General features: G+C 38.6%; 1 protein-coding gene across 3 annotated transcripts; it reads right to left on the reverse strand.

Moving 5' to 3' along the window:
* Positions 1 to 13,078: 13,078 nt before the first annotated feature.
* On the reverse strand, positions 13,079 to 118,668 carry C5 (complement C5). Of its 3 annotated transcripts, XM_003925175.4 has the most exons (41): positions 118,560 to 118,668; positions 114,482 to 114,674; positions 113,661 to 113,823; positions 108,456 to 108,526; positions 105,717 to 105,808; positions 103,057 to 103,139; positions 101,670 to 101,760; positions 99,887 to 100,001; positions 97,886 to 98,012; positions 95,639 to 95,754; positions 93,594 to 93,779; positions 92,099 to 92,302; positions 89,976 to 90,185; positions 89,700 to 89,849; positions 88,581 to 88,710; positions 87,528 to 87,587; positions 85,891 to 86,088; positions 79,188 to 79,278; positions 77,784 to 77,857; positions 76,796 to 76,935; positions 68,832 to 69,059; positions 67,594 to 67,654; positions 63,336 to 63,425; positions 61,458 to 61,670; positions 60,949 to 61,024; positions 54,514 to 54,673; positions 53,990 to 54,085; positions 52,432 to 52,603; positions 49,291 to 49,496; positions 47,387 to 47,539; positions 35,654 to 35,716; positions 34,039 to 34,120; positions 32,950 to 33,007; positions 25,209 to 25,311; positions 24,460 to 24,534; positions 24,244 to 24,349; positions 23,051 to 23,134; positions 21,834 to 21,923; positions 18,850 to 18,933; positions 14,167 to 14,305; positions 13,079 to 13,603 (listed from the first exon to the last, which is right to left on the reverse strand). In XM_003925175.4, the coding sequence occupies exons 1-41, from the start codon at positions 118,622 to 118,624 to the stop codon at positions 13,474 to 13,476; spliced, it is 5,028 nt and encodes a 1,675-aa protein (XP_003925224.2). In that variant the 5' UTR covers positions 118,625 to 118,668; the 3' UTR covers positions 13,079 to 13,473. The 3 variants fall into 3 exon arrangements, with proteins under 3 accessions (XP_003925224.2, XP_074251368.1, XP_074251369.1); XM_074395267.1 differs by lacking the exons at positions 13,079 to 13,603; positions 14,167 to 14,305; positions 18,850 to 18,933; ... (12 more) ...; positions 54,514 to 54,673; positions 60,949 to 61,024 and having other exon boundaries at positions 61,583 to 61,670; positions 67,594 to 67,616; positions 68,840 to 69,059; XM_074395268.1 differs by lacking the exons at positions 13,079 to 13,603; positions 14,167 to 14,305; positions 18,850 to 18,933; ... (16 more) ...; positions 67,594 to 67,654; positions 68,832 to 69,059 and adding an exon at positions 69,143 to 74,568.
* Between the last annotated feature and the right edge of the window lie 4,090 nt (positions 118,669 to 122,758).

Below are 122,758 nucleotides of genomic sequence, written 5' to 3' on the forward strand. Positions count from 1 at the left end.
ACGCCTGCTTTAAACCCTTAACTCCTTGGGATTCTCATGTCCACAGGTTGAAGGACTCAATATCAAAAAGCCGCTTTTTTTTTGCAAGTTCTTGTGTAACAAAAAAATTATGGTTCTGATGTTCCATTAATTGCCACAGACTTTAATTTATAGCTACCAAGTGCCAGGTCTTGTGCTTAGGATACAGAGAGGAACAAGTTGCAGCCCCTGTCCACCAGGAGCTCACAGTGGGATGGAGGGCCCTGATAAGCAGTCAATGAGAAGGCTGTGGGTGGCCGGAGCTCCAGCACAGGTGTGTTTCCAGAGGACTTACAGGAGCTTGTCCTGAGTGTACTTCTTGAAGCTGGCACTGTCTGGCCCATGATAAGCTTCCTGCCCCAGGCCATGCACTTCCAGGAATTTTTTGTTGCTTAATTCTAGGTCTACTCTGATTGCTTCTTTACTCTTATTATCTCGGCACTTTGCAATTCAGCCTGTGTTCACTTACCCTGGTGCTGCAAATACAGGGAACATACATCATGCGGAGGATACTGACATACAGTGTATCTCAGGGCACTCAGAAGAGTTGAAGCTGTGGTTTGAACCCATAAAGTTTGACATCTGCTTCTCATCCATAGGCAGTTATTACATAGTGGCAATCACTGCCTTTGTGATGATCATAAGCATTTTCTAGGTTCCTACCTAGTCTTTAAAGTGATTCTTTTTAGAGGCTGCATAATATTTCATGGAATATGCATTCCATCATTTACATGTAATTATGAGTAGTAATTACAATTTCCCCCTTTTGAACCATTAGTTTATATGTCAGGTTTTTTATATCACACAAAGTACTTCAATAAATTACAATGTATTGCTTTATATCTAAATCTAGATTCATAGTAATTCTAGGCTAAGTCCTACTTGATATCTCCACAAGGAATGTCTGAAAGGCTTCTCAAACATTAACGAAGCCCTGACAGAAATCTCTCTTCTCTTCTGAATTAGTATGAGAGCTGTGGTAACAAAGTGCCACAAGCTGGGTGACTTCAAACAATAGAGAAGTATTCTCGCACGGGGCTTGAGGTTAGAAGTCTGAAAGCGAAGTGTTGGCAGGGTTGGTTCCTTCTGGCCAGCTCCGAGGGCGGACCCATGCCTCTCTCCTAGCTTCAGTGACAGCAGCGATTCTTTGCCTTCCTCGTTTGTACCTGCCTCTCTCTGTATGCGGCCATCCTCTCGCAGCGTCTATATCTTCACATGGGGTTTTCTCTGCGTATCTCTGGGTCTACATTTCACTCTTCTTATAAGGACATCAGTCACATTAGATTAAGAGTCACCCTATTCCAGTGTGACTTCATCTTACCTTAGCTAATTGCACATGCAACAACCTTATTTCCAAGTCAGGTCCTACTCTGAGGTACTGTAGATTTGAATTTCAACGTATCTTTCTGAGTGGCATAGTGTTCAACCCATAACATCTTCTTTGTTTTCCTGAATGTGCACCTTTTCCTGTCTTCCCCTGCTGTGTAAATGGCATCTGCAGCAGTGCAAGCCAGGAATCCATGAGTAATCCTTGACTCCTCTGCATTCATCACCCCACCCTGATTCCTTCAGCAAATCCTCTCAGCACCACTTCCAAAACTATCCCGAATTCATCCATTTCTCTTTATCTCCATTTCCTCCTTTCTAGTTTAAGCTACTGTTACCTCTCACATGACAATGTCACCAGTTCTTCACTGGTCTTCCCTGACTGTTCTAATCTACAACCTGGTCTCACAGCCTTTGGCTTAATACTCTCAACTGCATAGAATCCAAACATCTTACCAGTTCTTACAAAATCCCAGTGATCTGGCCTCTCTTACTTCTGTGATCTCACTGTCCATCACTTGCTTTCTTCGATCCAGCCACGTCAGCCTTCTCACTGTTCCCTGGACCCCTGGGTCTTTACATGCACCAGCCTGGAACTTCACGTGGTTGTTCCTTCTTGTCGAAAAAATTCCAGCTTAAATGTCACCTTATTTAGTGACATTTGACAGACCTTCCCTAACCATGCAATCTAGAGCAGTCACTGAGTCATTTTGCATCACATAGCTTTTAAAAAATTCTTGGCAGAAGCCAGGCACGGTAGCTCACGCCCATAATCTTGGCATTTTGGGAGGCCGAGGCAGGCAGATCACTTGAGGTTGAGAGTTTGAGACCAACCTAGGCAATACGGTGAAACCCCATCTCGACTAAAAATACAAAAATTAGCCAGGCATGGTGGTGCGCACCTGTAGTCCCAGCTACTCAGGTGGCTGAGGCAGGAGAATTGCTTGAACCTGGGAGGTGGAGGTTGCAGTGAGTCGAGATCACACCAGTGCACTCCAGCCTGGGCAACAGAGTGAGACTCTATCTCAAAAAAAAAAAAAAAAAAAAAAAAAAAATCCTCTGCAGAGGATTTAGTAAATATATTATTTCCCCTCTTTATGTAGGTATTTATTGTCTTTTTCCTCAATTATAACATAACCTCCAGGAGAGCAGAGACTTTATCTTGATTACACCATCTAGAACTGTGCCTGGCATGCAGGAGGCACTCAATAAATATTTATTAAATGAATAATTAATCTGCCACAGAAGATCTTTGTGTACAAACTATTTTTTTTTCCTTTTGGGAATTTATATAAATCATTCAACAGGAGAAGGATTACTGGATCAAGAAATATAAACATATTTTGGCTCTTGAAATGCATTGTCGAATTGCTTTGCAGAGAGGTAAGATCAGCTTTCATTTGTTGGGCAACCTTTCAAATCCCAAGTGCCAAGATAGTGATTTCTGGTATGTGAGGGAAGGGGGAAGGGAAGGAGGAAGGGAGGGGAAAAAGGAAAAATGGAGGTGGGGGAGGGCAGGCACAGGCCAGATCAGAGCTGCTGTTCCTGGTGGGTCAAGGGAACTAGAAGCAGCAGCAGCAGTAATCAACCAAGCAGGCCCATCCTCCACAGCGTCTCAAAGGCCCATGCAGGGCAGGAAAGATCTGTTGTATGAACTTGGGTCTGGCCACAGGAGCCAGAGTGAGCAGAAAAGCTGACAGGTGCACCTGCTCTTCAGGTTGAAATCCTAAGGTCTGAGTCGGGGGCTAATGTGAAAGTGGGAGTGAGGACACAAAGTGAGGCTTGGATCTGGTACTAAAGCCTCCTTTGCAGAGGCTGTTTCAGGGTTGCAGCTACTCTGATTAGGATACGGGGTCTGGAACAGTATGTTACGCAACACCTCTGTCCCTAAACCTCCAGGAACACAGAGGCCTCTTCATGTAGTTCTGCCACTGCCAGGCCCATTCAGTAGCATGCTGGCCCTGTATTCCTTTATTTCCTGCTTGGTTGCTAAAGCAATGGCATAATTTTTAAAAAATTAAATAACATGAATAACATTTGCTAGGAACATTACAAAAAACATGTAGTTAAAAAAAATCCCTAAGAACAAATAAATAGAATCTGAGAATAAACAAAGCAGAATAAGATACCAGTTGAGTAAACTTTATCCAAAATGCTTGGGACCAGAAGTGTTTCAGATTTCAGATTTTTTTTTCAGATTTTGGAATGTTTGCATATACATAATAAGATATCCTGGGGATGGGAGCCATGTCTAAATACAAAATGCATTTTTGTTTTATATATACCTTATATGCATCCACTGAAAGTAATTTTATACAGTATTTTAAACAATGTTATACATAAAAGTTTGTGTTAAGTGCTCATGTGTGGAATTTTCCATTTGTGGTGTCATGTTGGTACTCAAAAAGTTTCAAAGTTTGAAACACATCAGATTTTGGATTTTCAGATTTGGGATGCTCAACCTGTAACTATAAAATGATGGTAATTAGAAGGAAAAAAAAGAAAAATTATAATCGTACAAAAGTAAACAGGATGGCCCATCCCAGACCTATAGAATAAGAACCTGCACATTCACAAACTCTTTTTTTTAAATTCTGAGATGGAGTCTCGCTCTCTCGCCCAGGCTGGAGTACAGTGGTGCAATCTTGGCTCACTGCAACCTCCGCCTTCTGGGTTCATACAATTCTCCTGCCTCAGCCTCCCAAGTAGCTGGGAGTACAGGTGTCTGCCACCATGCCCAGCTAATTTTTTTGTATTTTTAGAGATGGGGTTTCATCTCTAAAAATTTAATTTTTGTATTTTTGCATAGTAGAGATGGGGTTTCACCATGTTGGCCAAGCTGGTCTTGAACTCCTGACCTCATGATTCACCTGCCTCGGCCTCCCAAAGTGCTGAGATTACAGACCTGAGCCACCACGCCCAGCCAGAGATTGTTTTTTAAGATAGTGGCCTTTCCCCAATTTTTAAAAAACCACACCAGGCAGTCTCTGCCTATGGTATCTTAGCACAAAGATGCTTTTGCTTTTCAATGCTATGTTTATATGTGTGCAAGATTCTACATTTTAAAAGTTCTCTCACTTGTTTGATCTTATTTCAACCTTGCAAAAAAATCTGTAAATTGGGTTGGGGGAAATTCTTTATTATTTTTAAAAGGTAGAACCGAGGCTCAGAGAGTCAAGACAGTTGGAAATCACACTCCAGCTGGCTGCCACAGGTTGTGGGCAACTGACTTGACATTCAGGTGTTTTTCCTAATCCTTACAACCCTATAGGGCTGATAATGTTACGTCCACTTTCTAGATGAGCAAATTGAGACTTGATGAGGTTCAGGAACTCTCCCAAGGTCACAAGTCAGGGCAGCTCCTCTGTTTCATGGTTCAGTTTCTAACTTCTTCACCATATCACTTCCCCACAGTAACTTCTCCTTTCTCTGTCTGTCTCTCACTCACACACACACAACATAGCAAACCAATGAGCCATTTTAATTTAGACACCCAGCATTTAATTAATGAACAGACTGCAATTTGGCCTTTTGTCTTCAGAGGTGAAAGGAGGAGGCAAAAAGAGGATAATGATGACCAGTCTTGCCCCAAGGCCCCAACAGACTCAGGAAACCTTTCTGCCTTCTCCTCCAACACTAAGCATATCTCCTTTCTCTTCCTCTTCCTTTGCCCTCAGAGAGTTAGAGTCTAGTCCTGGCTCTAATTTCCTAAAGGTTATTTTATTTAGAAAAGATATTATTAAGCCAAACAATCCTTTCCTCAACTCCAATTTCTCGTCTCATTCAGTTTCAACCCCCCTCCCACCGACCACACTCCCAACACACACACATACACACACACACACACACACACACACACGCACACACCACTCCAGCCTAACAGCAACCAACAACAAAACCCTCTGATTTCTCCCGTCTCCTCCCATGTTAGCCCTGGACCCCACCGCCAGGCTTGGGTCTCTGCTCGCCCCTGCAGGCAATGTTCCTATTAGGCCCAGAGGAGACAACAGGCTGTGTATAGGAAGGCAGAGGAGCCTGATGCTGTGGATTCTAGCCCCAGCTCTGTTGTAGAACCCTTTTGGTGAGTCCTGGCTCCTCCCTGGGCCTGCTTCCTCATCTGTGAAATGGGGAGGCACTGATGAGATGATCTCTAGGGGATCTTTAAAGTCAATATTTTATGATTCTAAGTAGGATGTTCACAGGGAAAAAATTATTGAATTTATCACCTGTAATGTGCCAGGGATGTATTATTACTCAACCACAAGTGAACTTTTATTGTGCCAGGCACTGTGCTAATCATTTTATGTGCATTATCTGTATTATCTCATTGGAGCCTTGCAGAAACCCTTTGACTTGGGTATTATTAGTACTTCCATTTTTCAGATGTGAAAACTTTACCATTTTATTAAAGAAGTCTTGACTATTAAAAGCCTCTCAGAGCAGAAGGGACATTGAACCTCCCTTCAATCACCCAGAAACATCCCTGGAAGGTGGCAGCTAGACTCTGCTCAGATGGCTCCAGCAATGGGGAGCTTGGGGCTGACTCTACTTTTGAACAGCTTTGGCTATAAGAAAATGATTCTTCACAGGGAGCCAAAACCGATGTCTCTGTAACTCCTGCTCATCTCAGCGGTGGGAAGAACTCGGGGCTCAGAGGCCTCACACAGGCTTGTGTCCCGGCCCTTCCATTTATCAGTACCGTAATCCCAGGCAAGCTGCTCCTCTGGACATCCATGTTCACAATGAAGGAATTGGACGAGATGAACTCTAGGTCCTTTCTGGTGTGGGCATTTTAGATTTGTATAATTCATTACTGTGCATGTAACATACACATATCTGACTATAGTAATGCAAACAGAGAAGGAGTGGGCATCGTGTTCCAAGGAATACATCAATTTATGCCAATGTGTCTGTCAGGGTGGTGACTCTGCCAGTTGAGAAGGATCCAGAAAGTTCTAGAAAAGTTTTCACCTTGTCCTAAAATCCCCCTTCTCTCCCTTTTTTCCCCTCTCTCAACTTCTCTCCTTCTTTCTTTCCTTTCTGTTTTTCTCCCTCACTGCCTTTCTTCCTGATTCAGAGGCATAAAAGAGTATTTTAATCTCCCAGTGAAGGTTAAAGATCATGTCTCTGCTGGCATGTTTCTTTCATCACATTAAACATACAGAATCAGTCTCTTTTCAGGAGTAGGGAAAACCTGTAGAAACATGATCCAGATTTGCTCTGTGTCTCTGAGAACCTCCCAAGTTGGCTGCTAAATTCCTGGCTATTGAGACAGAGATTCTCGAACATGAAGTCCATGCATGGATTTTTGGGAAGGGGGGCCTCTGTCTGGTATGTGGCTGTGAGCATAGTATGTGTATGTGCCTGTTTCTGGGAAAGGGATCTGTGAAAGAGAAGTATGGTCCTGGACAGCTGGAGTGAGTCCTTGGTGTCTCTGGGAACTGGTCTGGTACTTAGAGCCAGGCTATGGTGTTCTCTGTGTCTCATGTTATAGAACATCAACATCAGACAAAATGGACCAATACTAAAAAAGACTGATCTATAATCATGTTTGAGCAGGATATAAAAATGACAACATTGTCCAAACCACAAAAATGACCACACACCCTTCTTTCCTGGCTAAAGTGAGTAAGTGCTGCTTTTCCTCCCACCTGGAAAAGAAATAAGACACTGGGTCATAGGATTGCCCCTGCTTCCTGAAAGTATCCAATCCAGAGTAAAGTTCCACTTCTTTGAGCCTTCTTCCAAATACTCTATCACAAGCACACATCCTATAATAAGGCTTTTCTAGCACCCTCTCACCAAGAAGCCTTATGAAGCCCCCATGGTGTGTGTTCTCCCTTGTTGCAAAGACTCAGTAAACTGACCTTGTTCTGTTTTAGGTATTCGTAGTTAGTCTTGATTGGAGGGAATTGATAAGTCTATAGCTTTCATTAGATTCTGAAAAGGATCTGAATATGGCTGGAAAAAAATCCTACAACTCATGCTGATCAGTCCCACTTTAAATTCATGACTGGAAACTTCAAGTGGACCCTTAATATGAAGAGGCAAATATATTACAAGTCTTTAGTTGGTTCAGCCTCCCTCTTTTTTAAATAACGATCTCACCCTTCTTTCCTCCCGTCATGCCTCCAATTGCTCCTCCCTATCCCCCATCTCAAGTGATGATCTTGCATCCTAGTTCTCTGAGAAAGGGACTTCCACAGACTCTCACCACATCTACCCTTGCCAGCATCTGCTGCATGTACTCAGCTTCTCTGCCTACAACCACAAGTCCTGGATCAGGGATCAGTATGCTGCTGCCCAAGGGCTAAATCCAGCCTGCCTAGTCCACACCCATTCTTTTCTGCATTATCTATGGCTGCATTTGTGCTACAATAAGAGAATTGAGCAGTCACAACAGACTGCATGGCCCACAAAGCCTAAAATATTTACAGATATTTTAATGCTTGGCTCTTTACAGAAGTTTGCTGACCTCTGGCACAGGTGAGCTAGTAATGCTCTTATTTAAAGCCAAGTCCTCCACTTGTGCTCCAGATCCCATTCACTCTTACCTCTCCAGGACATTACTCTAGATAGTCTCCTTTCTCTCTCCTGCATTGTCAATTATTTACTCTTTACTGAGTCATTCCTTTTAGAACACAAATGTGTATTTCTTCCATCTTAAACTTTCCTTCACTCTACTTCCCCAAATCCATTTCTTTGCTCCTTGAATAAGTTGTCCATACTCCCTGTCTCCAAATCCTCTCTTTTCCATTTACTTTTAAACTCGCTATTATTCCCACTACTCTACCCATTGTCCTGTCAAAGTCGCCAGTGCTAAACCCAATAGCCAAGTCTTTATCTTACTTCTCTCTTAGAATTTGATACAGTTCAACACTCTTCCTCCCAGTACCTCTTTCTTTTGCTTGGCTTGTAGGGAACCTCATCTCTTGTTTTTTCTTCCAATTCAATGGAACCTCTATCTCTTTTCTCCAACAACTTCATGTTGGAATGCTCAAAAAGTCTATCCTTGGTCTTCTTTTTTCCCCTACTCTGTCTATATTCACATCCTTAGTGATCTTAGCTAGTCTAATGATTTTAGCATGCTGATGATGCTCAGATTTATATTTTTCAGCCCAGACCTCTCTCCTGAACTCCAGAACGGTATAATCCATTGCCTTCCAAACTCCTTCACTTGAATGTTTAATAGATTTCTTCTAAAACTCAACATATCCAAAACTAAACGTATTCCTAACTCCCCGCAATCTGCTCCATCTGCAACCTTCCTAATCTTAGGCAACTCCGTCTTTCCAGTTGTTCAGGCATCATCCTTGTCTCCTCTCTTTCTCTCACACTTATTTCCACTCTATCAGGAAATTCAGTTACAATTACTCTATTAGCCCCTTCAATTAAACCTACTGTATTAGTCACTTTTGTTTTGCTATAAAGGAATACCTGAGGCTGCATAATTTATAAAGAAAAGATGGCCAGGCACAGTGGCTCATGCCTGTAATTTCAACACTTTGGGAAGCCAAGGCAGGCGGATCATGAGATCAGGAGATCGGGACCATCCTGGCTAACCAGTGAAACCCCGTCTCTAGTAAAAATACAAAAAAAAGATTAGCCAGATGTGGTGGTGCATGCCTGTAGTCCCAGCTACTTGGGAGGCTGAGGCAGGAGAATTGCTTGAATCTGGGAGGCGGAGGTTGCAGTGAGCTGAGATTGCGCCACTGCACTCCAGCCTGGGTGACAGAGTGAGACTTAGTCTCAATAAAAAGAAAAAAAAGAAAAGAGATTTATTTGGCACATGTTTCTGCAGGCTATACAAGAAGCATGGTCCCAGCATCTGCTTCTGGTGAGGCCTCAGGAAGCTTACAACTATGGTGGAAGGGAAAAAAGAGCCTAGGTGGCACATGGTGAGAGAGGAAGCAACCAGCAAGAAGGAGGTGCCAGGCTCTTTCTAACAATCAGATCTCATAGTAACTAACAGAGTGAGAACCAACTCATTACCATGGGGAGGGCACCAAGCCAGGCACCAAGCCATTCATGAGGGATCCACCCCTGTGGTCCAAACACTTCCACCCTGCCTCATTTCCAACACTAGGGATCACATTTCAACATGAGATTTTGGGAGACAAATACCCAAACTGTATCATTTACTTCTGAAGTATATCCAGAATTCCACCACTTTTCAGTACCTCCACTGCTACCACTCTGGTCTGTGGTACCATCATCCCTCACTGGGTTTATTACAGTAGCTTCCTATCAGTTCTCTTTACTCTTGCCTTATTTTCAACACAGTAGTTAGAGTAGTCCTTGAAAAAGGCAAGACAGACCATGTCACTCTTCTGTTCACAGCCTTGCAATGGCTCCTGTTCCCTTCCAAATAAAGCCAAGGCCCCTTCCATTGACTTTATAATCTGCACCTGCCACCCTTGCTTTCTTGCTTTTCTTGTGACACACCAGCATGCTCCTGCCTTAGACTGGACACCAGATACCAAGAGTGCCGGGAACACCCTCCCCCTGGCTAGCTATGTGGCTCACTCCTTCACATCCTTCAAGTCTTGGCTCAAATTTCACCTTCTCATTGAAGTCCACCTGATCTGACCACCCTATTTAGAACAGCAACCCCTCCCATGACCATTACCAGTCTCCCTTAGTCTGCTTTACTTTTTCTTTTTCCCATTGCTTTTATCACTTTCTGAAATCCAAGATTAATTCCTTAATTATTCTCTTTATTTTTTACTGCATATCTCTCCCAATTGGAATCTAGGTTCCACAAGGGCAGGGATCTTGGTACCAAGCACCTAGAATCGGGCATAGCCTACAGTTACCAATCAATACATGTTTGTTGGATTGCTGAATACATTATAGGGTCTGGAAAGAAAGACTAAATATGACTTTGGTCCAGAATCTCTTACTGAGAAATATGGAGCGAGGGTGCTTGTCTCAACCTTGGCTCATAGACACCTCCACATATTTTCTTAAGACAGTATCTTAAACTTCAATCATTTGTAGCCAACTGCATGATTTTTGCCTAGAGAATAATCTTACTTTTATTTACTTAATACTCTTTCTTAAGTAGACTTACTTCTTGGGAAATAAATTTATTTTGAAAGAAAATGTTATATCACAGCTTTGATGTGCTAGCTACTTTTAAAAAATACATGTTAAAATAAACATATAGCTACTAAAGTGAACAATGTGCATCGCATCACCTGAGAACATCTTGCTTACCCCTGGGGAAACCTGCCTTAAGCATTCTCCTTTAACCAGAAAGGCCCTCTTGTACCTGCCACCTACCCAAATCCCACTGTCCTTTTCCAGGAAGCCTTGGTGGCTCCTCCAGCTTCCTTCTCTGAGCTCTCTCCATACTTACAGACAGAATATGGAAGCCCAGGCCAGGTGCAGTGGCTCACACTTGTAATCCCAGGACTTGGGGAAGCTGAGGAAGGTGGATTACCTGAGGCCAGGAGTTTGAGACCAGCCTGACCAACATGGCGAAACCCCATCTCTACTAGATACAAAAAATTAGCTCATGCCTCACCATGGCTCACCATGCCCAGCTAATTTTTTGTATCTAGTAGAGATGGGGTTTCCGCCAGAAGGCTGAGGCAGAAGAATCACTTGAATCCAGGAGGTAGAGGTTGTAGTAAGCTGAGATTATGCCATTGTATAAAAATAATAATAATAATACATAAGCCCAATATTTGGATGCTCATATGCCATTTGTTTTTTTCTGTTTCACATCGTAAGATTATAAAACATCTTCTTAGCTGAAGATAAGAGACATTAGAGTATCCAATTTCCTTATTTTATAGGCTATCAAAGAGATTAAGAGGCTTGTCCCAAATTGCAAATTAGGGCCAAAGCCACGACTAGAACTTGAGTCTCCTGATTCTTTACACTGTGGGGGAATCCACAACCACTTATTAAATCCCTATGATGTGCCTAATATTGTGGCAACTACAGGAGATATTGGTGAATAAAACAGACTCAGGCCTCACCTATAAGGAGCTTTCAGTGTGGTCACGCTATACAAATAATTCCATCTGATTAAAAACCATTGCAAGAGCACAGGTGCCTTGGAGGAGAAGCGCAGGGTTGTGTAGTGGGCCCAGCCTTGTCTGGAGGTCACAAAAACTTCACTGAGAAAGTATGCTCAAATGCATAGGATTTAGCTGAAGAGGAGCTGGCAGATATTTTAAATGGTGCCAGACTACTTCACAAAAGCTGCTTTGATATTTGACAGCTGCATTGTGGGTTAATTAGGCCACTGTGGCCTGCCCTGTTTGCCAAAGTGCTGAGGGAAAAGGCAGCCAGACTCTTGTGCCTCTGAAGTAGCACCAGTGGTTCCCTCCTCCCTGCATTCAGTAAGAAGGTGACAGGAGACACCCAGAGCCTGCTCTGGAGAAGGTCTCCTAACCCCTCGCTGACAGGGAGTGTGGACATCTTGAACCTGACACACTGGTTGTTTTTGCCAAGGGAGTGCCTACAATGTAAGCTTTGACATTAGAGAAAAATAAGCCCTTAGTTCCTGGAAGTGGAAAATCTTAGTCTTATTTATAAAGGCACATCACAAGGCCTTGGATAGTTTCACCTAACTAGTGAAAAAGCAGACTCTTCAAAAGGAGATGCTTTCCAGTCTCTGTTAATTACCATTACAACCAGATGTCATCTTCATGTTTCTTGTGATAGTTCAGTGGGACTGGTTAACCTGTGTCTAAGAAACTTGTACCATACCCTGCCTTAGTGTTAGAAAATTCAACCTGACAAGCAATATGCAGTGATGTGGAAGACAGATGTATTTAGACTGAGATAGAGCCTTGGGGTTTGATTTCCAATTCTTTTCTTTACTAGGCTGGGAAAAACTGCTTTTTTTCTGAACCTCAATTTTCTTTTTTCTTTTTTGAGATGGAGTCTCACTCTGTCACCCAGGCTGGAGTGCAGTGGCGTGATCTCAGCTCACTGCAAACTCTACCTCCCAGGTTCAAGTGATTCTCCTGCCTCAGCTTCCTAAGTAGCTGGGATTACAGATGTATGCCACCACTCCTGGCTAATTTTTGTATTTTTAGTAAAGACGGGATTTCACTATGTTGGCCAGGTTGGTCTCGAACTGCTGACCTCAAATCATCCACCCGTCTTGGCCTCCCAAAGTGCTGGGACTATAGGCTTGAGCCAGGCCTGAACCTCAATTTTCTTATCTGTAAGATAGGGATGATAATGATAATAATAGTAATAATTTTGGAACCTGTGAGAATCTTGAGGCATTAAATGGTAATATATGTAAGAACTTTTAAATATGCTCTAAAGTGCTGCAAAATGTCACTTAAAAATTAACTCCTTATTATGAATCCTCTTTTATAAAGCTCAAACTGAGGTTCAGAGAGAGACCTGGTTAGGGCTGGGAAAAGGTCTCCTGATCCCCGACTCAGTTTCTTTTCACCAGGTTGCTGTACTGGGGCCTGCCTTCTAGTAAAGCAATTATTGGCGAGAGCAAGTTCCTGGGGGAAATGAACACATGCCAGGAGGGAAGGAAAGTGAGTAGAGGATCTCCCTTCAGGGGTATGGAGAGGGCAATGGGGAGGGGGCAGAGACAAACTCGCCTACCTTCTTGGTGTGCTGAGGGCTCTGAGGCTAAGCCCGCTCAGGGTTAAGGTTCTTGACTGCCTACTTTCTCCGCCTTTCTCAATTTGCCTGTCTTTGTGCAGTTGAAGCTGATCTAGCATAAAATAACAGGTTTTTAGCACAGTTTGAAAGCAAAGTCAGGCTTTAATGATGAGTTTCCTGTTCCTTGGTATTTTCTTTCAAGCAAAGGCCATGTTTTTGTAATACTCCATTTCAATGGACTATTCTTTCAGCCCCAGCAAACATTCCTGAGTAGTAGGTTTGAGGAGGTGTTCCAGTTTATTGCTTCCGGTGTCCAATAACCTTGGAGGAGTATCTGTCTTCATGTCCTCCAAGGCCATGTTGTTTCAGAAAGTTACAGTGTTTAAAATCGTTCTCTAATAAAGGGAAGCGCCACTAATTCTAAGTAAAATAAGACCAGCTATGAATGTTTAAAAAAAAAAAAAGAAAAAAAGGAAAATGAACTTCAACAACAGGAGTCCATAAGTAAAAACTGTAGGCAGCTGAACTTCAGGAATTTTAGCATCCATCTAAAAAGATATCTTCAGCAAACTTATCTAAATTAGCTAAAAATGCTTGACACGATGAACATGTTGTGTCTCTAGGCCAGTATTCAATCCAGGTCAAGGAATCTAAGGGGTAGATGTACCTACCAAGAAACAAAGTGTTTGTGAGGTGGCCACAATACAGAAAAGCTGAATTTGATTTCTTTAAGAGCCCAACTGTGATCAGGTCCCCGAGGTCAGGTTGTCCGCCAAACTTTTCTGTACCAGCCTTTCCTGGGAAAGATTCACAAACCCTTGAGGCATCGTGAAGCTGCCTAGGCTCCCATGTTAAAGGCAGAAATGACATCTATTTCAATGTCTAGTTGCTAAAAGCAGATAATACAATGCATATTTACACATTTTCCTCTTTACAAACAACAATCTGAGAACCTATCAAAAGAATTGGTGTGGTGGTTGGGGGAGGTCCGGTGAACGCTTTCAGATTCATCATCAGGTCCAGACACTCAGATGGTTGATCAGGCAGCTAAGTCCTCAGCTGCCACGATGGTTTTAAATCATTCTGTGTTTGACACTCATATTATTTCATTTATGTTCAAAATGGTTTGTTGGTTAAGAGCAGGGCCATAGAAACACGTAGCCTATTTAAGAATAAATTATACTCAGTTTCGGAGGACAGATCAGTGACTCCAAAATATTGGTGACTTACCTTAAAGTGAAATTGTATTTTATCTGGAGGGCTTCTTTACCCATAATTAAGTACTGCCTTCCTTTTACCAGCTCAGCGTTAGAGCAGGTTACCTTTCTAATGAAGGTGATTTCAGAGTCTTTCTCAGCAACAGCTTCCCCTGAGAGACACACAAGTCAAGTAAGGTTATAGCATTCAGGTTTTAATGTCACAATTATAAACGCTCAAGTTTGCTGTTTCCTTGTAGCTACTTAGAGGTTTATGGCTAGTGGAGAGCAGTGATATCCATGTGGTTAAGGCTTCAGTCTCTGGAGCCAGACTGGGTTAAACTCTAAGCATGTGGTTTCCTGGCTATGTGATTCTGGGAAATAATCTATGCTATCTGTACAAGGCCTTAGACCCTCATCTGAAGACTGGGCATGATGATAAAACCGACCTTGTAGAACCATTGTGAGATTAAATGGGTTAATATATAAAAAGTGCCTGGAACATAGTAGAAACTATCTAAGTACTTATTATTATTCTTACAGAACCAGAATTAAAAGAGCCTCCCTATAGTTAGTTGAACAATATTAATCTTCATGTTATACAGTAAAATATAAAATTATTTGGTAGTTGGTGATGGTCAACTTTGTAGAAAAGTACAAAATGTGAAAGACTTGGAAAATCTCAAGGACAATAATTTTGGAATTCCCAAAGAACTCACAAGTAGCCAGTCCCCCTGCCTGGAATGCATTCCTTCCCATGTTGGACTATTGAATTTCATTTCTCTTAAAAGTCTCCTTCAATTCTTACAGTATCCAGTAAAATATTTTTAGATGCTCTTTGTTTTAAATATCTTTCTCTCTCCTCCTTACTTCTTTTATACTTTAATTTCTATCACAATGTTTTATCCCACATCTGTCTTTCTAGCTAGACTAGAAACTTCTTGAGGCATGGGCTATGTCTGATTTATCACTATATATCCAGGGCTGATATTTAACTATTAAGCTCTGGCAGAGTCATCTTAATTGTTAAATCCTGAAAAACTTCTGAGCCAATTGGCAAACAGTGTATAATAGAAATTGTGTAAATGGTAAATTTTCATTAGTAGTATAATTATTAGTATTATATACACTGAAAGTGTATACTCATTAGTTCAAGCTGATTTCTTAGGCTGCCTGATGGTATAGATTCCTATTGCATCGATATCTGAGCAACATCTCCAGCACTATCTGCCATTTCAGCCCCTGTCATAGTAAGCAGTGTGGCTGTGTGGGACCTTTTTATTTTTTAAGCTTCTCATCATGGAAAATGTAAAGTATATTCAGAAGACAGAATGGGCAACTATCCTGGGCTTCAACAATCACCAAACTTTTATTTTTCTGTATTCTCACCTATTGTAAGCACTCTGTGCTTTGGAGAAATACTAATTTTTCATTATCCTCAAACTACAGTTTGCCTATGATTCTAAGTGGTTTATTGTCAGTGTGCAGCATTTCTTGTATAAATAATGAGGAGTATTTTGATATTTATAGAAATTCAAATTTATAGGTGTTAAAAATGAACCCAGAATGAGGAGATGAAGATGAAAATGTTTCTTAACATTTCCTTTTAAATATTATAAAACAAATCTTTGGATTTACTGGAGAACAAAGAAGAAATAATACTAATAAAAAACTGTAGCTTGGGAATCATCCCATGCTATGAAAAATTCAGAACAGTCTAAAATGTCTTTTAATACTCTGCAAGAATCAGTATGAAATAAAACAAGTCATTTGTATTTCTGGAATGAAAAGCACTTTGTTATTTCAGTAAAAAGAGAATGGCTTCTTACTGCTTGTAATGTGAATATTGGATACAAATGGCAATCAAAAGTTGAATTGTGGAAAGATCAAAGTTGTAAACACTTATTTCATTAGAATGGCAACTAGAGTGCAAATAAAAAATTGTGACCATCAATGAAGAAAAAAAAATCACAAATCAGTTTCATATAATAAAACTTTCAAAATAACAAAAATTTAAAAAATTATCAAAGTGTTGATAAAGCAAATACAAAATTGAAAAATATTTCTAGAATTTTAAACTCTAGGGTATGATTAGTGAAAATCAAGCTGGGAGGCTGAGGAGAGAGAATCCCTTGAGCCTAGGAGTGTGAGACCAGCCTGAACAACATAGTGAGACCCCACCACAAAAGAAAAAAAAATCAAGCATTTTAGGACTTGAAATATTTAATAGAATTTCAAAAGAGAAAAAATTTAGTATAAATATATTATTGCAATTTGGCTTTATGGTCCTACTTATTGGAAAATTTATATCAACCGAAATGAGGCTGGGTGTGATGGCTCACATGTAATCCCAGCATTTTGGGAGGCTGAGGCGAGTGGATCACTTGAGCCCAGGAGTTTGAGGCCAGCCTGGCCAACATGGTGAGACCCTTTTCTCCACCAAGATACAAAAATTAGTCAGGCATGGTGGTGCATGTCTGTAATCCTGGCTACTCAGGAGGCAAAGGCAGGAGAATCATTTGAACCTGGGAGGCAGAAGTTGCAGTGAGCCAAGATCATGCCACTACACTCCAGCCTGGGTGACAGAGTAAGACTCCATCTCAAACAAAACAAAACAAAACAAAACAAAACAAAACAAAACAAAACAAAAAACAAAACAAAACAAAACACCAATGTAATCCTATTCACAATAGCCACACACACACACACACACACACACACACATGCCTAGGAATACAGCTAACCAGGGAGGTGAAAGAGCTCTACAATAAGAATTACAAAACACTGCTCAAAGAAATCACAGATAACACAAACAAATGGAAAAACATTCAATGCTCATGGATAGAAAGAATCAATATTGTTAAAATGGCAATACTGCCCAAAGCAATTTACAGGTTTAATGTTATTCCTATCAAACTATCAATGTCATTTTTCACAAAATTAGAGAAAACTATTTTAGTATTCATATTGAACCAAGAAAGAGCTCAAATAGCCAAGAATTCTGAGCAAAAAGAACAAAGCTGGAGGCCTCATACTATCTGACTTGAAACTGTATTATGAGGCTACAGTAACCAAAGCAGTATGGTACTGGTACAAAAAAAGACACATAGACCAAAGGAACGGGTTAGAGAATCCAGAAATAAAGCCACACACCTGCAACCATCTGTCTTCAGCAAAGTCAATAAAAACAAGCAATGGGGAAAGGACTCTCTAGTCAATTAATGGTGCTGGGATAACTGGCTAGCCACATGTCAAAGAAGGAAACTGGACTCCTTCCATTCATCATATATAAAAATCAACTCAAGATGGATTAAAGATTTAAATCTAAAACTTAAAACTATAAAACGACTAGAAAAAAAATCCAGGAAATACCATTCTGTAAATGGGCCCTGGCAAAGATTTCATGACAAAGACTCCAAATGTAATTGCAACAGAAATAAAAATTGACAAATGAGACCTAATTAAAGAGCTTCTTCTGTACAGCAAAAGAAACTATCAACAGAGTAAACAGACAATGTACAGAATGGGAGTACATTTTTGTAAACTATGCATCTGACAAATTTTTAATATTCAGACTCTATAAGGAACTTAAACAAATAAACAAGCAAAAATCAAACAACCCCATTAAAAATGGGCAAAGGACATGAACAGACACTTCTCAAAAGAAGCCATACACACAGCCAACAAGCACATGAAAAAATGCTCAACATCACTAATCACTAGAGAATTGTAAATCAAAACTACAAAATATCACCTCATACCCAGTCAGAATGGCTACAATTAAAGAGTCAAAAAATAACAGATACTGGCAGGGTGGTGGAGGAAAGGGAATGCTTATATACTACTAGTGGGAATGTAAATTAGTTCAGCCACTGTGGAAAGCAGTTTGGATATTTCTCAAAGAACTTAAAACAGAACTACCATTTGAGCCATCAATTTCATTAATGGGCATATACTCAAAGGAATAGAAATCATTCCACCATAAAGTCACATGCACATATATGTTCATTACAGCACTATTCACAATAGCAAAGTCATGAAATCAACCTAAATGTCCATCAGTGGTGGACTGGATAAAGAAAATGTGGTACATAGATACCACAGAATACTATGCAATCATGAAAAGAATGAAATCATGTTCATTCCAGCAACATGGATATGGAGCTGACGGCCATTATCCTAAGTGAATTAATACAGGAGCAGAAAACCGAATATCACATATTTTCACTTATAAGTGGGAACTAAACACTGAGTACACATGGACACAAAGAAGGGAATACTAGACAGCAGAGCCTACTTGAGGGTAGAGGGTGATAAGAGGGTGAAAATTGAAAAATTACCTATTGGGTACTATGCTTATTACCTGGGTAACAAAATAATCTATATACCAAACCCCCTAACATGTAATTTACCCATGTAACAAACATACACATGTATTTCCTGAACCTAAAATAAAAGTTGGGAAAAAAAAAGAAATTGGACAATTACACAATTTAAAAAACTGTTTTGCTGATGTCTGAGAAAAATTAATTCAATGAGAAATATTTATATGAACATCTTTAAAAAATGTTTCTCCCCAAGTAGAATATAAGCTTTAAAAAGGAAGGAGCCCCATCTGTCTTATTTGAGTTGTATCTTCCGCATCAAATATAATGCCTGCCACATAGTCGGTACTAAAGAACTATTGAATGAAAGAACAAATGAAATGAATTCTTACCAGTTTTGTAGATATCCAGAAGGGTTGCCGTGTACTTGACAAAAACATTTTCTACAGTGATGGATGTGATGCTAACTTTATAAGCTGGTAGAAAAACAAACAAAAATGAAACAATTCAGTCTTAATACTATTAATGCTATGTCCAGTAGAAGCTAGAATTTGTCAAACATGAGAAATGAAGCATGGCAAACTATTATAGTTCTTATTTCCTCCAAGAAGCTTTCCCCAGTCCCCTCAGTCTGATTCAATCTCTCAATCTATTAGAATCATTAGCCCTGGCCAATGTTATAGAACAGGCTGATTAGGATAAGAGACATATTTCATAAAATAACAGATGCACATAAAACAAACAAGATAAACCTTTGTTAGATGCTAAGTTCAGAGGCTGATCATTTAAGATGAATGAAGCCATGCCTGTGGGCATCCTTTGAAGAGCCCCTTATATTCTCTTCTCCATGACCACAGAGGGGGCCTTCTCTCTCATTCAGTTCTACCATGTGAGCTTCCTTGGTTTCTTGCTTTGCTTCCTCATATCACTCCACTGGCTTTGATCTTTGGTTTTTAGGATGATTCTGTTTTCTCACTTACCCTTGCTTGGCAACTACCTAACATGAGCTTCCCACAATCCTGTTTCCTCTTCATTCAGACATCAATATTTGATGCATAATGTGCTTGACCTCAGCTCTGGAAAGATCAGCTTAAAGGGACCCATTCTTTCTATGTGGCTTCAGGAGAGATTTATTTTATTTTGGCTTTTGATCTTTCTACTTTTTGTTTTGAAATGAGTGACCTAAAATATCTGTTTATTCTGGACATCCCTCAAGTCTTTAAATCTATCCCAGATACAGATTGACAGCTTGAGAGATAGATAGGTGAACTCATCCTGGCAGAACCAAGAGCTATGTAAATTAGTGGCTTAAAATGCAGGAATGATGTTCTGAATTTCAGATTCATAAGTCTTTATGGTAGACATGTGTAATGTACTTACTATATGGGCCTGGGTAGAGAGACAGAACTACTTAATTTTGTTTCTATTCTATTATTCCAGTAATAGCTTGTAGTTCAGAAAAAGCCAGCTAAGTGTTTTCTTGGAACAACACAATAAACCCAAATTGGATTTATTCTCTGTGTTAAAATAGATTTCTGATATTTTAGATTTAAAACAGTTCTAAAATGGAGGGAAGAAATAATTTAGTGGATTTTTTGTTTGTTAAAACAATATAGTATTCTCAAGTCTTCATGTTTAACAAACTGCAGTGGGTCTAGGCTGAGTCAGGCAGCTTTTCAGCTTTTTTTTTTTTTTCCCAAAATCAAGATAAATTCAAAGGAAAGAAATGTTATTAACCATACAAAATTCATTCTTTTGACTGCATTACTATCAAGCGAATTCAGTAGACTTCAATGGAAATTATACTGGAGATCAGGATGCATCTTAATTCCACTACTTGCTTTCTGCACGAACTTGAACAAAATTATTTAATCTCCCTAAACATCAAAGGTGGTTTTTTTTGGATAGGGTCTTACTGTGTCACTCAGGCTGGAGTGCAATGGCTCACTGCAACCTCTACCTCCCAGGCTCAAGCGATCCTCCTACCTCAGCCTCCCAAGTAGCTGGGACTACACACATGAGCCATCCATGCACAGCTAATTTTTGTATTTTTTGTAGAGATGAAGTTTTGTCATGTTGCCCAGGCTGATCTCAAATAGCTGAGCTCAAAGTGATCTGCTCACCTCAGCCTTCCAAAGTGCTGGAACTACAGACATGAGCCACTGTGCTCCGCCCTCATAAAGTTCTTATGGAACCCTTTCTGTAAGAATGAGAACCCTTTCCACTGCAATGAGAAACTGTCTATAAAAGCTGTTGGTAAACACAAAGCACCAACTTGGCTGTACTTATTTTTTAAATTTACAAATAACACCCTTCCAATTCCTTCCTTTTTTTTTTTGAGACAGAGTCTTGCTGTGTCACCCACGCTGGAGTGCAGTGGCACAATCTTGGCTCACTGCAACTTCCTCCTTCTGGGATCAAGTAGTTCTCCTGCTTCAGCCTCCTGAGTAGCTGGGATTACAGGCATACACCACTATGCTCAGCTAAATTTTGTGACTTTAGTAGAGACAGGGTTTCACCATGTTTGCCCCAGGAAGTTCTCAAATTCCTGACCTCAGGTGATTCACCCACCTCAGCCTCCCAAAGCGCTGGTATTACAGGCATGAGCCACCATGCCTGGCTCCACCCTTCCAGTTTCAAAACTAAAAAAAGATTGGAGATAGTGTACAATATGTTCTCTCTCTCAAAAAAAAGCCAGCAATAAATGTCAAAAACTATGCTCTCTCTCTCTCTCAAAAAAAAATAAAATAAAATAAAAAAAGCCAGGAACAAATGTCAAAAACTGAATAGAAAACAAAGGAGCTAATTTTATCAGGAACTGAGACAAGGCTACAACTGTAATTGGACGCTAATTTAGCTCTGAGCTCTGGACAACTAGAAGAATTGAGATTCGCTTTTTGAAATGGAGAGTGTCACAAACATGAATTGCAATCCTGAATATATTAAAAGTTATTTGTTATTTATATTTTTACCCAGAAGAGATTTTTTAAGAACCAAATCCCCTAAACCACCTTTGCCTCTGCCTCTGGTCTATCAATTGGAAGAGTACAGAACTGAAATCTTATACCTCTGTGGCTTCTCAAAAGTTCTCTTTGACTATGTTTTAGTGCCTATAATTGAAAAAGATCTATTAGAGGAAAGTATCTTGGCTGGGTATACATGTCACTTCTATTATTTATAATGAAAATCATATTTCTTTGCTGAGGAATAAAACACTTTGCATGTTAATGATAAAAATTGATGGCATTTTCCTTCAGGGGATCACATGGAATGCTGTATCCATATAATCACTATGTAAAGTTTTTGATCTTTCCAACTGAACATGTATTCATAAAATTTCATGTTTAAAGGAGCTATATTGAATTTTTGAACTTACCATATGCAATCTCTGGTTTACAAGCTGCTTGTTTTCTAGTCTCTGCAGAGATTGTCAGATTCAATTCTGGCTGCATTTGCCCACAATCAGCTAGATTTTGTGAATATTGGTCAAAATAAGGTTAATCTAAAGAAATAGACACTCTCTCTAGGAGTAAACACAGTTTCCCATGAGCCCAGAGACAACCCAATACAACCTTACAAATGTCAGATTTCTAAGACCTGCCCATTTTCTTTTCTTTAATAAAGTGAAACATTACATAAAGCAAAAACAAACAAAACAAAAAACAAAATCTTGAGCATAAGTCACAAGCTTGTCTAACCTATGGTCTGTGGACTGCACGCAGCCCAGGACAGCTTTGAATGTGGCACAACACAAATTCATAGACTTTCTTAAAACATAATAAGATTTTCTTGTGATTTTTGTTTTAGCTCTTTAGCTATTGTTAATTTAGTGTATTTTATGTATGGCCCAAGACAATTCTTGCAATGTGGCCCATAGAAGCCAGAAGATTGGACACCCCTGGCATAAGATTTATTGTTAGACCAGGTGGCCACTCCATATTCAGGTCTTTAGAAATGCATGTGCTTCCCTTCATGAAAGGGGAAATTTTTCCATTTTGAGTATAATAAGAAGTCCTTTGAAGGAAACAACATGATAATGTGACTAATTTATAGCTATAAAGTAGCACAATAAGTACCTAGAAAATGTGTGGATACTGAGGATTTTGAACAAAAAACACAACCAACTCAGACCCTCATGGAGCCAGCTGTTGGTTATTGGTGAATTCTGGATCATCTTTTCCTTGGCCAAGAAGGCTTTCTTCAATAAAGACTAGGTGGAACTGGACAATAAACAGAATTCCATTAACTGGGAAGTATAACACAAAAGAAACAGAAGCTAGTGGTTCAGTCCCGAGCCTCTGGTCCTATTATTTTAAAAAGACTAGGTGAAAGTAAAATTTCACATCATGTTGCCTCTGTAATATCCAACAACCATCTGGATGGTGTTTCTCTGCCTCCGTACAGCATGAACTATGAGGTTGTTGAGGAACTGTGAAAAAGTGGTTTCACAACGCTCAAGGAATCATTAGCTTTCAATTAGCTGAGGTTGCATTTGTACTTCTGAGAAAGAACAGTTTACCAAACAGTATCCCCTAGATTATGATTGACTGCCTTAAATAAGCATGTAGCCTAAACATGTTAAATGAAGTTTACCTTCTACGCACTTGCATGTGGCTCCTTCACAGACTTTCTGAAGTTTGATGTCGGAAGTGCTATAAAACATGGTACACTGTTTATCTGTGGCAACAAAAGAGCGGTTAAGAGAAGTGGTTTGATTGATGCACAGCATATTTACTAACTGGCGAGTCTCTTACATGGAACCTCAAAGATTGCTTATTTCAAACCCTTCTTTTTATAGGTAAGGCCCAGGGAGGTGAAATTATGAATTGACTGTCCTGGGAAGGGTTTCCATACCCTCAGAAAGATCTCCCCTTTTTAGCTTAGTTCTGTGCTTGAAACATTCATTTCTCAGAAATGAAATGTTTGATGCTTCCATAAGTAAGAGGAAAACAAATTACATTGCCTGAGGATCTTTTGAAAGACTGGAATTGTTTAGGGTGGACAAGAGAAGAAAAGCATATATCTATGTATCTCTATACATCTATCTCAAGGGGAAGAGTGACTATGTATGTTCTATGTGATTTCAGAATATAAAACTAGAAGGAATGGTGTCAGAGTTTTGGTTCACTTTAAGAATTTTCTAACAAATAGAACTGCCCAAGGTGGAGTCATCTGTCTTGTGAACCAATAAGCTCTTCAATCACATAACATTCTCAAAAGTGGCTGAGTAGAAAACTGTGGGATCACTCATTCAACAAATATTTATTGAGTTCACATTATGTACTTCACACTGCATTAGATACTAGGGATGCAAGAATGAAAACACTCTGGGGTTGATGAGAAAGACATACCAACAAATTATTATAACTCAATATGACAGCTGCTATAGTAGAGCTATCTGAAAAGTGTAATGAGAATATAGATGGGCTTGAAGTTGTTCTGGGGGTATTGAGTTGGTTTCTCTCAAGAGGAGAGATATGATTTATCTGTGAACACCACAGATAAACTCAAGGCAAAGAATATTGAAGTTGGAGGCACTATATTCCAGTTATTTTTAAATGAAGAAACTGAGGACTGAGAGGTGAAATGAATTGCTCGATGTCAAGAAGTGGTTTGTGGATAGTATTTTGTATGCAGTAATTTGGATGATCAAATTGGAACTTTTATGAAGAGTGGTCTCTGAGAGAGGCAATACATAAAATGTACAGGACTCTAATGAATTTCTAAATGTTCTGTAAAGAATACAAATTACTCTTCAAAAGAAATATTAACATGGCGTTGATTACCTGGTCTGTGGTATTCATACACTGTGAAAGTGGCAGGACTAAGAAACCCAACTTCAAAGAGTTCAAATATCCGGAATCGTACACAAAGGAAATCATTGGAGGGAATCTGTTCAACAAATTCAAGGATTTAGGGAAAGTATGGAGAGACGATATTTATAATCTTTTAGCCTGTACATTTTGAATAGTAAAGGAAAAATGGTAGGAGGTGGAGCTTACCGAATTTAGTTGCAGAATAACATGTCCATCTTTGATTTGGTAATCAGTGAATAATTGATCCACCCTTTCCACATTCTAAAGGGGGAAAGAGAGAAACTTAAATTTCATTTCATTATCTTTTTGTTTAAATGCATTCACCTGTTGATGAGATGTCACATCACAGGGATGTGATCCATCATTCAAAAAAATTGAAGAGCAGTTCTTCTTCTTGAAAAAGTCTGAACACATTAGCATATAAACTCATATTTTTCAGAGCATGCTAGTGTATACTTCCACTTCGCTTTGATAAATCAAAATGTAGGTTCATTATGTTTTAAAGAGAATATTCTGGCCAGTGTGGTGGCTCACACCTGTAATCCCAGAATTTTGGGAGGTCGAAACAGGTGGATCACCTGATGTCAGGAGTTCAAGACCAGCCTGACCAACATGGTGAAATCCTGTCTCTAATAAAAATACAAAAAAAAAAAAAAATTAGCTAGGTGTGGTGGTGCATGCCTGTAATCCCAACTACTTCGGAGGCTGAGGCAGGAGAATCACTTGAACTTGGGAGGCTGGATTGCAGTGAGAGATAATACCATTGTACTCCAGTCTGGGTGACAAGAGCAAAAATCCATCTCCAGAAAAAAAAACAAAGAATAGTTTGGGTGACTCTAATGTGGCATATTAAAATTAAAGGAAGTAAAATCGCCTATAAAATAATTCAGAAAAGAAAAAAGCATTCACAACACAATTTAAAAGAAAACACGTACAGCTTTTAAGTCATCTTCATTTGCACTGATTCCAGTAGGCAAGGAGATGTCCATTACTGCATGAGAGGATCCTGATGATGATTCTTCCCTGCTGGGCTTGTAGCTAAAATAAAAAAGAGGTTAGAAAATGTAATAAATAAGTGAATAAGATTATTTAAGAAAGGACACTCTTTCTTAGTAGACCTTAATTTTTAAATTTGGGTCTCCATTTATTTGCTTTTCTACAATGTGTGGGTTAAAATCTCTGACTTTAGAGTTGCAAGAGATCTTTGAGTCATCTATTCTCTTTCCTCACTTGATCAGTAATCTCAATTGATTACTCTACTGGAGCACAGAAGTCATCCACACCAAGCTAACTAGCTGGGAAAACTCAGGATGAGAGTAAGGCACTGGTTCAAGGTCACATGGCTAACTCTTGCAAAGCTGCAGAAGAATCTAGGTCTTTGGATTCTCATGTTCATTCATTTTCTAGTGAAGCATATTCAAAGGAGAAAATAAGTTGTATGTTGAAAAGAGATTCAGTAAACATGTCCAGAAAGAGCTAGAAGAAAATACACTAAGTCTGGGCACCATGGCTCACATCCGTAATCCCAGCACTTTGGAAGGCTGAGGCAGGTGGATCACTTGAGGTCAGGAGTTCGAGACCAGCCTGGCTAACATGGCAAAACTCCACATTTACTAAAAAAAAAAAAAAAAAAAAAAAAAAAAAAATTTAGCAAGGGCGTGGTGGCACACGCTGGTAATCCCAGCTACTCGGAAGGCTGAGGCAGGAGAATCTCTTGAATTCAGGAGGCAGAGATTGCAGTGAGCTGAGATCGTACCACTGCACTTTAGCCTGGGCGACAGAGTAAGCCTCCCTCTTTAAAAGCAAAAAACCACAAAATATTAGTAGCTACTTTCTCTGGATGGTGATATCATAAGCAATTATCTCTTTTCTTTTTCATGCTTTCTACTATTTTCTAAATTTCCCATAATAGCTACTTTATGTAGAAAATGTTTCAAGGACTATCCTTTCAATAGGAATTCTGCTAGTAGGAAGTTAAGAAGAAATGCAAAGAGGGCACCACGGGAGAGTTTTGTTTTTGTTTTTGTTTTGTAAGAGAGAAAAGAATACTGAAATGGAAAATTAGGAAACTCGGGGTTTATTCCAGTTCTGAGATTCCCATAAATCATTTCCCCTTTCTAAGCTCATTTTTCTTATTTGTAAAATTAAGTGTGAAGAAGTATAAGTTTGTGTTTTAAATTTGTCTTTGTAATTCCCAGGCTTTGGTTTTGGGTAGCAGAGGCTTAGAGCCATCATTAAGAGATGTTAAAAGGCATAAAAGAGATAGGTTGGAGGGGCCAAGGCTGGGACAGGGGCAGAGGGAGTGTGGTTCTGCAAAAGTTGATTTCAGGTTCCAGCCTCACCTCAAGAAGCTTGAGAGGCAGCTGGATGTTTAAGAGTGAAGCTTGGGAGAGCAGTCAGGATTAAAGGAAGAAATTAGTAGACAGCTTCATAAGGGGGAAAATGAATTGATCTCAACTACAGGTATGAATATTAGTAAAGAGGAGATACTATGCCAGTTACTGAGGGGTCAGGGCATATCTTTTCCTCAATGACATCTCATAGAGCATATATAAAGCAGTCCCAGCTTGGCACAGTGGCTCACACCTGCAATCCCAGCACTTTGGGAGGCTGTGGCAGGCGGATCACTTGCGGCCAGGCCAGGAGTTCGAGACCAGCCTGGCCAACATGGTGAAACCCTGTCTCCACTAAAATACAAAAATTAGCTGGGTATGGTAGCACACACCTGTAATCCCAGCTACTTAAGAGGCTACGGCAGGAGAATCGCTTGAACCCAGGAAGCGGAGATTGCAGTGAGCCAAGATGGCACCATTGCACTCCAGCCTGGGAGACAGAGCAAGACTTCCTCTAAAGAAAAAAAAAAAAAATCAGTCGCCATTAGAAGTTACAGATGTAATATTTGCCGCAATAATGAAAAGTATTCTAAATTCTGACTCATAAAAATTTAACCCCATTCTTACCAAATTTACAATTTAGAACAGAATATAAAACACTTGGAACTCTAATGTGACATCTGAACATCTCCCTAATTGGATGGGTAGAAGCAGAGAACTCTTGCTCACAGATGCAAACACTTTGTCAGCAGGATGGAAAAGGGCCTCCCGAGTGGAGAGTGTCTATGAAAAGGTTGCTGGAGCCTTGATGACTGGTTGCCATGGAGACTGTTTCAATGGTGGAACTAAAATCCTCCTTTCAAGGAACACTTTGCCTGCTGCCAAAACCAGCAATCTTCCCCAAAGGCATTTTGTTGCGAGAGAAATGAAATCCTTTTTTTTCTTAGGAATACAACAGAGAGGTTGTAAAAAGGTAAATACACGAAAGAGACCCTCTGAACACAGAAATTTCATGCTGGCATTCTCTCAGGAGAGAGAATATTTGAAGGTAAGGAAGTTCTTACAAGAGTAAGCACTACATAGTTCCTTTTGGAATTTACCCAACCTAACTTCAGTGTCAGCAGAGCCAAAAGCATATTCCACTCGACTTTCTGGAACATTCTGTCCCCAATTTGTAAAAACCAAAGGATAGACTATTCAAGATTGCATTTCTCCTTGCTTTCTTTTGTATATTGATAATCTGGAATTAGGCCTCCTGTCAATGAAGTCAAATGAACCAGTTTTTGATAACAGCCTTTTTCTGTACAACAGAATTATGGACAATTAGAACTGGCAGAACATTTGAGATAAGGTAGTGCAATATTCTTGCTTTATAGAAGAGTACTGGAGAAGTTAGCTGATTTCCTGAAGGTCACTGGAGTTCTTACTGGCAGAGGCTACCCCACAGGTATCTCACCCTATCAGAGAGCTCTTCTTTATGGCAAGTCCAGATGCCTCCCTGTAGGGTCCCAGGCACTGATTTGAACTCTGCCCAGAAGTTTGCTCACACTTCCCTTTGACAGCTGTTACAAATTTAAAGATAACTGTGATCATGCTCCTCCCCAGCTGGTAGTTACCCAAGGGTAGGAATGGCATGTAAGAGAAAAGAAGCTGCCTGGCAAAGGGCAACCTTACTGGAAAGACATTAGGGAATGAGGAAAGATGTTTGAGTGGAAACAGAGAGTAGGGACTGGTCACAGAAGGGAGTAGGAAATCCTGAAAGGAAGAAATGCCAATGAGGAAGGAAATAGGGCTGAATGGTGAAGGAATCCTAAGAAGCGATGGGCTTGGGACATAGAGAAGGCTGGGAAACAGCTGGGAGTAAGACAGGGAGAAACGGTATGCTCTTCCTTAGGATTAGTGGTCTTAGATCACACTGATTGAAAGAGGTGGTTTAGGCTGGGTGTAGTGGCTCAGGCGTGTAATCCCAGGACTTGGGAAGGCTGGGGGGTGCGGAGCACCTGAGGTCAGGAGTTTGAGACCAGCCTGGCCAACATGGTGAAACCCCATCTCTACTAAAAATACAAAAATTAGCCAGGCATGATGGCGTGCACCTGTAATGCCAGCTACTCATGAGGCAGGATAATCTCCTGAACTCAGGTGGCAGAGGTTACCCTGAGCCAAGATCATGCCACTGCACTCCAGACTGGGCGACAGAGTAAGACTCCACCTAAAAAAAAAAAAAAAAAAAAAAGAGGCATTTTAGATACTGGATTGAGCATCAGAGGTTGGGGATTTGAGTCCCTGGCTCTGCCTCTAACTCTGTGAGCATTTGGCAAGTGACTTTATCTCTTTGGGTCTTAGTTTCTTCATTTCCAAAATAAGAGGATTATGGTATCATCCCTAAGGTCCTTCTTAGCTCTCATCTTTTGCACGACACTATTGAATCTCCATGTTACCCACACTGGGTGCATGATTATAAGTAAAATCAGCAAAATGCCATCCATAGATATCACTGTTATTGACAATACAAGCGTTAAGAAAATAGAACACAATAGAAAGGATTGAGGGACGTTGGAAAGAACAGGGAAGAAGTCTGTTCTGTTTCAGTCCTGGCTCTACCACTATCTGATCACACTGTGTGGTCACCAAAGCCAAAAGTCTATACATCTTTTCAAATACCATATATTCTCTCTCTCTCTCTTTTTTTTTTTTTTTTTTTTTTAAACAGGGTCTCACCTTTTTGTCCAGACTGGAGTGCAGTGGCATGGTCACAGCTTACTGCAGCCTCAACCTCCTGGGCTCAAGCAATCCTCCCGCCTCAGCCTGCCAAGTAGCTGGGACTACAGGTGTGTGCCACCACGTCTGGCTAATGTTTAAAATTTATTGTAGAGTTGGAGTCTAGCTATGGTGTTCAGGCTGGTCTTGAACTCCTGGGTTCAAGTAATCCTATCGCCTTGGCCTCCCAAAGTATTGGAATACAGTATGAGCAACTGTATACAGCAAAAAACCTACACTTTCATAAATGTTTTAGGATGGTGGTTGTGGTAAGCAGAATAATGGCCCCCAACAATATCTATGTCCTAATCCCCTGAACCTGTGAATATGTTACCTTACGTGGCAAAGATAACTTTACAGATGTGATTAAACTAAGGATTTGAGATAGGGAGAGGATTAGCTGTGTAGGCCTAATGTAAGGACAAGGATCTTTATGAGGAAAGGAAGCAAGAGAGTCAGAGAAGGAGGTGTGATCATGGAAGCAGGGGTCACAGTCAGAGAGAGATTGGAAGATGCTATGGCACTGGTATTGAAGACAGGGGAAGGGGCCACAAGCCAAGAACTCAGGTAGCCTCTAGAATCTGGAATAGACAAAGAAATTCTCGAGAGATCCAAGATGGCTGATCACTAGCTGCTCGGGATTGTAGCTCCCAGTGAAAGCACAAAGAATGAGAGGATGCCACACCTTCACATGAATTCTTGTTGCTCACGCACCAGGAGATTCCCAGCGGAGGAGCCCCACGGGTCGCCAGCGTGACTCTTGTGACCGGCGAGGCAGTTTTGCTGGCGCCTCGGAGCGTCGGTTCTTGGTGCAGAGTCAGAAAAGCACCATCAATCTTAACGCCGCTGATTTAGTTGGCACAGTGGGTTGCTCAGATTTTGACACTGAGAATCAATAAGTTGGATGTCCACTTGGAAACCCAATTACAAAGACGGTAATTATAAAGACCACAGATGGATAAATCTACAACGAAGGGAAGAAAACAGCCAAAAAAGGCTGAGAATACCCAAGATCAGAACGCCTCTCCCTCAGCAGGGGATCACAGTTCCTCATCAGCAACGAAACAAGGCCTGATGGAGAACAAGTGTGTTCCAATTACAGAAGCAGGCTTCAAAATGTGGATAATAAGAAACTTCTGTGAATTAAAAGAACTTGTTCAAACCCAATGTAAAGAAACTAAGCACTTTGAAAAAAGGTTTGACGAAATGTTAACAAGAATACACAATTTAGAGAGGAAGATACGTGAATTGATGGAGCTGAAAAACACAATACGAGAACTACGTGAAGTATGCACGAGTTTTAACAGCCGAATTGATCAAGCAGAAGAAAGGATATCAGAGGTCGAAGACCAACTCAATGAAATAAAACAAGAAGACAAGATTAGAGAAAAAAGGATAAAAAGGAACAAGCAAAGTCTCCAAGAAATATGGGACTATGTGAAAAGACCTAATCTACACTTGATAGGTATACCTGAATGTGATGAAGAGAATGAATCCAAGCTGGAAAATACGCTTCAGGATATTATTCAGGAAAATTTTCCCAACCTAGTAAGGCAGGATAATATACAACTCCAGGTAATACAGAGACCACCACAAAGATATTCCTCAAGAAGAGCAACTCCAAGGCACATAATCGTCAGATTCACCAGGGTTGAAATGAAGGAGAAAATATTAAGGGCAGCCAGAGAGAAAGGTCAGGTTACCCACAAAGGGAAGCCTATTAGACATACAGCAGATCTGTCAGCAGAAACCCTACAAGCCAGAAGAGAGTGGGGACCAATATTCAACATCCTTAAAGAAAAGAACTTTCAACCAAGAAATTCACATCCAGCCAAACTAAGCTTCATAAGTGAAGGAAAAATAAAGTTTTTTTGTGAACAAGCAAGCACTCAGAGATTTCATCACCACCAGGCCTGCTTTACAAGAGCTTCTGAAAGAAGCACTACACATAGAAAGGAACAAACAGTATCAGCCTTTCTAAAAAATACCAGAAAGAGCATCAATATAATGAAGAACTTACATCAACTAATGGGCAAAATAGCCAGCTAATATTAAATGGCAGTATTAAACTCACATCATTATTAATTCTAAATTTAAATTGACTAAATCCCCCAATCCAAAGACAGACAGGCAATTTGAATAAAAAACTAAAACCCATCAGTATGCTGCATCCAGACCCATCTCATATTCAAGGATACACAAAGACTCAAAACAAGGGATGGAGAAAGATTTACCAACCAAACAGAGAGCTAAAATATATAAATAAAAAGCAGAAGTTACAAATTTTGCCTCTGATAAAATAGTCGTTAAAGCAACAAAGATCAAAAGAAGCAAAGAAGGACATTATATAATGATAAAAGGATCAATGCAACAACAAGAAGAGCTAAAGATCCTAAATATAGATGCACCCAATACAAGAATACCCAGACATACAAGACTAATAAAGAGACTTAGACTCCCACATAATAATAGTGGGAGACTTCAACATTAATATTAGATAGATCAATGAGACAGAAAATTAACAACGATATCCAGGACTTGAACTCAGATCTGGAACAAGTAAACATAATTAGCATGTATAGAACTCTCCACTTTAAATACACAAAATATACACTCTTATCAGCACCACATCATATCAACTTAGAAGTTTAAACGAAATGTTGGCTGGCTCCTTGTTTATTATTCTCTTCCCTCATTTTCTTTCATGTCTCCATTATTAAGGACAATTATAGGCATACCCATATTTAGACTGCATTCTAGCCCGGGCAAGAAGGCAATACCCCCATCCTCTCTCCCTCTTCCTCTTCCTCTTTCTTCCTCTTCTTTATTCTTTTTCTTATATATATAAAAAAAAGAAATTCTAGAGCTTCCAGTAGGAATTACAACCCTACCCAACTCCTAGATTTAGGAGTTCTCACCTCTAGAATTGCAAGATAGTAGAATTGTGTTGTTTTAAACCATTAAGTTTGCAATAAATTGTTACTTAGCAATAACAAAAAACTAATACAGTGGCCAATTGAGGCCTCTGTATTTAGTTGGCAGAGGGTCGTACATCAGTGGTTCTCACCCCTGGTTACCATTAGAATGACCTCTGGAGCAAGGGACATGTCTAAGAGCTCTCCACCTGACTTCAATGTACAGCTTGAGTTGAGAATCTAGCCGATAATTGCCAGGGATCTTATTAGGTAAATGTGATTTTTCTAAATTAGATAGTTGGGGCTGTTTTTGAGAGAATCTTTTACATATATTTTTTCCAATTTTAAAAAATCACATCTCTACCCCTCTGAAAGACAGAAAAATTAATATATATATATTTATTCTCTATTTATGAGCTTGGGTTGAAAGAAATATTAATATTATACTGTTTGAATCAGAAGACAAAAAAGAGAGAAAACTATATGAGCAAAACCAAGGCTGTTCTTCAGGGTAAGTAGCTATTTAAGAATACATATGTTCTGCATTTTTAAACAATTGAACAATTTTGTATCTTCTAGACATGCTAAAATTTAGAAAGATGTAAACAAACAACACTATAACAAAAATGAGAACTTGAAGTCTACACTCCCCTTTGTGGAAATGGGCTCACCTGGCACATGCTACTATGCGTTTGTAATCAGAGTTGCCGTAGCCTCTATAGCTGGATGCTGGCACACACAACAAGAAAGAAAACAGAAAAATATAAGAGTAAACTGTTTTCAGCTTCTTTGGAACCTGTCAGAACAGAATCATTAGTGAACAAACCTCTGAACACACTTAACAATGATTTGTGATTTGCAAGTTGATACTTTTGGTGGTTCTAATGAAAATTCATCATTATTGACAATACCAGGAAGTCTTTGAATAATTAGAACAGCACACTGCTCTCAAATAACTTATAAATTAAGGAAGAAATTATTAAAGATAAATATGTATTGGCAATATATTTGGGAGATATTGGAGGAAGAGCAGATGCCTGGATTTGCTGGTAGTTGGGAAGTTTCTTGTAGGAACAAGCTTCTGAGTCACAGATGGAAAATATCAGGGCAGAGGCAGCAGTGTTCGTTCTGATCCTGAAGGCAGTGGGGAGAGGAGGAGGACTGGAGTGTGCAAATGGACTTGCTTTTGGACCAGGAAAGGAGAACCAACCAGCAGAGGGATGTGAGGGACTTGGGTTAAAAAAAAAAAAATTGGTGGGAGAATACATTTAAAGAAAAGATGATAAGTACAGGAGAGACCAGGTTAAAGATGGAGGCAGAGAAATGTACATTTGCTGGACCCTTTGGAATACAGAAAGGCTAAGGGATGGAAAACTAACAGGGCGATAAGAGATTTCAAGGTCCCAGATTGGAAGGCTAACACAAAAGTAACAGAAATTCCTAGTTCTGGAATTAGATCTTAATGTGACTTTACAACTAGTTACACTCTTTAAAAGTAACAGTCAGTCAAAACAATTTACTGATCAATAGCAAATACATTTAGCTTAGTTATTGTTATTGAATATTAGCTTCCATTGTTAAATAGTCATATCTATTGTAAAATATTGAAGTAATATTTACTTGGATGTCAACCTGCTAAAGTATTTGATTAAGAAATTTTGCTTTTTGATTAAGCATATTTTTCCTAATCAGGGAAGTTCTCTATTTATAAACATTCTTTATGTTTAGCCAAAATTACAGCATAAATGCTGCTGTTTTACCTTCAATATACTGAGTGTCAATTTTCAGATTAAAGCTGCAGACTTCTTCAGAGGTACTGGTTTTGTGAACTACAGTTGTTACCTACATTGGGGACAAGTAAGCAAAAAGTTTCTATTTAAAGTGGGAAAGTGAAGAAGGTATTATGGCAGCACTGCTGCTGCAAATGGGATGCTTGAAGGATCATTTTCATAATCCATCACAAATGGTGTACATTAGTGACTCATTTTTGCAGCAGCTGGACTTTAAGCAAACTCTATAATCTAAACCTGAGAGGCCCAAAGTAAGCAAAATATAAATTCTGGCCAGTTAGAATCTTGGTCTGAATTCCCTGCAGTCAAATCCGGCACCTTACTCTACAGGAGAGTTCCCAAGGTTCTTGTTTTTGAACCTTTCCACTTTAATTTTACATACAACACCACAAGTCTAAGAAGTGTGGGTTTCTTCTAACCACACACCATCATGGCAAACAACAAATGATGGGTGTATATAAATGGGCAGATGTACTGCCGAAAGTAAATATGCTGACAGCAACCAGAAATGACAGAAAAGTGGACAATCTCTCCTCCCCATATAAACTCACAACGGTCCTTGAAGGAATGAATGTACCAAAGATTAGAGCACGATTAAAATTGTCAATAGAATGTTAATTTATGCTCAGAACATGCAATTTAAGCATGCATAAACATACTTAAACAGCCTAGAAAAATTTGCACCTGCCAGCTGGTCGTGGTGGCTCACACCCATAATCCCGGCACATTGGCAGGTCAAGGCAGAAGGATCACTTAAGGTCGGGAGTTTGAAACCAGTCTAGTCAACATGATGAAACTCTATCTCTACTAAAAATACAAAAATTAGCCAGGCATGGTGGCATGTGCCTATAATCCCAGCTACTGGGGAGGTAGGAGAATTGCTTGAACCTGGGAGGCAGAGGTTGCAATGAACCAAGATTGTACCACTGTACTCTAGCCTGGGCAACAGAGTGAGACTCCGTCTCAAAAAGAAAAAAACTTGCAACTGCCAAGTGCCTAAAATGAAGAAACAAGCCTTTATGAATAACAAATCTCCCAAAATGCTGGATAAATGAGATGATACAGAAAACAGATATATACAATGTACACATGTACACACACACATATATATATATATATATATATGCATATGCTATATGCATATATGCTCTCAGAGCTCTTCTGAGAATAACTGGATGAGACACTGAAAACCCTATGCCCGTAGAAGGTGCTAAACAATGCTGGCATTTCCCCTTTCTCTTCTACATGTAAATAAAATGTTTTGAGATCTCCTGAGTGAACCATATGCATATGCCATACGCATATATACATATATAATCATAAAATTATATATCTCCATAAATATATATATATAATTCCTATAAGTATACAGAATGTATACATATAAAGATTAACATTGTTATTTTCAAAAAAATTGTGAGAATAGTTACAAAGATTGCTAGAAGGATTTACATAAGTGAATCTCACTTTAGTCAAGGTTACTCAAGCCCAAATTTCTGTGACTTTGTGGCAAAGCTCCTAACTTTTATGTTACCTAGTACAAATAGACACATAACTCATAATTGGCCATCACTTAAATACTTACATGTACTGTAGCTAAGCCACTGCCAAATCCTGTACTGACAACGAGGTCATCATCAAGAAGCACCTAGAAAGTTGGATAGAGAAACAATGCTTTCTTTCATCATTTGATAGGGAGGGAGGATAGAGCTATCTATGAAGAGTGGGCTGACACCTACCGGACTCCTCTCTCAGAGCTCTTCTGAGAATAACTGGATGAGACTGAAAATCCTATGCCCATAGCAGCACTAAACAATGCTGGCATTTCCCCTTTCCCTTCTACATGTAAATAAGATGTCTGAGATCTCCTTGAGTGAACCAACAAAAGTAACATGTCAGAGGTCACTTCTGGTTACATTTTCATTTACATATGGCCATGGCAAACCTGGATCTTCATCTCCTTTTGCCAACTGAATAAATTCCTTTCTGTACCTAGCTCAGGAATCAGCATCCTATGTGCCAATGGAGATTGTTTTCATTAGAACCCAGAGCAGGGAACCTCCACATAACTTGAAAATGAGTGCATCTCTGAGCTCCTCCTTTACACCCCTTTTCTATCTCTTGAAAATTTATCTTTTCCACTTGTCACCTGCCTTTGTTTGCAGAAACCCCTGGTATCTCACCCCAAACCACTAGCACTCCACTCAAGCCTGCCAAATCCTTAGTGGCTGCTGCTCTTTTCCCGACTCTGCTAGGAGGAAAGTGAAGAAGTCATTCTCCTCCAAAGAAACTCTGTCACCCAAGTGCTCCCTAATTTGTGGAAAGCATAGGAGAGATCATTTTGAGCCTGAGGAGTTGGTACTTCCTTTACTTAAAGCCTCCCCTTTCCTTTGCTTAGCATAATAATGCAAGAAGGATTGGGCATAAATTAAAGTTTCTCAATCCTTCTTTCAAATTTTGGTAAATATAGGAAAGTAGGAACAAGAAAGAAGAACTTTCTTGTTCTTCCTGATAGAATATAGCAGCATTTGTTGGAAAATGAGTGTCTTGAGATACTGCATGTGAAAGGCATGCATGACAAATATGTTTGGAAAATGCTGTGCACGGTACCCTGCCTCTGCCCCCATTTCATACCCAGAGTCACCACACTTAATCACATACATATTACAGAACAGGGAGATTCTAGATTAAAGAACTTGTTTAACTTCATTTAAACTAGAGTTTCTCAACCACCTAACACTCTCTCATGGAACACATTTCAGAAAATGCTGGAGTAAAAGATTTCACACTAGATAATAACAGCCCAGGTTTCACGTGAAAGGAGCATCCTAGGCTGAGGTTTAAATTTTGACCTCAAGTAGGTGGAAGGTCAAGAAATCCTCTTTAGAGCTTAGACTCAGAACATGAATCTCTGGTGAATTCTAAATGATCCCAGGGAAAGGAGTCATATTCCCAAACTAAGGACCACAAGCACAAATGCCTGCAGAGGCCCGGGTACAAAGCAAGTATGTACATACATGCACATGCATACATCCTATGACTGGTGGGGACTGCAGCAAATTGAAGAAAGCATGCCAATGCCCAGTGCCTTGCTGCCAAATCTTTTAGTTTATAAAGGGAAGTTGGGAATCAGGTTTTTATTTGAAATCTCTGGATTCTTAAATGTCGGCATGTATCTATATCTATGTTTATATCCATATCTTTTTTCTTTTATTATGGGCCACCAGTTTGCAATTTTTGCATTAAATTTTATTTCTCTGCCAGGTGCAGTGGCTCATGCCTATAATCCTAGCACTTTGGGAGGCTGAGGCAGGGTGATCATCTGAGGTCAGGAGTTTGAGACCAGCCTGGCCAACATGGTAAAGCCCCATCTCTACCAAAAATGCAAAAAATTAGCCGGACATGGTGGCAGGCACCTGTAATCCCAGTTACTCAGGAGGCAGGAGAATTGCTTGAACCCAGGAGGCAGAGGTTGCAGAGAGCCAAGGTTGTGCCATTGCACTCTAGCCTGAGCAAAGAGAGCAAAACTCTATCTCAAAAAAAAAAAAAAAAAAAAAAAAAAAAAAAAAAAAAAAAAAAAATTCTCATGCTTGTTTACTTTTAACAAACACCAGCTTGTGAAAGATGTCAACAGTAAGGGCTATTTCCAATTACTGTACATTTCAATATACTTAAAAATAATGCAAACACAGTAATTAGAAAAATATGTATTAGCAGCTATATGTGGACAGCTAATATGAATATAGAACCCAGTTTTTCTAACATGTCTTTTTGTGAAATTTTCAGAAGCCATCAAAATTATCACCTTTAAAAATCCAGCAGTAGCAAAGGACATGGGGCAAGGAGCTAGGGACTCTAAAGGCCAATTCCAACCTGGCCACAGTCTGCATGTATGACCAGGGCCAGAAGGAACTGAGGAAGGAGACCCCCTTCCTTTGGCTTGTGCTTAGGGGAAAAGGAGGAAATGAAAGTTAAAAGCCAGCCAGATAAGGTCAGTGGAGGAACCAGCTCAGCGCAGCTGACCAGGTCTGGAGTTAAAAATTAAACCCCCTACTCCTGACCACAATTCTATCTATAGGTCACAGACACGGTATGGAGGAACCTTATTCCGGAAGGCACTGATCTTACTCAGCCACTCAAGACCCCTAACCAGTCATGTCCCCCATGCTTACTAAATCAGTCATGACCCTCTCAATGTACATATCTTAGATCTCTGAGACTGTGAAACTTTAAAATGGCCAGGATTTTCTTTGTTGGGGAGCTCGGTTGTTGAGGCATCTATGCCTGCCACAGCTCCCAGCTGAATAAAATTACCACTTTCTTTCCTGTCTGATGTTCAAGAGGTTTGTTTGTGGCCGCTCCTGCTTCATTTTGGTTCCCTGACTGGGAAGCAAGTTTCGGTTGGTGGTCGGCTGGGACAGCCTCCCAGGTGGTTTTGACTTGACCTGCAGAGCATCCCTGCTGGGGACTCCAGCCCGCTTGGGCAACGAGAGTCCTGAGAGTGCTCCCGGGTAGGCATTGGCTCTGGTGAAAAGCCTTGCCAAAGCAAAGCAGCGTAGGCCCTTGCAGCGGATCCACTCAGTGGCTGAACACCAAGAAGGAACAGGTGCCTGAAGTGTCCAGACTTCAGAAACACGGTAGGACTTTGTCTTCGGAAACTTGCCCCCACCACTGGATGGAAGCATGGCCTGATCACCCACAACATGCCAATCTGTTTTGGCACTTTGAGTTTGATTTTTGTTTCTTTAAAACTGGTCTCAGTAATCTTATGTTCTCAGAATTTGGGTGATGAGGGGTGTGTGAGTGTGTGCGAGTGTGGAGGGGCCCAACTGGGCTCATTAGCTGCAAAGTGTGAAGGCCACAGTTCTGTTAGAGTGGGCTGTATGTCCCAAGTGATTTGTGGGGCCGGCTGGGACCAGGGACAATCTGCATAAGGCTGAAGGAAGTGCCCTCACAATCTAGGTATTGTGGGAGGAGTAACAATCTCTCCAATGCCAAGCAGTGTCTGAAACACTCCCATGAGGGGGATGGTCCTACCCGTCGGAAGTGAAAGTGAAGAGATAGAGTGTTGCACCACAATGGGCAGGAATCTGAGGTTGGAATGCAAAGTCCCAAGTAGTAATATCGGGCAAAGTCAGTGAGAAACCTTTTTACCTTTTGGTAGTACTGTTCTTAAGGAGATGGGTAAAACACAGAGAAAACATACTCTAATGGGAATGATGTTAAAAAATTTCAAAAAGGGATTTAATGGAGATTACAGTACCACCATGACACCAGTAAGACTTAGAACTTTGTGTGAAGTGGCCTGGCCAGCAATGAAGACGGACTGGCTCTTGGAAGGGAGCCTGGATAAGTCTCTTGTCTCCAAAGTGTGGTGCAAGGTTACAGGCAAGCCAGGACACCCCAACCAATTCCCACATATAGACTCTTGGTTACAGTTGGTTTTAAACCCCGGACAGTGGTTACGGGGCCAGGCAGCTGCAGTTCTAGTGGCCCAGGGACAGACAGGCAGGGAAAAATCTTGCTTCACCCACCAGAGGACACAGACTCTTAAGGTCTTGGCCAACTCAGCACCAGAAGACTCTTTGCCAGTAGCACCCCCTCCAATAGCACCCCCTCCTTACTTGGAGGAGAAGTCCCCCACTCCAGAACCAGAGGCTTCTGCATCTCCACAAGATCTGAACACTTCTAAACCACCCAGAGTGGAAGGAAAAGGAGGCATGGCTTTAGGAGGCACTCCTCCCATAGCAGCCGGCTTCCCAGAAAAATCACCCCCATTGGCAGCCCAGTGATGACCCAATGTGGGAGTGCAAATGCCTCTAAGAGAACAGCAGTACACTGGGGTAGATGAGGATGGTCACATGGTAGAAAGGCATGTCTTCACATATATACCATTCACTTTGGCCAACCTCATAAACTGGAAAAATAGCAACCCATCTTACACTGACAAGCCACAAGCTTTAATTGACCTGTTTCAGACTGTCATCCAAACTCATAATCCCACTTGGGCTGATTGTCACCAGCTGCTCATGTCCCTTTTCAACACTAATGAGAGGCGGAGAGTGCTCCAGGCAGCATCTAAATGGAAGAGCATGTTTCAGCTGATTACCAGAACTCTCAGGAGTATGTGAGGACCCAGTTGCCAGGAACAGAGCCTCATTGGGACCCAAATACCCCTGAGGGCATACAGAGGCTAACTCAATACAGAGAGGCCTTGCTGGAGGGAGTAAGAAAAGGAGCATAAAGAGCCAAAAATATATACAAAGTATCTCAACTTAAGCAGAGGCAAGATGAAAGTCCAGCACAGTTTTATGAAAGACTGTGTGAGGCCTTCCACATGTACACTCCCTTTGATCCTGAGGACCCCGGGAATCAGCGCATGGTGAACTTAACTTTAGTTAGTCAGAGCGCAGATGATATCAGGAAAAAGTTACAAAAACAGAATGGGTTCTAGGCCATGAGCACTGTGCAGTTGTTGGAAATAGCCCATCAGGTGTTTGTGAATACAGATGCAGTAAGCCGCCAAGAGAAGGTGCGACAAAACCAGCAAAATATTAATTTTCTGGCCACAGCTATCAGAGGAACACATTCAAAGGGGCAGGGCAAGGGGGGCCCTGGGAAAACACCCAGTCAGATCAACCATGACTACAGCACAACCAGTGTGCCTATTGTAAAGAAATGGGACACTGGAAAAATAAGTGTCCTCAGTTGGTGGGGGAACAGGGTATTCCTAAGCAAGAAGCCTCAGGAAAAGATGAAGTTACCCTGTTTAACTTGGCAGGTGGGCCATTAAACTGAAGGGGACCAGGCTCAAATGGCCCCAAAGAGCCCATTGTCAGAATGAAGTGGAGGGCAAGGGCATTAATTTCTTGGTCAGCACCAGGGCAGAACACTTGGTGGTAATGCAACCTGTGGCTCCTTTGTCCAGCAAGACAGTAAACATAAATGGGGCAAGTGGAGTTTCAGAAAAGCAGGCTTTCTGCCTACCATGAAGCTGTTTGGTGGGAGGCCATGAAATTATACATCAGTTCTTGTACATGCCGGACTGCCCCCTACCCCTTTTGGGAAGAGGCTTGCTAAGCACACAAAGAGCTACTGTCACCTTCACTGATAAGGGCTCCCTGTAGCTAAAACTGTCTTGGACAGGGATTATCATGGCCCTCACAGTCTTTTGGGAGGAGGAGAGGAGATTCTTTCTGACTGAACCAGGATGAGAATTAATCTTTGCTCTAGCCGAGTGATGGCCACGGGTCTGGGCAGAGGACAACCCCCAGAGTTGGCAGTAAACCAAGCCCTAGTGGTTATCGAAGTAAAGCCAGGGGCATTACCCATCAGACAGAGACAATACCCAGTCCCAAGGGAAGCTCTTGAAGGCATCCAAGTTCATCTCAGATGCCTGAAAATTTATGGTATTATAGTTCCTTGCCAGTCTCCCCAGAACACACCTCTCCTGCCTGTCCCCAAGCTGGGAACTAAGGACTACCGACAAGTGCAGGACCTGTGCATGGTCAATCAAGCAATCGTGACCCTGCGCCCCATGGTGCCTAACCTATACATGTTGCTGGGGTTATTGCCATTTGAGGACAGCTGGTTCACTTGTTTGGACTTAAAAGACGCTTTCTTCCGTATCAGGCTAGCTCTGAAAGTCAAAAGCTATTTGCCTTTCAGTGGGAAAATCCAGAAACAGGAGTCACTACGCAGTATACCTGGACCTGGCTTCCCCAGGGGTTCAAAAATTTCCCCACCATCTTTGGGGAGGCACTAGCTCGAGATCTCCAGAGATTTCCTTCTGAAAGCCCAGGCTGTGTGCTGCTCCACTATGTTAATGATCTTTTATTAAGATACCCCATGGCATTGGGTGTGCTAAGGGAACAGATGCCTTACTTTGGCACCTGGTGGACTGTGGGTATAAAGTGTCCAAGAAAAAGGCTCAGATCTACAGGCAGCAAGTGCAGTTTCTGGGATTCACCATATGACAAGGGGAGCACAGCCTAGGGGCAGAAAGGAAACAGGTCATCTGCAACCTGCCGGAACCCAAAACCAGAATGCAGGTAAAGAATTCTTGGGAGCCATGGGCTTCTGCAGACTGTGGGTCCCAAACTTTGCAGTGCTGGCCAAACCCTGTATGAAGTCACAAAGAGGAAGACAAGGAATCCCTTGAATGGGGACCCCCGCAGCAACAGGCTTTCCATACCCTGGAGGGAAAACTTATGTCTACTCTGGTACTGGGATTACTTGACCTGACAAAGCCTTTTACATTATATGTATCAGAAAAAGAAACAATGGCTGTTGGAGTACTAACCCAAACTGTGGGATCTTGGCCAAGGCTGATGGCCTACCTCTCTAAACAGCTGGATGGAGTTTCAAACGGCTGGCCTCCATGCCCAAGGGCCCTAGTGTCAACTGCCTTGTTAGCCCAAGAAGCAAATAAGCTAACTCTGGGGCAGGATCTGAACATAAAGGCTCCTCATGCAATGGTGACTCTAATGAATACCAAGGGACATCACTGGCTGACAAAATGCCAGGCTAAGTACCAGAGCCTGCTTTGTGAAAACCCCCACATCACCATTGAAGTCTGTAATACCTTAAATCCTGCTACCTTGCTCCCAACATCAGAGTCCAGTGAAACATGATTGTATTGAAGTGTTGGACTCAGTCTATTCTAGCAGGCCTGATCTCTGAAACCAGCCTTGGGCAACTGCTGATTAAGTCCCTCGGAGAGAGGTGTGTGGGGTATACAGTAGTAACCTTGGATATAGTTGTTGAAGCTAAATCACTGCCACAGGGAACCTCAGCCCAGAAAGCTGAACTTACTGCCTTAACGTGGGCCTTGGAGCTGAGTGAAGGTAAGACTGTGAACGTTTATATCGACTCTCAGTATGCCTTTCTGACTCTCCAGATACATGGTGCATTATACAAGGAAAAAGGACTCTTAAACTCAGGGGGAAAACAGATAAAGTATTGGCAAGAAATTTTACAGCTACCAGAGGCAGTTTGGAAGCCCCAGTGGGTGGCACTGTCAGGGGTATCAATGGGCCTCCACCTTTGTAGCCCTGGGAAACTCCCAGGCTGACTCAGAGGCTTGAAAAACAGCATCCATTCCCTACTGAGCCACAGTAACAGCCCCCCTGATCCCCTAAATGCCTGATTTTGTGCCTACCTATTCTAAGGAGGAAAGGGACTTTTTTTCAAAATGAAGGGAGACAGGCAATAAAGGAAGGGTGGATCCAGTTACCAGATGGAAAAATAGCAGTGCCACAGCTGGTGTTGTGCAAGCCATACATGAGACTATACATCTGGGCCAAGAAGCTCTTGAAATGTTATTAGGCTGGTACTTCTACATTTCACCTTTGTCAGCTCTAACAAAGGCAGTGTCACAGCAATGTGTCACCTGCCGACAACACAATGCAAAGCAGGGTCCAACAATCCTGCCTGGCATACAGTCTTACTGAGCAGCTCTCTTTGAGAATCTACAGGTGGACTTCACTGAAATGCCCAAGTGTGGAAGTTGTAAGTATCTGCTAGTTTTGGTATGTACATACTCTGGGTGGGTAGAAGCATTCCCAACTCGAACCAAGAAAGCTCATGAGGTAACCCATGTGCTTCTTTGAGATCTCATGCCTAGGTTTGGACTGTTCTTGTGATTCAGCATGGACAGTGGGCCAGTTTTCATGGCCGACTTGGTTCACAGACGGCAACATTGTGGGAATCACTTGGAAACTTCATGCTGCCTATTGACCACAGAGGTCCAGGACGGTGGAGGAAATGAATCAGACAATCAAAAATGGTTTAGGGAAAGTATGCCAGAAGACAGGATTACAGTGGGTACATGCACTTCCCATGGTGTTGTTTAAAATTAAATGCACCCCTTCGAAAAAGGTACTTCCCTTATGAGATACTTTACCACAGACCTCTTCGTAAACTATGGGGGCTCCCAGGAACTGCTCAAGAGTTAGGTGAAATTGAATTGCAGAGACAGCTACAAGCCTTAGGAAAAGTTACCCAAACCATCTCAGCCCGGGTAAATAAAAGGTGCCCAGCGAGCTTATTCTCCCTAGTTCACCCTTTTCACCAGGTGATCAAGTGTGGATAAAGGATTGGAATATCACCCCTTTGAAGCCTCAGTGGAAAGGGCCCCTGACTGTAATCCTGACCACTTGCACAGCTCTGAAGCTGGAAGGAATAGCAGCTTTGATTTATCACAGCCGAGTAAAACCTGCAGTGGCTGAAACTTGGGAGGTGCAACCAGACCCACACGACAGCTGCAAAATCACCTTGAGAAAGACGACAAGCCTTGCCCCAGCCACATCCTGGAAGCTGGCTGGTCCATGTATGGCCGAAGCATGAGAAAACTCATCGTGGGGCTCATTCTCCTTGAAATTGGGACTCATGTAGTAAAAATTTTACCTAACTTTGGAGACTGTTCTCAGTGTATACATAAGGTCACTAAGGTAGGACAAAAAATCACTACTGTCCTTTTGTTCTACAGCTATTATGAATGTACAGGAACTCAGATGGGAACTTGTTTGTATAATGGCACCCAATATAAAGTGTGCAGCCCAGGTGATGGGCAACCAGATGCCTGCTATGACCCATCAGAGCCCCCCATGCGCACAATTTTTGAAGTAAAACAGTTAACAACGGTGGCACGGAAAACCTCAAGTAAGTTAATTGCTGGAACAGAGGAGAAAGGAATCCCCAAGCAAGTTGTCATAAAATTTGATGCTTGTGCAGCTATGGATAAGGGGTGTGGCTCTCTTGGTTGGGAGCAGAGTTATGCAGTGGAGCGTAAGTATATGTGCCAGACAACATATTGGTGTAGTGAATGTACTTACTGGTCATGTGTTATCTGGGCCACTTGGAAAAATGGTAAAAATGACCCCGTTCATCTGACAAAGGGAAAAAGTAATATTCCCTGGAGTAATGTTCTCTGTACCCCTGGGCATTGCAATCCATTAGAGATAATAATTATAAATCCACAGGATCCCCACTGGAAAAGGGGAGAATATGTAAAGCTAGAAATTGATGGGAAAGGACTGGATCCCATGGTAAATATCTTAATTCAAGGGGAGGTCCAAAGATGTACCTCCAGTCCAGTGCTGGTGTATCAGACTTTTAATGATGAGTTAAATGAACCAGCCCCAGAACTCCCAAAGAAGATGAAAAACTTGTTCCTCCAGTTAGCTGAAAATGTAGCCCACTCACTTAATGTTACTTCCTGTTACGTGTGTGGGGAGACTACAATGGGAGATGGGTGGCCACGGGAAGCCAGAGAGTTAGTGCCCTTTGATCCTGTCCTGGACCTAACCTCAGTCCAAAGAATTCAAACCAACAGCTTCTGGGTCTTAAAAGTCTCGATTATTGGACAATATTGCCTAGCAAGAGAAGGAAAAAACTTCACCGTCCTGGTAGGGAGGCTTAGTTGCCTGGAACAGCAATTGTATAATGAAACAGCAGATACAGTCACTTGGTGGAGTTCAAATCACTCAGAAAAGAACTCTCTCCTTAAATTCCCTAAATTGCAGGATGCCTGGAATCATCCTGGGCTTCATTGAGACTGGACAGCCCCAGCTGGGTTGTATTGGGCACAGAGCGTATGTGCAGCTGCCTGAAAAATGGACTGGCAGCTGTGTCATAGGCACTATTAAGCCTTCTTTCTTCCTATTGCCCGTCAAGACAGGTGAATTGTTAGGCTACCCCATTTTTACATCTCCCCGGGACCCAAGAAGACTGTCTATAGGAGATTGGAAAGATGATGAATGATCCCCTGAAAGAATCATACAATATTACGGGCCTGCTACATGGACACAGGACAGCTCATGGGGATATCAGACCCCAATTTATATGATCAACCACATTATCCAATTACAAGCTGTCTTAGAAATAATCAACAATGAAACCGGTAAAGCTTTATCTCTTTTGGCCTGGCAAGAAACTCAAATCAGAAGTGCTATTTACCAAAATAAATTAGCACTAGACTACTTGCTAGAGGCCGAGGGAGGAGTCTGTGGAAAATTCAATTTAACCAGTTGTTGCCTGCATATAGATAATCGAGGCCAGGCAGTTGAAAACATTGTAAGAGATATGACAAAAGTAGCCTGTGTCAGTGCAAGTTTGGCATGGGTTTGACCCTGCATCTATGTTTAGGAGATGGTTCCCAGCTTTAGGAGGATTTAAAATCCTCATTAAAGGTGTGGTGCTGGTAATAGGTGCATGCTTGTTGCTCCCCTGTTTATTGCCTGTATTCCTCCAAATGATTAGAGGTTTAGTCACTGCTATAGTTCACCAAGAGACCTCAGCTCAAGCACATTATATGAATCATTATCAATCGGTATCATCACATGACCAGGATAGTGAGGAAGAGGGTGAGAACCCCAACTAATAAATAAGTGAAGTTCTTAAAGTGGGGAACTGAGGAAGGAGACCCCCTTCCTTTGGTTTGTGCTTACGGGAAAAGGAGGAAATGATATTTAAAAGCCAGCCAGATGAGGTCAGTGGAGGAACCAGCCGAACACAGCTGACCAGGTCTGAAAGTTAAAAATTAACCCCCCTACTCCTGACCACAATCCTATCTATAGGTCACAGGCATGGTATGGAGGAACCTTATCCTGGAAGGCATTGATCTTACTCAGCTACTCAAGACCCCTATCCAGTCACATCCCCAAGACTCCTTGCTAAATCAATCATGACCCTCTCAATGTGCATCTCTTAGATCTCTTAGATTGTGAGCCTTTAAAATGGCCAGGATTTTCTTTGTTGGGGAGCTTGGTTGTTGAGGCACCTATGCCTGCTGCAGCTTCCAGCCAAATAAAATTACCACTTCCTTCCCTGTCTGATGTTTGAGAGGTTTGTTTGCAGCTGCTCTTGCTTCAGAACCACCAGCAGACTCCCAGACATTCCTTCCCTCCTACATTCACTGTACTGCTCTGTGTGCTATTAGCTATGTCTGGAATGTTCTTCCTTTTTCTTCACTTGGCTAACTTATTCTAATTATTTTCAGATTTATCTGGACACATTTGACAAACTCCTTCCTTCTTTCAGCCAGGATCAGGAGGCCCCCTCTGTGCTTCCACATACCTATCAAGACTCTCATGTTTCACTATCTGCTTAAATGACAGTCTCCCTGTAATACGCTGATTCTTTGTGTTTTATTTTTGAATCCTCAGTGCCCAGGATATAGCAAGCATCCCTGCTTAGGACATAGCAGACACTCAATATATGTTTAAGTAGTGAAGAGATACATTTATAAAATAAGAGTGAAACAGATGATTTCAATGGTCTCAGCCAATTGTAAAATACTACACAATTCTTCATTTACCTCTACTGGCCTCCCAAGGAAATTCTTGTCTGTCATCTTATAATGGTGTAAGGCACCTTTGTGCTTGTAAGTGACATCGATGTCCATATTCAAGTGGAGTTGTTTAACCAGGAGTGAATATTCTGTCAGGCCCTCGATGGCATTGATTGTATCCTGTCAACAATCAGCAAGGCACAAAAATATGTTTAGTTTATTTATATACTGCCTATTTACAAATGCCCTTTTTATGAGTGGGTAGGGCAGCATTGTCTGGAGTTGAAACTCCAGCTGACTCAGTAAGACTGGTTTAGGGCCCCATCGTGGAGGTGGAAGGAAGGTCTCTCCCTCCTCAACAAAGACATTGCTGTTAGCAGGGAGAGGAAGGAAGTGTGGCCTCATATCTGGGTCTTCTATATAGACTGCAAATGTAACCTCAGGCAAGTCACTGCAGAATTCCTCTGAGTCTTTGCAGGATTATCTCTTCCTCATTCTTTAGTGTCAGCTTAAGTTATCTCCACAACAAGGCCATAAACTCCCCTCTCCCATTATTCTGTTTTAGTGTCCCTCTTTTGCCCTTTATAGCATTCATCTCAATTTGTAATACTTTTATTTATAGTTTATTGCTGACCTCCCCCACTGCAATGTAAGATTCGTGAGGCAAGTAGGTAATATATTTTTCTTGGTGCCGGACATGGTTTGAATGTGTCTCCCAAAGTTCATGTGTTGGCAGCTTGGTCCCCAATGTGGCGGTGTTAGGAGGGGAGGCCTAATGGGAGGTGTTTGGGTCATGAGGGTACCATTTTCATAAATGGATTAATGCTGCTTATCATAGAAGTGAGTTTGTTATAAAAGGATGAATTTATACCCCACTCACACCAACCCCCTACTCCACCTTCTCTTTGCACTTCTACCGTGGAATAATGCAACAAAAATGCCTTCACCAGGTGCAGCCCCCTGATCTTGGACTTCCTAGGACTCAGAACTATGAGCTAATAAATTTCTGTTCATTATAAATTATCCAATGTGTCATATTCTGTTACAGCAACATGCAATGGACTAAGGCACTGCCCATTGCATTTAGTGGGCACATAAATATCTGTTGAAGGAATAAACTTTATCTTTCTGGATCTCATCTTTCTCATCTATAAAACTGAGAAACATGACTAGATCAGAGATGTTAAACAATGTGGCCACTCCCTCTGCCTGTATCTATGGCAGTGAGTGCTTATCAATAATGCCTCAGGTACAACCCTATAGTTGTACCTGAAATGAAACACATTAGATGGTCACTAAATTAATACTGAAGGCCCTCTCTACCGCTAAACTTTATATATGTAGATATGCACACTCCATCATTATCTAAACATCCAGGCAACAGGGAAGATATTAGCATTCAAGTTAAACTTTGAATATAAGTATATATTATACAACTACATAATAATTAGTTGTAATACAAAATACGTACACAAATGAGTTTATATTAAATAGCTAGATAGATTAACATATAACAATCAGTATTTCTTTCACTTTTTATTTATTTCTTTGTGGAGAAGAAGCACCAGTACCTTTGTCTACATGGCAGCCACCATATATTATATAGGATATGACATACTTGCCAATAACCTTACTAGCCTTTTATGGTGATTTAGAATCATGAAGGAAGTACTGGGCTTGAGATCAGGAGACATGAGTTCTGATTCTGGCTCTGCCATGAATTCCCTGAATGAAACTCCCTGGGCTCATTTCCTCTTTTGTATGATAAGAGTGTTGATGCAGATAACCTCTAGGGGTCCGTCAATTCTGGACATTATTCATATCTATTGCATGCTCATTTGGTGGCCAAAGGCATGGAGGCCAGAATGAGTGTGGTATGGGAGAAAGTAAAAATGTCTACAGGAAGATTAAACAAGACAAAGAAATGTTACCTGGGTTGAATAAAAGCCGCCCCCATATCTCTGCTCTTCAGATAGCCATTTGATGATTGGGTTAACATAATTTATGTCTTTCAAGTTCAGACTGGTGAGTAAGGCATAGGCAGTTGTTTCTACCATATGTGCCGTACCAGTGTTAGGTACAGAGTTGTCTTCATGTTGAAGTTTGTCTTTCCAAAAACGATAAATGGGTGGATTACCTGAATATCAACAAATCACATTCATTAATATGATTAAAAATGTAAATTTGACATAACAATTCTATCAGGTGTATTATGGTGTTCTCGTTTCTAGAAGCTACTTACTTTTTTTTGTTAGAAGAACTTTCTGAAGATTACCAATGCAAAACAAGATCCCTTAATATGGTTCTACTTCTCTACTCATCTTTACACATTGATCATCTATAATCTGAAAATCTGAAATCGAAAATGCCCCCAACATCTGAAAATTTTTGAACTCTGAGATGATGCCACAGGTGGGTAATTTCACCCTGACCTTGTGATGGGTCACAGTCAAATTGCAGTCAAAACTTTGTTTCATGCACAAAATTATTGAAAATACTGTATAAAATTACTTTCAAGCCATGTGTAAAGGAAGGTATATATGAAACATGAATGAATTTCATGTTTAGACTTGAGTCCCATCCCCAAGAAATATCATTATGTATATGTTTATATTCCAAAACCTGAAAAAAAACCTGAAATCTGAAATACTTCTGGTCCCAAGCAGTTCAGACAAGGAACACTTAACCTGTTTTTTTATTTTTGTGTATGTTTTGAGACAGGCTCTTGTTGTTACCCAGGCTGGAGTGCAGTAGTGTGACTGTAGCTTGCTGCAGCCTCAATCTCTTGGGCTCCACCTCAGCTTCCTGAGTGACTGGGACTATAGGAGTGTGCCACCATGCCTGGTTATGTTGCCCAGGCTGGTCTCAAACTCCTGGGCTCAAGCAATCCTCCTACCCTGGCCTCCCAAGGTACTGGGATTATAAGCATAAACCACTGCATCCGGCCTCAGTCTTTATTTTAAAATCAACACAGTACACATGTACTAGGAAGGGGCAGTTTAGTAGAGTGGAAAGTGCAATTAACTGGGAATTAGTAGACCCAGCTTTTAGTCTTTCTTCTGTTATAACTTACCATGTCACTTGGGGCAAATTCCTTTAATTCTGTGTGACTTCGTTTCCTAATACCTATAGTATAGATAATACTTTCTTCCATGTAGTGAAATTCAAATGAAATACTAAATATAAAAGATTTTGTAAACTAGAAAGCACTATGCATATGTAAAGGATTTTTGTTATTATTACTACTGACAGTAAAAAATAAATTGGAGAACTTTTCCTGATAGGAAAATTTACATCCTGGAAATTATGAGATTACACCTAAAGCCTTAGTTCAGTATTTTATTATTTTTTTCCAATTTAAAGCACTCAAGACAGTTTCACACATGTAGCACTTTTCATAAATTAGGCTGTAAATTATATTTGTTATTTAAACCTATAAACCCCAAATCCTTTTGGGAATGAACTTAAAAAAAAACAGTAATGTATATTTGGTAATGCATTTTTGAAAGTTAGTCAAAATTTTTATGTATATATTTATAATTCATAACTACATTTGCATGACCTTGAAAAAGATATTGACCCTTCCTCTCAGAGTCTCAGATTTACTGTATTTTTATTTTCTTTGAGACAGAGTCTCTCCCTATCACCCAGGCTAGAGTGCAATGGCATGATCTTGGCTCACTGCAACCTCTGCCTCTTATGTTCAAGTGATTCTTCCACCCTAGCCTCTCAAGTAGTTGAGATTACAGTCACCCGCCATCATGCCTGGCTAATTTTTATCTTTTTGTAGAGATGGGGTTTCACCATGTTGGCCAGGCTGGTCTTGAACTCCTGACCACAGGTCATCTGCCCACCTTGGCCTCCCAAAGTGCTGGGATTACAGGTGTGAGCCACTACGCCTGGCAGATTTATTGTATCTAAAATGAAGAGTTGACTTTAGGTTTTTAAAGAAATCCAGCTGGAAAAATTTTTGGATTATTAAGTTCCCTTCTAGCTCTTAAATTCTATAATTTTATGATCCATATCTCACAATACCCAAGACATTTCTTTTGTGTTATTTTTGAAGTATCATACAAGTGATTTTGAGGCATATATTAAAGTACAGTCATTTTAAAATGACACAAATCATATTTTGTAGATAGTCATAAACCTCAGTAAGATTTATAAAACTTTAGAAAATCTTAGCTAGGAGAGGACTCCGAAGTGCCAAATCATGCCAGTAATCACTGCTACTTTTTCCATTTTTTTTCTCTTGACCTATAGGAAGCTGTATCTCTAGTCTTCAAAACCAAACACATACTTTTATAACAAACCTGGTAAAATATAAGCCAGGTCATGCACTCCTTTGCTCAAAATCCCCCAGTAGCTCCCCTTCTCACTGTCAAAGCTGAAAGTAAAGTTCTAGGGCTCCTTCTGGTCCCCACAGCCCATTGCGGTGGAGGAGTCGTGGGAACTCCTTGCTCTGGGTGGAAGCACCCTAAACTAGGGTACGTGGTCAGGGGAGTGGAGCACAGGCTGGATTTCAGCCTCGATTCACTTGATTCCTTAGGTGCTTTGTCCACTGCACAACTGTTTACAGAAGCCCTGAAGAGACTCTTTAATGCCTTAGATGACCTTCCCTTGCTTCTTCACCTTTGCCTCCCCTGACCTCACTTCCTACTCCTCTTCTCACTCATCAGCACTCCCACTGGCCTCTGTGGCATTCTTGGAGCACCAGGCATGCCCATGCCTCAGGGCATTTGCACATTCTGTTCTCCACCAGGAACACCCTTCTAGATAGCCGCAGGACTTGCTTCTTCACGTCCTTTCAGGTCTTGATGCAAACACCATCTTCTCAGTGAAACTTAAGCCCAGTCAGCTTGTCTAAAATTACAAACCATCCTCTCACCTGAATGAATACATGAATAAATGAATGAATAACAGCACACATTACTTTGTATTGTGATGGTTTGTTCCTTGAGGGCAGAGATTGCATCTTATTCAAGTTTGCATGTCATTACCCACTTCCCAGATTTAGCAGACTTTACGGCTTAGTGAACGCTAGTTGAATAAATATATGGAACAAGTTATACCTTTAACCAAAGCTTTTCTCTTCAAAGTTGAAACAATTGAACGAAACTGTGGGTGAGTTTTATCTCCCAGGGAAAGAGCATAGGCAGCAATGGCCAATGTAAAGTTGCTCTGGGCTGGCAGTGTATTTTCAAGCAGAAAGGTGTCAGCTTTAATTAGAGCTGTGTTGATTTTCTGGAAACAAGAGCAGAAGATAGTTCAGTTTCTATGCCAAGCAACCACCTATCAATTGATACGAACTACCATCAGGTCCTACTGTCCTCGAGTAGGCAAGATGGGGGGTAAAAAGAGGACTGACCTAATGGGAATGGATGGCTTCTCAGTGAAGCAAACCCCTCCAAGAGAAGGAGCAGAACATAATCTTGGAAGAGACAATGAAATCCAAATCAGGTTAAGCTTTTTGTCTCTGAATTCTCACCTTCCTTTTAGAGGTTTTGTGCCTTTAGTTTCTGATTATACCATCAGACCTAGCCTCCAGGAAGAAAAGGTACCGAGCATAGACACAACTTTTATCATTCCCTCTCAGCATAGTTACAACAGGTACACATGTTCAAAAGGAGGTATACTTTTAAAAATTAAAACAATAAGAAGCAGAAGGAAAGCCAATCTGCCAAACTACTTTTAGATCCTAAGAATGCCTGGGTAAATAGTCCCGATCACTAGTTCCGACACCACCAAAATGGTTATGTTGGACAAGTGGGCCAGGAGAAAGCCTGCTGCAATGCTGCTAACATCCTGCCTGTCTCCTTCTCTCCCAGCTCAACATGCATCTCTCACCCATGTGGCCACTAGGTGCCAACTGGTCCTCTAGGCTCCTGGGAACTGGTCATCACTGATTATTTTGTCTTGTTAAGCTTTTGAAACAAACTGAAAACAAATGGTTTTGTTTTGTGATTCCAGTTCTGCAAATCTCCTTGAGATTTTCCATCTCAACCCTGATTTGAAGGACACATCTAATTGACTTCTGATTTGCAGGCAGGAGTATTTAACCTCAGCTCAGGAATCATCTCTTCCCAGACCAGGGTATCACCTCAATTAACCTTGGAAATCTTCTATGTTGATTCACTTAGGTGGATCATCACTTTTCTCCCCATTTCTAAGCAAGTGAAACAGTACAACCCAAAGAAGCACACTTGCTGTTGTGTATCCTCAGTACTTGCATGATAGAGTGCTTTCACTATAGGATAACAGTAACATATATAAAGCAAGATTTAGGGGAGATAAGAGAGAGAAGCTGGGGGCACTGGATCATTCTCCCATCACAGTCCCAGCTATCAGTTTTAGACTCAGCTCTACAATTTATTAGCCTGTGACATTGTACAATTGAATTCACTTTACTTACAGTCCTCAGCTTTCTCAACTGTCAATGAGTAGGTTGGATTAGGTGGTCTCTAATATCTATTATAGTTCTGACATCTTTCAATTCTGGAGTTTAAGTTATTGTCAAGTAATTGAAAAGAAGGAAAAGAAGCTTTTGAAACTAAAGGTCTTCTGATTGGTGGCCCCTCCAGTATATAGCATAGAAAGAGATGATGGGTGTTAGAGAAAGAAATTTCTTACCTCCAGGGGGCATATATCAAAAGCCTTTCTAATTCCAATCACAGTAAAGGCTGTAAGATATAAATTGTTTTCTCGGGCTTCAACAGGCAAGGTACCCTAAAAAGAAGCAATGTTTTAAAAGGAAAGTGAAATGGTGTCTTTAAAGTGAAATGACCTGGCTCTACTCTGTGTTTTAAGTCTTATCTCCCATTCTTTCCCTTCATGCACTGCAGGTGGACTGCTTCCCATTTCTCAATCAGCCCTAGGTCTATCACACTTGAGTGCTTTCACTTGCCCATCTCCCTCCACCCCATTAAATGAGATATCTAAGATATCACTTCTCTGATCTCTAGTGAACTGTCTGAAGATCACTTCACTTCAGTATTATGGGAAGACCTTTGTATTTTTTTGCTTGTTCACAAAAGAAATTTCTTGCAGAATTACATTTTCTTTCTTTCTTCTTCTTTGTCCTCCCATAATCGGATAAGAATAAAACTCAAACTGTAAATAAAACTATTGCTAAGTTGTGCATTTGGTTTTCTTACCTGTAATTTTATTGGTTGATACTGTGAGTTTTCCTTGAAAGATCCATTATCTAATTGATGATTCTCAACCAGCCACACTAAAGAATTACAAATTGAATTTCGGTTCTGTTCTACATATTTGTTTACTTGTCCAAGTACTCTTAAAGCAAAAGCTGTTAGCCTTTAAGACAAAATCAAATAAATAAACATTTAGAACACTGAATCCATTTTGGCTTGCAATTAGTTTATACAACTTTATTCTTTAAAAGAAAATAACATTTTAAAATATACAAGTTCAAAGTAAGTCACCATTTTACAAAGGAAGGGAAGATTTTTGGAATATCTCCAAAACATTGGGTAAACAAATGTGAATAGCACATTTTCTGTGATTACAACATCGTTAGCTAGCACACAGCTAAAAATTGATTCCTGATGATAAAAGCATTACACTCTAAAGTTAAAGATAACAGAGGTAAAAATAAATAGTTTTGAGTCAAGGCACTGACCCATGAACATGAGACATGAAAGTGTAAATCATAAAATTCTAGACTGTAAAATTTGTACATGCCATGGAATCTAAATTCCTATCTGAGGTCCCAAGTACCCTTTCCCAATGTCCCTGGAGTGTTTATCTCACTTGTCCTTGAGTGCTGCCATTGACACAGAACCTACTACCTCACAGGAAACTTTAATGATCATGATTGCTTAATCAAAAAGCAATTTCAAGTCTCTTCTAATACCCATTGAAGAGTATCAGAGAGGACTGAATGCATTCCCCATAACATCTCTTCACTCTCAGACGCCTAGGAGCCTCCACTCCCCAGGTCCTCAGATGTCTGAGACTCAGACCACTTGATTCGCCCTCCCACTTCCCCTCAATTTAAAAATTTGTGTAACTTCTTCATTTTCATTTTTAAAATGTATTTTAAGCATTTGTAAAGAGGTAAAACCCTCATATGATTCAAAAATCCAAAAGTGAAGCCTGGGTATCATAGTGAGACCTTGTCTCTACAAAAATGCAAAAAACTAGCCAGGTGTGGTGGCATGCACCTATAGTCCCAGCTAGTTGGGAGGCTGAGGTGGGAGGATTGCTTGAGCCCAGGAGGTAGAGGGTGCAGTAAGCTGAGATTGTGCCACTGCATCCAACCTGGGTGACAGAGTGAGACCCTTTCTTAAAAAAAATAAAACAAAGTTCAAAAGCACAAAGGTATATATAATCAAAAGTCTCTTTCTAACAGTCCTTGTTCCCCTCCACCTTCCAACAGATGACTGTTGTTTCTTATGCATGCTTCCAAACAGTAGATATAAGAATATAGCCTTCCCATCTACTTTTTCATCCCAACACACTAAAATAGTGGGAGAATATTTACATTATCCTGTGCTTGGCCTTTTTTCATTTAGTAACATGCTTTAGAGATCTGCATTAATACATAAAGTTTCCTCATTCTTTTACAAGTGATTTTATACATTATATTACAGTATTTTGGTACAAATGCACCAAAGCCATTTAAGCCATTTCCCTTTCTGTAGACATTTAGGTTATTCTCTAATTGCTTTGCTCTAATTGCTTTAATTATTTTTGATTTATTATTATTATTTTTTGAGACAGAGTCTCCGTTGCCAGGCTGGAGCACAGTGGCGCAATCTCGACTCACTGCAACTTCCACCTCCCAGGTTCAAGCAATTCTCCTGCTTCAGCATTCTGAGTAGCTGGGACCACAGGCACCCACCACCATGCCCAACTAATTTTTGTATTTTTAGTAGAGATGGGTTTTCACATGTTGGCCAGAATGATCTTGATCTCTTGACCTTGTGATCTGCCCGCCTTGGCCTCCCAAAGTGCTGGGATTACAGGCGTGAGCCACCGTGCCTGACCTAAAATTATTTTTTGATATTAGTTGGAACTTGCCCCTCCACAACTAGGCGCCTTTTCCTAATTCTTTCTCTAGAAATATCAGAAATTTATTTTCTATTCTGTTGACTGAGCTCCTCTTTTTTTAATCCCCTGCACTGCTCTCAGGGAGGAGAAATACTTCTATTGGTTGCTCAGATTCAAGGACACTCATATTTTCAAAGATTGGCCCACATTTTATATTGGGTCTCTCTTGGGATTTTGGCTTTTGGAAGCCTCTCGTCTTTTAGCAGACTAGAAAGACATATGAGTACAGTCATATGGCCAGGCTGCCTTCCACTTATCAGATATTTGGCCTATTATGTACCTTTTCTATGCTTTAGGTACATCTTTGGAAAAAGGCAATAGCAATAAATAGAAAAAATGGACTCATCCTTTGGGATCAGTTATAAGGATTATATATATGATTATACTTAAAATAGTTATGGAATTACAGTATTCAATAGGTATCAGCTTTTACACCTTTTTTTTTTTCCCTTTATTTTTTTCTTTTTTTAAAATAGAATCTCACTCTGTTGCCTAGGCTGGAGTACAATGGCATGATCACAGCTCACTGCAACCTCCACCTCCTGGGTTCAAGCAATTCTCCTACCTCAGCCTCCCTAGTAGGTGGGATTACAGGCATGCACCACCACATCCAGCTAATTTTTGTATTTTTAATAAAGATGGTGTTTCACCACGTTAGTCAGGCTGTTCTCGAACTCCTGACCTCAGGTGATCCTCCTGCCTCAGCCTCCCAAAGTGCTGGGATTATAGGCGTGAGCCACCACGCCCGGCTTTTATAAGCTCTTACTCTTATCTCTCTTTCCCTTTGGAACTCTTGGGTGCCTCAGTCCTAGAGTCCTTAAGGAGTGGGGGTCTAGACAGTTCTTTCCTAAAGGTGAAGCAAATATATCTTGCTCTAGCTTTTTGCATTCTCCTTTTCCCACTGACCTGTCTCTTGGAGACTGCCCTGAAATTCAAATTTTAAGTGTGACTTGGAGGAAAAAAAGAAAAAGTAGGCTATTTGATTTGCTTTTGTTCCCAACCCTAGGCTACCTCTACAAGTTCTTAATATGGTCTAGTTTAGTTCCTCATGTTTTACAATAGAGTCTGGGACGAAAAATTTAAGAGTAGAAAAGAATTTTTTAGTCACCTTGAAGAGAAATCTGGCAAAATCTGATAAAACTGTACATATGTATAACTTATGTTCCAGCAGTTCTATCTCCTGGGATATACACTAGAGAAACTCTCACATATGTAGACAAAGAGACGTATGAAGATGTGCATTATCACATTGTTTGTAATAGCAAAAGTTGGAAATGGCTGCCTGTCAAGATAGGAATATATACTATGTGATATATTTGTAAAATAAAACACTACATGGCAATGAAAAGGAGTGAACTATATTTACCTATACTGTTAAATCTAAAAATACTAAGTATTAAAAGAAAAAAGTAAGTTACAGAATGATAGATATGAAAATAGTTATAATCATTTAGAAATACAAAAAGGGACTGTGAAGGCATAACTTCATTTTGGAGGCAAAACAGCCATTCTCTCTTTTACAATGCTTAACTTCCTTAAACAGTGCTTGCTTAAGAATTCCAGGAACTAGACATGAGATAAAAATCAAGGTTGTGAAATGTGCCCTGGAGAAGAAAAATACCGAGCAGTTAATCTACAAACCTGTTTCAGTCTAGCTGACCACTAGATGGCCCATTACTCAAGATAATAATCAGAGCAAGACATGCTGATCTGTTTGTAGCTAACGCCTGCACATAGTTTTCCAAGCCCCTTCCTCTTTAAAATCCCTCTGGCCAGCCTGGGGCATTCGGGATAGTTTCGTGAGTCTAGTCTGCCATCACCTTGGGTTGCTGCCTCCTGAATAAACCTGCTTTTCCTCCTACCAACCCCTGTCTCCTGAGTTTGGCATTTGAGCAGTGAGCAGCCAAAGTGGAGTTAAGTTACATCTATGTGATTTCATGTATGTGTATTATGTAAAACATTAAAAATGTTCTGGAAAGATGCATAAACTCATGGTAGTGAATGACCATGGGGGAAAGAAACAGAAATAAGATGGAGGCTTGTAGTTAAACAGAAAACTTCAATATCCATAATGTTCTCTTTAAAAAAAAAAAAAAAAAAGACAAATACAAAAAACGTTTATAGTCAACAATTTGGGGTTTTGTTAATATGAATGGTATTTGTACTTTTAAGAATCTTTGTATTTCTCAAGAAAATTTGAGGGTATTTAGGTGCTAGACATTTTCTTCTATGTCTTTTATTTCTTTCAAGGAACTTATGGAGTTGGGTCTATGTTTCTCACCCCAAACTGTTGAAAGGCTCTGAGTGTCTACTGAGAGGCTGTTGAACCTTCCTGTGGGGCTTTCTGCTCTCCAAATGGGTTGCAATTTTAGACATAGATCTATTTCCCAGGTCCTGCTGTGGCAGTTTCCAGTTTTCATTGACACTGACTCCCACTCCCGGATCCTGAGTTATCCCCTGGTTGGTGTGCTGCAGGGGTCTACATGTCCTTTCATTAATATATAATTTTTACATATATTTATTTTTTATAATATATAATATATAATTTTAAATATATAATATCGTTTTTATTGTTTTATTAAAGACAGGGTCTCCCTATGTTGCCCAGGCTGGTCTTGAACTCCTGTGTTCAAACCATCCTCCTGCTTCAGCCTCCCAAAGTGCTAGGATTACAGGTGTTGAGCCACTGCACGTGGCTCTGTGTATCTTTTAAAGTGCACCACCCACACGTGGTCAGACCTATTTCTAAGGTATAATCGATGGAACTTGGTAGCTGATCAGAGATAAAGCCAAAAGGAAAGGAAGGAATCAAAAACAACTGATGATTCTGACATGATCAATGGGGGACAAAGGGCAAGGTGTTGCTGTGCACTGAGTAAAGAAACAGAGAAATGTATCTGAGAAAGAAAAAAAATGAATTTGGTACACATTGTTTGAAGGGCTTTTGTCTCCCAAAAACCTAGAAATGTGGATCTAGGATATTTCCTAACTTCTTAGGAAAGAACTTAGGCCTTGAGACATTGATTAGGGGGTCATTGGCCTAGACGTTATGAAAGTCATGGGCAAAAATGAGATTGTACCAGGAGAGTTTACAGAAAATAAGAGAGCCAAAGACAACTTTCTGGGAACTCTCAATAGTTAAAGAAAAAAATCTAAAATTAAAGTATTCTAGGTTGTGAACTCCTTAAATATGTTTCATACAGAACCTACAAAGCAGCTGGCACATCGTGTCTATCAAACATTTTGTCATAGCATGATGATTTTGTTATTTTGATTTTTGTTTTTTGAGACGGAGTCTCAATCTGTCACTAGGCTGGAGTGCAGTGGCTTGGTCTTGGCTCACTGCACCCTCCACCTCCCAGGTTCAAGTGATTCTCCTGCCTCAGCCTCCCAAGTAGTTGGGACTACAGGTATGTGCCACCATGCCCAGGTAATTTTTTAAAATTTTTACTAGAGCTTGGGTTTCGCCATGTTGGCCAGGATGGTCTTGATCTCTTGACCTCATGATCCATCCGCCTTGGCCTCCCAAAGTGCTGAGATTACAGGCATGAGCCACCACACCCGGCAGGTATTTTTTGAAAATAGACTACCATGTGGACTCTTAATTAATTCATACTATCTTTCCCTCAAATCATCATAATTTTGGAAGTTATGGTTCATTGAATAAATACTTATTGAGCGTCTACTATGTGCCAGGTATGTACCAGGCACTAGAGATACCTAGGATGTTCCCGCATGGAGCTTACATTTCAGTTGCGGAGATAGACAATAGTTGAATAAACAAGAATGTTAGTAATTATGCTGAGAAGAAAAAAAATGATATGAGATATTGGAAGGGGAATGGGTTGCAGTTTTAGATATTATGATATAGCAGAGGCCTCCCTGAGGTGACATTTGGTAAAGACCTGAGGGAAATGAGAGCCAGTCATGCTGATACCTAAGGAGGAGTATTCCAGACTGAGAAAACAGTCAGTGCAAAGGCCCTGAGGTGAAAACATGCCTGGTGTGTTTGAGGAAGGCCAGTGGGGCTGAACCGAGGGTAGAGAGAGCGTAGGAGATAAAGTAGGAGACATGAGGTGGAGCCAGATCATACAGAGTTTTGTATATCACAATAAAAATTTTGTTTTTTACCCTGGGTAAGACGGAAAGCTCCTAAATCATTTTGAGTGGCATGATCTAACATATGTTTTAACAGGGTCACTTCAGTGGCTGTGTTGAGTATAGGCTGAAGAAGATCCAGGGCTGAACCCAGAAGACTAAGGGAGGCTAGTGCAATAATCCAGACAGGAGGGGAAGGTGTCTTGGAACAGGATGGTGTGGTGGAGTTGGTCAGAAGTAGTCAAATTCAGGATATATTTTGAATCCATATCTGCTGGATCAGATGTGAATTATAAGAAAGGAGTGAAGGATGACTAGGCTTAGTCTGAGCAACTAAAGGAATGGAGTTTACATTATGGTTATCCTTCTTTAGTTAATTAACCACTATATGAAAATGCAACTCAAAATCTTCTACTTACCAAGTGCTAGCACTTCCACCCTTCCACACGCTGTAAGAATAGTCAGCATTTCTGAAGGACATAATGCTCACCATCCCTAAGAGGAACAAGAAAAAGAACACAGTGCTTCACTGACCTCCGTTTCTACTCAAAGAACACTTTATCAGCCCCTGAGAATGGTAAGCTTCCTTTGCTGTTGGGCAGAAAGCATAAGCTCTGTGGCCAGCATTGAACTTCTCAAAGGAAGTATGTGAATTGCTTGAATTGGGAATTATCAAGTAGAACATTCTGATCTCATTCCAAGAGGAAGGAAGTGTTCTGCACTTTGGAATGCAGGTGCCTTGTCTCTCATCCAGGCATTTTGGTAAGTTAAGCCAAAATGCTACAGAAATCATCTTTATATAGTAGAATCCATCTCATGATTTTTTTGCTAAAATTCTTTTACAAAGTTTTCTATAATTCACAACTTAAATATTAGTGCAATTAAAGTTTAAAATCACCCAATTTTTATGTGAAATTCATTTTTTTACCTGCTTTTAATTTTTTCTTTAGGTTCTGCTTTTCAGTTAATGAGTTAGGATGAAAAATGTTCCAATGATTCCCTGCTTCCAGATAGTGAAAAACATAGAATACTGGGACAATGCTCATCAGCTCCGCCTCTGCACTGCCTTTGGGGAGGTGGGTTAGGATATTGACGCCTTCCTGGCTTAGAGCTGCAGAAAAGACCTCACCTATGAGCAGTCCTGAAACAGAAAAGATCAAAGTAGACACAATCACTTTTTATTAACTTCTAATAGTACATTCTGAAGAGGGAAGAAAACCAACTAGAGATGGTTCTTCCCTTTTTATCTAGGCAGTTGACTTGCTTCTCAGAAAGGGGGTGAGTAAAAAAGATCTAGTTAGGAATATGAATTTGAAAGAAACAAAAAAAGACTTTAAAAATCACTGAAATATGGTGGTAGGTAATGTAATACAGTGGACTGATTGCTGCAAGAGAACATGGCAAATTAATTGTCATTCAACCTGATAGCTTTAGACATCATAAACCATATTTACCAATCTTTTCCAGGAAGCAAAGCAGAGAGTCTAAACAGGGAGTGCTGACATGACTCTGTCTATAACTCACTGTGCAACCTTGGACATGTCACTTTCTTTCATATCCAACAACAGGGTTGCACATGATTGAAAAGACCCTTTTCAGTACTAACATTTTGTGATTCTAAAGTTTTATCTGAGATAAAATGTAGTCAGGACATTCTATCATTTGGTAATAAGTTATTGAATCATAAAGCCTGAAGACTAGGGAAAACCTAGTAACTTCTGCAAATATCACTTCTGCAAATGTATCTGAGTGGAGGAGAACCCCTACCATGGTTTGAATGCATATGTCCCTCCAAAATTCATACAATCAAGCCCAATCACCAAGGGGATAAGTACTAGAAGATGGGGTTTTTTGAGAGGTGATTAGGGTATGATGGCTCCACCCTCATGAGTGGGATAGATGAGGTGTGAGGAAGTTGTTCACTCCTTTTTGCTCTTTTGCCCTTCCACTTTCTGCCACATGAAGACAAAGCAACATGTGTCCTCATGGAAGCAGAGAGCAGCTCTTGCCAAATACCTAATCTGTTGGTGCCTTGATCTTGGACTTCTCAGTCGCAGAACTGTGAGAAATAAATTTGTATTTTTTTTTTTTTGAGATGGAGTCTTGCTCTGTAGCCCACGCTGTAGTGCAGTTGCACAATCTCGGCTCCTACCTCAACCTCCCAAGTAGTTGGGATTACAGGCACAAGCCACCAGGCCCAGGTAATTTTTGCGTTTTTTAGTAGAGATGGGGTTTCATCATGTTGGCTAGTCTGGTCTTAAACTCCTGACCTCATGATCCACCTGCCTCAGCCTCCCAAAGAGTGGGGATTACAGGCGTGAGCCACCGTGCCCGGCCTAAATTTGTATTCTTTATAAATTTTGTTATTTTGTTATGTCAGCGTAAATGGACTAAGACAATCCCTCTGGGACTGGTAGTTCAGCAGAGTAGTGCTGTTCTGTCCAGGCCATGTGCAGGCATATAAAGCCTTCTCTGGAGCGGGACTGGCCACTAAGACTATAGAAAGTTCTTTAAGTCTAGAATCAACTGCACCCCCTACTTTAGAGGTATCTTTGAGCCAATGACAGTCCCTACGCTCCATCATGGGAGAATGAATCTCCATGTAAATCAGGCAGTTGGAAGAAGATAGTGGAAAAAGTGAACAGAGGTTTGAAAGTGGGGTGAGTAAGGGTAGAGCACTCCTAAAGGTAGGTTTGTGTGTGCTACTGAATGCAGAAGTGGAGAAACAGAATAATCATGAGGATATTCGATTTCTGTTTGAAGCACCAAGTGAAACGAGAAATAAAAATAGCATTTGTTAATTTACCTTTTATACTCAAAATCCTTTTGATTTTTGTTTTGGGGACCAAATCTAATGGTATCCTGTATGGGAACTCCTTTCGTCTGCTAATGGTACCTGCAATTTAGAAAATTTGGATTTATACAGAGTTTCCAGGGGAAGACTATTTGCAGATTATTTACAGTGTATCTACTTTCAAAAAATTTTTCTAAATAAAAGACTCTTATAATTAGACTATTAAAATTTTAGAAGAAAGTTAAAAATCATCAAGGACTTTTATCAAAACCTATGTTTGTATAATCTTATTAAATAAAGCGTTAAACCTGGCTATAAGCTTCCTGGTCATTATAAAATGTGAAATAAATAGGTTATATAAATCTTATTCACCAGCAAAATATAGCATGCCATCTTGTCCAAAGAGAGAAGATTGTTCCTGGAACTGAAAGCCAAGAATAACTAACATGCAATTTCTTAGTCAAGGATATATTGAACATTAGATCCACAGGGAAGTATGACCTGAAATTCTTTCTACCTTCCCTTCCCAGTCTAGTTTTGATACTGTTTAATCTATAAGCAAAACAACAGAGTTTTAGCATACTAGTATCAGATAAGTTTTTCTACTGTGATCACTGGTTTATGTCCAAAAAAAGGAAACATTTATCATTCTACTGATAGAGTACCAAGCATGCTACTAAGCTCTTTAACTGAATTATTGTATTAGAGCCTCACAACAACCCTGTATGTTAGGTCAATTTTCATTATTTTAATTTTATAGATGAGGAAATTGAGGCTTAGAAAGTAAAGTGTTCAAGGTCATAGAACAAGTACAGGTGCAGCTGCAATCCGAACTCCAGAAGTTTTGCTGCAGAGCCCACACTAGTCACCACAAAGAGAATCCACCTCACATTGTCCTTCTAAGAAAGTGCTTTGGGGACAGGAATCATTTCTCATTCCAGTTGCAGTCCCAGCATGTAGCATAGTCACTGGCATATGGAAGATGCTAAAGAAAAATGAGTCATATTTTGAAATTTAATGGACAAGCCATGTAGCTTTCCTAAAAATGCAGGAACATTCCTCTTAAAACTTCTTTCTTCATTAACCCTTGATAAATGAGAGGATATATCAAAATAAAACTCAGTGAAGATTTAAGAGGTTTGCAATGTGGGTGAAAGAGCATGGAGTTCAAAAAGAGGTTACTATATATGTGATACTGGGCAGCATTCAACCTTTCTTAGCCTCAATTTGTTCATCAGTTAAATGGAAATAACAGTATTTTCCTCAAAGATTTTTGTGGGATGAAAATGATATAGAAAAACATCCTGGCATACAATTCATGCTCAGTATATGGGACTTACTACAGATAGCTTTGAGATTATCCTAGACTTGCTCCTCCACCATTTTCCCCACTGAAACCTGCTCTTGACTATTTCAATTCCATTGGTAACTCTATTACCAGATGGAAAAGGTAAAGAGAAAGTTAAAACTGAGAGAAGTTAATTTTACTCCTCGTCAGTAATCATGATAAAAGACCCATCAAGACATCACACAAAAAGGCAGATTCCAGAGAGATTAAAACATTTTCAAGTCAAATCTATAAAATTAATAGACTATCTACAATATCTTTGTGAACTAAGAGAAGAGAAAGACCTCTTAAAGATCACCTAAAATATATATAATCATAAGATAAAATTATGATGGATTTGACTACATCAGAATAAAGAATTCCTTTTCAAAACCCGTGAAGGTTTGTTGTTGCTCAAAGAGGTACATAAGAGACAAAATCAATAAGAAATTTAAAAAAGACAACCCAAATGTAAAATTTTAAAACATGCAAAAGGTATGAATAGGCAATTGACAGATGGGAAACCCAAATCGACAAGTATATGAAGAAATGCTTAAAATCACTAGTAACCAGAAGAATCCAAATTAAAACAATAATGAGATACTGCTTTATACCCATCAAAGATGCCACATTTTAGAGAGGCAAATGTGGTTGGTGAGGTTGTGGAGAGAGGAAAACCCTCATGCACTGCTAGTGGAAGTATAGCCATTTTGAAGGGCAATATGACAGAACTAAATGGCATTAAATATGTGTATACCCTTTGACCCAGCTCCTGGATATATAGTCCAGGTAAATGTGAACACGAATTTTTCAAGGAAAATATATATACAGCGATGGATAAAATTCACTAGGGGATGGATAAAATGGTGAGGAAACATACTCTGAAATTCTATGTAAGAAAAATGAATTAAATATACCTATAACAATAGAGATAGAGATATTACTATATACAGTTTGCTCTCCCTCACCGATATATTTTTCTGATTTCCTTTAACATCATTGTCCATTTATTTTTCCAAATACATTTTAGCAGTTTTTAAAAACTGAATCCTGTAAAGTATCATACTTGTATAGCAACTTCAATATATAAATATTAGAAGTAGGCCAGGCATGGTGGTTCACATCTGTAGTCCCAGCTATTCTAGAGGCTGAGGCAGAAGAATTGCTTGAAACCAGCAGGTGGAGGTTGCAGTGAGCTGACACGGCACCACTGCACTCCAGCCTGGGTGGCAGAGTGAGACCCTGTCTCAATAATAATAATAATAAATATTAGAATATTAATAAAATATCTGAAGTAACGTTAACAGAATTTTCATCTTTTCCCTCTTTAACTCTCTGGAAATCAGGAAAGCTGCCTAAATCTAGGTTGCCTAAAATTGTAAGGGAAAAAAGTCATATGAAAAGATTGAAAAGAGGCATAGATTTTTGTTTTAACTCAGATTTTGTCTAGAGAGATTTATTTCCAGATAAAAGACTGTTCCTATCCTGTGGCTCTGATGTTCACACCTAGGCTGAGTAAAACAAGACTGCTCTGGAAAATTGTTTGCAATAATGTCAGTATAGGAAGCATCAGTGGTGGAAAAAAGAGAGAGAGAGAGAGAGAGAGAGAGAGAGAGAAAGTAAAGGACACAGTGGTTTTTGAGGTTTGACATAATTGCATGAGGCTGAAACCCTCAAAACTTGTAATATCTCTACCCATATATCATTCACAATGGGCAGGCTGGGAGGAGGTCTGTGTGAAGGAAAAATTGGAGAAACAAGTAAGCATGTGGACATATGTACACAGATGGAGTTTTCTTTTGAATTATTCTACTGAATTAATACTCCTCAGTTCATAAGATTCAGCTGAATTAAAGTGTAAAGGGTATTAATTCTTTGCTTTCCCAGAGGAAATGACACTGATGATAGTGGTTATGATCTGTAAGTAATTTTTTTCCCCATTGCTATATCACTGAAAGGAAACAAAAATTATTGATACAACTTTAAGATAAATTGTAAGCATTTAATAAGAACTATAGTAATCTGTCTTCTTTAATTAAAAAGAAAAGAATGGTTAACTGGGCACATCCTAAATTTCATGAATACATGTATATGTATTTAGACCTTGATTAAGTACTCAAATGTTTGCAAAATTCTAGCTTTGGGAATATTTGTGATATCTCAATTGAAGGAAAAGCAGGGAAGCAGGAGCAATGAGGAATGGGTTTGTTAAGTGATTAATCAGCATTACTATGTTTTCAAATAATGCATGTTCATTATGTAAATTACCTTTTCTTAGGTGTTTTTTGGACTGTTGACTCAATAATAATATATTATAAGTTATTATTGTGATGGATAGAAAATGAATAACATATAAGGGAAGTCATGTAATTATTACTCTTTCAAGGACTTACATTCAAAATTAATGGAATTATTATTGGTGTGTCTCAGTCATTCAGATTATAGTAGTTGTTCTATAATGCTGTCAAGAAAGACTGTCAAGAAAGACAGTGATCTAAGAAGTGGATACATCTTTTTTTTTTTTTTTTTTTTTTGAGACAGAGTCTTGCTCTGTCTTCCAGGCTGGAGTTCAGTGGCATGATCTTGGCTTACTCCAACCTCCACCTCCCAGGTTTAAGTGATTCTCCTGCCTCAGCTTCCTGAGTAGCTGGGACCACAGGCACTCCCCTTCCCCACCACACCTGGGTAATTTTTGTATTTTTAGCAGAGGAAAGGTTTCACTATGTTGTCCAGGCTGGTCTTGAACACCTGACCTTAAATGATCCACCCACCTTGGCCTCCCAAAGTGCTGGGATTACTGGCGTGAGCCACCATGCCTAGCCAGAATTGGATACTTCTGATTCTAGACAATTCACATTCTGAAAAATAGTGTTTTAAGTTATATACACACTTTAACTTCTAAAGCAAAAGACAACATATAAAATAAAAAATCATTTTGCCTACCATAAAGACCCCTAGGATCCAAAGTAATGCCAGAATAGCTTTCCCTTTTGACACCTTCTGGCTAAAATAAAGGCAGAAAACATTCAGTTAAAAACATAATTAAGTTTATATAACCTGAATTTCCTGGATCAACTTTTCCAACTAAAAAATTCTTTTTCTTGGAAAAGGCAAACTATGTGTAAAATACTTACATGCATAAAAGCAGCAGTAAGATTTTATGGCTATTTGCATATTGACCAGAGCAAACAATTAAATGGAAGTTATTTATAAGTCATATAATTGTTCTAAGTGCTTTCTATGTATTAACTCATTTAACCTCTAAAAACCTCTATGAGGTTGGTGCTGTTATTACTCCCATTTAACAGATGAGGAGACTGAAACACATGGAAATCAAGTAACACCATCACACTGCTAGGAATTTATGGAGCCAAGATTCAAGGCCAGGCAGCCTCGCTCCAGAGTGCACAGAACCACAATGCAAGGATATATAGGACTGTGACTTGCACAAAATCAGTTGGTACATGTTTACTGAAGTGAATTTCATAGCTGAAAACAGAACTCGGAGAGTGAAGAGCCAGGAAGACCCAGTCTGTCATTAACTGGTCATATGACTCTTGGCAAGAATCTTGTCCTTTAAAAAGTATTATTATTTTTAATTTGTAAATCATACTTATACAAAAATATTAATGTTAATAACAGGAATACAATTAACAGACTGTGAGTAAATTGTACTTAACAAATGATACTTTTCTTCCTTTTTGGGCCTGTTTATTTGTTTATACAATGGAAAGTTTTCTAGACTATAAGTTCTTTAAATTCAAGGGTCATGTCTTATTTATTGTTTCATCTCCAATACCTTGCATAATGTCTGGCACATAGATTTTAAGATGCACTTTCTGAATGTATTAAGGGAAGAACAGCCTGAAAGACATGTACCAATTGTTAAAATTGGGTATCTCTGGGTATGGGAATTACTGATGATTTTTATTTATCTGTGGTTTTTCAATATTTTATATTTTCTACAAAACAAATATTATTGTTTTATTTAAAAAATTTAGGCACAATTTCAGACTTATAGAAAAATTGCAAGAATAGTACAACAAAATCTAGAATAACCTCCAGATTCCTTAATGCTTAATGTTTTGTTAAATTTACATTGTTGTTTTTCTCTCCCCCTCCTTCTGTGTCTCTCTTTTGCAGTCATTTAAGCATAAGTTATTTAAGCATGTTTTTCTTACCACCACTCGTAATGTTTTTACTAAGATTTCTTTTCCAAACGAAGTGTCCAGTGAAAAATTGATGTTGTGAAGGCCAGTTTCCAGAGGAAGCACGGTGAATGTTACCAAGTGACTGGAGGAACCCTCTACTTTCTGGTACACACATTTGGAGAGCTTTGTGCTCTGATGATCAATGGCTGGGCTTCCCGACATGCAGATTCCCTCCACAGCAGACATTTTAACACAGAACTGAAATACCACAAGTGAAGAATTCTATCAAAATACATTTTTTTTTTTTTTTTTTTGAGACAGAGTCTTGCTTTGTCGCCCAGGCTGGAGTGCAGTGGTGTGATCTCAGCTCACGGCAACTTCTGCCTCCCAGATGCAAGCAATTCTCCTGCCTCAGCCTCCCTAGTAGCTAGGATTACAGGCATGTGCCACCACACCCAACTAATTTTTGTATTTTTAGTAAAGGTGGGGTTTTTCTACGTTGGCCAGGCTGATCTCAAACTCCTGATCTCAGGTGATCTGCCTGCCTCAGCCTCCCAAAGTGCTGGTATTATAGGCATGAGCCACTGCACCCGGCCTTGAAATATTTTATCTCTAAAAAAGTTTACCTTGATTATGCTTGTGTGGACACAAACTCTCCACTTTAACAATGTTAAAATAATCCCTTAGATTCTTAGGCACAGGAGAAAGCTCCTTTCAGATTTCCTAACATAGATACACAAGTTGTTGTAGAGTTTAGCAATGCAAAGAGATGTCTAGAAAAGTCAATACTGTCTCAGACACATCTTACCTCTCTCAGACTGTTACCTACTAAATTAGGCACAGAGCTCATGCTGTTGTGATAGAACTTGTTATCCTGTCTCCTTACATGTTTGTTTGTATTTCAGATAGTGGGAGCCTTAGGTTCAGGTAGTTGTTCATTTTCATCTTATTCATCTTTGTATCTTTTAGCTTAGTCTCTGGTATTCAATAAATGATGGTTTCATCAAAGACTGAAAATTCCCTATATTGGCATTCAAGGCCCTGCCCATTATGTCCTCAGCTTATTTTTCTAAGCTTATCAACTTCCCATTTGTATCTCATTTTACAACTAAACTCTGGCTCCAGAAACACCTGGATTCAAATTTTGGCATCCGTCTTATTAACTGGTGATGAAAAGTAGTTGCATGAACTCTCTAATCCTCCATTTTCTCATCTTTGTAATGGGAATAATAATAGTGCCAACTGACTTCTGGCTCAACTAGTGAACATTTTTAGTCTTCCCTCCAAATTCTGGTGAACCGATAAAATTGAGAACTATACCCAAAAGAATAAATTCATAAAATCCAGAATAAATCAAGCAGGTAAACAAGAGAGAGCACCAGCTATTCAGCCACTAATTTTGAGGAATTTCTTGAAAATAGAAAGTTCCTTTTCTCTCTTAACTATCTTCTTGAGAGACAACCACCAGGATGGGAGGGGCTAGAGCAAACGACTATTGGATCACCTTCAGCCAGTGATTTCCTTAGGACAGCAGGGGTAGGGTGGGGAAGGATAGATATAGAAGAGTCATTTACTACAATTCAACATAATTGCATTATAAAAACTCTTAGTAAATTGAGACTAAAAGGAACTTTTGAAACCGATAGAAAATATCAAAAACAGTGGTTCTGGTTTCAGTAATAGCCAAATAGCTCATATTGGGCAACCCTTCTGAAAAATAACCAAACTCTAGACAGACAAGAAATATATTAAAACAAACAAACAAACTACCTGCAGATACCAGAGAGTGGAAGGGAAAGTGGCACTTGGGAGAAGGGAATGACACTGAATAAGTGTCCTGCTTTTTATAGCTTTACCCTGAGGGCAGGCCCCATTGGTGCCTTGGAGCGGCTAAAACCCCAGTAGAATCTGACATCATACTGGCTTGAGGAACTAAAGGACAAAGTAGGGAGTAGTCACCACAGCTGAATAGTGAAGGAGCTCCAAGTTCTGCATATAATCCTGGCTCAAACCTGGCTGACCCTTGAACTATGTACAGCACAGACTTCCAGCATTCCAGCTAAGGCTAAAAATACTGAACTGAGATTTCAGAGTTTGGGACTGAATTCAGCCAGCTGTCTGCTAACACACACACACACACACACACACACACACACACACACACACTCACTCACACACGAAAGATCTTTAGAGGAACGTAATAGAATCCAGAGTCTACATAATATTTTTATTAATAAAGTCCAAGGTTCAATCCAAAATTACTAGATACAAAGAGATAGGAAAGTGTAACCCATACTCAAGAGGAAAGGTAATTAACAGGAACTAACCCCAAAATATCACAGATGTATTTGTTTCTTATTTCGATATGATGGAAATTCACTGATAATTTAAAGATTATGTAAAATATGGCAGTATAGTAATATGCATGACACTTTCAAATGCTGTGAAGTCATGTCATTGCAAAGGACATACAAAAGAGATGGCAGGCTAGATTTGGCCCGTGGTACACAAATTGCTGACCCTTGATTTAGTTAAACCAAAAGGATAAAGAGATTTAAGAGATTCAACATATGGCAGGTCAATTTCCTTATATTAATTTATAAATTCAGGACAATACATATGAAAACCCTATTACAATTTTTAAAGGAGAATTCATCAAACTAATTCCAAAGTTTATCTAGCAGAGTAAATGTGTAAGAATAACAACATCAAAAGCATTTGAAAAGTAAGAATACCAGAGAATACCTGCCTAATAAATATAAAATATAACCACAAATCTATGGTGCTTTTAATCAGTGTGATATTGATGTAAACAAAACAGAAGAGAGAATCTATAAATAGATTTACATATATGGAAATTCAATATATATGGGGGCAAGGTGACATTTTAAATCAGTGGGAAAAGATGAATTCCTTACAAATACTGCTGGATCACTGGCTATCTATTTGAGATTAGCTCTTTATTTCAGATTTAAAAAAAAAACTAAATGCTCATAAAAAGCTATAAAAGTACCACAGAAAATAGAAAAAAACCAGGGTTTTTTTTTTTTTTTTTTTTTTTTTTTTTGAGATGGAGTTTTGCTTTTGTTGCCTGCTGAAGTGCAATGGCACAATCTCAGCTCACTTCAACTTCTGCCTTCCAGGTTCCAGCGATTCTCCTGCCTCAGCCTCCTGAGTAGCTGGGATTACAGGCATGTACTACCATGCCCAACTAATTTTGTATTTTTAGTAGAGATGGGGTTTCTCCATGTTGGTCAGGCTGGTCTTGAACACCCGAACTCAGGTGATCTGCCTGCCTTGGCCTCCCAAAATGCTGGGAATACAGGCATGAGCCACCTCACCTGGCCAGAAAAGAACAGTTTTTTTTACAAAGATTTTATTTTAGGTTCAGGGCTACCTGTGCAGGTCTGTTGTATAGGTAAATTGCATGTTGCAGGGGTTTGGTGTGCAGATTGTCTCATCATTCAGGTAATAAGCATAATACCTGATAAGTAATTTTTTTTTATCTTCACCCTTCTCTCATTCTCCACCCCCAAGTAGGCCATGGTGTCAGTTTTGTGTCCACATATACTCAATGTTTAGCTCCCACTTGTAAGTGAGAACACGCCGTTTTTTGTAGAAAAACGTTTTTAAAACTTGCTGTGTGAAAAGATTTCCAAAAACACCAAAGTCAGAAGACATAAAGGAAAAGATCTACAGATTTTATAACGCAAAAATGAAAAACACTAACAAAGTTAAAGACAAGTAGCAGATTAGAGAAAATAGCAGCAACATTTATAATCAATAAAAGATTAATAGCTGTAACATACAAAGTGCTCCTGTAAACAATAAAAAGTACATTTGTTGAGTACTTACTATGGGCCAAGTACTATATTTACATGAATTAGCTCATTTAATCTTCAACTATGAAATAGCTACTAGTATCATCCCATTTTTCAGATGAGGAAACTAGGCAAGAAGAAGCTAGGTAACTTATCCCAGAAAAAAGCAACTCGATGGAAAGCAAAAGAAAGGGTATTAAAGTAGTATATAGAATATCATAGAATACATTAAAGAAGAAATACAAATGGCCAATAGACAAATGAAATGAGGTTCAACATTGCTAGTAATCGGGGTAGTGAAACAGAAACATCAATGACATATCACTTGTGTCTGTCAACTTGGCAAAAATTTTATATATATTAATAAACAACATATAGTACTGTCTTTCATGTTTTTAAATATTATGTAGTTGTATTCATTGTGTACATATTATTTTGCAATTTGCTTTTTTCAGCAATGTTATATTTTTGAGCTTCAATCAAAATGATACATGTGGTTATCTAGTCCATTCATATCAATTTCTGTATATGTGCTCATTGCATGCATAACAGAAAAAGTATTTATCCCCTAAATTATAAGAATGTGAGGGATCAAGGCTACCTGAATACAGTTGGTAAGAATGTCAATTGATGTAGTCCTTTTGGAAGATAATTATGGCTATATTTATCAGAAGGTAAAATGTCCATGCCCTTTAGCCCAGTTAGTTCACTCCAAGACAAAACATTCATCCTACAGAAATATACATGTAGGAAGATATGTATGCATAAATGGAGACTTTGCAAAATCACTTATAATAGTGAAAACCTGGAAACAACCTAAATGTCTTTAATAGAAATATGGTTCAATAAATTATAATATACCCACCATGTGAATTACTGTGCAGCCGTTAAAGTAATGAAGTAAATCTGCATATACTGATATGGAAGGATGTCTCTGATAATATTATTAGTGGAAACACAAATTGCTGATGCAGTGTGTGTGTGTGTGTGTGTGTGTGTGTGTGTATGTACATATATATATATGTACATACACATACACAAACCTATTTCATATGTTTAAGACTAGGTGAGCAGAGGAACCCCTGCTGATCTCAGTTCTACAGCTGAACAGAGTTTGGCTGTGGCCTCTGTGCCTTACCTATTTGTTATGCCCACCTATTTATGTGTCTATCTTGAATTACAGTTTACATGGTTTAAGAGTGACACCTCCATAATCATCTACCAAAATCCTTTGGTAGCCAAGATCAGTGTGAGTTATAAAGTTATGTTCAGCCTGTTTTGATGAGACAGTCTGACTGTCTTAGTATCTCAGTTTCCAGGCCTCAAACCAATCGTGAATCAGGATTTTGAGACATAAAAAACACTACATGAACCCACTGGAGAAATAGTTTTTGGTATCTCTACCTGAATTATGCTTATCTTAAATTCAAGAAAGCATTCTGTTTGCAGAAAAGATAATGAGTTTGAAGGCAATAATGTTAAAGCAACTTCCCAGCTTCTTAGTTGAGGCCCTTTTCCAACTCTTCACATTGTACTTAGGGTAGTGGGGGTGAAGCCAAATGAGGGAAGGCAATTCCACAGGGCTGAAGATGGTAGCATAATTCACAGGATTTATGCAAACCCTGTGAGTAAATTCTAAGGAAGATAAAAGAGTAACATTTTGACTTTATTTCTGTAAAAATAAGATAATACTGGCTGGGCACAGTGGCTCATGCCTGTAATCCCAGTACTTTGGGAGTCCGAGGTGGGCAGATCACGAGGTCAGGAGTTCAAGACCAGCATGGACAACATGGTGAAACCCCATCTGTACTAAAAAGACAAAAATTATCTGGGTGAGGTGGCACATGCCTGTAATCTCAGCTACTCAGAAGGATGAGGCAGAAGAATCACCTGAACTCGGGAAGCAGAGGTTGCAGTAAGCTGAGATCACGTCACTGCACTCCAACCTGGGTGACAAAGAGAGACTCTGTCTCAAATAATAATAATAATAATAATACCATCAGTATGGTAATTCTGATTACTTAAGTTTATTCCCCATTTACAGCCTGTGGCCAAGTAAAATTTGTGTGTGCATTCTCTGATATTTAGCATTACCTGATGAAACAAGTTTATATGGAAAAGTTCATTTTTACTGAAAATTAAAATTGTGGAAAAAAATCAAATTGGCCTTTCCATGACAAAAAGTAAGTCTGACTTGGCTAATTACTTTATCAATGAGGACCGATTTTTCCAGTTAGATTATGTGGCAAACATATTACTTAAATTGAATAAGCTAAATGTGAAGTTCCAAGATATAAGATTATAAGATATTGATAAAGAGGTAATAAAATTGACAATATTTTTATTTTATCAACCTTCCTGATAATATTAGGTTAAACAGCAATGCCTACCTCTACAAAAGTGAAAAATAAGAATAGAATTTATACCAAACCCTCTCATTTCTAACAATAAATAATATTTATCCATAGCTATTAAGCCAATTGAGAGAAAAGTTTCATTTATCTAATGAGAAGATAATTTTTAAATAATTTTTTTACATTTAATAACTTTATAAATATATATTGTTGTCAATAGTATACTGTTAATAATATTTGTAATGATACCTAAATTGACATATCATTTGATACTTTGAATCTTATAATCAAAAAATTTTAAAATATTTCATTTTCAATGTATGTAGATATTTTTGTTCATCAAAGTATAATAAGGTGATCAACAGAAAAGATTCAAGCATAAATATGCAAAAGGAAAGTAGAATGGAAATATGAATTCATTGAGGAAAAAAATAATACGTAATCTGTCATTAAGAGCTTATTTGAAGCAGGGAGCAGTGGCTCATGCCTGTAATCCCAGGGGAGGCTGAGGCAGGGGTCATTTGATGTCAGGAGTTCGAGACCAGTATGGCCAACATGGTGAAACCTGTCTCTACTAAACATACAAAAATTAGCCAAGCGTGGTGGCATGCACCTGTAATCCTAGCTACTCAGGAGGCTGAGTTATGAGAATCGCTTGAACTGGGCAGGAGGAGGTTGCAGTGAGCCAAGATAGTGTCACTGCACTCCAGCCTGGGAGACAAGTGAGACTCCATCTCAAAAAAAAAAAAAAAAAAAAAAAAAGAGCTTATTTAAACATTTTAAAAATTGATTTCTGTGATATTTGGAGTCTGCTAATATAAGTTTGATGCAACAGTTTTATTTTAAAATGTCAATATTTAAATATTTTATAAGTAATAGATTGTCATCTTTTTAAAATGTATGATAAAAATTTTAGATGCCAATTTTTAAAATGTGTCAGAGGGGTATATAGTTTTTCTGAAGCAAGAGGGGATGTAAGCAAAATTTTAGGAAATCACTGAAATATCTCTAAGAATAAAGTTAGTGTTTTTAAAAAATTCAGAATTTTGGAACACATTGAATTCTCACACAAAGTTTTGTGATGTTAGTTTCAAGTCAAATCAGTCAGCCTATTATATAACTCTTTTTACAGGTGTGCTGGCAAGGAGAAGATAAATTGTGAGTCCAATAATGGTTAGAATTGTATCCTGGAGTGAGAGAAGATCCAGGGAGTTGGCATAATTTTAGTCAATGTGGTTTTAATGACGGCTTGTGAATTCTAACATGAATAAGAAGTAAAGTAAAAAGAGCAGAGGAGTAATGGACAATAAAAGGGACAGAGTCAATGGACTGGAGGTTTCAGTGATGCTACTGAACCGAAGGAGGTTGTCACTGGATGGTGAGATGTGAGACGTGAGATGTCTGAAATCAAGATTTTAGAGAGGATGATAAGAGCTGTAAAGTGAAGTTGAGTATGAATGCTAAAATGGAGGAAAGGAAAGAGTTGTTAGAATCAAGGAGATCAAGGAACTCTGAGTATGGGCAAATAAAGGAACTAAATATGAATTCATCCTCTCACGACTTACACAGCACATTGATTATCTTAAGCAATTTATTCTTTCAACTGAAGTTACATAAATACCTACTTGCCCTTCCTCCTTTCTTCATCCCTTTAATTCATATCCCTACACATCTAGTACAATGCTCACTGTAAGTGTTTGGTTTCTATTGCTGAACTGGGTTGAATTTTTACTTTTTCATGTATGGTAATTCCACTAACAGAATTCTCGGAAAACCAGAGAATGTTTCCTTCATTCCATAAATATTAATACCTCCTTACCTGCATCCCAGTAGTCCTGTAGTTGTAAACGGTCCCTTTCAACTGGACCTGTTCTCCTCGTACAACAGAATATGGTATATTCATTTCCAGGAAGACATCTTTGAACACCTTTGCCTTGAGAGTATCAGCAACACATATACCTTCAGCCCAAAGTGGAAGCAAAGTAGAATTATATTAGGAAATCCCTATAATGCTTTATCGGTATTAAAATTTCTCACACTTGGCTTACTTCAAGGAAAAAAAGAATATGAGATCATATTTTTCTCTGCACTCTCACCTCATGCCCTTGAATTTTCTATTCATTGATCTTAATTTCAATGATAATTAGTATTAACAGAAAACTTCATTTGTTCAATAAATATTTAATTCTATTCAAGGCATGAGAATGTTTATCACCTAAAGCACCAAATCTTTTTAGATATTTGTTATTGGTTCCATTTTTAATGGGTATAAAATTTTAATTGTGGAAACCAAGATTTTAAAACAAAAGTAGCAAACAAACAAACAAAACCATCCCTGAAGTTATTTAGAAAGCATCTGTACTTAATCATCACAAAGATCAGCCCAAGAGAGGTCATTTATTTGTTTCTAACTTTACACAAAATCCCAGTCAGTAAAAAAAGTGAAGGAAAATAAAGACTTGAGGCTGAGTGCAGTGGTTCAAGCTGTAATTCCAGCACTTTGGAAGGTGGAGGTGGGAAGATTGCTCGAAACCAGGAGTTTGAGACCAGCCTGGACAACATAGTGAGACCCCTTCTTCATTTACAAAAAAGAAAACAAAGGGGGAAAAGAAAAGAGGAGCAAAAGGAGAAATCAGTATGTTCAAAGATATGGATATACCCAAGTCTTTTGTAATACATAAAAAATATATATTTTTTAAAAATTGCTACCATTTAAGTCCTGGGTAAACTAAATGTATAATGAAAGAGAATTACATCTTGCTAATGAAATTATTCTTTAAATGCATATGTAACTTAAGCCTGCTTACCACTATCTGAAATGCCAACACCTTGAATTTCCCACGTAGTTAGAGAATCAGGTAGGGCAAACTGCAACTGTTTTCTGGAAGTTAAAATGTTGATATTTAAATACAGTAGAATATTGATTAACCCAACTTGAAAGAGACATCCATTAACAGAATTATTGCTTCAAAATACTTTAGAAGAAAGAAAAAAATTCACAAGATGAAATCACGTCAGGTATTAAGGAAAATCTCATCAAGAAAAAAAATTCAGTAACTCTGGTATATATTGCATGTTTTTAGACATTGCACCTCTATGATGAGAATTCAAATTCAGAAGGATGCCTATGAAACATTGCAAAATCCAAGCATATAAAACAAAGAGAAAATTATGTTCATTGTCAGTATATTCTAAAATAGGGAAGCACAGTGATGAATGTTAGCACTCCTCAAAACAAAGCTGACATAACTAAAAACTTCTGATTATGATTAAGCTTGTATATTTATTTACAGCTGTTGTCTACCAACTTTGTATTGCGTATAGTGCTGAGTACTGAGTAAACAGCACTGAAAAGATATAGTCCCACTCTCAGGCAGTTTACAATCTAGTGGAAGAAACAGTTAAGTAAATAAATTACACTGCACTGTAATAGTGTACCAGTAAGGCATTATAAGAGTTCAGAGGCAGTGGGCATTCATTCAACACAAAAACAGTAATCTGAATTTAGTTCACACCCTCAAGGTATTTACATTTTAATTAATCTAATCACTGGTAGGGTGGGTAGCAGTGGCCAGAAGGTTTACTAGAGGACATACTAGCTAATGAATAATGTCAGATGAAATGGACACCAATTGTGTGGAAGAAAGATTAGAAAAGACAAGGGTAGAAACAAGGAGATGCATGAGGAAACACCTGCAGGGCTCTGAAGGCATTCCTTGTCTTCTCATTGGAAAACCGGTGCTTTAAGTGCACCTAAGAAGAATATGGGTTGAGGACTCAGTACATGACTCTTTTCAGTGGTACAGAGGAAGTGTTTTCTTAAAACATGTTGAATAAAAAACTTAAAAAGAAAAGACCTTTATTCTTGCTTATCAATGTTTGTTTTATAGTATAAGATATTTTAGGATAAAAATAGCTGCTTAATATAGTGTATAGCACATGGTTGTATGTACTAAATGCATACTGAAGTGAAATGAAATTAAGTGGAATAGTACCCTTCTTCATTCTGCCCTGGAGCCAATCACCGGTGCAATGTACATTAAAATAATAAAAATTTAAAAAGGCAAAGCAAAACAAAACAAAATCTTATCAAGTTGCAGGATCATCTTAACTTTAGCAAGCTATTGACAAATGGGTAGTTTCCAGATTTTTGGCCATAATACTTGCATTATCCACATTTATTTCAAGGACACATGAAAGAAGTATAATACCTTCTGGGAACATGATGAACTTCCCATAACCAACTTTCTGGAAAATAACTTCGAATTTCTGGCTTGCTTACTGGTAACAGGATCTTCATGTCTGGGCAAAAAAAAAAAAAAATCATATTTAATTATGAAAAAACAATATAAATTCTACTTATAGCTGAACTTAAAAATATGGCCATTAATCTGTAACTTAAGCATTTTCTTATAGGTAAATAAACTACTTTGTTCAATGCTTTCAAAATAGAACCATAAGCAGGGTGCACTGGCTCATGCCAATAATCTCAGCACTTTGGGAGGCCAAGGTGGGCAGATCATCTGAGGTCAGGAATTTGAGACCAGCCTGGCCAACCTAGTGAAATCCTGTCTCTACTAAAAACACAAAAATTAACTGGGCATGGTGGCGGGTGCCTGTAGTCCCAACTACTGAGGAGGCTGAGGCATGATAATCACTTTAACTTAAAGTAGAGGTTGCAGTGAGCCGAGATTACACCACTGCACTCCTGCCTGGGTGACAAAGTGAGACTCTGTCTCAAAAAAACAAAAGCAAAAACAAAAAAACTATAAAAGCTTAGGATTTTTCCACTAATAGCATTGGCAAAACAAAGTATCAAAATATCTTTAATGATTTGTTTCTTAAATTGCTAAATGTTTAGCATTCCTGAGATTATACAAGATATTGATCAATCTATAGTTATTTGCACTTATATAATTGTAATAATTGTGTTTATATTAGAAAAAAGAGAAGCTTTATATGACTCTCTGCCTTCCTTAACTTGGTAATTTGTTCATTTGAATAAAAATGGACAGGACTTCTGTTTTTATCTAAGATGCATTAATAGAAAACTAAACATGATATACAAAACAACAGTTTTCAGACATTAGAGCATAAGCAGGACTGTGATCTCTGAGAGAAAGGAAACAATTAGGTGAAACCTAAAATTGCCCCAGCTTACTGCCTAGAGGCAGTTTACAGACTAGGGCAGGGAAAGGAATCCAAGTAGAGCCTGATGATTTTGAAGGCTTGTGGCAGCACAGATGGGAGTTTTGCAAGGCCAAGTTGTCTGGAATGAGGGGCAGAGTTCCAGTTCTATCCAGCTGAAGCCAAGCCAGATGATTACTGGACCCCTTCCTGACACCTTACACTAAAATTAACACCAGATAGATTAAAGACTTAAACATAAGACCTAACACCATAAAAACCCTAGAAGAAAACCTAGGCAAAACCATTCAAGACATAGGCATAGGCAAGGACTTCATGACTAAAACACCAAAAGCATTGGCAACAAAAGCCAAAATATACAAATGGGACCTAATTAAACTCCAGAGCTGCTGTAGAGCAAAAGAAACAATCATTAGAGTGAACCAGCAACCAACAGAATGGGAAAAAATTTTTGCAATCTACCCATCTGACAAAGGGCTAATATCCAGAATCTACAAAGAACTAAAACAGATTTACAAGAAAAAAACAAACAAACCCATCCGAAAGTGGACGAAGGATATGAACAGACACTTTTCAAAACAAGACATATATGAGGGCAACACACATAGGAAAAAATGCTCATGATCACTGATTATTAGAGAAATGCAAATCAAACCACATCGAGATACCACCTCATGCCAGCTAGAGTAGCAATCGTTAAAAAATCTGAAGACAACAGATGCTGGAGAGGATGTGGAGAAATAGAAACTTTTACACCATTGATGGGAGTATAAACTAGTTCAACTATTGTGGAAGACAGTGTGGCCCTTCCTCAAGGACCTAGAAATAGAAATTCCATTTGACCCAGCAATCCCATTACTGGGTATATACCCAAAGGATTACAAATCATTCTATTATAAAGACACATGCACATGTATATTCATAGTGGCACTGTTTACAATAGCAAAGACCTGGAACCAACACAAATGCCGATCGATGATAGACTGGACAGGGAAAATGTGGCACATATATGCCATGGAATACTATTTAGCCATAAAAAATGATAAGTTTGTGTCTTTGTAGGGACATAGATGAATCTGGAAACCATAATTCTCAGCAAACTGACACAAGAACAGAAAATCAGACACCACATGTTCTCACTCATAGGTGGGTGATGAACAATGAGAACACATGGACACAAGATGGGGAGCATCACACACTGGGGTCTGTTGTGGGGGCCCAAGGGAGGGACAGTGAGGGGGTGCGGAGGTCAGGGAGGGATAACATGGGGAGAAATGCCAGCTGTAGGTGACAGGGGGATGGAGGCAGCAAACCACATTGCCATGTGTGTACCTATGCAACAATACTGCATGATCTGCATATGTACCCCAGAACCTAAAGTACAATTTTTAAAAATGAGAAAATATATGAGATGACAGAGCAAGATGGCTGAATAGAAGCCTATACCATTTGTCTTTCTGGTTGGTACCCTAAATTTTAATAACTAACTACACACAAAAAGCACCATCATGAGAATCAAAAATCAGGTGAGCAATCACAATACCTGGTTTTGACTTTACATCACTGAAAGAGACATTGAAGAGGGCAGGAAAGATAGTCTTGAAGCACTGATGCCACTCCTCCCCCATCCCCTAGCAGTGGCTGTGCAGTGTGGAGAACCTATATATTGTGAAAGCAAGAGTGCAGTGATTCTGTGGTTTTGCACTGAACTCAGTGAAAACTCTGCATTGTCACAGTGGAAAGCAGAACCAGGCTGTACTCAGCTGATGTCTGCCCATGGAGGGAGCATTTGGACTGGCCCTAGCCAGAGGGGAATCACCCATCCTAGTGGTTGGAGCTTGAGTTTCAGCTAGCTGCCCCACCATGGACTGAAGTGTTCTGGGGCTCTAGGTGAATTTGAGGGGCAGTCTAGGCCACAAGGACTGCAATTTCTAGGCCAGTCCTAGAAGTCCTAGCCAGAACCATTAGACAAGAGAAGGAAATAAAGGTCATCCAAACTAGAAAGGAAGAAGTCAAATGATCCTTGTATGCGTATATTTGGAAAAACCTGAAGCCTCCACACACACAAAAAAAACCTATAGAACTACTAAATGAATTCTGTAAAGTTGCAGGATAGAAAATCAATACACAAAAATCAGTAGCATTTCTATACGTCAATAGTGAACAATGTGAAAAAGAAATTTTAAAAGTAATCTCATTTACAATAGACACAAATAAAATTAAATACCTAGGAACTAACTTAACCAAAGAAGTGAAAGATTTCTACAACAAAAACTATAAAACACCAGTGAAAGAAATTCAAGAGGACACACACACACAAAATAAATTTATTCCATAATCCTGGATTAAAAGAATCAATATTGTTAAAATGTCCATACTACCCAAAGCAATCTCAATTCAATGCAATCTCTATGAAAATACCAACAACATTCTTCACAGAAATCGGGAAAAAATCCTAAAATTCATATGAAACTACAAAAGACCAGAATAGCCAAAGCAATTCTGAGCAAAAAGAAAAAAACCTGGAGGAATCACATTACCTGACTTCAAATCATACTATAGAGCTACAGTAACAAAAACAGCATGGTACTGGCATAAAAGCAGACATATAGACCTGCGGAACAGAATAGAGAACCCAGAAACAAATCCATACACTTATAGTGAACTCATTTTTTTACAAAGGTGCCAAGAACATTGGCACCTTGGAGAAAGGACATTCTCTTCAATTAATGGTGCTGGGAAAACTGGATATCCATATGCAGAAGAATGAAATGTGACCCTTATCTCTCTCCATACACAAAACTCAAATAAAAGTGGATTAACAAATTAACTGTAGACCTCAAACTATAAAATTGCCACAGGAAACCAATGGGAAAACACTCCAGGACATTGGTAGGGCCAAAAGTTTCTTGAATAATACCCCACTAGCACAGACAACCAAAGCCAAAATGGACAAATGGGATCACATCAAGTTAAAGAGCTTCTGTACAGCAAAGGAAACAACAAATAAAGGAGACAACCAATAGAATGGGAGAAACTATTTGCAACTACCCATCTGACAAGAGATTAATAACCAGAATATATTAAAAGTTCAAACAACCCTACAGGAAAAAATGTAATAATCCCATTTAAAAATGAGCAAAAGATTTGGATAGACATTTCTCTAAAGAAGACATACAAATGGCAAGAAGGCAGGTAAAAAGTGCTCAACATCAGTAGTCAACAGAGAAATGCAATCAAAATGACAACGAAATATCATCTCATCTCAGTTAAAATGGCTTTTATTCAAAAGACAGGCAACAACAAATGCTGGAGGGGATTGGAGAAAAGGGAACCCTTGTACACTGTTGGTGGGACTGTTAATTACTATAACCACTATGGAGAACAGTTTGGAGTTTCCTCAAAAAACAAAGAACAGACCTACCAAATGATCTGGCAATCCCACTGCTGGGTATATACTCAAAAGAAAGAAAATCAGTACTTTGAAGCCATTATCTGCACTCCCATGTTTGTTGCAGCATTGTTAAAAATAGTCAGGATTTGGAAGCAACCAGATGTCCACCAACAGATGAATGGATAAAGAAAATGTGGCCATACTCAGCCATAAAAAGAATGAGATCCTGTCATTTGCAACAATATGGATGGAACTGGAGGTTGTTATGTTAAGTGAAATAAGTTAGGCACAGAAAGACAAAATTTGCATGTTCTCACTTATTTGTAGGTGTTAAAAATCAAAACAATTTAACTCACAGAGATAGAGACTGGAAGGCTGGGAAAGGTAGTAGGAAGACGTGGGGAATGTGGGATGGTTTACGGGTACAAAAAATAGAAAGAATAAGACTTAGTACTTGATAGTACAACAGGGTAACCATAGTCAATAATAATTTCATTGTACATTTAAAAATAACTAAAAGAGTATAATTAGATTGTTTATAATACAAAGGAGGAATACCTCAAGGGATACCCCATTTTCCATGATGTGACTATTACTTATTGCATGCCTGTATCAAAAGTATCTCATGTACTTCACAAATATACATACATACCTATTGTTTACCCACAAAAATTTAAAAATTAAAAAAAAATTTTTAAGAGAAAAAAAAAGCCAAGTCCTCTTTCCAAAAAGAAAACCAACATATGGACTAGGCTGTTTATTAAAATTCTGCTTATCATAATCAAATATTATTAGCCAGGCATGGTAGCAGGTGCCTATAATCTTAGCTACTTCAGAGGCTGAGGCAGGAGAATCTCTTGAACCTGGGAGGTGGAGGTTGCAGTGAGCTGAGACTGTGCCATTGCAACAAGAAAGAAACTTCATTTCTCAATACAAAAAAAGAAAAAAAAAAACAAAAAACAAACAAACCAATATTGGAAAACAATCTGAATCTCATACATCGTACATCTCAATGAATATATTTCTATAAACATAAATTTTATGGCCATTTACCAAAATGATGGCTATTAGATATTGCTTAACAATAGGGTTATGTTCTGAGAAACGTGTTGTTAGGTGATTTTGTTGTTGTGAACATCATAGAGTGTACTTACACTAATCTAGATGGTATAACTTACTACACATCTAGACTACATAATACAGCCTATTACTCCTAGGCTACACACCTGTACAGCATGTTACTGAACTGAATACTGCAGACAACCGTAACACAATGGTATGCATTTGTGTATCTAAGCATATCTAAACACAGAAAAGGTACAGCAAAAATATGGTATTATAATCCTCTAGGACCACTGTCACATATGTGGTTCATCATTGATGAAAATGTCATTACGTGGCACACATATGTATAAAACAGAAACTGTCATTTTGCTTTTGTTTGTTTAGTTACAGACTATACATAGGCCGGGCGCAGAGGCTCATGCCTGTAATCCTAGTACTTTGGGAGGCTGAGGCAGGCAGATCACCTGAGGTCAGGAGTTTGGGACCAGCCTGGCCAGCATGGTGAAACCCTGTCTCTAATAAAAATACAAAAATTAGCCAGGTGTGGTGATGGGTGTCTTTAATCCCAGCTACTAGGGAGGCTGGGGCAGGAGAATCATTTGAACCTGGAGGCAGAGGTTGCAGTGAGCCAAGATTGTACCACTGCACTTCAGCCTGGGCAACAGAGCCAAATTCCATCTCAAAAATGGAAACATGTATTGTGGTTGAAACTGAAATAACACATCAACTTTTATCTGAGTACATTTAACATTAGGCTAGATTTAGAAATCTTCTCCTATGTTTCGTCAATGTAGGTATAAACAGAATTTTTTTTTTTTTTTTAAGATGGGGTTTCACCATGTTGATCAGGCTGGTCTTGAACTCCCCACCTCAGGTGATCCGCCCGCCTTGGCCTCCAAAGTGCTTGGATTACAGGCGTGAGCCACCACATCCAACCATAGACAGAATTTTTAATGGTTGTAATATCACAGAAGCATAGAATTGTAGAACTCACAGGTATATTGAAGAGGATCTGGTCAAAGCTCCTTCCTTGCTTGAGGCTCAGAGAAGATAAATAATCATTCAAGTTTATGGGATGACTTGGCTTTAAGGTTATGCCAGGTCTTAACTCTGGCCTAGTGTACTCTGCTCTGTACTATACCTCTTCTGATGCCCAAAAATGATTTTTTTTTTCTTATGGACATTTACAAGTTATCTTTTCTACTTTCAATTCTAAATCGATCATGAAAACTGCCTTTCTTAGAAGCATCAAATTACACAAAATTCCCCATATTGAGCAGAATTCTGATAGAAAACGTCATACTTACCTAGCCTTCCCAATGAAATGGGTTTATAAGTGCTATTATCACGGTGCCGGTTTGCCTCAACACAGCATTCGGTGAAAGCTTTGACGCATCTTGGGCCTAAGGTAATCCGTGCAGCTCGCTGCTCACAGGTTTCATCATGGTTAGCATAGGCTCCATGGTAACAACATTTCTTCACTACTGAATGTTTGTATTTAGCAGCTGAAATGGTAATAACGCAAGTGTCCTTGACCATGCAGAGTCATAGCGTATCAGGCTTAGAAGGAATCTCAAGGGATATCTGGTTTCTATTGCTAGATGATCCCCCTACCCACAATAGTCATGGCTAGATGACTGTCCAGACTTCCCTTGAAGCTATTCTAAGAATGGAGAGAATGTGACCTTACCAAATGGTCCACTCCAGCTCACACTAAATAGTTAAAGGGTTTCCTGCAACCAAGCTAAATACTAACTCTTTTTTATTTTATTTTATTTTTTTTTCAGATGGAGTCTTGCTGTTTCCCAGGCTGGAGTGCAGTGGCGTGATCTTGACTCACTGCAACCTCCGCCTCCCTGGTTCATGCAATTCTCTTGCCTCAGCCTCCTGCGTAGCTGGGATTACAGGCGCACGCCAACACGCCCGGGCAATTTTTGTATTTTTAGTAGAGATGGAGTTTCACCATATTGGCCAGGCTGATCTCAAAACTCCTGACCTCGTAATCTGCCCACCTCAGCTTCTCAAAGTGCTGGGATTACAGGTGTGAGCCACCACGCCCAGCAGATACTAACTCTTGAAACTGGCACTTTGGGTTCTGCTGAAAATAAGCAGAAAAATATAGACAAAGAATAAAAATATTTTTAATAAAATAAGTTAACTATTCAAGAAGCCTTCAAATATTTGAAGATGGCTATATCACTATATAAATATTTCCTTCTTCAAGCTGAATATCCTATTTTTCAGCAACGTCTTACATAACATGGTTTGCGGACTTTACTAGTAGCATCATCCTTCATTGTAAGTGCTCAGATTAGTCACTGTCTCTCTTTACATATCATTAGATCTTAGAATAAAGGTTAGAATTAAAATAACTCATATACAAATGGAATAAATTATTATATTACTATAAACATGATATTAGTTGAATGCAATTTTCTGACTCCCAGTTTAATATTCTTTCTACTGTAACATGGTCAATATCATAACCACTTAAATAATTATTTTAAAATAATTCCCACAAGATTTATTTTCAAAGTATAATGCTACTAACAGTTAAATGTATGAAATAGAACTAATGGACTTCTAGGTATGTCGCCAAAACAGTCAAATCATAGATTTTGTCAGAATAAAATGGAAGAATATAATTTTAATTGCTAGATTAAGTTTTTAGGGAGAAAATATTTATGACAAATAAAAGCTAATATTTTGAGTTTTAGAGCTAGAAGTAATAAAGACCTATTTCCTTAGGTTAAGGCTATGGTAAATGAACTACTAGATTTTATTTGGATTAATCTTTCTGAGAGAGATGAGCTAGACCTCCATATATATCTTTCTTTTCATCCATTCTATTTTAATTAGAGGAATTTATATAACATGTAATTTTGTCCAGTTTTTGAATGATATGACCATAACCTTTTTTACAATCACATGAATCTAAGAGTACCTATTTCATCTATCTTCTGCAGCATCCTTCTTGGCCTGAGAATTTCTTTACAAGGTGCATCTGGTTTAAAAAAGAGAGAGAGAAAGAGAAAGAAAGAAAAAGAATAAAAAGTAGTTAACATCTCAAAAAAAATTTCAGGAAACTAAGTATTTAAAACATTCACAAGTCATTAATTAACAAATACTGAGAGGCTGCTTTGGATTAGGAACTGTGCACCATACTTCTTAATATGACTTGTTTTATCTTAGTAGAGTTCATGATCTAGTGTCATATCATTTGACTTGTTTTATCTGAATTTGGTTTTGAATCCTGCAGTCTTTCTGGTTGACTGATTCCAGAGAAATACCTAAGCATTTAGAATGACTGATGCTTTTGCTGGGTATGCCATTTTTTATTATTTGCTCTTTGTGTTATAGTATTACAAATATAAGTATGAATATCATAGTATCAAACATAATTATGAGTAATTTTAAAACCATAGGAAGAAGATGATTAAGATGTGGTTACTATCCTTAAAGAGGTCCCTATGCAGTAGGTGAGACAAGACTTATAAATACATGTAAGAATGTGCAATGACACAGTGCTGTTATATTACTTGCAAATAGATCTAGTCCCTGCAATAGACTCACTATTAAAGGAGGAGAAAATGATAAATTCTAAGTTGGGAAGAGGTCTCATAGAGGGGATGATTCTTACATTTGCTTCTCCAAGCTAATGAAGGGGAAAGCAATCCAAATAAATAAAGGCCCAAAGGTGCAAAATAGCAACTCAAGAACTCCACTTGGTTCTGTAGATCTTAAACATAACATAAGGCACAGCAGGGTAAGAGCTAGTTGGAGAGAGCCAAGGAGAAGATCATGGAAGGCTTTGAATACTACACTAAAGAATTTGTACTTTATCTTGAAGGTCAGTGAAACACTTTATACAGGTGAGTTATGCAGTTCTGGCATTCTAAGATCAGGGTAGAGAATATTCTGAAAGAGGGACAAAAATAAGATCTGGAAGGCAAATGATCAATGTGATTTTCAGTAATAAATGTGCTGAGCGTTATACCATTTTCTTGGGAGTCATCTGCATTTGCGTTAGTGAGGAAGGTAAGTCCAGCTAGGTGGAACACGTCTGCATTGTTGAGGCCACCACCTGCCCCACAGCCCAGATCACTCTTCTCTAAATATTGAAATACCTGTCCAGAAAGGCAAAATGTTGAGCCTATTAAGATGTATACATCATTCCTCTAAAGAACTAAAAGGTACTAGTTGTTACATGGTTATCACAAACCAGTGAAATACACAGATGGTATTTTTCAAATGATCAAAGACAAAATTTCCCAACTTTGTTTCTAAACTTGTCCTTTTGTATTTATAAATACATACCTATACAAAATTAAATCAAGAACTAAGTCTTAGACAAATAGCTTAGAAACTGACCTATAGTGTTTTGTACATAGAATGAATGCTACAATCAGCATAATGTTCCAAATAAATAAATAATAAGTATGAATGCATGAAGGACTGGATAAACAATGAAATTAATTTAAGTTGCTTAAAAAGCACAACTTTGTGCATTTTGGTAGGGAGGTCTCTAGGTTCTAAATGGGTGAGGACTTGTTTGGGTAGTCTTATTCTTTTTAATTTTGACCCCAAATCTTTTCTCAACAAATATTTTTTAATTTTACAGTTTCTCAGTCCTTCCTTCCTTCCTTATTCAAAGAAATTTAAGACTAGAAAATAATAGCTGAACATTATGAAGATAAATGGGAACTTATGAGAACTGAATGATTTTGAAATTCTTCTGTACCATGGATTTCAATGAGAGTTTAAAAAAATCCAAATGTTACCTATCCAGTTCTTTTCTGTGCTGCTACTAGCTAGTATAACCACCATCACCACCCTACCTTAAACCTCCACAAGTATTCTGATAGTAATTTTTCCTCCATGAATGTATTGGATGCCATGATCATATATTCTTAAAGTGTTTACATTTACATTTGAAAAACAGGAGAGGATTGACCTGGGCTTTGGGAGCTAACATGAGGATGGCTTACCTTTCTAAAAGCAAGTATGATGAGTAGATAATAGAAAAGCAGGCCTAGTCTTCCTTAGGTCTTCCCCCATATCCTAGCCTGGTCACCACACTATATGCAGCACTGCAGTGAGACATGCATTACTTAACTCTTTCCAAGGGCTTTTTGGCTCTGCTTTGGACTCCATACACAGCACTGTCCACTGCTGTTAATGCCACCCAGGAATCCATCCTAGTTGCCATATCAAGAGACACAGTTTGGCCTGGAGAATATGCATCTGAATCAGGAGACAGATGAATCTAAAAGTTCATTTGAAGAAAAAAAGATCATTTGTATGAGACAAGACTTTTCAGAGGCAGCTAAGACTTTGGCAGCCTCCTTCACTGAAAAGAAAATTCATTTGTGGCTTATAATTTGTGGCTTACCTGGAGCTGGTTGCCACATTTTTCTTCAATATTTAACCAGACTGAGTCAGACACTAATTCTGCTGTCTGCTCTCCTGTGACGATGTAATAGACCAGGAGTCGGGATGAAGGAACCATGCTCTGTGTTACTGGAATGTTTATACTTTGATAAGATGCATCTGAAAATTTCTCCCTTGTGCCAAAGTATATGATTTTGCCCTTGGATAAAATCTAAAAATAAACAGCAGCAGTAACAATAAGTAAAAGACAAACAAAAACAAAACCTGTGCTTTAGGATGGAGCCTAGAGCTGGAGCAGAAGTTATGTTAAGGAAAAATAAAGTTAGGCCAGGTGCAGTGGCTCACACCTGTAATCCTAGCACTTTGGAAGGCCGAAGTGGGCAGATCACTTGAGGCCAGGAGTTCGAAGCAAGCCTGGCCAACATAACAAAACCCCATCTCTACTAAAAATACCAAAGTTAGCCAGGTGTGGTGGTGCACGTCTATAATCCCAGCTACTTGGGAGGCTGAGGCTGAGAATTGCTGAAGCCCGAGAGGTGGAGGTTGCAGTGAGTTGAGATCATGCCATTGCACGTCATCCTGGGCAACAGAGCAAGACTCTGTCTCAGACAAATAAACAAAAACCAATTTTGTCTGGGTGCGGTGGCTTACTAATCCCAGCGCTTTGGGAGGCCGAGGCATGTGAATCACCTGAGGTCAGGAGTTCGAGGCCACCCTGGCCAACATGGTGAAACCCCATCTCTATTAAAAATACAAAAATTAGCCTGGTGTGGTGGTGAGTGCCTGTACTCTCAGCTACTCTGGAGGCGAGGCAGGAGAATTGCTTGAACTGGGGAGATGGAGGTTGTAGTGAGCCAAGATGGTGCCACTGCACTTAAGCCTGGGTGTTAGAGTGAGACCCCACCAAACAAAGGGAAGGGAAGAAGGGGAGGGGAGTGGAGGAAGGAAAAGTGAACATGTATGGGCCTACTATGTGCCAGGAAATTTAACATTTATTTAACTCCTTTCATTCTCACAATACACCGCTAAGATAAGAATATTAGTCTCACTGAAGAAACCGAGGCTCAGGAACTAACTAAAAGTCATACTGATTTTAATTCAAAATCACACAACTAGCAAATTAGAGAGCTAAAAGTTGAACCCAAAAACTGTTTAAGGTCATCACACTGTCACTAAAATCTCTTTTATTTCACTGATTAAAAAAAAAATAGATGAATAAGTGGAGTGCATCTTATTTGGGGATTAAGTTTAAAACCCAGGGATTAGATTCTAAATGGAAGGTTTAAGATTTTTTTAAAAAAAATCACATAAAGCCAAAATGCCCTCAAAAATACCTTAAATTGTCCTGAGAGACCAGGACTGCATACATGGGTTTGGTGTATAGTCCATAAACTGTTTCTCTTCATCAGTCAATATTTTTCTGTGGTCCTCATTACTGTTTTTTCAATTTCTTCCTTAAAAATGTTGAAAAGCCAACACTGTGTATGTGGCGTGGCCATCAAAATAATTAATCCCATTTCTTTGGTGATTGTCAGGAAGCTCTTAATATTTTTTGCAATTCTTTTTCCTCGGTTTCACCAGCAGGCTTGATTGATCCACCTCTGTTTATTAAATGATGCAATACGGATGTTGCTGAACTATAGAATTGGAACAGGCAAGATAGGACTCAACTCTCGGGAGAGGACTTCACTTCTCCCTTTTTTGACAATAAAATGCACTTACCTGAACTGGGTCTAGGCATGTATTTTTGGCTATGAAAGAGAGCAGAGGCAACATGATTTAATCAGGTTCTGTCTTCGAATAACAAGGCTCTCTTTTGGTAAAAAGAGTTACTAGAACAGGAGTCAGAGTCCTCAGCTCAAATGAAAATCTTCCTCTTCCCAGCTAAGTGACCATCATAAGTCTTTTAACTTCTCTGTCTCTCAGTTTCCTCATCTGTGAAACAGTCATGAAAATCAAGCCCTATTTCGAAGGTTTTTTGAGAAACTGATATTCAAGTTAGATGATGTTCTCAAAAGTGCTTTGTAAATACAAGTATAAAGAATCATTCTAATGCTTCTCTAGAGGTAAAGGAAAATGTTCCAGCTGGGGGAATAAGATGTAAATCCATCATTATGTACTTACCAAGTAATTATAGTGAGTTATTTTGTCAATATATGGGCTTTTGGGGGTAACAATAATATTCAGATGTTCTCCCACTAGCAAAGCCTTGTGGTTATCAGTCCAATCGATATAAAGGTAACTTTGGCTGAGAGATGAATATGCTACTGCTCGGTAACTTTCCCTGGCCTGATTTCCTTCTGGAAGATCTGGAGCATCAGTTTCGACCTGAAAAAGGAAATTTCAAAAAGACACATGTACTGTGATGTAATACTTTCTACAAAACATACCTTTGAAATTATTTTCTTTGCTTTATAAATTTCTAAATTACACAATACCAAATGCTAAAGGGGGAAAAAAACCTTCATTACTCCAGTGTTTATACAGCTGTGTTATCAAACAACTTTACAAAGACTGCAGACAAGAATGACGAGATTATGGGCTATGGCAGAAAAGTCTGAAATGAAGAGAGAAAGATGCTCCAGAAATAAATATTGGTGGTCTTCCTGAAATGTGATGGTAAGCTGGGGACTTCTCTTCCCATGGAATGATTACAGAGAGATGTCTAGGCATTTGGGAAATGGGGGTAGGAGAAGGGAAGTAGTGGGGAGGTAGCACTAACTCTTGAGGACTTGGGGACAGGAGCTGTGAATGAACATCTCAGAGACTACCTGGCCCAGTTTCATTGTGAAATAGAGGCACAGATGGGTGCTTATAAACATGAGGTGGAGAAAAAAATGATATCATGGCAGCAATATCTGCCCTCAGACAGCAGAAGTGTTATTAGCTCATGCTCTGGAGTCAGATATACAATGGTTTGCATACCAGTACCACCATTTATTAATTCTGGATAAATTATTTAATCAAAAGAGAGGTTAGAAGCCTCTATTTCCTGAGCCACACAATAGCAAAGATAATATTGTAACTCATCTTGCTAATTAGATGGTTTTTAATGTTTTCTTCATAAAGTTGTTAGCATGATGCCTAGCACTTACTAAGTGCTCAGTAGATGATAGTGAGTATATGCATGCTGCAGTCATTGGCCTGTGTTATTAACTTGCTTATGAGACTGGGAACTTGAATAATAATTTCTGGGAAGACTATTAAGTGAGCTCTAAAGTAAAATGGTTCCTGCAGTTAGAAAAAAGGGAGACTTCCATATTTTTGACCCTTTTGTGGCCCTTCAGGGGATTAAAAGTGAGGGGAAATAAGAGGATATTCCTAACACTCATGTGCACTGCTATACCTATTCTGAAGATTCTAGAGTCTGACATGGTCTTATTGGTGTAAGAGAAAATAATTAACTCCCAAATAAAAAAAATTGATACATTTATTTCTCAAGGACCATTCAATGGATTAGCAGATTGTCTCTGGAACTCATTTGTCTTGGAAGCAAAATTATGAAACTGTTCACTGGACTCGTGTATAAAATCTGCCGCATCTGTTCTGCACACTAGCCAAAACATACAGTCAAGAGTACACATTGTCCTACAAAATACAACAGGAGAATTCAGCTCACATCAAACTCCAGCACCGTCACGCCAGATGGGAGATTAATCACAAACGAAGCTACTCCATCATCAACGCGTGTTACACTTTTCTTTGGCTCCAAGTTAGATGGTTCTTGGTTTACATCGATTGTTTGTGCATTCAGTGTTACTGGGACCCCTCCTACCAACTGGTCAAGCGAATCCTTAACCTGCACCTGTTCATCAAAACAGTCCAAATCTGTTTCAACAGCTCATTACTTCTTTTAAAGCACAACAATTCTGAAATAAGTTTCCTTCCTCCCCGCCAAAGTATAAATTATTTATGCATTTTTTTCTTAAATTTTTTTTTTCTGAGACAGAGATTTACTATATTGCCCAGGTTGGAGTACAGTGACTATTCACAGGCACAATCACAGCGCACTGCAACCTTGAATGATTGGCCTCAAACAATCCTCCCACCTCAGCCTCCCAAGTAGCCGGGACTATATAGGCATGTACCACCACACCTGATTTACTTATGCTTAATTTAGTAAAGAGAAGTGTGTTCACAGCTTACAGAAAGATTTAATTCTATTTCATTAAATCATTCTTGAATGGATTCTCCTATAAATCAAGCAGACTAAAAACATAAATATCATTCTATTAAGTCAGTCAAGAAGCAGATGAGATAAGGTCTTCTGTTATCTAACTTCTGTATTTCTTTAATTAGGAAATAATTTCTTTAATACAGAAATAATTCTGTATTTCTTTAATTTCTTCTGTATTTCTGTAATTTAATTCTTTAATTAATTAGGTTAGGACTGGATAAAGGAGAAAATGAGGCAATCGCTTCTGGGAATAGGTCCCTTGAATATGAGAAACAATAAATAGATATGCCTTTTTTCCTTTAACATCTACCTCCCACTGTCACATATATATATATATATATATATATATATATATATACATATATATATATGTACAATTCCATACAGATATAGTTTTTTTATTTTTATATAAAATATATTTAATGTAAAATATTTTATGTATTTTAAGCTTTGTTCTATATAATATTGTTATATGTATATATTTTAAGCTTTGTTCTATATAATATTGTTATATGTATATATTTTGTTACATATTGTTACACATTACTGTATATGTATTATATGATACATTGTTATATATTATTTTATATATATGTATGTAAGAACCTACGAGCATGTCCAAACCTTGCTTTGGGCTTGGTAAATCCTTTTTTTTCCCTTAAAAGCCCATGACCCACAGTAAATAATAAATAACACATTTGATTGTACTTAAGTTGATCTTTAAAAGTAACACATTTTCAAAGAAAAAAAATTTTTTTTGCTCTAGCTTTCTAAATTAAGGACAAGGAATAAAGATTTTCATTTAATAAACATAATGAAATACATTATTTATAATAAAATATATAATACAAAAATAGATAAAAACCACATGAATGTTTCAATTCTATACTATTAGCATTTAGAAGATGAAAAGAAGATGAAGGAGAGAAAAATAAAAGCAGAAGGAGTAAACAAAAAAGAAAAAAGATTCAGGAGCAGACAGAAGCAAAAACGAAAACAGCAATACAGAGACAAGAGATTGAACAGAGTTATGCATAAAGACAACACAGAGACAGAGGGAAACAAATGAAACACACTGGAGGTAAAAAAAAAAAAGTAGTGAGAGAAAGGAGTCTATTTTCAAGGAATGATATCTCCACCTTAACTTAAGGCTTTTTAAGAACTTGCCACCAAATAATTTCAAATGTTTGTATTTTTTGAACTAGAGATTTAGGGGATTTTATTTACATACAATTTAATGCAATGCCTATTTAGGGTTGCCTAATACAAGTCTATCTTGCCCTAACTTTTGAAGTCACTGCCAAGGCTGCAGCTGACCTGCAATTTCCTGTCCCTATCTGTGTCTGCCAGGAGAGGCAGGTTTCACAGAATAAGCTCCTTCTGTGACTTCCCATGCCACATCCTTACCTTGTTTGCCACCCACATGTTTACCATGAACAGAACAAGATGATCATATGTAGCAAGATCTACCCCTTCACCCCATATACCTTGATGGAATATGGAATCCCAGGTTTCAGGAAAAGAGGAGTGGCCACCAAATTCAGTTTGTAGGGAGAGAGGACATATTTGATGCCAGGTATTTCTGCCTCTTCAGAAAACCCACCTAAGGAAATGACAAGCATTGTGTTGACAGTTTTTAGGAGTATCATGATCTGTATCGATATCCATTTTTTTCTCTATATGTCTCCACAGAGTCATTCACTCACTCACTCCCTTCTTGCATTCATTAATTTGCCAGTAGTAAGTGGGACACAGGTCTTGCTTCAGAGGGGCACTGCAGAGAAGAGTTTAGGTATCAGGAGTTTCCAAGGTCTTAAACACAAGCTCGTATGTAGAGAAGCCCTTGGAGAAGTACAGCTATAGGACTGGACTGAGCAAGGATGCCAGGAAGGGACATCCCTTTTCATCAGTGGCCCTAGTTTCAGTTGACTATATTCAAGTGATTGAGGAGAGAGGGAAAAGTCAGGCCAGACAGAGGTGGGGTGGAGTGAGGTGGAGGAGGTGGTGTTCACAGAGCATAAATATATGAAGAGAAATCAGAAAAAGGGAGCTTGATGTAGAAAGAACCCTGAAGGGGAGTTTGAGACAAGCCGGGCCAACATGGTGAAACTCTGTCCCTACTAAAACTATGGAAAAAAAAATAGCCAGGTGTGGTGGCGCATGCCTGTAATCTCAGCTACTTGGTAGGCTGAAGCAGGAGAATCACTTGAACCCAGGAGGTGGAGGTTGCACTGAGCCAAGATTCCGCCACTGCACTCCAACCTGGTGTCAGAGCGAGACTCCATCTCAAAAAAAAAAAAAAAAAAGAAAAGAAAAGAAAAGGAAAGAAGAAAGGAAAGAATAAAAATGAAAGAACCCTTGAAGGTCTACTAGCCCAATAATGTTACCCTCTAGCTAAAGATTAAGTGAAACTACTAAGAATAACATTTGAAGCTTTAATATCCCCAAACTCCTTTCCAATATTACATCTCTAACACTCTCTATACGTATCCTATGTTTCAGCCAAACTGGATGATCTGCTGTCCTCAAAAATTAAGCTTCACCATCTACCCTTTTGCATCTGCCCTCTCTATGGAGAGTTTCTGTTTCACCCTGTGTGCCAACTCTGCCTCAAAAGCCTACTTATTTTTTTTAAGACTGATCATCTTCACAACACTGTTCTTGGTTGCTCAACAATCATCTCGAAGCTCACCTTCCTCTGAATGCTAGTGCACTAATATTTTGCTTAGAGCTCATATGGAATTCTTTCTTTCAACAGTTTTTTCTTTACCTGTTTTATACCTGATGCTGATTTGTAAGCCACTTTAGTGGTGGGATCATATATCATTCATGTTTGTAAGCCTGGGTGTCTGGCAACACTTTAAATACCTCATAGATACTGCTTAAACTGAACTTATTTGAAATACATTGAGGAAAAAATTAAAAGAAGAAACATGCCGGGCGCGGTGGCTCAAGCCTGTAATCCCAGCACTTTGGGAGGCCGAGGCGGGTGGATCACGAGGTCGAGAGATCGAGACCATCCTGGTCAACATGGTGAAACCCCGTCTCTACCAAAAATACAAAAAAAAAATTAGCTGGGCATGGTGGTGCGTGCCTGTAATCCCAGCTACTCAGGAGGCTGAGGCAGGAGAATTGCCTGAGCCCAGGAGGCGGAGGTTGCGATGAGCCGAGATCGCGCCATTGCACTCCAGCCTGGGTAACAAGGGCGAAACTCCGTCGCAAAAAAAAAAAAAGAAACATTAAAATAATGTTGAAAACTTTAGGCTTTAGGAAACATTCAGTTTTACTCCATCATTGTGTAGACTATAATAATGATAATAGTAATACCTTTTATTTGTATAGTACTTTATCAAATAGTTTTACATACATAATCTTACTTTGGTTTTGACTTTCACCAGGTGAGAACATGGGGGTGCCAAATGGTCAAGGCAGAGAGCGTGCAGAACTACTTAAGATATAAATTGAGTACTGTTTTCTCATTTTTGCGGAAGTGAAAGTAATAGAGACAAAATGGCTTGCCCAATGACCACAAAGAAGCAGAGCTCTACAGCCTTTTTATAATGATATAAAAATCTATTTCTTATATTTAACTACAAAAGAAAATACAATGTGAAATAATTATAGAAATTTAGAAATTATTAATACCTTTAATATTCTGTCTAAATATTTTTCAAAAGAAAGTACATACACACACACACACACACACACACACACACACACACACACACTCTTACCTGTAGACTCTATGACTGTTACAGCAATATAAAGGTACTTGTCTTTTAAATCCTCTAGGCTGTAGTATGACAGCTCTTTGACTGCCATTTCGGAATTAAATGTGACTTGAGCAATTCCATTTATCAACTTTTTAAAAGAAGAAAATGAAAGATTTATTTCAGAGAAGAAATTGTAAGGAAAAATTAACAAAATCTGCTTTTCCTAGCCTGTAAATTAAAGGCAAATGTCAGAGGAATGGTTTAGTGCCATAAGTAAAGTAGAAAACCTAGTCCACAATTAAGCCCAGGATGTTATTTTCTAATTATTTGAATAGAATTATAGAAGTGGAAGACTCTTGAACATCACATGGTCCAACAGGTCTTTTTGGTACTAGCTGACAAACATGCCTTCTTCCAATCCTGAGTCATCATTCATCTTTCTAGGCCTCTCAGTGCACTTCCGCCCTTAACTGAGTTTGTTGGTTTTTATAAGATATAATTTGTACTTCACAGCTTACAAATTTAAATACTAATTTAAAAACACATGACCAGGTGCTGTGGCTCACTCCTGTAATCCCACCACTTTGGGAGGCTGAGGTGGGCAGATCACCCAAGGTCAGGAATTTGAGACCAGCCTGGCCAACATGGTGAAAACCCGTCTCAACTAAAAATAAAAAGTTAGCTAGGTATGGTGGCATGCGCCCGTAGTCCACGTTACTTGGGAGACTGAGGCAGGAGCATTGCTTGAACTTGGGAGGCAGAGGTTGCAGTGAGCTGAGATCGTGCCACTGCACTGCAGCCTGGGTGACAAACTGAGACTCCATCTCAAAACACACACACACGCACACACACACAAAACATACAATGAACAAGGGGATATGGAGTTAAATCATATTACGTTATTTAATTATTAACATAACAATAAATCTTGCCTTATTTTTTCTTATAAAATTGAGTGAGTTGAGGGAAGGCATTTTTGTCTTATTTAGCTTTAAATCCCAGTATCTAGCATAGAATTTTGCATTTAAAAAATGCATTTAATTTATGTCTTGAATTAATAAGACTGTAGAGGATAAATGATTGATGATGCAAACCACATGAATATGCAAAAGTGAGCAAAAATGACATGAACTCATATCATCTGTGGTAGAATGTAAAGCACACTGAATAAAGGAAAGGGAACCAGTGCTCTAATCTCAGTTCCAGCAGTCACTAGCCCTAAACTATGGACAAATAACTTCATGAATATTTCCTTGCAAGAAACTATGCTGTCTCTGGGCATATAAGGGAAATGATCCAGACTCACAAATAGTTTAATATTGAAAATGATAGAAAAGTAAATAAAGCATTCCAATAAAGAAGCGTTTCTAAACCTCAGCATTATTGACATTTTGAACAGGATAATTCTTTATTGTAGGGGCCTGATCTGTACATGGTAGGAATTTAGCAGCATCCCTGGCCTATCCCTACTAAATGCCAATAGCAACCACAAATGTCTCTGGACATTGCCAAATATCCCCCGGGGGATAAAAAATCATCCCTGATCTAGAGCCACTGCAATGAAGTGTGAAGAATGCATTAAGAAAAGAGGTTATACAGCAGGGCAGCTAACCTGGTTTAGAAGAGTCAGAGGAGGCTTCCCAGAGAAAGACTGTCAGTGTTGAAATGAGAAGGAATTAGCAAGGCAAAGAAGGGGCAGAAGGGGACAATAGGAAAGAGCATTCCCAAGCAGAAGAAATGATATTGTAAAGACCTGGAGGCAAGAGAGACTTTGGTCAGTTAGAGAAATTGGAGTGATATATACAAAGGGGAGGGAGAGAGGGAGGAAAGAGCATGAGATCAGCTGGCAAGGGAGGCTGATGCCAGGGAGAATGAACTTTACCCTAAAGGCAATGGGAAGCCAATGGTGGATTTTAAGTTTCAACCTATCTAAACTGGGGTATTGGACTAGATGGTTTTGAAGTAGCTTCCCATCTCACACTTCCGAATGCATCTGTAGGTGTGAGTGTCTTAACATCTTACCACTGTGGTTTGCATTGCTGTTTGCATCATTTCTTTTTGATCATCTTTTAAGTCGTCTCTTATTCCAAATGTGATATAGACGTCAGCCTCAGTGACTACTTTATTATAAAAATATCTGTCAGACAGTAACATAAAACTCTTTTACTAACATGGTTACAACAACAGGATTCAGATAAAATGTAACAATTTGAAATTACATAAAGCACTTGATGCACTTTAAAGTGTGTTTCATCCACTGTTACATTTCATCCTCATAAAGCCACACAAATTAAGCTATGTGCTAGATGGAAAAAATTGATCTTGGGGCAATCACAAGACTTAGATCCAGGGCCCTTTCCTATAGGCCAAATTATTTCCTTGATGATTTTAATATCAGTGGGGAACTACTCTCTATTTTCTTTTATGTCTTTAAAAGGTACATGTCCAATCTCACTGTTATATGAGATATACTCTTCATAAAAAATTCAAACTGCATGTTTTCCTTTTTAGTTTAGAATTAAAGTAAGAATAAAGTAAACTTTCTATCCAGCAAATAATACTATAGCAAGAGCTAACTTTCCTTATTTATGGTTTGAATAAATAGTCCCCATTATAGGAAGTCAGTTTCTATAATTTTCTCTCAAGTGAGCCTTTTATTCCGGTATAGACCAGTAATAAACATTCTATTTTCCAAATAAATGCAAATAAGAGAGTCAGCATAGGGTAATGTTTGAGGCATGGACTCTGGAACCAGACAGACTATGCAAATTACTAGCTGTGTGATTTTGAGCAGATTATTGAACGTTTATGTACTTCAGGTTTTTTTCACTTGTAACATGGGGATAGTAACAATATTAATGCATAGAGTTGTTATAAAGATTAAATGTGCTGATTACGCTGAGTGCTTAGAAGAGTGCCCTACACATATAGTTATATAAATTGGTGTAACTAGATTATATTGTCATTTTTAAATGACAAGCATTTGTGATAGGCTGCTTGAAAAACTAACCTCAAATTCTCTACTTCCCCATGTATCCACAACCTTTGCACAGTTCCTTCTGTCCACAAAGTGTGGGGGGAGTCTATTGCCTCTGGGCTGACCTTGTAATTCGCTTTGGACGAAGGAATGCGTGGAAGTGATGGTGTGCCAGCACCAACCTAGGCTCAGGAGAACTTTTATGCTTCCATTCCCTCTCTTTGAGCATTGCTGCTGCTACAGGTTAACCTGCTGGATGATGAGAGGCACACACATTTTTAGTCCCATCCAACTACCAGACATATGGACAGGACCTTCCTATACCAGCCAGCCCCCAGCTGACCTACCAATTGGCTGCAAGTACATGGGCGAGTCCAGCTGACACCAGCCTGCCAGATCAGCAGAACTTCTCAGCTGACTCATAAATGGTGGTAGTTTTAAGGCACTGGGTTTTGAAGTAGCTATGCAGCATTAGCTGGCTGAGAAAGTCATTCAAAATGGTAGGAAGTGAGGGCTTCATATCTCAGTCCCAATATCCTAAGTCACCATAGTTTCTAAACACACATACACAACAAGCTTAGATCTTTGGCACTTTTCTTTGTTTTTGCTAGTGAGTAGCCAACAAAGCTAAAATCAGAATCAGCTAAAATCAGAATAAGCAAATCAATTATCAGCATGATGTGTCCTTTATCAATTAGACCCAAAATCATAGCCGACTTTGCTAATAAATCACAGATCTCACTTCGGGCACCTATCATCAAGAGTTGAGTTAATTTGAAAAAAAAAACAAAAAAACAAAAAAACAAAAAATAACCCAAATGTTCTTACCTGGCTTTTATAGTAATTTCAAAATTCTTAAAGTTGTTATAACCAATAAAATTACTTTCTGGTTCTATTGAGACAGAAAAATGTGGCAAGACTGAAAATAAAAACAAGGAGGCAATATTACCATTTTTATTAGAGCAGACTTTAAAGCCTATCAAATAGCTAGACTTTCTGGTATACTTGGACAAGCTGTAACATCAACACAACATCCACCTTATCATCATCATCATCATCATCATCATCATCATCATCATCAACATCTCTGCAGAGCCTTCTCATTCTACCAATCAGAGGTCAATCTAGAAGCACTTTGCCTATATTTTGATTACAGCATTTATTATAGGCAATAGATTATTTCTTTCATTAGAGCATAGGCTCCTTGAAAACAAAAAAACTTTTCAATAGTGACATAACATAATGAGATTTGCATTTCAAGATTATTTTGGCTGATATCAAGCAAGATAGCTTGGAAGCAGAGACATCAGTTAAAAGGCTTTTGCAGCAGTCCAGGAGGGAGACTACTGATAAATCAATGAGAGTGGCTGCAGATAGTAAGAGGTGAGTGGATTCTAGACATACAGAGAAAATGGCAAAAACACTTAGAAGAAGGGAGATGGTTTAGAATTATATATTACAGAGAGCCTGTAATATTTAAGATTGAGTTTCATCATAACAAATTTGTTTGGTCACTGTTTCCCTTGTTAATTGTTAAAATTTGTGTCAGTATTTATTCTTCTCCATGTCATTATGAATCTCTTGAGGGAATAAAAAAATGGCTTTAAGCAGAAGAAAGTTAACTTCTGTAGCAGAGCACACAGAAACGCTAGTAAACTACTATAAGAAAAGAAAAATTAAATTATTTACATTACTTGTTAGACTATTAATATAATTTATTTCAAAGTAAGAATATTTTACATATTCAAATTAATATACTGGGAATTTAGGAGCCAGAAAATAGTGTTGGACTAGGGGTAAGGAAACCTAATTGTTGTTTTTGTTTTGTCACTAATTGGTTTTAAGTCTCAAGTAAATCATTTATTGGTCTTACTGGGTTCCACTCACTATTTAAGTTTCTCCTAATAATAATCCCAATTCTAGAAAGTATCTTTATTAGTCAAGCTTTTCAGGGGACTAGATCTCCTCTAGCTTTCCGATGGGGAACACAAGTACACAGAGGTTGGTCTGCTTGCTCAAGGTTAAAGGCATGCTGGAACTAGAATTCAGGCATTCAACTACCATTCCACCCTCCAACCCCTAGTCAGTACTTCTAGCCATACCAGCTGGCTGCCTCATCTTCATCTAGGAATAATTTTGCATTAACTACACTATTAAAAAGAATTATTGAAAACACTAACTTTTTATAGGAAAACTTTTAATTGTCAGAAATTACCATATTCTTTAACTTCAAAATAGGCAGTTCCAGTTGTTGAAAAGTCTTCTTTATATTTAGCCTGGATCGTCCACACACCATATCTGTGGAAGCAAAATATTTTAAATTACAGATGTCATCAAATGTTTTTAATTCACTCAAAGGAGATCTAATAAATTTCTGTTTTAAAGAGGGAAGAATACACAAAGATATACAAAACCTAAGTAATATATTTTATTTGTGACTGATTTTTAAGCAGTAAGTAATTGAGCATTTTTAGGATACTGGGTAACAAATTGTTTAGTAACTAGTTTTTCATATATTGTATAATTTTTCCTGGTATTTTATCTTAATAAAGCCATTAGTTTTGATTTGAAGAGCTTATGATTTCTGAGAATTTATTTAATCTTGGAGCCTAATTATGCTAACATAATACTAAAATCCAAAATATAGTATAAAATCCATAATAATGTCTTGAGAAACATATAATACAAGACAAGCTTATCCAGATGATAAAATTTATACCTCACAAAAATGAAATTATGGTTGGAAGCAAAGCATGGTGTTTTTAAAGACAAAAATGATCTGGCTTTAATTAACAACCTTTATTAAAATATATATACTAGGCCAAGCACAGTGGCTCATGCCTATAATCCCAGCACTTTGGAAGCCAAGGAGGGAGGATCACTTGAGCCCAAGACTTTCGAGACCAGCTGGGGCAACATGGCGAAACCTCCCCCTCTACAAAAAAATATAAAAAGCAGTCTGGTGTGGTGCTGTGTGCTTGTAGCCCTAGCTACTCGGGAGGCTGAGGTGGGAGAATTGCTTGAGCCCAGGAGGTCAAGGCTGTGGTGAGCCAAGATGGTGCTACTACACTCCAGCCTGGGTGACAGAGTGAGACTCTGTTTAAAAAAAAAAAAAAGTGTGTGCATGTGTGTGTGTGTGTGTGTGTATGTACATATATATACATAATATATACATACACACGCATACTGAGGCTACCTTTCAGATTGGCTATGCAGTCTACAAATTTTAATAGTATTATTATAATGATTATTATTATCATCATCAATTCAATGAATATTTATCAAGGGCCTATTATGTTGAACTGTTGGTGTGCAATACAGACAAGGCCTGCCTCAAGGAGTTTATAAGCTAGTAGGGAATAAAAAAGCCAGCAACCAAGTAAAGAAATGACTATGACACTGAGATAAGCGTCATGGAGAAAATAAACAAGATGCTGAGATAGGGAGTAAAACAAAGCAAGAGATTACATTAGATCGTGCATCCAGGAATAGCCTTTTTGTAAAGGCCGCATCCACTCTGGGTCATAACAATGAAAAGAAGCTGGGCTTATGAAGAGCCAGGTGAAGCCCACTCTAAGTAGAGGGGAAGACATGCAAAGGTACAGAGGTGGGAAAGCACCGGACATGCCAGACCTTCATGGCTGGCACATAATCTGCCATTGGGCAAGTGGCACAAGATGAAGTTGGAGAAATAATAACAATAATAAAATAATAGGTCCAATTCTGCACTGTGGACCATGTAGCATTTTTAAGAATGTACAGAAGTTTAAAAACATCCAAGTTACTTAAACCCCCTAAATTCAATTCAAAGTTTTAGAAAAATTTTAGTACAGTGAATTAACTGTGAACTCCTCTTTAGAGGGCAGAGGAAAATGACCACAAAAAGATGTTGCTCTAAAATTATAGTGTATAGGTGCACTTGTCTTATTCATTCTGCTCTGTTACAAATTTTTTTCCTTTTTTTCTTTTCTTTTTTTTTTTTTTTTAGAGATTCAGTTTTGCTCTTGTTGCTAAGGATGGAGTGCAGTGGTGTGATCTTGGCTCACTGTAACCTCTGCTTCCCAGGTCCCAGGTGCAAGTGATTCTTCTACCTCAGCCTCCCTAGAAGCTGGGATTACAGGCGCCCACCACCACACCTGGCTAATTTTTTGTATTTTGGGTAGAGACAGGGTTTCACCATGTTGACCAGCTGGTCTCAATCTCCTGATCTCAGGTGATCCACCCATATTGGCCTCCCAAAGTGCTGGGATTACAGCCATGAGCCACCACACCTGGCCTATGATAAGTTTCTTGAAAGTAGGGACTGTGGATTCTTTATTTTGTATTTCTCCCTCCTATTGTGATTTGCACATATCAAGAATGTGTTCACTGAATATTTATTACACTGAATCCTCTTTAAACTTTTTCTTAAATCATTTTGTGTGAGGCCAAATAATAGATATACCTCTGAGAACTCCTTCCCTCTTGGACTTTGCCTGCTGGTAGTTTATCCAGGCAAAAACTACAGATGACCATATTTTACAGTAACCAAAGCAAGGAACAAGACCACACCAGTCTTTTAAGCTGACAATATATTAGATACTTTGAGGGGCAGAAGTTTATGGTTTTGATGAGAAAAAAACCTGGGTACTATTATTTTCCTCTTCCAAATTTTTATTTCTATATGTAAAAAGAATGGGTGAGAAGTATTGGAATTTTTTTTGCCAAGAACAGAGCTTAAGTTCTCGCTAGACTTCAAAAGACTTTGCATATTCACATATGTGACACCCTTTATTAACACTAGGTGGCTCCCTTTAACTGGTTATCTGCTTCTCCACCAAAAGTTCCATATATGCTTTTAACGAAATTTTTTTTTTAACAATTATTTTAACATACTTAGGATTAGATGGAATTTTGAAGTCAGGAAAAGAGATAATTCCAGTATAATCAATTTCTTCTACCATGTCAACTTCTGATCCTTCAGGGTCCTGTGAATAAAACAAACACCCTCAAAAATACTTGTAGATTAAATATTTGAAGGCAAATACCCATGTCTTCAAATTAAATATGAAGGATGAAGATCAATTAAATGTTATAGAAGGGAGATATGGTTCATTTCAGCTATTTCCCTTCTTCTTTTTCCAATATTCCCTATCTCTCCTCATTACCTTGAAGAGACTCAACTCTGTTGTACATCTAAAAGATAAAGTGTAACATGTAAAAACAACAAAAAATTTGCAGGACTGAAAAAATAAACAACAAAAAACAAACGAACAAACAAAAACTGATGTTTTTGATAAACTAAATGTGAATTTGGCAGGCTTTATAAATACCAGAATCCAATTTTTATATATGTTCATTTGAAGCTTTCAAAAGCAAATATTCTATAAACCATATTTTTTTATCCAGATGTTTTATAAGTGTACAGTATGGGCATTTTCAGCTTGGTAAAACTCTCAAATGGTTAAACAAATTTGGTAGTTCTCATAAAGCTTCCCCATAAACTTTATTTTGTGTTTGGGTTAGCAAATTATTGAAATGAGGTTTTGACTTTCTTTGGACTACACATGGAGGTCCAATTCAGCTTTAACTCAACATACAAACATAGACAACATAAGTGAGACCCCTATCCTGTACAAAAAAACTTTTTTGAGACAGGGGCATTGCTCTGTCACCCAAACTAAAGTGCAGTTGTGTGATCATAGCTCACTGCAGCTTTGAACTCACAGGCTCAAGCAATCCTCCCACCTCAGCCTCCCAAGTAGCTGGAATCACAGGCATACACCACCATGCCCAGATTTTTTAAATTGTTATTTTTTATTTTTAGTAAAGATGAGGTCTCACTATATTGCCTAGGCTGGTCTCGATCTCCTGAGCTCCTCCATTTTAGCCCCTCAAAGTGCTGGGATTACAGGCGTGAGTCACTATGACCAGCCTACAAAAATTGTTTAAAGAGTTAGTAGGGTATGGTGATGGGTGCCTGTGGACCTAGCTACTCAGGAAGCTGAGGCAGGAGCATGGCTTGAGCCCAGGAGTTTGAGGCTACAGTGAGCTATGATCACACGACTATACTCCAGCCTTGATGATAGGGCAAGGCCCTGTCTCAAAAACAAAACAAAACAAAAACCTGAACACAAAAACTTAGCACTATTTACCATGACTGAAATTCACAGTTGGATTTAAGAGGTACTTTTTTTTCTTAATTAACTGTAAAACTTAGAGAAGCCTATTCTGGACAAGAATTACACTTGTAGCTGATTATTTTTATGGCTACTCTTCATCCCACTATCCATTGTGCACGATTCTTCTAAGGACATCTTTCTCAGGTACTATTTTCAGGATATTTCCTCTATGGTAACTCCTACAGCTCTGGGATCAGTTTCCTCAATCCTTTCTTCCAGGAGCAGCTCTTACAAGTGATGACTGGCATTCATTTTTCTCCACATTATGCCAGGATTCTGCATCACTCAAGTTCAACCATGAAGATACTGGATCAAGAGTATATGCCTACACCCCTAGCATTCTCTGATAGAAACAGGGCATTTGAGCTGACATTGCTCTCCTTAGTTGTCTTTCAGATACTCTATCAGTCAATCAGTTTATTTACTAGCTTTATTTTCTTTCATTTCCTCTTGCCCCCATAGCGTAACTGACTCTGTTTCTTACATGGGAAGGTCTTCACTATTTTTAAATAATTTATGTCAACTCCTTTCATCGACACCCAACCCAGGGTTCCCTTTATGTATTCCATTCCAGAGAAGGATTTGTATCTCCCCAACTCTCACCTCTCATTGGTATTCCCTCTGAGCTCATGGTATTTTTCCTACTGAATAATTTATTTATTTGGTTTATATTTTAGTATGGTTTTGTTCTCTAGTACCTATTCTTTTGCACCTGCATTCTGATAAGATTTTATTTTGTTTTTGTTGTTGTTGTTTTTTTTTTTTTGAGTAGCAGAAAAAGTGCTGCAGCCTATGTTGAAGGACCATTAGAAAACCTACTGTTAATAACTGAGCAGTTATAACTAGTTGTATTATTTTATTTCCTCACAAAAATGTTTGAGATGTGTGACACAAATTGGATGAGATGGTGGGAGTTCAGTGCACATCATCTGTTATATCTGTCACGTCTGATGACATGGTGAATAACTGCTGATCTTTAACTCATGGTTTAGCAAGATTTTTTATGTCTTAGTATATTAGTGATTAAACTCTAAGTTTCTTAAGAGTAAGGGCCATGAAATATAATTCTTTATTCTAAATTGTACAAGTCAAAAATCTTGCACATAACAGATACATCATAGATATATCCATTTTGTATATCTTATAGTTAAATGGATATGCAATCAATTCTTAGTGATTGATGGGTGTTCTTTAAAAAGGAAATCATCACCAAGGTCGTATTTAAATGGTTTAGCTCAAAATCCTTCAAGTTGTTAAAATTTAATTTTTATCAGCCTTTCACATACATATATTACAGAGGTATAGATCTATGATACTATATTTATTGCAGATGTTCAATACCCATTTATGGAACATTGACTGATTCAGTGTAGTGTGAAAACAGGGTTATAAAATGATATTCTTGTCCTGAAAAAATGAATTAAAGTATTATTTAAATAAATAAAATACTTACTATGAAAGTTAAGACAGTTTCTCTTTTGGCTGGCTTCAAGTCATCATTCAATGAATAAACTCTAACCTTTACTGTAAGAATAATTGATATCATCAAAAACTGGTAAATGCAAGGATATTTTGATTTTTTTAAAACAACCATCCTTAAAAGAAATGACTCTTACTTAAAAAAACTCAATATACAAAAGTCCATGTTTGAAAGGAAGAAAAATTAGTTTGCAGACATATACATTACTAAAGATTCTTTTATTTAAGAGAATTCTCTGGGCTTCATTTAAAGAACTATTTCTCTTAGTGGGTTTAAAGTACAGTTCACTTTATTAAAATGCATTTACCTACAATGTTTTGAGAACACAACCACAGTATGAAATTAATTACATCTGTAATTAGGTCATTATTTATAAAAAATTTCATAGTAGCAAAACAGTGATGTCCACCATATGGTTATAGGGGAACATAATACAGTGTCCATAATAGAATTGAAGATTTTAATGGCAAATTGGGAGTTTGATTCAGACACACACTCTCACTTATGAAAACCAACAAGGCTCCAAGTCAGCTCTTACTGCAAAAGGCAGCTTTGAATTGTACGGTTTTGTTATATTTATTGAGCCAGATCCTACAATTGTTCTCTCATTGTTAAAAGAGTAATGGCAGGGGCTCAATAACTGTAAGTTCTCTTCCATTTCTTTCTGTCAGTTAATAGATTCCTACTTTTTAAACAAAAGCATCTGTTTCGCTTTTAACTCACAGCTGTTTGAGACACAGAGATCTAATTCCTTCCACTGACATTCTGTAATTTCTCTAGGGTATTGCTGATGCTCAAACCATTTCATGGCCAAAACTTCATCCACAAAATAAAATAGAACTGGCACCATAAACCCAATATCTTTTAAAAGATCAGGATTATGCAAGGTTCTATATAAGAAGCCACATTAACCTGGTTTACTAAGTTCACAAGATAAAAACAACGTGCTCAGTAAATGCCCCATTCTCTGCTCTCTCCTTCCCCTCACACCTGTCTCCCACTACAAATCCTATCTCCTGCTTTTTGGACACACCCAGTTCAGGCCTGAGTATCACTGGGAAGCTGCCCAAGGCAGAATGTCACAAAAGTTAAGAGCACAGGCCCTGGAATTAAAAACTTTGGTTTCACCACTGCCTCTGCCACTTTCTAGTATGACTCTGAGTGCGATACTTAATCTCTCTAAACCTTAGTTAACCTCTTGTAAAACAGGAACACTAGTGTCTGCTCATAGGGTCCTTGTGAGAATTAAAGAACACAAAGCTTTTGCACAGCCTGAATGCTAAGTAATCAATAAATGCTTATTATTTTATTTTATTATTATTTCTATGACTGCTATTTGGCTAGTTTTTAACCCAGTTTGTGTTTAGGTTAGAAAATTAATCTCGTCTTCACAGTGATGGTATAGTGGAGGCAAGATCTATACAATTTTTTGTATAAAAGATATGGCTTATTAGCAGAGCACACTGGCTCATGCCTATAATCCCAGCACTTTGAGAGGCTGAGGCAGGTGGATCACTTGAGGTCAGGACTTGAAGACTAGCCTGACCAACATGCTGAAACCCTGTCTCTACTAAAAATACAAAATTAGCTGGGCGTGGTGGCAGACGCCTATAATCCCAGTTACTTAGGAGGCTGAGGGTAGAGAATCACTTGAACCTGGGAGGCAGGGATTGTAATGAGAGAAAATTGCGCCACTGCCCTCTAGCCTGGTTGACAGAGTGAGACACCGTCTCAAAAAAATAAAATTAAATTAAAATAAAAGATATGGCTTATTTGTTTTTTTTTTTAAAGGGTTGAATGCCTTCTAATGTGCCAGGCATTATGCTAGGTACTGAGATACAGTAGTGAAAGAAATCAGACATGGATATCTTTTAATGGAGTGGAGGAGAGAGGCAAATACAATTATATGTAAAATTTCAGGGTGTGAAGTGCCACAGAGGATAGTTGCCTGGCCTTATGAGCATGTAGAAGAGAGAGATTTGAAGAGGTGAGGGAAAGCTGCCTTTGGAAGAGTCTGTGATGACATGTGATGGTGAAGTAGAAGTTAACGAGGCAAAGGAGGGCAAGCATGTACCGTGCATAGACATACACAGGCTTTAATGTGAATGGGGAAACGGTGTGAGAAAGCATCTGAAAGGAGGCCAATTTGGCTTGCATCTGTGAAGGGTGGGACCATAGGAGGTGACGAAGCTGGAGAAGAAGGCAGGACACAGGCTTTATGAAATTGAAGGATTTGGGCCAATATTCTAAAGTCCTTTATCCAGTAAAGACTTGAAGATTTAAGCCTTTATCCTAAAGATGCTTACACTAAAAATCCCTCAAGAATCTTCAGATTAAGTGTGTTGATCAGGACATTACAGCTATAAATAACAAGAACACTAAAAAATACTTTTAAGTAATTCTTTTTCTTTTGTGCAAATATGGCTTTGTGTTATTCCATAGACAATAATGAAAAAACACATTCCTAGTGCTTACTGTGTGCTTGGCACTATCTTAAGTGGTTTACACATATGAATTCAGTTAATTCTCACAACTCTGTGAGGCAAGTTGTATTATTGTCTCCATTTTACAAGTGAGGAAAGTGGGGGTCTGAAAGGCTGAGTAATTCACACAGGGTCATGTAGCTCACAGCAGCTCAAGCTGGGATTTGAATCCAGGCAATCTGACTCCAGAGTGCTTTTAACCAATTTATTCCACTACCTCTCAGAAATGGCCCAATATTTATAGGAAATGTCTCTTATTTTCCTCTAGGATTAGAATGGATATGGATATTAAATCTTTTTTGGTTTGTTTGTTTTTGTTTTTTGAGACAGTCTCACTCTGTTGCCCAGGCTAGAGTACAGTGGCATGATCTCACTGCAACTTCTGCCTCCCACATTCAAGCGATTCTTGTGCCTCAGCCTCCCGAGTAGCTGGAATTGCAGGTGTGCACCACCACATCTGATTAATTTTTGTATTTTTAGTAGAGACAGGGTTTCACCATGTTGGCCAGACTGTTCTCAAACTCCTGACCTCAAGTGATTCACCTGCCTTGGCCTCCCAAAGTGCTGGATTACAGGCATGAGCCACCATGCCTGGCTGGATATTACATCTTCTTACAGTAAAGTCCTGATAGAGAAATAATACATGAAGCCATTGTTAAGGAAAGTCTTGATAACTAAAGAAGGTCCCAGGCTCTGGGTATTACACTGCTTGTTGGACAAAGACTGATGACCTTAAGTTGTGGGAAGTGTCAACAGGATCCAAGCAATGAAGTATCCTTCAATGTAGGAGGAGGATAAGGGAGATGATATGCTCGTTTCTAGGTATGATTATATTTAAAAGGACCCAATCTTTGTGAGCAGAGACTATTTCCTTGCATACCAAGTTGTCTCTTGGAGTAAAGAGATGGTACTATTCTAGCAATGATACTCTGGCCAAGCAGATAGCAATATCTCTACTCTTCCTAGGCCTTTCCTTTCTGAGCTGTCATAACAAATGCTCCTGCTGAAATGGTAATGGTGCAGTCCAGGTCCACCCCTCTATTCTCATTATCAACATCAACCAACATTTAGCAAATATCTACTGTGCACAAAGTTTTTCAACAAAGTCAGCTGGTCCCCACTACCTTTCTCTGTCCTGCTCCAACAATATCATTAGTGAAATTGCATAACCTCTCCCTCTCACATACACATCTCACATATTGTTTCTGATGTGCTTAAAAGTCAGTGATGGTGAGAGAGAGAAACAGGGGAATGGAAGGCTTTGCAAACATGTGAATATATTGGGCAGCATTCATGCTTTTCTGTGTTTTACTTCTGGTCATTGGAAATAAGTCCAGTCATTCCTATTCACATGATTTTGATTGGCTATTCTCCCCTTTTGCCTCCAACAGAAGAACAATGTTCTAACAGAAACTTTCTTAGGTAGATTCCCCTTTGAAAATTAATATCCATATATTTCTGTGATCTAGTTTATTCTCTGTTGAAACATCTGATCCCCTAGGGTTAGATTTATTTTTCCAGTTTGGGGATAGCTCCAGACTCAGTGGAATTTTAAATGAATATTGTTCTATAATGAATTATTGTCCCATTGCCAAATTATATTTGCAATTAAGTCTATTTGTTTTTTTGTTTTGTTTTGTTTTGTTTTTTTGAGACGGAGTTTCGCTCTTGTTATCCAGGCTGGAGTGCAATGGCACGGTCTCGGCTCACCGCAACCTCCACCTCCTGGGTTCAGGCAATTCTCCTGCCTCAGCCTCCTGAGTAGCTGGGATTACAGGCACGCATCATCATGCCCAGCTAACTTTTTGTATTTTTAGTAGAGACGGGGTTTCACCATGTTGGCCAGGATGGTCTCGATCTCTTGACCTCGTGATCCACCCGCCTTGGCCTCCCAAAGTGCTGGGATTACAGGCTTGAGCCACCGCGCCCGGCAAGTCTATTTGTTTAATAAATAAGATCGAACATGACATTTTACAATTTTGAAAAAGCATTTTCTACTTGAAAATAACCAACGGGGCAGATAATGTAATTGTTGGTTTTGTAATTTATTTACAACTTTCCCCATAAATTTAAAATTAAAATGCTATTAAATATTTGAAAATACAGATGTCATTGGGAATTGAGATTCTTTTGAGCATATTAGAAACTATCTCTGCAAGGCCGTTTGCCTCGCTGGGAGCTTGGACATGCCCATCCCTCTCCATGCCTGACATTAGGTCACCAGAATCTGCACTCAGCATCTAGCTTTGCCACGCCCACCTCTGCACTCAACACTAAACTCTGCACCCGGCACCTAGACAGCTGTTGGAAAACTCCGCCAAAATCTGCCCAATAGTGTATGGCCCCATCCAGTTTGCTCACTGGAAATCCCGTCTACTTACCTATAGCAGCTTGCCACGTCCACATCCTGTTTCTCCACAGCCAATCAGAGTGCTTTCCCTCCCTATATAACCCCACGCCTGAGAGGAGTCAGGAGTACCTTCCCTGGCCTCTTTCCCCAGGGCCACGGAACCTCACTCGGGAGCTGAATAAATTGGCATTTAATCTTTCTATGCAGGCCTCAGTTTCCTCATCTTAAACTCAGCAATATACATCACAGAGAATAAACTTTACAATCTCCACTCAGTTTCAGACGTTAAAAAGCTCTACGATATAGTGTTAAATCCCCCACCCAGAGAAATATCTTATACTCTACCTGACTGGTCTGGAGTATAAACAGGCTTGTCTGCATGAATGAAGAGAAATCCATTGTCATAGGTTATTGGCATTTTTTTTGATTTTGAAAAATGCTTTGATACAACTTCCAAATACACATAAGAAACTGGGTTTTGTCCTCCAGGCAATTGTTTTGGTTGTATCTAGAAAAGAAATTGTTGATGGAAAACAATTTATAATTTTTCTACATATAAGTATAATAATTTTAAAGTTATTAAACACATTAACTTTCTAAATACCACTATAATCTCATGAGTATGTATATGTAATCATTTAAAAAGTGATACAGGAGCAAGAAGAGTAAATAAATTTTTCCCAAAGCCCTTTAGTGTCTAATTACACAATAAAAATTTAGCTTTAAGCAATTGAAAGTCACTTTGGTTTCATGTTTCCTAAATTTTATACAGATTTAGTGAAACTACTACTATAAAAGGCTTTAAGAAACCTTCACTCAATTAGTACTACAGATCAAATCATATTCATGGTTCTTGATTTCTTTCCAATAATAATTTTCATGGCAAACAAGTATTTTCGATTATTTCCAAATATTTTCATGTTAGTACAATTTTATTTTCCAATAAGGATGTGAAAATTTACAAGCATTGCTTAAAAAGCAGACATAACTCTTCTGCTTAGAATTTTCTGTTTCACTTATATTATCATGAGTAACTGACATCATCTAATAATCCCACAGTGGTAGAGTAAATGATTGCATCTCTATGTTATCAATATTCAAACTTTGTACACATTTTTGTTGAGAATATTCTGTATATGTAAAGAAAATAAAGGGTAAATACATACTGTTAAGACTGCAGAGTTTTGGAATTTATTCTGTGAGGATAAATGAACATAGCCTGAGGAGTAACTAATTTTTTTATCAGGATAACTTTTAATAGAGATTGTTGCATCAAATGCTTCAGTGTATCCATAAACTTGAATTACAATATTTTCAGATGCTCCAACACGGAATATTTTTGGTGCTGAAATGACATATCTGTTGAAAAAGGAAAAGATAAGGCTCAGTGTCTTTATATGACATATTTTCTTATGCTTTTGATTTTTTTCTCTCACTTGAGAGATTCCATTTAAAATGCATGTATTTCCTCACTTAAAAATGATATTAGTAAGTAAAAATGTACTTGTGACCTACTATAATGTCAGCATAATTTCCAAGAAGTAGTTTGGAATTAAGACCTGAGAAATGAAGTTGGAGGTTTAGTTTACATTTAGAAAGGTAAAGTAATAATAGTACCTTCTCTTAGCTACTGTAGCCAAGGAAGACTTTGAATCATGTTGACCAGAACATGTAAATGGGGGTCAATATTTTTTGCTCAATGAAGAAAAAAGCAGTATAGGCACCAGTGATTGAATTCCAGCTGTGCCATCTGCTGGCTGAGTGACTGTGGTAAAGTCACTAACTCTTTCTGATGCTACAATAACTTACTCTGAAAATAATCAGCTTCTTTACCAGGATCTGATAAAGATTACATAAGAACATATATATGAAAGGTCCTAGCATGCTTAGTACTCAATATGTTAAGATTTATTAATCTCACTAAATTAAGTTAAAAGGGAGTGATCTTAGAAATACTATGTCATACTAGCAAATGGATAATGAAAAGGATAAAATATGAGTGAGCTGGGAAGTGCATTTGGAAATGGAAATAGTGATGGTGTCCTTTAAGAGCAAATCATCATCATCTTCAAACAGCAATGGCAATTAAGTACTTGCCATGTATCAGAGGCTTTATCAGCATTTTACATACAACTCTTGTTAATCTTTACAATAAGCCAATGACACTGATACTATCATTATTCCTATTTTGCAATTGGTAAGAGGCTATCTTGGCTAAGGTTATATGGTTTGTAAGTAAATGGGGGAAGACTTTATATCTGTTCTCTCTCAGTCGTTATGTGTACATTTGAGGTTAGGGTTATAAGTGTTATTCACAATCATAGACTGTTCTCTTATTTTTACTTTTCATGTGATTTATACAAGAATGGAACTTAATCTATACATGTTTTTGAAACAAATTTTTAAATATGTGATTTTTATTGTTTTAATAAATAAAAATTCACAAATATAGACTGAATTATTAACTGTATATCACAAGCATGCCTAATTTGAATATCGAGAACTACATATGCTATTACATAGGAAAAAAATGTGTTTTAACCCAAAAGGGCATAGTGAACGACTAATTCAAGTGGTCCAACAAACTTGAAGTGCACCTACCACCCCACTTGGCAGAATTATTGCAGGCTTCTGCCAACATTATGACATTTTAAGAGTCTGGTAAAGCAGGAAGCTTTTAGTAACAATGGAATTAATTTATCAGCAATTAAATCATTTAAAAAAATTTTTTTAATTTATTTTTATTTTTATTTATTTATTTATTTATTTTTTTTCAGCAATTAAATCATTTAAAGCATCTGGCAGTTCTCCTACATGACAATTAATTTGGATCCACTTATAGGCAAATTACAAAAGAGAAGAAAGAATTTCCAGATTTCCAACCATCATCTGAATTCCCTTTCCCCACATGCCTAGCAGGAGATGGCAGACAATGAGAAGAGTTCAGCTTTTATGGTAATAAGATACATTTACTGAAATTTTACCCTGTGCTAAGGCACTATTCTGAATACTTTATATATATAATCTCATTGTGTTGAAGAACTATTACTCCAATTTTAAGGTGAAGAAACTGCTAATTAACTTTCCCAAGGCCACACATATAGGATTTATGAATTCTATAATTCACAAATTACAGAATTAGGAATAGAACCTGAGCAGCCCATTTCCAGAATTAACATTTTCAACTGTTGTACTAAATGGAATTTATCAAGAGTTTTGTCATTAGAAAAATTCAGAGATACAAAGCTACTTTAATTTCAGTATTTATAGAAGCTTTATGTTCTTCAGTTTAGTATTGCCTTAGTTTTGAATTGTCTATGTCAGGGGCCCCAACCCCCTGTTATTACTAACCCCTGTTAGGAACCAGGCCACACAGCAGGAGGTGAGCAGTGAGGCAAAGGATCATTACCACCTGAGCTCTGCCTCCTGTCAGATCAGTGATGGCATCAAATTCTCATAGGAGCATGAACCCTGTTGTGAACTGTGCATGTGAGGAATCTAGATTGCACCCTCCTTTTGAGAATCTAATGCTTGATGATCTGCAGTGGAACAGTTTCATCCTGAAACCATCCCAACCCTAACCCCGGTCCATGGAAACATGGTCTTACACAAAACCTGTCCCTGGTGCCAAAACGGTTAGGGACTGCTGGTCTATGTGATGGTAGCAGTCAAGCCTAAAATATTAAGTGTTTAGAAGCCCCTAAAAGATGATTCTGGAACCACCCTTCATAAAGATTTTAGTTCTTATTTATGCTACTTATGCTCAGTAGCATAATCTATTCATCTAAAAAACTTCATAGTTTTCTTTGTCTTCCAATTGCTGCAGAGGATCAGGCTACTGAGCTTGCAGAGAGGCAAGAATGTTACTTTGGCCTCTACCTTGAATACTGTTTCCTCAAATATTTGCATGGTTTGCTTCCTCACTTCCTTCAGGCTCTGTTTGAGTGCAGCTCTCCTTAAGAGACCCTTTCCTGGCCACATTTTAAAGTAGTGCCCCATAATTATTTTTTTTTAATTCTCATACTTTCTTTTATTTTTTTCTTTGTAATACTACCTACCTGACCTTACACATTCTTTCATTGGTTCATTCATTCATTACTTGCTTCTCCCACTGGAAGGCAAGCTCTAGGAATTGTCTTGCCATTTGCTATATCTTCAGTGCCTATCATATAGTTAGGTGCTCAATAAATATTTGTTGAATCAATCAATCAGACAGTTTATTAAAGTGATTAATTGCCATGTTGTAAATGGTACGCTCTGACCTTTTCAGAGAAAGTGAGAAAATAATTTTTATTAAGGACCAGTAGAAAGAATTCAGAATAACTCTGGACAAGAACCATGGAACCAGGTCCTAGCCCTAGTTCTGCCACTAATTTGAAGTCAGTTAACTTCAGTCTCTCTAAGCTTTAGTTGCTTGTCTTTCAAAAGGAAATAATAAAGACAGGATGCTAAGGTAGTGGAGTGATTGTCGTCATGTGATAAAATCACAGATCAGAAACAGGAGGGTGCTAAAAAAGAATGACATCCTAAGTATGTGTTTATATATATTTATATGTATACATTTATGACAAAATGAAAAAAAAGTGATAAAAAGGATACCTTAATAAAAATCCTGTTTCTCTCTAGAACTGTGACCTTTGGCCAGTTATTCCCCTTATCCAAACTTATCCTCATATATCAAACAAAGAGGTTTGATTAGATAATCTACAGTTACTTTTCAGTGTTAAAATATTTCTAGATATAAGATCATTATTTTTAAAACATTACCTCAAGTGCATATTATGTCAATAATGACACTAGAAATTGTGAAATCAGCTTATAAATGTATTATAGAAGTCATTATAACAACAGATTTTCAGATCACAGTATTAGACTGATTCTCAAATAATCCTGGTTTAACTGTGATAGTCTATGAAAAACACAAAGAAAAAATTAAACACCAAGTTAAAATAAGCAAAAAATGTTCAGGAAGTTTATTATCTTGAGTTTGTTTCACACTTTTTTGAAGAGGAATTTGAAAAATCACTTACATACATTTTAATAAATAACAATTCCATGTAAGCTGTCATGTTGTTAGCTACTTATCAAATCAAAATGCTTTCATGACTTTCTCATTCAGAGATGATATTATTCACTTGGTGTTCTCAGAAGTAGCAAGTTATTTTCAAATTAACACAATCTGTTCAATTTACTCTTCATTCATCACAAGATACACTGAAAAACGAAGATAGCTGTTTTACTTACGTTTGCTCTTGTCCCCAAGTTTTCCCCAGGAAGATTAAAAAACAAAGTATTCCCAAGAGGCCCATGGTTGTAGATAGCAGGAAATCATGGATATAACCGTTTTGAGGATATTCTCCTTTTAAATAAACTGAACTTGAAGAATTCAGATAACCTGGTTAATTATTAATGTCAGAAAGGTAAACATCTAAGCAGGAAAACTAGAATTGGAACTAAAACACCCTTTCATGCCCAGAAATACAGATAGGGAGTCTTTTATAGTAACTTATACCCAGGGAATTTATTTTTATTAATACAAATAAAGGGAATTTATTTTTGTTAATACAAATAAAGGGACTCTAAAATGGGAATTTGGCACTATGAAGAGCGGCTCAAAGCTAGAAACCAGTAAGCCCATTGCCTTTGGCCTTCCTTCTATTGTCCAGGGCATTTGCTTTGATGTTGCATCATCTGCAAGCACACATCCAGCAGGTCCACTCTAATACTGATGAAGACCCACCTTGACTCAGTTTTAAATTGAAATGAGTTTTGAAGCATCCTGGTTTAGACAGGGCTGACAAGATGATCTTTTTTGGAGACCTGAATGGTAGTGTCCTTGGTGCTGGAAATGGTCTGAGCATAACCTAGCTCTGCAAAGGAAGTCTAGGGAATTGTTTGGTCTATGTCAGTCTAGAGAACATTAGGTGGAGGAAAGATTGTGACTGGCAATGAAAATGCCATGCTGAGTATGCTGTTGTCCTTCTCTCTCTCTCTCTCTTTTTTTTAAATTTTTTATTTTCTGCTTTGCTGTTGTCCTTCTCTAAGTAACCAATCAAATAATTTAGTACTGACTAGGGAGTGGATATTCTCCAGTATTTATTAAGTCATACACCACTCATTCCAAGTTTGTCTTTATTCAGATATAAAATATCCTTTCTTTTAAAGAAAACTCATGTTATACCTCTCAGTCAGGATTTTAATAATTTTAATATAAAAGCTCCAGAAAAACAAAGCTTCCTACAACAACTGAGCCTACTAATTAATTCACAATGTACTAAAATTTTATCTTTATATATATATATATATATTTTTTTTTTTGAGACAGAGTTTCTCTTTGTCACCCAGGGTGGAGTCCAGTGGCACTATCTTGGCTCACTGCAACCTCTGCCACCCAGGTTCAACGGATTCTCCTGCCTCAGCCTCTGGAGTATCTGGGACTACAGGCTTGCACCACCATACCCAGGTAATTTTTATGTATTTTTAATAGAGATAGGGTTTTACCATGTCAGGCTGGTCTCAAACTCCTGACCTCAGGTAATCCCACCTTGGCCTCCCAAAGTGCTGGGATAACAGGTGTAAGCCACCATGCCTGGGTGATTACTTGTTAATTTTTATGATGTTTATGTTCACTAGCAAGTTTTTAATTTATTATCTTCTCTTTTTCAGAACTTATTTCTACCTTAGTATATAATATGTACTGATCTTTAATATAATAAAACAGATGTCTGTAAACATATTTCTATAAATGAGATATTTATGAGCACACTGGCATTTTTTGCTTTGAATTAATACATAATAAACCAAAAATATTTACAAACCCTTTAATACTGAATTCACTAGGGAAAAAAAGAAGCACAAAGATAAATTTGATATACAAATTTCACTGAAGGTATCTCTTGCATGTCATTGAAATGACAAACATTTGCCGCTATTGTCTGATCATCTAGCCCATTTATTTCAAAAGGGAATCTGTGAAATGATTAAGCTGGGTTGCAAAAGAAGGGTCAAGTTAAAATAAACAAAGTACTTTTGCCATCATTTTTGGGAAATGAAATTTAAGAGAGAACAAGAACACTCAAATAAAGGTAGGTAATATTTGTATTTTAAGTGCAAATAAGTTTGTTTGCTTGAGCTATAAAGTAAATGTTGATAACCAATTTTTGCAAACCATTGTACTGTTTCTCTGTTAGAAAACATTTAGAAAATGATGGATCTCAAAGATTCTCAACAGAACTGAAGTTCAACAATTTATAGATTCTCAACTGTGTTTAGTCAAAATTTTTTATTTACCTTCTAAATGTGGCTCACAGATGAATTTTTGGGGCTGGATGTGGTAGCTCACACCTGTAATCCCAGCACTTTGGGAGGCCAGGGTGGGTGGATCACCTGAGGACATCAGGAGTTTGAGACTAGCCTGGCCAGTATGGTGAAACCTCGTCTCTACTAAAAACACAAAAATTAACTGGGTGTGGTGGCAGGCTACTGTAATCCCAGCTAATTGGGAGGCTGAGGCAGAAGATTCGCTTGAACCTGGGAGGCAGAGGTTGCATTGAGCAGAAATCATGCCACTGCACTCCAGGTTGAGCAACAGTTCTGTCTCAAGAAAAAAAAAAAAGATCTTTCTTTATAATTTAAAATGTGACCTTTGGTGAATCTTTGGTTTTGATACAAATGCTGTCTTTCTAAAAGAGAAGTATCTCAGATCTGGCAGAAAGTTTGGTGGTCACCTGACCTTCCTGCTAATGCTACCTCAATTCTCCCCTCATGATTGAGTCCAAATGACCTAGCCTAGGGCACAAGGACCCTCTTGAGCTGTGCTCAGTTCTCCAGCCTCAACGTTCCATTTTTCACTTTGGCCAAGGAGCTGAATTACCTGTGATTGTTCCCTGAAGTCACCGTCACACCAAGGTGCTCTTAGCAGGATAACAATTTTGTATCTTTCAAATGGATATTCTTTAGTTATTTTGCACTTATTTGGTAAAACACGTCTGAACACCAATTTTCTATTAATACAAACTCCAGAACTCTTTATGTATAATAAAGGATTTTATCGTGCATAATTTTCAAAATCAGAGCGCTTACAGGGAGGTATATTAATGGGTTATAAATTTAGAGAATAAAAAATCAGCAACATTTTGTTTGTTGTTTTCAGAAATTTAGTCCACCAGATTGTCAACTTTGAGTGCCTTCTGGCTGGCTAGAGTAAGAAGTGATGTGACCCATAACTGCCCCAGGTAATTTTCATGAGCACGTTCCCTGTCCAGAGGCCAGTGGAGAAACAGAGGTGTCTCCTCAGAATTAAATTATTCTAAACGAAGACACAAGAATCATGCAAGTTTTGTTCAAGAGTGGTAGGCTGGCACTAGGCAGGTGGGTAATTCTAAGTAAAACCCAATATTTGTCCCTCTGACTGCTTTTTGGTTCAAGCCCACAGACTCATGTTCTAATCCTTTAGTAGAAAGGCCCTAATAAAAGGCCAACTGAAATTCAAAAAGAACCACTTCAATAACTCTCCATGGGACACAGAAAAGGAAGGCACTGCAGGCTTCAGTACCAGCAGTTTAAAGACTGACTGGAGAGAGGGCAGAGGTGAAGCGAGGTAGCTGAATAGAACCCGCTCCCCGTGTCCCCCAGAGATAGTTCTCCATACTGGAACACCAAATAGAACAACTATCCATGCAAGATAGCACCTTCATAAAAGCCATAAAATCAAGTGAGTTATCACAGTGCCTGGTTTTGCCATAATGATAAGGAAAGAGGCATTGAAGATGGTGGGAAAGACCACCCTGCATTGCCTATACTACACTTCCAACAAACAAAGGCTGCACCATAGGAAAGAATCTGCGTGCTTGGAGGAGGGATAGCAAAGTGAGTGTGCGACTTTGTATTGGAGTCAGTGCTGCCCTGTCACGGTGGAACATAACACAGGACAGAACTCTGCCATTGCCCAGAATTCTGACAGCACATTTAGGCCAGGCCTTGGGCCAGAAGAGAATTCTCTGCTCCAGAGGGAGAAACCCAGGTCATGGCTGGCTTCACCACTGGCTAACTAAAGTGGTCTGAGGTCCTGAATCTATTTGAGAGGCAGTCAGGACACAAGACTAAAATCTGTAGATTAAACTTAAAATGCTAAATATCCCCAACTTACCCCTACTGACTGAATGAACTCCCACTTGGCCAAAGAGACCCCAGAACAACCTTAAAAATTGAATTCTTGGTCGTGATAGGAAGGGAGGTTACACATGCCTTGTTATACCTCCTCCCTTTGGAGTTTAGGCACAACTGGCCAGCATTTAAGTTAAAAGAGAGATCATAAGAGGGATAAAACAGACTGTGGTAGTAAGATACCAAATTATAAACAAGATCTCAGGCCATTCAGGCAAGGATTCACACCCTACACACCATAAAATGTCATCAAATGGGTTTTAAAAATCAACCTGGTA

The sequence above is a fragment of the Saimiri boliviensis genome, chromosome 2 (genome assembly GCF_048565385.1).
Source record: "Saimiri boliviensis isolate mSaiBol1 chromosome 2, mSaiBol1.pri, whole genome shotgun sequence".
Lineage (NCBI taxonomy): Eukaryota > Metazoa > Chordata > Mammalia > Primates > Cebidae > Saimiri > Saimiri boliviensis.

Excerpts from the sequence above, each read along its gene's own strand:
- C5 (XM_003925175.4), bottom strand. The coding sequence starts at position 118,624 with ATGGGCCTCTTGGGAATACTTTGTTTTTTAATCTTCCTGGGGAAAACT. Across the intron at positions 101,761-103,056 it reads TTTTGAAGTTAAAGAATATG|TCTTGCCACATTTTTCTGTC; the intron begins GTAATTTCTGAC and ends TTTTATTTTCAG. Across the intron at positions 25,312-32,949 it reads CGCATAGTAGCATGTGCCAG|CTACAAGCCCAGCAGGGAAG; the intron begins GTGAGCCCATTT and ends TTTTTATTTTAG.